Source organism: Crotalus tigris, unplaced genomic scaffold (assembly GCF_016545835.1).
Source record: "Crotalus tigris isolate CLP2741 ecotype Arizona unplaced genomic scaffold, ASM1654583v1 scf7180000017663.5292952, whole genome shotgun sequence".
NCBI classification, from domain to species: domain Eukaryota; kingdom Metazoa; phylum Chordata; class Lepidosauria; order Squamata; family Viperidae; genus Crotalus; species Crotalus tigris.
In genome coordinates, this window is record NW_024096550.1 from 2,813,066 (window position 1) to 2,957,244 (window position 144,179).

At 40.9% G+C, this 144,179-nt stretch overlaps 1 protein-coding gene and 1 pseudogene across 3 annotated transcripts; both read left to right on the top strand.

Annotated features, from left to right (window-relative positions):
• The first annotated feature begins 8,444 nt into the window (after positions 1–8,444).
• LOC120304846 lies at positions 8,445–10,240 on the top strand (annotated as a pseudogene).
• A 28,519-nt stretch (positions 10,241–38,759) lies between these two features.
• On the top strand, positions 38,760–117,164 carry KIF20B (kinesin family member 20B). Of its 3 annotated transcripts, XM_039335971.1 has the most exons (36): positions 38,760–39,003; positions 43,945–44,092; positions 45,148–45,234; positions 45,335–45,454; positions 45,602–45,740; positions 47,084–47,268; positions 47,655–47,700; positions 48,138–48,332; positions 49,134–49,245; positions 50,459–50,527; positions 50,625–50,771; positions 52,969–53,131; positions 54,895–55,203; positions 57,608–57,747; positions 58,501–58,645; positions 59,588–59,813; positions 60,893–60,954; positions 61,417–61,536; positions 63,699–63,816; positions 72,236–73,355; positions 80,974–81,112; positions 82,089–82,211; positions 82,531–82,588; positions 82,941–83,066; positions 86,660–86,799; positions 88,394–88,549; positions 90,434–90,601; positions 94,460–94,612; positions 95,126–95,269; positions 97,607–97,705; positions 98,379–98,579; positions 99,477–99,542; positions 109,338–109,427; positions 110,318–110,465; positions 113,559–113,701; positions 116,944–117,164. In XM_039335971.1, the coding sequence occupies exons 2-36, from the start codon at positions 43,946–43,948 to the stop codon at positions 117,010–117,012; spliced, it is 5,673 nt and encodes a 1,890-aa protein (XP_039191905.1). In that variant the 5' UTR covers positions 38,760–39,003; position 43,945; the 3' UTR covers positions 117,013–117,164. The 3 variants fall into 3 exon arrangements, with proteins under 3 accessions (XP_039191905.1, XP_039191907.1, XP_039191908.1); XM_039335973.1 differs by lacking the exon at positions 99,477–99,542; XM_039335974.1 differs by lacking the exon at positions 97,607–97,705.
• The last annotated feature ends 27,015 nt before the right edge of the window (positions 117,165–144,179 follow it).

The window sequence follows — 144,179 nt, forward strand, 5'->3', positions numbered from 1 at the left end:
ACAACTGAAGCTGCTAGGAACGTATCCACCTTCCCTTTCCCCCCCCCTTCCTTGCTTTCGTTCTGGTGTGTGTTTTTAGGCTGCAGGTCTGAATTCAAACTTGGATTCAGACCGTCGAAGTCATCTCAGGCAGCCAGGGACAGTCATGGACGCCATTTTGGTTGCCGTTTCAGGCACCAAAGGCAATTCAAGCCTCGTGGCTTTGCCTGCCGTTGGGAGGCAAGCCACAAAGGTGTTTCTTGGCGCAGCAGCTAGTGCTCCCACCGCGACTGCCCTGGAATGTGCTGCTAAGGCCGCGGAGATGGTTCTCAGTAGAGAACGAGTCACGGCCGCCATTTTGAAATGCCTTAAACTACAGGGTGTCGCAAACAGTTTTCATTAAGGTGTTGCCAGCATCGCAGTTCCTTTGGTGGCCCTGTTAAATAGTCTCTCTACAGAAAATCATCTCCTGAATTCCCTCATTTTGCAGGGCACAAATTGTGGGTCCACCTCCTATAAGCCGCTACCATAAACTCCATGTGGAGCTTCTGCAGGCCCAACAGGGCTATTCGCAGCCATTTTGAACGACACATGGGGATTCCTTTAGGCCCAATGGGGCCTACACCTAGTCATTAAACAGACCTAGGTCACAACTGGGGGTACATCGCTCACTCCACACTTCACAATACAAAAACAAATTGGGTAACTGCCAATTGAGATCTAATCCGTCCTTTGTTTGGGCATCCTTTCCTTTTAGGCCTCTGTGCCCCTTTGGGGTTTTTGTTTGTCTTTTTTCCTTTTTACTGGTGCACACTGCCTGACTACCTAAGGCCTCCAGGCGGAGCCCAGAGAGTGGTTCCAAACATGTCTTCGGTATCTCATTCCATTGCTGTGACCAAAGCCCAGAGAAAATTTTTTTTCTGGTCAGGTGGTCAGGGGAACAGTCTTGTTACTTGTTCTAATTTCGCTTCTGCCAGCTACTTGCCTGCCAGAGCTTCATCTCAACTTTTCTGAGACTGCTCAACCAGGATGGAGGGTGCATCGCTGCCTCAACCCATGAGCACTACTTCTCCATCCTCCAGTTACAGCTGCCATAAACCCTCTGCACAGGAGGCGGCAGGCAAGTCCAAAGCTAAGACTAAGCACACACTCAAGAAGTCCTCCAAGTTGGCAGAAAAGCAAGCCAGCTGTAGGCACCAGGCTCTGGAGAAGGAGTTCTCCAGAGCACAGAGGCAGGCCGGATTAGATACAGACCAATTGGCGGCCCCCGAAGTTGACCTTCCTTTAGGTCCCTCAACTTCAGCTCAGGGCGTATGGTCCATCCCAGGGACACCAGTTACACTAAGTTCACCCTCCACAATGGCTCAACACACAACAACAGTTTCAGGACCAGCCCAAGAGGCCACATTTACGCCCAGAGCTGCAGGACTCACAGGACCAGACATCGGAGATCTTTTCTCCGATGGCCGCCTTGAGGCCTTGCTATCCAAGGTCGTGGACTGGCTCTAGCGCAGCGTTCTTTACATACACCCGATCAAGGGGCCTCCACATCAGGCATGCCATCTTATGATCCTCCTACGGAGTTCCTCGTACTCCAGGAGCCAACGTCTCCCATGCATTCCTCCATGAGCGGTTACTTTTCCCCTCAAGGGGAGGAACAACCGGATTTTAATCTCTCAGAGGAGGAGGAACTTCCCCCTGAGCCCTCCCCTTTGGGAGGTATATTCAATTCGGCTCTTTTTCTCACAATCCTGCGCAAGGCCACTTCCACGGCAAACATAGGATCCGATCAGTTTCCTCAACCGCGGGCACCATCGGATACCAGCTCCAATCCGATATTTTTTGAAACGGTAACAACCGAACATCACGTCCCATGCCCCTCCATTTTTCTGAAAGGGATCAAAAAACAATGGGCTTCCCCTTCCTCATTCCATTCCGTAAGCGGAACTGACAAAAAGATCTTTAGCACCTCCACAGACCTCACTGATCCACTGGAGGTCCCCAAGGTAGATGAAGCCTGGACCCCTCTGGTATCCCAGACTGCAATTGCTGGGAATCTGTTGGAGGTGCTTAAAGCGGATGACAAAAAATGGGAACAAACTTTCCGGAAGACCCATCAATCAGCGGTATGGGCAATTAAAACGGCCACCTGTGAGTCCTTTTTTGTGAGGACTACCCTTTTATGGTTACACCAACTTCAGGCCAGAGTCCCCGCTAAGGACATTCGGACACACCAGGACCCAGCCAAAATGGTGGCGGCCACTGAGTACGCTGCGGATGCAATGCTTCAATAGGCCATCTTTTCCTCTAGGTCTATAGCATCCAATATCATTGCCAGGAGGATGCTGTAGCTAAACATTGGCAGGCTGACACCAAGCTCAAATGGCGTCTAGCGACTGCTCCTTATCTGGGCAACAATTTGTTTGGGGAGGCCCTGGCTCCGTACCTTGTAGAGAACAAGGATAAGCGCAAGGTCATGGCTCATTTGAACAAAAAGTCCGACAAGCGTCCCACTCCTTACTTTCGCAGACACTCCTTTCGACAGACAACAGGTACAACAGCCACTCAGCCCACCCATTCATACACTCTCAGACAGGAAAGACCATATGACCATCCTTATGACAGGCCAGGATTTTGGCCCAGACAACAAAACCAGGCCAAGCGGCCATTCGCAGAGCAGGACGTCCCTATAGGAGGTCCAGGTGACTCCTACACTGCCCTTCCCATCGGGGGAAGGCTAGCCCACTTCTACCACCAGTGGGAACTCACCTCCATGGACAACTGGGTATTGCAAACCATCCAGTTCGGTCTGTCCCTGGAGTTTCTAGCCAAACCTCCGGACCAATTCACTGTCTGTTCCATTTCCAGGGATCCACTCAAACAGGGACTCATGCAGGAGACCATTCAGCATCTTCTAGAACAGTGGTTCTCAACCTGTGAGTCGGGACCCCATTTGGGGTCGAACGACCATTTCACGGTCGCCAAACAACACAGTCCGCCATTTTTTTTCCTCTTTTCCTTAGCTGTGCTACTCTCTTTTATTCTATTGGCTTTTGAAAGCCAATAGAATAGACTCTCTTGAATAGAGTCTAATTCTATTGGCTTTCAAAAGCCAATAGGAATTGTCCAGGCTGTCTCTGCCCTGCTGAGCCCGCCAAAAGTCCCATTCTGCAAATGGTGCTGCACCAGTTGAGTAGTCCTCGACTTACGACTGGTTGGGGGTCGCGGCATTAAAAAGGTTGAGAACCACTGTTCTAGAAATTCAGGCCATAGAACCGGTACTGCCAGACCACAGGGGAGGGGGATTCTACTCCATCCTCTTTGTGGTTCCCAAAGGGCTTCAGAGGAGTGGAGAGCAATTCTGGACCTCAAACATCTCAACCATTACATCACTTACAAAAAGTTCAAGATGCAATCTCTCCAGTCTATCCTGGGGGGCATCAGACAGGGAAACTTCTTGGCATCAATAGACTTCACGGAAGCGTACCTCCACATCCCCATTCATCCAGCTCACTGACGGTTCCTAAGGTTCTGTTACAGGGGCAGGCATTTCCAGTACAAGGCCCTTCCTTTCGGCCTTTCTTCAGCACCCAGGGTGTTCACCAAGATCCTGGCCATGCTAGCCGCCCAGTTGAGGAAAATACCAATACGCGTCCAGTGTTACCTGGACGACATCCTGATTCAAGCGTCATCCTTCCAAGCAGCTCAAGCGGACGTGAAACCCACCATTCAGGTCCTTCAACAACATGGTTTCCCAGTCAACTTTCAAAAAAGCCAGACAATTCCCTCATCCAGGCTTCTGCACCTGGGAGCCATTATAGACACCACGAACTGCACAGTCTATCTTTCTCAGGAGCGAGTGGTCAGCATCAGGGAGCTGACTCGCCGGGTGTACAGGGAACATATAGTCCCATTGGTCTTACTCTCCCAACTATTGGGAAAGAAGGTCTCCTGTATAGGCATAGTTCCCTGGGCCAGACTGCACTCCTACCATTCCAGTGGGTGAATGCCAGCACATCCAACCGCCAGGTCAGGGTCCCGGCTCACATTCGCAGAGTGCTCCGCTGGTGGTTCTCATAGGCAGTGACCAAAGGATCACCCTTCAAGGAACCGGACCGAATCACCATCACGACAGACGCCAGTCTATTCGGTTGGGGAGCCCATCTACAGTCTCAGTTTGCACAGGGCCGTTGGTCCCACGCAGACATGAGACACAACATCAATTGGTTGGAGCTCAGGGCCATCCACCTAGCTCTTCGCCAATTCAGGCACTGGATCAAGGGTTGTCATGTCCTGGTCCTTACGGACAATGTGGCGTCCAAAGCACACATCAACTGTCGGGGGCACCAGGTCCAGGTCCCTCATGTGCGAGGCACGGCTCCTGGGTTCATGGGCAGAGTCCAACCTGGCCTCCCTCAGGGCTGAACACATCTCGGGGGTCAACAACCAGCAAGCAGACTTTCTGAGTCGCTCTACGGTGGATCCCTCGGAGTGGGGGTTACATCCGGATCTGTTCTCTGAAATCTCTCACAGGTTCGGTCGTCCGATCCTCGACCTGTTTGCGTCATCGACCAGTGCCCAACTCCCCAGGTACTACTCCCGCTATTTCCTTCCAGGGGTGGAGGGGATGGACGCCTTGCGGACTCCGTGGCCACAAGATCTTGTTTACGCCTTCCCTCCCCTACCGCTCATACCGGCGACCATTCTCAAGTTACTCCAGGAGCAGGCGGAAGTGGTCATCGTGGCCCCGTACTGGCCACAGAGGCCGTGGTTTGCTGACTTGATGAATCTTTCCTAATCACCTCCATGGAAGATTCCCCCTCATTGCGTGTCACTACACCAGGGGACCCTCCAACACCCGGTTCCTCAATGGCTACAGTTGACCGTCTGGCCCTTGAGTGCAGCATAATGGCACAAAAATTATTTTCTCCTCGCGCCATTACCATGATTCAGGTTTCTCGTCGTCCAGCGACCAATCGCATTTATGATTCTACTTGGAAAATTTTTTGCCATTGGTGTCGAAGACGACAACTGGGTATTTCCAAATTGACCATCCCTCAGTTCGTAGATTACCTCTTGACAGAGGTAATGGACAGAGGCCTCGCCCCTGCAACTATTCGCAGATAGGTGGCGGCCCTGTCCACATTACTTACTTGCGCGGATTCCGTTCCCTTAGCTCACTATCCTAGGATTCGCGCCTTTATCAAGGGTGCATGCAACACCAGGCCCCCCGTGGTTCACAGGTATCCTTCTTGGGAATTGCCTTGCATCCTCCGCGCTCTAACGAAACACCCTTTGAACTCATAGCGACCATTCCGTTGCGGAACCTGTCTCTTAAGGTGGCATTTTTAATTGCCATCACATCAGCCAAGCGTATCTCTGAGCTAGCCGCCCTATCGGTCAGGAATGACCCCTGTATCTTTCACAGCAATAGGTGGTACTTCGTCTGGACCCTGCCTTTGTACCCAAGGTAAACTTGCTCTTCCACAGAGCACAGGAAGTTATCTTACCAAATTTTTGCCCACATCCTTCCCATGACTTGGAGTGGCAGCGGCATATGCTGGACATCCGCAGGGTGCTGCGGCGTTATATCAAGCGCATGGAGACTTTTCGTAGGTCTGAAGCCCTGTTTGTATCTTTCCGTTTGGCTTCTCTGGGACAGAAGGTTTCCGCTGGCACTATTGGCAGGTGGATCAGGGCCTGCATTGCGGAGGCGTACCAGTTCTCTTCCCTGCTGGCTCCAAGTCACCTTACTGCCCATTTCACTCACAGTGCTGCAACCTCTGCAGCATGGGCCACTCAGGCGTCCATTGGGGAGATTTGCAGGGCTGCGACATGGTCCTCGCCCCCCCCCCCATTTATTCACCATTACAGAATTGACCGCTTTGCTTCCGCGGATGCCTCCTTTGGTTGGAGGGTCCTTCAGCAGGTGATATCCGAGGACGTAGATCCGGCCTTATCTGTTTCCCACCCATCGGGACAGTGAGGCTTTGGTATGTCCCATTGGTGGATTCTCCATCTCCTGTACTGGAGAAGGGGCGTTGTCTTACCTGAACGCCTTTTCTCAGTTCGGAGATGGAGAATCCACACCCACCCTTTAGGTCAGTTAGGCCGATTATAGGGAATTGAGAGCCAACACCTCGTCCACCTTCAGCCACTTTCGCCCTCGTTAAGACTGGATCTCCTAGCAAGAGGGGGCGTGTCAAGTTTGGCTACTTGGTCTCAAGAGAAGGCAGAGAGAGAAAACCCATTGGTGGATTCTCCATCTCCGTACTGAGAAAAGGCGTTCAGGTAAGACAACGCCCCTTTTCCACAAGTAGTTGAAATTGACTGATTGATTGAAACTTTTCTTTTTGTACATAGCGGCAGAGGCCTAAAGTGAAGAGGTTTCATAAAACCCAGCTGAAGGCCTAGGACTAGGGTGATGGCGCACATGCCCACAGAAAGGGCTCTGAGTGCCGCCACTATAGGTTCGCCACCACTGCCCTATACCATTTCAGACAAATGGCTGTCCAGTCTCTTCTTAAAAACCTCCAGTGTTGGAGCATTCACCGCTTCTGGAGGCAGGTTGTTCCACTGATTAATTGTTCTAACTGTCAGGAAGTTTCTCCTTAGTTCTAGGTTGCTTCTCTCCTTGTTTAGTTTCTACCCGTTGCTTGTCCTGCCTTCAGGTGCCCTGGAAAACAGCTTGACACCCTCCTCTTTGTGGCAGCCCCTGAAATATTGGAACACTGCTATCATGTCCCTCCTCATCCTTCTCTTTGTTAAACTAGACATACCCAATTCCAGCAGCCGTTCCTTATATGCTTTAGCCTCCAGTTCCCTAATCATCTTTGTTGCTCTTCTCTATACTCTTTCTAGAGCAGCGGTTCTCAACCTGTGGGTCGTGACCCCTTTTGGGGTTGAATGACCATTTCACAGGGGTCGCCAAAGTCCTGGAGTTTTTCCTCATAGAATCCTTATGAAACGCAGTCTGGCATTTTTTTTTTATTTTTTTCCCCTTTTTCATGAGCTGTGCTACTCCCTCTTATTATATTGGCTTTTGAAAGCCAATAGAATAGACTCTATTCAAGAGAGTCTATTCTATTGGCGTTCGAAAGCCAATAGATTCTATTGGCTTTCGAACGCCAATAGAATAGACTCTCTTGAATGGAGTATAATTCTATTGGCTTTCCAAAGCCAGTTAGGAATTGTCCAGGCTGTCTCTGCCCTGCTGAGCCTGCCAAAAGTCCCAGTCGGCAAACGTTGCTGCACGTTGTCTACAGCTAAGGCAATCTTTCTGGAAGTTTCCACCCCTCCCTGCTGAGCAACTACTAAATGTAAGTAAAAGAGGGCCAGGGGTGGGAGGGCTGCCCAGGAGCACCTGGGCCTGCCTGCCGCCACAGCAAATGGGCAGTGGCCAAGGTAAGGCTAGCAAGGCAGCGGTGGGCGCAGGGAGGGTACTGGCGTGCGTGGGGCCCGACAGGTGGCTTACCTCCCATGGGCTGGGCCAGCTGGTGGCCCAGCCGGTGGTCGGCCTGTGCAGTCGCTGCCGCTTGCCATGGCCGTCCAGGAGCGCCTGGGCCTGCCTGCCGCTGCACCGAACAAGCGTCTTACTCTGCAATTGCTGGCTCCGCGTAAGAAGCAGAGTTATCTTTTCTTTCTTCTACTCCCCTTTCTCCCCCTTTCCTGTCCCCTCTCCCATTCTTTTTTCTCCTCTCCTTTCCTCCCCTCTCCCCTCCTTTCTTTTCTTTTTTTCTTTCCTTTTTTCTTTTTCTCCTCTCCTCCCCCTCCCCTTTCCTCCTCTCTTGTTCCTTGTCCTGTTCTGTCCTCTTGTCTCCTTTCCTTTTCTTTTTCTTTTCTTTTGTTTAATTTTCTTTTCTTTCCTTACATGGTGCAACTTCTTAATTGATTGCCTACTCAAATAATGGAGTAATTACTTTGTTGAAATGCTTAATTACATGTTATGGCTTCCAGGAAGAGGGTTTGGAAATGGGGAATAAAAGTTGATTTCTTCTGCTCTTTTCCTTTTTAATACTTTATTCCCAGAGTGCAACGTATTTCAGCAAATATTGGGCAGATTCTGCCTATACTCCCTGAGGTTGGGTGGTGCATCTTGGGCTCCCAAATCATGATGAATACTTGGTTATGTGGCCACCTAAATATAGACTTGTGGTTTCTCATGGTCTCAGATCTCTGGCTAAAAATCTGAATTGCATGAGCCTGGTTTCTTTCCTTTCCACCAAAGGAGTAAGACTCCTCCCATGGAGTTGGCGATTGCTGGCTGTGAAGTTCTGGGAATTGAAGTCCACATGCCATAAAATTGTTAAGGTTGAGAAACACTGGGTTTGTAAATAGAACAACACAGAGAATAGTAAATCATAGGAAACTTTAATGAACTGTTTTGACTGAACTATGCCATGTGTCATGTTTTGTATTATTGAAGTTATTGTTACATATTTTCACTAGCAAACCATTCAATGACAATGGATCCGAATAACATCAGGAAAAGGAAATATAGTGAGGATTTCTTACAATATGGTTTTACCTCAATATTTACAGCAGAAATTGAGAAACCGCAACGTGTAATTTGTTGTGAAGTTCTATCAGCCGAATCGATGAAGCTGAACAAACTGAAACGCCATTTTGAGAGCAAGCATCCAAGCTATGCTGGCAAGGATACCAACTATTTTAGAACCAAAGCTGATGGGCTCAAGAAAGCCAGACTTGACACTGGTGGCAAGTACCACAAACAAAACGTAGCAGACGTTGAAGCTTCATATGTGGTGGCACTCAGAATCGCCAGAGTTATGAAACCTCACACCATTGCTGAGGAGTTACTTTTGCCACTGGCCAAAGACATTGTTCAACTTATGATCGGAGACGAATTTGTGATGAAATTGAATGCAGTTTCCTTGTCCAATGACACTGTCCACAGAAGAATAGATGACATGTCTGCTGATATTCTTGATCAGGTAATCCAAGAAATTAAATCTGCTCCACTTCCAATATTTAGTATCCAGCTTGATGAATCTATAGACGTTGCAAACTGTTCCCAGTTACTGGTTTACGTGAGGTATATTAATGATGGCGACTTTAAAGATGAGTTTCTGTTTTGCAAACCTCTTGAAACGACAACTACTGCATGTGATGTATTTGACACAGTTGGTTCATTTCTGAAAGAGCATAAGATATCTTGGGGAAAGGTTTATGGTGTTTGCACAGATGGTGCTCCAGCTATGCTAGGATGTAGATCTGGATTTCAACGTTTGGTACTGAATGAGTCACCAAAAGTCATCAGAACTCACTGTATGATTCATCGGCAAATATTAACAACAAAGACGCTGCCACAAGAGTTATGAGAAGTAATGAAAAGTGTCATAAATTCTGTCAACTTTGTAAAGGCAAGCAGTTTAAACACACAACTGTTTTCACAACTGTGCAACGAGTTGGATGCGCCAAACAGTGCTCTGCTATTTCACACTGAATTGAGATGGTTGTCGAAAGGAAAAGTTTTAAAACGTGTTTTTGAGCTACGTGATGAACTCAAAACGTTTTTTAGTCAGAAAGCAAGACCGCAGCTTGAAGCTCTTTTCAGCGATAAAAGTGAACTGCAGAAAATAGCTTACTTGGTTGACATCTTTGCCATCTTGAATGAGTTAAATTTATCACTGCAAGGACCAATGTAACGTGCCTCGATTTGTCTGAAAAGATCCGATCATTTCAAATGAAACTGCAGCTTTGGCAAAAAAAATTGGATGAAAATAAAATTTAAATGTTGCCTACCTTATCTGCTTCCTTTGAGGAACATGACATTGAACCAGACAACAGGATTACGATGATAAGTTCTGTTAAAGAACATCTGCGCATGCTTGCAGATGAAACCTCAACCTACTTTCCAAATCTACCTGACACCCCATTTACACTTGCCAGAAGCCCATTCACAGTCAACGTTGAAAATGTTCCAGAGACAACACAAGAGGAGTTCATTGAACTTATTAACAGCGATGCAGCGAGAACTGATTTCTCCACAATGCCAGTTACAAAATTCTGGATCAAATGTTTGCAGTCATATCCTGTTCTGTCTGAGACTGTGTTGCGCCTACTTGTTCCATTTCCAACAACATATCTTTGTGAAACAGGGTTTTCCAGCTTGTTGGTTATCAAGTCTAAATACAGAAGTAGACTTGTTGTGGAAGATGATCTTTGTTGTGCTCTTGCAAAGACTGCCCCGAGAATTTCTGATCTGGTGAAAAAGAAGCAATCTCAACCTTCGCACTGATGTTGGCTTTTTACGCATACTGTTGAAAAATGTAGCAATGTAGTTTACTGTTGTTATATTAAGACTGTTACCCATGCTACACCATGCTTCAAGGCAAAATTTCATTTTTTTGTAATTAAAAATAAATATTTAACAATATATAATTACATATTTTTTGTGATTAATCACTATGCTTTAATTATGTTCAATGCAAATACATCCTGCATATCAGATATTTACATTGTGATTCATAACAGTAGCAAAATTACAGTTATGAAATAGCAACGAAAATAATTTTATGGTTGGGTGTCACCACAACATGAGGAACTGTATTAAGGGGTCGCGGCATTAGAAAGGTTGAGAACCACTGGTGTAAAAGAATGTACACTCAGGCAAATATTCTAACCCATTTTGTTGCTAGGAACAAATAACAGAACACCCCTTTCCGAGAAACTGCCCAATTATATCATACAGGACTTCAGTTCTGGTAATTAAAACAGAGGCCTTGCAATCAGGTCACCAAGCAGCAGAACAGGTTATGAGGCTGAAACACGTCTTTTTCAACACCTCATTACTTTGCCTGCTTCACAACATTCACTGCTGAGGCATCCATTTCATTTTGCTTATTAGTAAAAGCAGATCTGAGGCTTTTAGGGACCCATTATTTACTCCTGACAAAACAAAATTACCCCAACCATTACTGAATTTTGGCAGAATTCTGGGAAGGAGGAGGTAGGATGCAAAAATGGTTCCAGGAGCTACTTGGATCCTATAAGACATAGGATGCCATATGTGGTTTTGCTGTATGGTATAGTTGTATTTAGTGTATTTCTCATTTAATTTTACCTATACTGAAATGAGAGAGGTATGTTGTGAAAATTTGTCTTCACCAGTTTCTCTGCCACAATGAAAAATAGCTACTGGCAGTGGAAGGTTTTTCTTGGATTATAGCATGAGAGAAAAAAGCTCTCATGCACAAGCCTTAATAGCTATTAAAAGCAAACAAATGAGCAAAGAAACTACAGACATTTTAAATGCACAGAACATTTAACACATTGTCTTATTTTGAAAAGTGCATTGGAGAATGTTTTAGATAAAGAGCTAGTTCACTTCCTTATCTGATTTGCAGATAAATTTTTGCTATTGTCTAGAACAGTATTCTGCAGACTTGGGAACTTTTCTAGGTGTGGACTTCAACTTCCAGAATTCTCCAGCCAACATGCTAAAAATACTAGAAGTTGAAATCCGCACCTGGGAAGTTCCCAAGTTTGAAAAAGACTGGTCTAGATTCTAGATCCTTGACTGCCCTTTGCATTTCTTTCTGGAGAGTAGAACATGGTGCACAGTTCATATTATTGTTATTACACAGAAGCAGATCAGAGGATGGCCTTTGGCTATAGGTTGATAGCCTCGCCATCATTTAATTGATTCCCATCTTTCTATTTCTTCTTTTCCCTTATTTATAAACAATTAAGACATCAGCAACTGGGAACTAGATTTTCTTAAACATACTGTAGGGAGCCCCCTTCCTCCCCAGAATAAAATATTCTTTATTCTTAATATTAAAAAGAGACAGAATAGAATATTTTCCCCAAAGGAGAAGAGGAAAAACATCTTCTGGATTGCAAAAGAAAAAAAAATGTTCTAAAATAAAAAAGGGTTAGTATATATAATAGTATATATAATAGATTATAAGAAATTTCATTATAATAAAATTTTATACAAACTAAACCTAATACTTTGTTCCACATCTGACATTTCTTCAATAACATTTTTGGACATAGTCTATCTATAGAGGCAAGCATCATGACTGACACTGATATTGTGGCAACTCATTTCTAGCTCCATTCTTCAAAAATCTCCTTTAATATTTTCAGTATTTTGTATCATTCTATAGTTCCCAGTTAATTAACACAAAAAGTAGGCTTCTGTTTTTCCCCTCTCCCTAAAATCTTTAGTCCCTCATCTAGCGCTTAATTTTTAAAGTAATAAAATTACTTATTTTGTTATGCAAAAAGCAAAACATCTATTTTCTATGAAAAGCTGTTTGTTCTTTATAATTAATTCCAAAATCATATTGTAAAAGTTATCTGGATACTTAGTCCATTTGTAACACACACACACACACACACACACACACACAGAGAGAGAGAGAGAGAGAGAGAGAGAGAGAGAGAGAGAGAGAGAGAGAGAGATGTATATGTATATGTATAGATTGATTGAAGATTTTTAAGGAAACAAAATGAAACTGTATGAAAAGGTAAAAATAAAAGAAAAATAGAAGAGAAAAAAGATGTAAAGAAGTAGCTACCAATCTTTATAGCAGTTGAATGTAAAATTATAAATTTATCTCTTCCTCTATGGTTATAACATAACTCTTCTTTATATAATTCATTTTATCTAATCATGAAGACCATAAATCATAAGATAATTTTTGTCTTGTTTAATGCAAAACTTCCACAAGGGATTCCAGTCAGCAATAAAGATAGATATTATCTTTTCTCTGATGAAAGAAATCAAATTGGCTATTTCAGTTGGCGGAAGAACTAGTGGCAGAGGGATGTATTGTCAATGTTTTTCTTATTTAGAGTTGTTGGAAGGATTTAAAGTAGACAAAAGAGTTTATGGTTTTCAGTATTACATCGATATATGACGACTGCAACGAGATTGTTGTATGCACAAGGATGGAAAGATTCTGCACTACCCACATGAAAGTATGTTTGGAGAAAATAATGGAATTTGCATTTATAACTTTCTAAAATCAAAATGTTGTTTAACATGTTTATTTCAAATTCTTTAAATTCTTAAGATTGTGATTAAAATTTTCTTTCATTCAGGACTGAAGACAAATTCTCCTGGTGCTTTCAAGTTTGTCATTCCAAAAGTCTTCAACACATAGTTAATAAGCAACTTCCAAAAGTGATTAGAAAGTGAGGTTAGCAGACTTGGTGTCCCTTGAAAGTCGCTGACTGTGGTGTAAGCAAAATTGCTATTCCTGTTCTGCAGTCTTCTCATGAGGAGCAGCACATATGAATCGCTCATCCTCTCTGTCTATTCACCTGGGTTTTGCTGTTGTTGACAACTTTTACGGAGTTAAAAAAGTTCCAAAAAGGAAATGTATATGTTATTATTTTTTAGGTCTGAAGGGAGAGATTCTTTTCCATTTTACCCAAAAACCATCTTTTGAGAGCTTTTTGGAAATAGAAAAGGGTCATAGATGGGCTGAGAAACAGTTGGATTTGATCCTATTAAATTTATTTGGGGCAAATTTATTAATTTATAATTACATTTATTTGCTCCATGGCTTTGAAATGAAAGAATTTATTTATGCCATGTTACTTTTAGATCTTTAGAATGCCTAGAACACAAAGGTCTTGAGGTGAAAACGCAACGGATTCAAGTAAAATACCGTAAATGCCGGCGTACAAGGCGACCCGGCGTATAAGACGACCCCCGTCTTTATAGCCGGGCCGCATTCCTAGAATGTCGTCTTATACGCCGGAAACTACCAGTATTTCCGGCGTATAAGACGACTCGGCGTATAAGACGACCCCCGTCTTTGGCGCCAATTTCAGCGCTCGCGGAAGTCGTCTTATACGCCGGCATTTACGGTACATTGTTCCTGGACTTTTCTGGTCCCAGTCAATCCCACAAGTAAGATAATGTAACTGCACAATAAAATACTTATTTAGAAGCATGCCAGTTTCACAAAGACCCAGTTACAAAACAGATTACTATGTAAAGGCTTTGGATCCTTCACTGACTTTGCTTGTCAGAAGGGAGCAAAAGTTGATCCTGTGTCCCCAGGACACTGCCAAGCATCTGAATTTTGATCATGTGACCATGGAGATGCTGCAATGGTCTGCCTACAGTTTTATATCATATAAACAAATTTTTCAAAGAACATGTACTATACTGTAATCACAACTTTCTGTAAATCTCAATTTCTCTTCTCTAGCTCTTTAAAAAACACACCTTTTCTTCTGAGAAATGATTTGCCACATTTTTTTTTGAACATGCCCAGCTAGCATGATATATATTGACTAAACAATCCAAGAGTCCCATCAAGGTAACAAACTGCATTCATGTTTGCAGACCTTGATGACCAGCAGAAAGGAGGCTATTGTCCTGCGTCACAACTTGTTTGATTTTTGTCCTGCCAGCTGTTTGAGAGTTCACAGGGCATTGCTTATGGGGAAACCTAAAGCAATTAAAACCTCCTACCTCTCTCAGTCGTTGTTTCATGTTGCATCAATCCATTTTTTACATCAATGCCATCCAAGTGTACAGTAGCACATTGCCACATTACCAGTTCCTTTCCTTCACTGAGTAAAAAATGTGGGTAAACATCCAAGAAAGTCCCACTCGTTCTTCATTGGCAGCTAGTGACATTAGCACAACTAGCAAGCAAGAACTGTTTTTAGTTAGACCTCCTGAAGGAGAAATTCTTAACCATTACCTTGGAAGCTGTCAATGATCACAAAGAAAGCATCAATCAGACAAAATGCAATCAGATTCTGCCAATAACATCAGAATATCCAAGGAATCAGAGACAATAGCAGATCAAATTTATATAGTTCAGAGGATAAAAAAAGAAGGGCTGGCCAGACTTTGGGAATGTGGGATGTACTTTCATATTTAAATTTGTAAGGAATCCCACAATTGAATGTGATTTGTTTTTGGTTTAGTGAGTTAAATCCAATCCTTGAGCTTATTCAAACAACCAGTTAAAGAAACAGATTCATTGCAAAGTATGAGATACATCTATACTTGACAAAATTTTAAAAAACATTCAAAAAGAAATAAAAAGTTGCATCTATTATTAGGCGTAAAGCTGATCAGTTGAAAGCTTAAGTGAATATAAAAATACCCCAGTGGTTAATGAATTATGTAGTGCAGTAATCAGTGGAAACCAAAATTATTGTACTGTTAGGTTTTCAAAGGAAACTTAGCCAGATGGTGGTGTTATTAATCAGAATAGATCTGGAAGGGACCTTGGGATCTTCTAGTCCAGCTCCCTGTTCAAGCAGGAGACCCTATACCATTTCAGACAAGTGGCTGTCCAGTCTCTTCTTAAAAACCTCTAGTGATGAAGCACCCACAACATCTGAAGGCAAGCTGTTTCATTGGTTAATTGTCCTTACTGTTAGGACGTCTCTCTTTAATTCCAGGTTGCTTCTCACCTTGATTAGTTTCCATCCATTGTTTCTTGTCTAGTCTTCTGGTGCTTTGAAAAATAAATTGACCCCATCCTCTTATGGCAGCCTTTCAAATACTGGAATACTACTATCATGTCCCCCCTAGTCCTTCTTTTCTCTAGACTGGCCATACCCAAATCCTGCAACTGTTCTTCATATGTTTTAGTCTCCAGGCCTTTAATCATCTAGTTCAGTGGTTCTCAACCTGTGGGTCGGGACTCCATTTGGGGTCGAACGACCATTTCACGGGGGTCGCCAAACAACGCAGTCCGCCATTTTTTTCCCCTTTTCCTTAGCTGTGCTACTCTCTTTTATTCTATTGGCTTTTGAAAGCCAATAGAATAGACTCTCTTGAATAGAGTCTAATTCTATTGGCTTTCAAAGCCAATAGGAATTGTCCAGGCTGTCTCTGCCCTGCTGAGCCCGCCAAAAGTCCCATTCTGCAAACGGTGCTGCACCAGTTGAGTAGTCCTCGACTTATGACTGGTTGAGTAGTCCTCGACTTATGACTGGTTGGGGGTCGCGGCATTAAAAAGGTTGAGAACCACTGATCTAGTTGCTCTTTGCAACATCTTTTTTTGTAATGTTTTGTAATGTGACCAAAATTGGATGCAGCATTCCAGCTGGGTCCTTATTAAGGCTTTATAAAGTAGTACTAATACTTCACTTGATTTTGATTCTGTTTTGATTTGATTTTGGTGTGTTTGTTTGGTGTTCAGTGTGTTATCATATCTTCTGTGGTTTTAACAATAAATCACAGTGAAGCAACCCTGCCATATTCTCTCTAAAATTTTGCAGCAAACTCAATTTTGGCTTTGCCCATTATACTAAGCCACAGTATGATTTGTTATGTTTTGCTTAGTGCATTGAATGAGCCTAAGTAGCAGGCATTATTCAAAATGTTGGATGAATTTATCAATTTACGTTTACTAAATAAACCTGCTACGAAGACACATGGAAGCAGCATTTGTTGCCCCTTCAAGAACCCTGGCCATTCCTTCAGATTCTTTGTGAGGTACTTCAAATATGCATCACTATACTCTTTATTCATTTGTCACTATTATTTCCTACACTTTCTTTGAAAAATGCCATTAAATACATAGACTACCTCATTCTTTTAACTAATGAGTAGGAATTTCAATCCCAAGGAGTTAACCACACCCACCCATCCCTTTTTCTTTTATTTGTGAGAGTCTGGCAACATCACTGGACAGAGTACTAGATGGTATGTCTACAACTTGTTTTGATGAATTATTCTTTTTTTAGTAGTAATTGTATTAAACACTACAATTTAAAAGATAAGAACAAATACAAATTAAAAGTAGAACAAAGAATAGAAAAGAAAAATGAGACTACAGTAAGAGAAATGAAATATTTGAAGAAATGACTTCCCCCTTTGTATAAACAATTTTAGTAACTTATCACCTACTACTAAAATACAATAAATAATCTCTTCTTCACTCTTGATCTTTAGTCTCTTCAAATATTGCCATAGAACTTGATTTCTTTTCAAGTCTCTTCTCACAAAATCCTTCCAAACTTTGTAAATCTAATATAGGAAAATTATCTAGGTAAGTCTTTTGGTTTGTTACTTGTATATCCCTTTTAATTAATAAGACACAAGCCAGTTTATATGTACATCCGGTGTTGTTGTCTGGCGCAAACAATCAGATCCACACATGAAAAGTTTGATTAGCTATGTTATTGTTCATGCCTACAACACAGGAATCTCAGTCTAGCAGTCTGCATGTGGGCCAGACTAGATAAGGTTCAACAGCATTGTGTGTGTGGGGGGGGGGTGTTGGACCTTGCCTGTTTGTGCCTATGTAGATATTCCAGATTAAATCCCCACTTGACTTCTCCCTGACTCACTCAGTGTCTCTCCAACATTAGCATCTGTTACCACATCATTCTTCTGGTCTGTCTCTTTTAAACTCCCCAATCAGTCTCAGTCTTCTTGGGTAAAACTTGTTCCTCTTCCATAACATCTTTTAAACATAGTCTATCTATAATGGCAGAATCTTTTAAAATTAACTTCCGGGTCCACTGTTTATAAATATCCTTAAATATATCTGATGTTATTTTGCTCCATTCTATATTAATAAACCAAATTTAAGTGTTCTCTTTTAATTGTCATATTTAGTTCAGTCATATTTCCTCCAGTTTCCAATTTTAAAAGTCTTGACTTTTTTTTTTAAAAAAAAAGAATTCAAAACAACAGCATTTTCCCATGGGAAAGATCACATAATTAATTTCAAAATCTTGTTTCAAATCATCTGGATCGTTAATCAGTTTGTAATTTTCAAATCAGTTCTAATCAGTCTTTTGCTGGTTATTAAAAAACATTTTTAATTCCTTAAACTTGCATTTAAAACTTAGTTCATTACAAATTAAAGGAGACTCATTCAGTGCTCTAAAACTGTCATTGCAAAAGTTCCCAAGAGCTATAAAGCAGTTGTTCAGGAATTTCTAGTTCTCCATGAAACAATAGCATAACTCAAATACTTTGGTGAATTATTCCTAGAATTTAACAGCAAACTTTATGATCAGGTTTTCATATTGTTCAAAAACACAGTTTGATAGCCACAGTTTAAATAAGGACAAAACTGGCTGTATTCATAGCGTGCTAAGCTATAAAGCATTGAGCAAAACCTCTATAAACTATTTTATGGTTTAGCATAATGTGTGAATCTAGCCCATGTTTTATGGTGACCTTAATCTGGTATTCATCAGATATTCTGGATGATCACCACTTCCAGACAGATTGAACAAAATCAGGGAGACAATGGAAACTTTAGGCTTACAAGGACAAGCCCAGAAAAAGAATCCAATACAGGAATCTTTTTTCTTCTGTATTATTTTATTTAAAAAAATTAACCAATCCCCATTGAGAAAGTCTGTAATATGCATAAGACAATTAATGGAATGTTCTGTGTTTGTCCTTGTGCATGTTCTTCCAGTAAGCTTTGGACAGAGAAATACACTGTACAGTCCTTGAGACCAAGGCAGTATTTTTTTTTCTCTGTTCAGTGCTGAGATTTTTGCTGGCTATGTTCAAAGTTGTTTTGGATGCCTTACAGACATTCTTTGTCAAAGTAAAACACAAATTGTAAACAAGTTCAACTGGTAGAGCTTTGCTGTGAGCCCCAGTCAACCCATCTGCTTGCAATATCTGCATTTATTACAACATAATAACTAAGTAATAGCTGAGGCAACCCTTTGTTTTGATGTGTAGCTGTTAATTAAATTCACTGTCTGTTAGTACCATTAATAAAATTTGGCCATGCCTATAAATCTTGCAGCAGCATAATAATTACCAATATTATTTCTAGCTACTACTATGGTTGTTATCAAAGTTATCTACTACTCCCATAATTCTTCTGATAATAGTAATGATCCATGTGAGTACCTCACCCTTTTCCAAACCTCCAGGCAACTTAAAGATTTCCATGTTTGGTCCATATGGCTACCAAAGGTCATGTAATTTTCCAGTGATGTCAGCCTTGAGGTACCCCAGGTCAAATATTTGGTTACTGGATTTCTCTGGCGTGGCTGCCACACATCCCAGTCTTTCAGTATTTAGGAAAATTATAAATATCTACTGCTTTCACCAAGATTTATTAGTTATTATAATATAGATTTTAAATTTTGGCTTTCAGCGTGTTATGTGGCACATTCTGTACTTTTAGTTGTTGCAACTGACAGGCATATATATAGTATTCAATGCATCCCACCATCTACTTTGGGCCCATTGAGGAGCACACAGCCTGGGGCTGTAGAGTGCCTTGAAGGTCCTCCCCCTACCTTTTAATTAACTTTTAATGCCAATTTTCAACTATACTTGCTCCTTTTTTAAATTTTTAAATGTTCAGTTTTTATTGTTTTAACAGTTTATTTGTACACCAGCCAAAGTCCCTTTGTGGGGGACATGGGCTGTTTCTAAATTAATAAACAAAAATACATTAATATAATACATTAAAAATAATAGATACAAATTCTTTCTTAGCATAAACCTATGATTGCCAGTCCCACATCCTATTAAAACTAAGCAGTGGTGGGATTGAAATAGGTGAACAACCAGTTCTCTGTTTGGATGCCACTTCCGGAAGTCCATTCTGGGCCTGGGCAACAAAAAATTAGCTACCGGTTTTGCCGAACTGGTGCAAACTGGCTGAATCCCACCACTGAAGGTATTTAAATGCACATGTACCTACTTGTCCTGAATGTAAGAACAGCTTCCTTGTTAAGCTTACCTCCTAGCTCAGGGGTGGGGAACCTTGGCTCTTTTATGACTTGTGGACTTCAACTCCCAGAATTCCTGAGCCATTCTGGGAGTTGAAGTCCACAAGTCATAAAAGAGCCAAGGTTCCCCACCCCTGCCCTAGCTGAACCTTAAAGTATACAGTTGAGGGCTTCCTCATTGTTCTTAGGATTAAAGGAGCTATTTTGGCATGATCATTCTTGGACATATATCATTCTGGGGCTGATCCTATTTCACATATGCAAGTGGGAGATCAGAAAACGCCAGAGGGGAATGGGGAAAAGAGTTTGAAACAATAGAGGCAGCAGGGATTGGGCAGAAAAAGAGGCAAGGGGAGGAGGGAAGAGTTTTCAGCTTTATTCCATTATTTTTCCACCACATTACAAGTAGGTCTTGCTTGACACAGGTAGTCCTCGACTTACAACAGTTCATTTGGTGACTGTTCAAAGTTACAACAGCACTGAAAAAAGTGACTTATGACCATTTTTCACACTTACGACCATTGCAGCCTCTCCATGGTCACATGATCAAAATTCAAATGCTTAGCAACTGACTCATATTTATGATGGTTGCGGTGTCCCGGGATCACCTTTTGCAACCTTCTTACCTACTAAGTCAACGGGGAAGCCAGATTCATTTAACCACTAGGCTATTAAGTTAACAACTGCAGTGATTCACTTAGCAACTGTGGCAAGGAAGGTCATACAATGGGGCAAAATGCACTTGCCAAATGTTCTGCTTAGTCACAGAAATATTAGGCTTCATTGTAGGACTACTTGTAGTGGGGGAGATGGACAGAAATATGAAATATAAATAAATAACTGCTCAAACTTACAATGGACTTCAAATTATATGATCACATTTTGGGTGCTTGGCAACCAGCTTCATTTATGACAAGCATCCCACAGACATATGACCATGATTTGCAACAGGAATTTTGCTGGCTGCCTTCTTGTTCCTAGCCAGCCTTGAGAAAGATTGCCTTTGCTAGCTTTCTAGCCATTAGCTGGGTGCACCTGTCAACAGAGAAAGGGAAAGGTAAGTGGGCCCAGGTGTGGAGGGGCAGAAAAAAAACCCAGGTATCTCTGGGGAGGGGATGGGGGAAAGGAGGAGGTCTGCAGGCCAAGCTGACTGAGCCTCCTGACCCGTGGCAAGTTTCCATGTGTTGGTGGATGTTAGGCCTTCCCCAATCCCTTAGGTCCCCCTGCGGTCACTTAACATCCTGCAACAGGGAGAGCTGGGATTATGGTAATTTCTGAGATAGTATAAGTTCTCCTGCTTGAGCAGCGGGCTGGACTGGAAGACCTCCAAGGTCCCTTCCAGCTCTATTCCTATTGTGTTCTGTTCGGTTCTACACAACAACATATGACCAAAATTCCACATACAAATTGTGTTTGTATGTCAAGGACCACCTGTACACCAATAGAATTCTGACACTTCAGATCATCTATTTATTTTTATTATTTATGGATCAAGATGAAAACCATTTCAAATCAATTATAGAAGAATGATTGGGGCTGAAAAAGATAAGGCAGTCCAGAAGCTAGATTGACCACTGAAAAGGAACCTCTTCTTTATTTTATTTGATATAGTCATCCAGAAAAGGCTCTCCAAAAATGCCTGGACAGGTGCAGTGCATAAAGGAGGGGACATGCATTGAAATAGTTCTGATCCCAAATCATTCAAGGCTTGGAAGAGCAAATAAGGGAGATGGCTATAAGAGAGGGCCTCTATATACAACTATTATGGGACGGAATGTTTTCATACTCTGGACTGAATTCTCTTAAGAAGGAACCATAGTTTCCCCAAAGAGAAACTGGACCGTGGTGAACAATAGTAAGAAAAAAAATGGGAACAGTTTGGACAGAAAAGGCAGGGAAGTCAATGAGAATTGGCTCCTTTTTAAATTCTACTAATGAAATCACCAGCAATGAATATTTCAGGAGGAGTTGTGAATGTATCTCCCACAATCCTTGTCAAAAATGGACATATGTCCTGGAGAAAAAGAATCACAAAAGCACATCTTCAGAAAACATACCTTTTTATAAATAATGGACTAAGAACTAAGAACAAGAAAAAAAAAGAAAGTAGTACAACAGAATGAGACAACTGGCAGAAATTGTCTAGAGAGCTTCCCCCCCCCCATCAAATCAACAAGGATTTTTGCATCTCAGCAGTCTAGGTAATAATAATAATAATAATAATAATAATAATAATAATAATAATAATAATAATAATAATAATAATAATAAAGTTGGAAGGGACCTTGGAGGTCATCTAGTCCAACCCCCTGCTCAGGCAGGAAACCCTATACCATTTCAGATAAATGGCTGTCCAGTCTCTTCCCAAAAACTTCCAGTGTTGGAGCATTCACCACTTCTGGAGGCAGATTGTTCCACTGGTTAATTGTTCTCATTGTCAGGAAGTTTCTCCTTAGTTCTAGGTTGCTTCTCTCCTTGGTTAGTTTCCATCCATTGCTTCTTGTCCTACCTTCAGGCACCTTGGAAAATAGCTTGACTCCCTCTTCTTTGTGGCAGCCCTTGAGATACTGGAATACTGCTATCATGTCCCCCCTCGTCCTTCTCTTCATTAAACCAGACATACCCAATTCCAGCAGCCTTTCCTTGTATGCTTTACCCTCCAGTCCCCTAATCATCTTTGTTGCTCTTCTCTCTACTCTTTCTAGAGTCTCAACATCTTTTTTTACATCGTGGTGACCAAAACTGGATGCAGTATTCCAAGTGTGGTCTTACCAAGGCATTGTAAAGTGGTATTAATACTTCACGTGATCTTGATTCTATCCCTCTGTTAATACAGCCCAGCACTGTGTTGGCCTTTTTGGCAGCTGCAGCACACTGCTGGCTCATATTTAAGTGAATATAAGCCAGCAGTTCACAAATATAATTTGTGAACCCCAAGGATGCTAACTTGCAACAGCTGTCTTAGAAAAATGCAGGAAAACAACCACCAATACCTGTCAGCTTTAAAGTCACTTAGCTTTTTAATTAATTCCCCGAGAGTATGAGTCAGCCAGGCAGCAGCTACTCATCACTTCTAATTTTGTACTAACTGTGATGCAGATGGCCTATATTCCTTACAACTTTTAAGACCCGGCTGCTTCCTGATGCTGGCCCCCATTTTAACAGTGCTTAGATTCTGGAAAGTCAGCAAAGTATGTGCATTTGCTCTCTGTTTACTGATATATTTTGCTGAGCCTTTGCGTTCCTTGTGAGGATATATATATATATATATATATATATATATATATATATATATATATATATTCTCCAATTATTGAATTTTTGCCTTAAAACCTATTTCATATTTGATGGAGATAAATAAGAGCAGATAAAGGGCACGCCCATGGGATCTCCAATCTCGGGGGTGATCACTGAAGTGGTCCTACAAAAATTGGAACAGGAAGCGATGAAAAACTACAAACCTAAATTTTGGGCGAGATATGTGGATGACACTTTTGTTATCATTAAACGCCAAGATAAAACTGGGTTCATGGGGACACTTAATTCTATCTACCCAGACATCCAGTTTATAATAGAGGAGGAGACTGATAATACTTTGGTATTCCTGGATATACTGATCAGTCGTGAATCTGACGGGAGTCTTTCTAGAAATGTCTACCGTAAAGCCACGAATACTGATCACATCTTACACAATGACAGCAACCATCCCACAGCTCACAAGATCAGCTGCATCCGTGTGTTGTTTAATATAATTGATACCCATTGTAGCACGTTAGTGGCGAAGTCCAAGGAATGGACACACCTTTACATGTACGCATACAGAATGGATATTCGATGGATTTTGTCCAACGATGCAACCGGCGCCGCGAACTGCGACCCATGGATGACGCAACTGAAACCTCAACTTGGATGGCACTCCCATACATCAGTAGGGTATCTGAGGCAGCTGCGCATATACTGTCTGCCCACGGCATTAAGGTGGCACACAAACCCAATCAGACCTTACGAACAAAGGTGATGCACCCCAAGGAACCCTTGCCCAAAGGAGAAACGTCATCGGTGGTCTACCGGATCAATTGCAATGATTGCACAGGTAATTATGTCGGTGAAAGCACGAAGCTCCTGCAAGCAAGGATACATGCACATGAGATGGCAGTCCGGCAGAACGAACACCGGTCTCAGAATTGGATGCATATGGTCGAAAACAATCATACATTTAATTTCACAGAGGCCGAGGTTATTGCCCAGGATTCCACAAAGAGTGGTCACCTATTGAAGGAAGCCTGGTTATCCGATCAGAACTCAATTAACCGGCACATTGATCTGCTACCCACCTATCAGGCACTACGACACCATGGAAAATCGCATTAGAGGCCGATACGTGAGAATCAACAACTACCCCCTCTTCCTCCCCCCTCTCTTGTGGACACTCAGGACAGCCTAGTGAACCACAGAGAGATGGCAAAGGATCCTTGCCATGGATTGACTGATACAGTTGAACAATCGGGGGCCATGATAATCAGTGACACAGAGGGACAGATTGGACCAGTTACGAGATCAAAACAAACTAGCACGACTGATGCTGCGAGTGCAACTGCGGGGGCCACTAATTGAATCAACTGCACGAGGTGGCAATAACACACCGGACCGTAATAGGGAGAGCGATTGTGAGATGATGCCCAGCGGTTTGACATCACAGGATGGGTGCCCACAACTTAGGAAGCAGGCAGCAGAAAACAAACGATGAGAGCTATGCATATATCAACCAATACAGCTGAGATGGGCATGACACATCCAATTACTGTATATGTGGGCAGCGAACCGATGGACCTATCACATATTTGATGGCTAAATTATTGATAGCTAAAGGGCTATAAAAACAATGTCTCTCTAATGTTGGCTTACTTTTTGATAATGTTAGTAGTGGCTAACGAAAGCTCAGTGCGAAATATACTTTCCGTCCTGGAGATCAGTATGTCCCCTTTTTTACAAATACACACACACACACACACAGTTTACCGTATTGCCACAATGATGAAAAAATGACATGCACACAGTGAGATCACAGTGCTAGTTTATACTGTGTGCATGTCATTTTTTCATCATTGTGGCAATATGGTAAACTCTGTGTTTGTGTGTGTGTCATTTTCTATGACTTTCTCTATTTTATGATCTCACCAGTTCTTGTTTGCAGGCAAATGTATTTCTTGCAGATCTTCCAATGCACCATTGTTGCTACTTTGTCATGCCATTGTTTGTAGTCAGTCTGTGCGATCTTCTTGCAGCAGCTTACCAGGTGGTCCAGTTTCTTCAGCTTCTTTGCATAGGCAGCACTTACTGTCAGAATCCAATTATATTTCATCTTTAATCATCAAATATAGAAAACCCCAATTCTGCCTTCTCTGGATTCTGCCATAAGAGGGAGAGAAGGGGGAGAACAAAGGGACTTTATGGTCCTCACTTCCTTCAGTATACTTCTAAGGAATTGAATCTGTTTATTGCAACATCAAAGAAAGACTTTGAATGTAACTAGCATCAAAGAACCTTACCATGACAAAGAGAGCTATTTACCTTTCATGTAGTTTATCTGAAGTCTCCATACAGACGGAAGAAAGGAGCAAAGGGGTGGAATTGTGATGCCTGAAACTATCACTGGAAGGGGGGGTGATTGGGTGGGACTGCTGGGGAACCCCTTAAAACCTTGAATGGGAGAGCTTGGACCCCAAGTCCTGTCTAGCACGCCTGCAACCACTTCTCCTTAATAAAGGATTCCTGTTGGAAGAATTATTCCAAGAGTTCTGTCTTCTTAAGATGCAAAGTGGGGTGGGTCCTTACATTAGACAGGACTTGCAAAATTAATCCACCTGGAAGGGAGAACCTTGCCGGGGGATTTTGCAAAAATTAACCATGTCAGACAATGGAGCAAGAGAGGGGGAAAATTCCCTGGAAAGAGAGCCGCTGACCCAGTTGGAACCTTGCCAGATGTTGGGATCCGAGAGGTCAGATTCCTCAGGGGAAGAAGTGGTGGAGACACGGGACCACAAGCCTCGCTGGTCAATGGGCGTTGGAAAGAAAAGTGAGTGGGGAAAGGAATCAAGAAAGGTGACCCTGAGACGGGGACCAAGCAACCAGAATGGAAGCAGGAGATGGAGAAATCCCTGCACGCAAGTGAAGAGGGAGGAAGCTGGGCACCGTACTCAGACTGGATCCTAGAGAAAGCTGTTGACCTGATGAAGAGAACTCTCAGCTCCCTAGGAGAGGAGAATCCTGAGCCCTACGGCCGCCCCAGCTCCTGGAGCCGCAAAGGGACAGACACCGAGGGGGACGTGGAACGTGCAAACCCAGGGACATCTACTGATCCAGTAGCCCCCACCCCCTACCAGACCACAGATGGCAATCTGGACGGAAGACACTACCACCAACAACGGAGGCACCAATCCATTCCAAGACGTCCACCGTTGGAGGTGAAATTCAAAGGGGAGCCAACACGCTTGGGGTTTTTCCTAACCCAAGTCCTCAGCTACATGGAGGAATACGGGCAGGACATTCCCAGCAACAAAGCTCGCATCCGGATCGTGCAATCTGCTCTGGATGGACCGGCTGCAGATTGGGTAGTGAACTTGCATGACTCCAATGCCCCAGAACTCAGTAACTTCAACCGTTTCATGTCCTCTTTGAGAAGACGATTTGAAGACCCCCTGGCTGATCGCAAAGCCCGTGAAAGGATAAAAACGATGAGGCAAGGCAAACGCCCGGTGGCTGAATATACACAAGAATTCCGGGCCATTGCCAGCAAACTGAATTGGCCAGAAGACATCCTCCTTAGCCATTTCAAAGACGGACTAAATTATGATCTATATGACGCTTGCCTGCCCCGAGGGGACCCACACCGACTTGAGGAATGGTACGTCTTGGCAGAGGAAGCAGAGATCGACATATTGAAGAGGCACCGCCGAGGAAAACAATGGAGCCGCCCCCTGCCTGAGCTGACGCACGAACCGGTGAAATCATCGGCTACAGCCAAGAAGCAAATGGGGTGTTTCAAGTGCGGAAGAGAAGGGCATCGAGCTGTAGAATGCCGCTCCAAAGCCCCCCAGCACAATCCAGACAGATCCCCAATCAACAAATCTGGAAAGTCTTCAGCTAAGCCAAAAGAAACTGCCATGAGAATGATGGAAATTGCGGAACCCCCCACCTCTGCTCATCAGGGGGAAAGAACTCCAGCCTACACCACAGGGCCGGTGGATGCCTCAGATGACAGCTCGGAGGGCGAACCCCTGGTAAGTGGATGCATCACACCCATCTTCAAAACAGTGACTATATTAATCCCCCCCATGCCCGAAGCTGTGAAGGTGAAAGCCTTAATAGACTCTGGCTGCACCCGCTGCCTCATTAGCCCAACACTAGTGGGGAATCTGGGCATCCCATCCAGGAGACTGGAACAACCAATCTCATTTGGCCAGTTAGACGGATCCATAGCAGGGGGGGTGCCAGCTACCCTAGCCACTCTACCAATACACCTCTCCCTGGGCGAACATGAAGAGGACATAACGTTTGTGGTGACCCCAGGTATGGAATGCCCAATGATTCTAGGGATGGAATGGTTGAAAAAATGGAACCCCTGGGTAAATTGGAGGACGACAGAAATCAAATTCCCGAAGGGGGACCCTATGGACTTAAAACCCCAAGGGAGGCTACCAGAATCAAGAATAGAAAAAGCATCCATAGGAGAGGAAAAAGGATTAACAGAAATACCAGAGGAATATAGAGACCTTGCTGAAGTCTTCAGTGAGGAAAGGGCGAATGAGCTCCCCCCCCCCACCGACCCACAGACTGTACCATTGAATTCAAGCCTGGGGCAAAACTCCCGAAGCCCAGATTATACTCCATGAACCCAAAGGAGAAGGAGAAAATGGAAAGATTTATAAAAAAAAACCTAGAGAGAGGTTTCATTGAGCCAGCCAAGCCTAAAGTGGCTGCCCCGGTCCTTTTTAGAGAGAAGAAGGATGGCTCTTTACGTTTATGCGTGGATTATAGGGCCCTGAATACAATCAGTGAAAGCAACCTATACCCGCTGCCCCTCATGAAAGACATGCTGTCACACCTATCGAAAGGGAAATTTTTTTCTAAACTAGACCTAAGGGAAGCTTACTATCGCGTGAGAATTAAGGAAGGGGACGAATGGAAGACTGCATTTAACTGCCCCATGGGGTGCTATCAATTCAAAGTCTTGCCATTTGGATTACAAGGGGGCCCTGCAGTCTTTATGCAATTAATCAATGACGTTCTAAGGGAGCACCTGTTTAAGGGGGTCCTTGTTTACTTGGACGACATTCTTATCTTTACTGAAACAAAAGAGGAACACGTCAACCTTGTCAGAGCAGTTTTAAAGAAGCTGCGAGCCACCCACCTATATGCCAAACTCTCAAAATGCGAATTCCACCAGGAAAGGATAGACTACCTAGGTTATCGCATATCCCCCCAGGGCATTGAAATGGACCCAGAGAAAGTCAAAGCAGTATTAGATTGGGCACCACCCCGCACAAGAAAGCAACTACAAAGCTTCCTGGGCTTTGCAAACTTTTACCGCCAATTCATCCCCTCATTTGCCCAGATAGCCTTGCCCCTCACTAACTTGCTAAAAACGAAGGGAGCATCCTCAGTAAAACCTAGCCAGCCACTAACATGGACAATGGAGTGCCAAGCAGCGTTTGAGAGACTAAAGAGACTTTTTTCTGCCGAACCAGTACTAAGGCACCCAGACATGGACAAGCCCTTCGTAATACAGGCAGATGCAAGTGATGTGGCAGTGGGGGCTGTTCTATTACAAGAAAACAATGAAGGAGTATTGCAACCCTGTGCATATACATCCAAGAAACTCACGGAAACAGAACAGCGCTGGCCCGTATGGGAGAAGGAGGCTTATGGGATATGTTGGGCATTACTCACGTGGCGACAATTCCTGGAAGGCAACAAAATCCCCTTCCAGGTGTGGACTGATCACAAAAATTTGGAAGCCCTGAAAACGTCCAGGAAACTCAATCCCAAACACGCCCGCTGGTCCCAGCATTTTCACCAGTTCCAATTTAAGCTCAAGCATTTACCAGGAAGAAAGAACTTCCTGGCAGATGCACTATTTCGCATGCCCCAATATAACAGCGCACGAACCACAGACTCTAGACCAATAATGGCAGAGTCACAACTGGCAGCACCAGTAACCACAAGAACCCAAGCCAAATTAAAACCACAACTGGACAGCCAAACTGGAATTGAATTCAGAAAATTTTGGAAACAGATGAATGGTTCCAGAAAAACAAAAATGTGTGCACAATGAAAGACGGGTTGCCTTGGGTAGGGGAAAAATTATATATACCAACAACTCAAAGAGTCACTTTCATGCAGCTTTGCCATGACACAAAATCAGCAGGGCATTTTGGATTTGTAAAAACTTTACATTTAATTAAACGACAATTTTGGTGGCCATCCATGAAAAAGGACATAGAAAGTTATGTAGCCAGTTGTCCAAAATGTGCCACGGCAAAGAGGTTGCAAGGGAAATTGCCAGGACTATTGCAAACAGTGGCAAGTCCCTCAGCCCCCTGGAGAGAAATAGCCATGGATTTTATAGTGGAATTGCCAGAAAGCAATGGGAATACTGTGGTCTGGACGGTCACGGACTTGTTTTCCAAACAGGTGCACTTTATCCCTTGCCAAAAGATTCCCACTGCAAAAGCCTTAGCAAAACTTTTCATCCAACACATTTACAGATTGCATGGGGCACCCCAACGCATCATCTCTGACAGGGGGGTGCAATTTACGTCTGCATTTTGGAAGGAATTTTTGTCCCTCTTAGGAACCACTCAGGGACTGACATCTAGCCACCACCCACAAGGAAATGGAGCGGCTGAAAAAATGAACTCCGTACTTAAGCAATATTTAAGATGTTTTCTTAGTTTCCAGCAAACTGAGTGGGCAGACTTACTCCCTTTTGCAGAAGTTGCCTACAATAATGCAGTCCACTCCAGCACAGGTTACACTCCTTTTCAAATAGCCAACGGTCAAAGTTTCAACCCCATGCCAGAGTTAACCCCAAATGAACCAACGATCCCTTCACTGAAAGAATGGATGGAAAAATTACAAAACACCTGGCCAATAGTTAGAAGAGCACTAGATGAAGCTAGGCAGGCATACAAAGCACAAGCCGATAAAAAAAGGGTTGAGCCTGAAGGATGTTATTAAATTGCTTACTCCTAATTTTGATGGGTGACTGGAATGGGGTTTTAGACCCAACTATAGACAAAAGAAGTTCCTCTAAAACTTTTATTCAAACTAAACTACCTATGACTTTCTTTGATTTGAAGGAAGAACTGGAGCTTATTGATATTTGGCGAGAAAGGAACACAAGTGATAGATACTTTACTTTTTATTCTGATAGACACCAGTCATTTTCAAGGATTGATTTTTTTTTTGATTACTAGTGACTTCCTCCCTAGAGTGAGGAAGGTGAAAATTTTTCCCAGAACATTGTCAGATCATAGTCCTGTGTGGATGGAGTTATATTCGGAAGACGGGAATAGAAGATCCTGGAGATTGAATGAGAACTTATTTAATCGGGAGGAGTTCGTACAAAAGTGTAAAGAACATTTAAAGGACTTTTTTACTATAAATATGAATAAGGGAACATCGATGTCTATGGTGTGGGACGCTAGTAAAGCATATATGAGGGGAATTTTGATTCAATTGAATAAAGTTTTTAGGGAAAAAGGGTCACAAAGACGTAGAGAAATAGAAGAAGAGATCAAATCAAAAGAACAAGAGTTGGTTCTTAACCCTACTGATAATAATTTAAAGGTATCTATAAAGATGCTTAAGGAACAATTTAACATGTTGATGGCAGATCAGGTGGCTACCAATCTGTCGTATATGAGACATAATACTTTTTGCAATGCGAATAAGCCTGGGAGGTGGTTGGCTTATCAGTTACGAAAGAAACAGAAAGCTAGAATTATAGAGAAAGTAAAATATAAAGGTACTGAGGTTTTTCAGCAAGATTTGATTAGAAAAAGCTTTTTGGACTTTTACAGAAAATTATATTCAAGTGATAATATAAGAGGTTTGGATATAGATAAATATTTACAATCAGTACATTTTCCTAGACTTTTAGAGGAACAACAAAATGGGATGAATAGTTTAATTACTGTGGAGGAAATTGGTTTAGCTATTAAGCAGTTAAAGGTTGGAAAGTCTCCTGGAACAGATGGACTGACTTCTAGGTATTATAAGATCTTATCTGAAGAAATGATAGAGCCGTTAAAGGAACTCTTTAATAGTATTTTGTTGGGTATGCAAGTTCCTCCTTCTTGGAAAAGAGCCTTTATATCACTGATTCCGAAGGAAGATCAGGATCTTACAGAGCCTAAGAATTATAGGCCAATTTCATTATTGAATGTTGATTATAAGATTTTTACAAAATTTTGGCAAATTATTTTTAAGAGGGGCCGGATGTCAGAATCCAATTATATTTCATCTTTAATTATCAAATATAGAAACTCCCAATTCTGCCTTCTCTGGATTCTGCCATAAGAGGGAGAGAAGGGGGAGAACAAAGGGGCTTTATGGCCCTCACTTCCTTCAGTATACTTCTAAGGAGCTGGATGTGTGTTTATTGCAACCTCAAAGAGTTAGCACCAAAGAACCTTACCATAACAAAGAAGGTTAATTGCCTTTCATGTAGTTTATCTGAAGTCTCCATCCAGACGGAAGAAAGAAAAAAGGGGGTGGAATTGTGATACCTGAAACTATCACTGGAAGGGGGGTGATTGGGTGGGACTACTGGGGAACCCCTTAAAACCTTGAATGGGAGAGCTTGGACCCCAAGTCCTGTCTAGCACGCCTGCAACCACTTCTTCTTAATAAAGGATTCCTGTTGGAAGAATTATTCCAAGAGTTCTGTCTTCTTAAGATGCAAAGTGGGGTGGGTCCTTACACTTACTGTCTGTTGCTGTCTTCTCTATTACTACTACTACTATTATTATTATTATTATTATTATTATTATTATTATTATTATGTTTTTGTTCAACAATCCATCAGTAGGTGGCTTTGCATAATCCAGCACAAGGGCTGAGCCCAAACCAAACGCACATTATGATTTAGTCCAATGAACTGGCTCATTCAGAGTCTCTAGTAGCAACAATGTGGTTTCTGGCAAGAATTTTTCACAATATTACTCAATAACAATCGCTCTCGATTTAAGCATTGCCTTTACATGACACATTTAATCTACAAGGCTCCATTTTAATATTGTGATAGGAATTTCCTTTGGCTCAAGTCAAAAGAGGGGATTTTAATAAGAAAATTTTGGAAGGGTGAAATGTTCATGTAGCACATCTAGAACAGCATTGGCAGACAGGAGAGTGGTATGATTAGATCAGACATGTCAAACACAAGGCCCGGGGGCCGGATGCAGCCTGCGAAGTGGTTTCATGTGGCCTGCGAAGCCATCCTGGAAAAGTGAGGGAATGGCCCCCACTGCCTTGGACCAGGCCCAGGCCAGCTGGGAGCCAATGTGCAATTTTGTGGTGGCCATCTATGCGAAATGGAATCAGTCTTAGCTCCACAAGGCCGTCCAGAAACAGTGAGGAACCAGCCCCTGCTGCGTTGGCCCCGCCCCCTGGGTGCATGCTGGGGAGGTATCAACCTTTGTGAGGAATGAAGAAATGCACCATGCCTTGGTGCTTGCCCCAGTCCCACCACTTTCTGCCAGAGACCCTCAGATCTGTCCCACTCCTGCCCAGGCCTCCACAGGCACCCTTGACACAAATGATGTAGAGCTGGCCATGCCCACCCAGTAGGTCACACACACTCCATTCATGCCACTCAGTAGGCCGCGTCCACTCTGGCCACACCCACCCGCCACCCCAAGGGCAACCGCAATGCTGATGCGGCCCTCAATGAAATTGAGTTTGACACCCCTGGATTAGATGATCCCCCAACGAAGATATGCCACTCTGACTCACATAGGATATTTTGTCATTTCAGCATGCAAATAGGTGCAACATAAATAATTATTAATATTCTTGTAGCACTGTGAGAGAGGGTGGAGTCCAAAGTGCTTCCCATGCATTTGCATTGCCGTCACCTTAAAACAATCCTGTGTAACAAGCCTGTATTTATATTCCAATAATATGGGTGAAGGGGCTGAATTAATGCAGCTTGCTTAGAGCAAAGGTTCAATTAAATGGAAATCCTTTTTTAATTATTTACTCGTCACCACTTTGCTTAGGTAAACATTGTAGTTTTGTATTGAATCCTATTACCAGATCTCTGTGGAAAGATGTTCTCAGATAAGGTAAGTTAGGAAGCTGTCTTACTTAGTGGCTGGATTTACACAAAACCACAATGTAATTCTCCTCAAAATGTTTTCTTGATCTAATTTACAGCTCAACATGTTGTGGAAATCCAGCCATAATTATTTATTTTAATTTTTTTATAATATTTTATTGATTTTCTAATTTTACATTTAAGTATTTAAAAAGCAATGTGGCAGCTGGGTTAATTCAATAACATGCAAAAATATTTAGTACAAATCTCAAACTACCACATCAAATATTTCCTCTCCTTTTCCCTTAATATCTACTGTCTCATATTTAAACTAATACAATTCTTATTATATCCATTAAGTAAAGATAGCATTGTTACATTTATCAATACATTTTAGCTTATACATATCCTAGTTATTTTAACATTCAATCTTTATAAACAGTAAATGTTCTGTAGTTAGTTTTTCCCAATTTTTAGTTTCTTGTCAATATTTAAATTTAACATCTGATATTTATAATTCCCAAATTTTTGGTAACCAAAGTTTTCTTTATCCCAATTCTTAACAAAGTCTAATATTCAAAATACACATCTTATCTATTTGAATATATTCTATTTCCCAGAATCTTACATCATCTAGTTAATAATACAATATAACATTTCTTATTTTCAACTAGTTTCCAAATGTCTTTAATTTAATGACCAAAATTTTCCCTATTTCAATATCAAATATTTCCTCTACTATCTCATATTTAAGCTAATACAGTTCTTATTATCTCACTTAAATAAAAACATATTTATTATATTTATCAATACATTTTTAGCTTATTACGTATCTTAATTACTTTTACATTCAATCTTTATAAACAATCGATATCCTATTTATTTGTTTTCCCCAATTTTTAATTTCCCATCAATATTCAAATTCAACTTTTAGTATTTATACTTTCAAGTTTTAAATGACCAAAGTTTTCTTTATCTCAATTCATACCAAAATCTGGTATTCAAAGTATAAATCTTATCTATTTAAGTATATTCTATTTTAATTAGTAATATAAAATCCTCACTGATAAAACCCCAATTTTCTTCACCCTTATTCTAGCTTTCTTCCTTTCCCATCTCACCCTCCATGTCAGTGCTGTTAGGTCATCAAATAGATCTCCCACTGTTATTATATATATTATTTGAAATAAAAGAGACCATCTAATCACCATTTTTTTGGGAAGGGCTAATAAATCGTCTCTGTATTATTCCAGACCCCCATAATTGTCCTGGTATGTTTATTTTCCCTTCAGTCTGTTCTTCTTGCTCAAATTTCTTCTGGTTTATATAGAAATTCTTTTCCATTTTCAATGTTGTCAGTCCCTTCTCTGGACTTTCCATTGACGATATTTGTTGGTCAGTTGAATCCTCTGTCATAATATTTAATTGATTCACTTCTTCTGTTATGTTTTGTGTAGTTGATTCTTTAGTTGTAGTCAAAATTTGAGTTTGTATATCTAGGCTGACAACTTGTTCTTTTCTGTAGCGTCTTATTTCATCACAAGCTGAAAGAATGGTTTCATGTATTGCTTTTAACATAAGGAGAATCTTTTCCTGGTCTTCATCCATATTCTCTCAGTAATGTATTAAATTAAGAGCTTTAAAGTCAGAGAATGAAAATAATTTTATAACTGAGTATAGAACACAGCTGAGTTTCTCACAGCTGATAATTGTTAAGGTTGAAAAAGTCTTATCTGTAGACTGGGCTTCCAGCCAAGTCTCCTTTAGACCAGTGGTTCTCAACCTGTGGGTCGGGACCCCATTTGGGGTCAAACGACCATTTCACAGGGGTCACCAAACAATGCAGTCCGCCATTTTTTTCCCTCTTTTCCTTAGCTGTGCTACTCCCTTTTATTCTATTGGCTTTTGAAAGCCAATAGAATTAGACTCTCTTGAATAGAGTCTAATTCTATTGGCTTTCAAAAGCCAATAGGAATTGTCCAGGCTGTCTCTGCCCTGCTGAGCCCGCCAAAAGTCCCATTCTGCAAATGGTGCTGCACCAGTTGAGTAGTCCTCGACTTCTGACCGGTTAGGGGTCGCAGCATTAAAAAGGTTGAGAACCACTGCTTTAGACAATAACAAGTTGTAATATCAAACTTAGCCACAAGATGTCACCAATGCCATTTAAGGTTTTTTAAGTCCAAAATTTTTATAATCCTTTTTTCAATTTTATTTCTTTTTTGTAAATAAAAACCAAGATCTTCAATACAGATAAGAAATCTTTTGGTCCCCAAATTCTAGAAGCATACAAATCTAGTTAGATTAGGGGTGTCAAACTCAATTTCATTGAGGGCTGCATCAGCATTGCTGTTGCCCTTGGGGGGCCGGCTGGGTGTGGTCAGGCTGGGTGTGGCCTACTGGGTGGGTGTGGATGGAGTGGGTGTGGCCTACTGGGTGGGTGTGGCCAGCTCTACATCGTTCACGTCAAGAGTGCCTGTGGGGGCCTGGGCAGGAGTGGGACAGATCTGAGGGTCTCTGGAAGAAGGGGGTGGGACCAGGGCAAGTGCCAAGGCATGGTCCACTGGAGGAGCCTCACTGTTCCTCTCAGGCCAGGCAGGGGGGGGTGGATGGTGGTGCGCATTGCCCGGAGCCCTGGGTAGCAGAGGTCAAACAACCAGCCTGGCCCCCGAGCACCCGCAGCACCAAGCCCAGCCCCACTTCCTCAAGGGGACATCGAGCTGCACTTACCTTCTCCTCAAGGCTGTTGCTGCTATTATTGCTCTCCTTATTCAGGTTGCTCATGATGGGTACAAGGGCAAAGTCAGAGGGAGGCCCATTCCCTCTCCATGGGAGGAGACCTGGCTTTGTATCCAAAGCTTCCTTAGCAATAGGACGGGAGACCCCCAGGATAGGCCAGGAGGAGAGGGCAAGGGGATGGTGAAAGGGCAGCAGGGCAGGACTAAGGTAGGACTTCCCTCAGACCTTCCCTCTCCTTTCCTTCTTTCCTTCCTTCTTTCCTAAGTACAGAGTGGTGGGAAAATATTTGAGATGAGGGAGGAAGAAAAACAGGCAAGAAATGCAGCTGGGGAAGTGTCACCCTTCATGAGGAATGAAGACATGCACCATCGCCTGGAAGTGGCCAGTGCGATGGTGCATTTCTTCATTCCTCACAAAGGTGACACCTCCCCAGCCTGCACCTAGGGGATGTGGCCAATGCGGCAGGGGTTGGTTCCTCGCTGTTTCCAGATGGACTTGTGGAGCTAAGACAGCATAGATGGCCACCATAAAATTGTACATTGGATCCCGGCCAGCCTGGGCCAGGACCAAGGCAACGGAGGCCATTCCCTCATTTTTTCCAGGATGGCTTCAAGGGCCACATGAAACCACTTTGCAGGCCGCATCCGGCCCCTGGGCCTTGTGTTTGACATGTCTGAGTTAGATTAAGGTTATTCTTTCAGAGTTTTAACTCCCCTGGATAGTCAGTCGCCGCTATTCTTAGAGGGTGGGATAAAAGTTTCCTTCCCTCTCTTCTCACAGGGGGAAAGATATTTTGGGCAGCCTTTGCAGGAGAAAAAAACTTGGGATTAAAGAGAGGCTCAGATCTCACCCAGTCTCATCCGTGCTGCTTTGGAGTGCCTGATGGTAAGTTTGACTTTGGCTGTCTGCAGCCTAGTGATGAGCCATATTTCAATGGCTGGTCTTTCGTTCGTCGGTTTGGAGGGCTACCCCGGATTGAGTGGAAGGGCTACCACCCTCCCATGATCAACCAGGGATCCCCTCCTTGCTGGTCGCCCCTACAAAATCCCCCAGCGGTGCAAAATCCAGAGTCCCCTAGGGGTGCAAAATCAAACGCGGAAGACGGAGCTCATCTTCCAGCATCCACGGCGGCCATGATGGCAAACCGGAAGTCCCAGCCATAATTATTTGTTGTTCAATAATTAAGTAATCCATAGCTTAGTGTAACATTTGAAGCCCGAAGCCTGTTACATTACTTTCCTGAAATTAAAGCCTGTGAAAAATTGTTCCTGAATGATCATGTGTTCCCCCCCCCCCAGTTTGGTGGCAAAAGCAGTCAGATCAAGTTCTTAAGTGTACAAAGTTGGTAAATTGCAAAAGAAACCTTTTGAAATACAAAGGCAAAGAGGAACAAGTAAGATGATTAGTAATGGAGGTGTAGTCCAAGATGAATCCATGATAGCAGGCAGGGAGGAGTAAAACTCAAGATTTAAGTGTTAGGCAGACATAAGCATCTGTGACATTCAGAGATGAGTGCTGTGCCTGATAGCTTTACCTTCAGTTGTAAAGATAAAGTTAAGAATATTGAAGGACTCAGATATCCTAAAAGTAGTCAATGTTGGCTCCAAGAGTTGATGGACTGCCTGACGGATTAATAAATGGTTGGAGGTCAAAAGGGGATCAGTAAATATGTGGCTCAAAGAGTGGCTGATAAATGATTGTTAATTAATTTTTTGGGCTTTCTGTAGAGTTCCATGCCAGTCCCTAGTCCTGAAGATGAAGTGTTACCCAGTATTGGATGGTCAGCTACCAGCATGTGGCCTTGAGTTGTCTCTATTATTAGCATATACATAACAATGTGAAGTCACAGCTGCCAAGTTCTTTAACTGGTATTGGCCTTCCTACACATTGACTTCTTCCCAAGAATCTAGAGTGTCATAATTATTAGTGTAATATATGTGCAGATGCAATCTGTGTAGCCTTTTGCAATTAGCTGATGGAATATTTTTCAATAATAATTATTTGTAGTACTATTATTTAATGTACTTAAATCATTTTCATATAAGTGTTTCTTAACCTTAGCAGCTTTAAGATTTGTCGACTCCAATATTCAGAATTCCACAGCCAGCCTACACATCTTAAAGTTGCCAAGGTTGAGACATGCTGTAATAAAAATAAAAGTTTGGTGATCAATGAACAATCTGAAACTTCGCAATGAGGTTGATGATCTGAAGAGTCCGGGATCTCTGCTTTAACCTATTGTGGGGTTGTTCTTTTCTTTTCGGTACTGTGGCTCCTTAAAATGTGTGTTGACTTCTCCATGGATGAAGTGATTGTTTTTACCAATAGTTACACAATGTATTGAATTTAGTATACTATTAGCAAGACCTGTCAACTTTATTGGCCAACCCACAATTTGTGAAATCTATCCAATGTTTTGAGATGCCTACTGGGATTCTGATGCAATGTTCATTTAATTAAATTAATATTGAGAATGCTAAATGACTGAAAGGAAACAAGATGGGACTTGCTTGTTTGATGTTATGGGAAATGACCCAAAATGTACATAAAGGGAAATTTTCTTGTGTCTTTCTTGAATTCTTCATATTTACTTTGAATAGATGCTTCTAAGTTCTGACGCGAGGTGGCCTCCCAGTTAACACTGCATTAAAACCTGTCTAAGAATCAAATCCTACAGAACCTAATAGGAATGGCTTACAAAGTGCAAACACCTGCGGAGAATTCTGGCAAGTACCGACACGTCCGTGTGAGTGGGGGTGTGGGGACTGCTACTGCACTCAGTAAAAGCCGTTTAAAGTCCAACGCCGTTTTTTGCCCCTCTATATATACTATCTAAAATAATTTCCGGCCAGTCCTTAAAATTATCACACTAATCAACGAAAAGCTCCATATATCAGAAGAACTGCTTCAACGTCTGTTTTGGAGAGGAAAAAAAAAACCTACCCTTCCCAGGAGTCTTTTCGGCGTAAGCGTTTAGCTCCCATCAGCCTTTGCGCCTGAATTTGAAAAAGCCGCGATTCAGGAACCTTAAAGTGAGTGATGAGTTTGCTGCGCTGGTGGCTTTGAAAATAGGGTCTGCGGTGACCCTGATTTTTGCACAGTTTTGAAGCGTGCATTGCGGTGGAGAATATTTTTTTATCGTGGTTTCTCGGGGGAGGGTGGATTGTAATGGGACGCAAAGTATCCCGGACGTGATTTCCGCTTCCTAGGGTGGGGAGAACGGAGCCCCCAGCCCAGTTTCTTGACTCGATCCTCTTTTATCGTCGGTCACTCCAACAGATTTGGAAGTAAGTAAATGAAATGCTCCTTTTCACCTCCCGGAAATATATAGCCAGGATTCATTGCGTTCAGTCCAGTCTTTTGAAATCCAAAACTGAGTCCGAACTTTTTCTGAACCTTTTTCTCGCTCTCCGTAGGTTCACGCGCGTTGTTTTGAATATTTCAAACTATATTATTACAATCTTGAAATATTTTCTTTTGTGGAAATAAATTCCTTTATTACCGACATAATACTCTTAAGTTTCCCCGTTTTGGGGGGTGGGTGGGACTTCGAGTCAATGGCGACTCCCTGGACGAGTCCCTGTAGTTTTCCTGGCAAGTTTTTCCAGAAGTAATTTGCTCTTGTTTTCTAACTAGGGCTGAGAGAGCATCACTGGCCCAAAGTCACCCAACTGGCTTTGACTTTCGGTTTCTAACCTGAAATATAACCACTACGCACCAAACTCATTAACTTTGCCTAATAAAGTTATTTATAAACCAACTGACTTATAAAAAATCAAACTAATGAGGTTTGCACACTAAGGCCCCTTCCTCATTGCTAAATGGAAATGCTCCCTACCCACCTCTTACTTGACAGAAACCTAACACAATATAGTATGACGTTTCCCCCCACTACTGATTCCTGCCCTGATTCTATGCCTCTGCTTCCAATCACTGTGGTCTTGAAGAGAATGTGTGATAATACTTAATAGACATTAAAGGGGGGTTAGAGAAATGCATCTTTAATAATAGAGGTGTTAAGAGTTAAGTAGCATACAAGTTTTGTATTCCTGTTGGCACAGTTGAATAGGGGTAGATGACTTAAGCCTTTCTGGAGATAAAAGCAATATGGGTAAGGCAGAAATAAGCTCACAGATTTTTGTGCTGTGATTCAGTTGCAGTTGGTAGGTCTTTAACCTTGTAAAGTATTGTATTATTTGTTAGATTAGTTTGTACTTTTTGTACAGAAGCTCAAGGCAACATCCATAATGCTGTTTCTTCACTCCAGAACAGTGAGGTAGGTTGGAACACAAGAGAGGAACCAGCCTAAGGTCAGCCAAAGAGTTACTATGACTGAGGGTAGGTCTCCCTAAGTCAGCACCTTAGTCCTGCCACCACATGGCTTTCATTTTGTGTGAAGTCCGGTGGCCTTGTATCCAGGTATATACATGATTTTCCCCAAGCAGTTCGTTCTGTGACTGTTAACATTACACAGAGGACCAGGTTTTCTTTGCGTTAGCTCATAGTCAAAGAGCTAGGGAGGCCATCTTCATTAATAAAATAAATAGCTCATCAGCTTTAATTTAGTTAACCCTTGCTAGGTCAGATTTAGAAAACAAGTACTAAATAAACTGCACATTAGAGTTAATGAAAACTTTTGTTACCTTTTGGAAAACAACAGCAAGCAAAGTGAAGGCGCCAGGCTTACAAACAGGGCACCTTCATTTAAACATTGTGCTACCCAAAAAATGTGCATATAATAAAATTTAATGTAACCTTGATGGAAACACTACTCTGCAGTATTAATGGTTTTCTTCCACACTCATTGGCAAGGCTAGAAGTCATTAAACTTCTGTATTTCACCTTTTCTGCTCCTGTGGATCCTTTTCTACAAAACTTTTCAGAATCAGAATAGAGCTGGAAGGCACCTTGGAGGTCTTCTAATCCAATACCCTACTCAAGCAGGAAATCCTATATATTTCAGATAAGTGGCTGTCCAGTTTCTTAAAAAATCCCAATGATGAAGCACCCACAACTTCTGAGGGCAAGCTGTTCCACTGATTAATTGTCCTCACTGTTAGGAAGTTTCTCCTTAGTTCCAGATTGCTTCTCTCTTTGATTAGTTTCCATCCACTGTTTTTTGTTTTGCCCTCAGGTGCTTTGATAAATATGTTGACCCCCTCCTCTTTGTGGCAGCCTCTCAAATACTGGAATACTGCTATCATGTTCTCTCCCCCCCCCCAGTCATTCTTTTCTTTAGACTAGCCCAGGGGTAGGCAACCCAAAACACTCAAAGAGCCACTTGGACCCGTTTCCCACCAAAAACAAAACACTGGGAGCCGCAAAACCCTTTTGATATCTAAAATGAAGATAACACTGCATATATCCTTTTTTACCTTTATTATAGGTGTGTGTATGTGTATGTGTATATGTGTATACACACACACACACACACACACACACATATACACATTAAAAATAAAAGTAAAAATATGACTCTTGGGAATATCCATACTATTAAAACAATGATCACCAAGAGAATGCTTTAAGAGAATAAAATTACATACACACACATGTAAAAAAAGGATATATGCAGTGTTATCTTCATTTTAGATGTCAAAAGGGTCTCTCTCTCCCTCCCTCTCTATCTGCCCTTGGTCTGCCACTCCTCTTCCCCCACTCTCTCTCTCCCTCTCTCTCTCTTTCTCTCTCTCTCTTTCTCCCCCCCTCCTATCTGCTGCTCACCTGGCAAGCTTCAAGCTGTTGTCCAACAACCTCCGGGTAGGCAACCTCGTCTCTTTTATGACTCATGGACTTCAACTCCCAGAATTCCTGAGTCAGCCTAGCTGGGCTAGCTAGCTCTCTCCTGCCCTTCCTGCTTCCTGCTTCCTGCAGAGACGCAGCAAAGGGAGGAGCTCCGCCCAGAAAGCTTTTCAGCTCCTCGGAGAACACTGTGAGTGCACTCTCTTTTACACATACACACACACACACACACACAAAACACACACACACACACACCCAGACACACAGAGAGAGAGAGAGAGAGAGAGAGCAGGGAAGTGCAATTGCCTCTCTCTGTCTCTGTCTCTCTCTGCAAAGGCAGAGGAGGCTGGGAGCCACAGGGGAAGGCTCAAAGAGCCGCATGCGGCTCCGGAGCCGCAGGTTGCCGACCTGTGGACTAGCCAAACCCAAATCCTGCAACCATTGTTCATGTTTTAATCTCCAGACCTTTAATCATCTTAGTTTCTCTTTCCACTTTTTCCAAAATCTCAACATCTTTTTTGTAATGTGGTGATCAAAATGGGATGCAGTATTCCAGGTGTAGTCTTACTAAGGCTTTATAAAGTGGTATTAATACTTCATGCCTCTGGTTATGCATCTGGTTAAACAACCAAGGATTTTATTAGCTACTTTGGCTGCTGCTGCACACTGCTGACTCATATTTAAGTGATCGTCTACTAGGACTCCAAGGTCCCTCTCACAGTTACTGTTTTTGAGCTGGTACCTTTAGCTTTTCCTGCCTAAGTGTAAAACCTTGCTTTTTTCCCACATTAAATTTCATGTTGGATAAGATCCATTGTTCAAGTCTGTCAAGATCTTTTTGGATCCTGAACTTGTCTTCGGGGGTGTTAGATATTCCTCCAGCTTAGTGTCATCTGCAAATTTGATGAGTTCCTTTCTGTTTCCTCATCTAAGTCATTTATGAAGATATTGAAGAATACTGGGCCTAAGATGGAATGTTGTATCCCACTGCTTACTTCCCTCCATGAAGATGTAGTACCATTAAAGGAATACTCCTTACGTATGGTTTGTCAGCCAGTTACAAATCCATCTGGTGGTGATGCTGTCTTATCTCACATTTTTCTAGGTTACCAAGAAGTAGGTTGTGATCTGCTAAGTTGAATGCCTTGCTGAAGTTGAAGTATACTATGTCCACAGCATTTCGCTGGTCTACTAATTTAGTCACTTTGTCAAAGAATGAAATAAGATTGGTTTGGCATGATCTGTTTTTAACAAATCTGTGCTGGCTTTTAATTTAACTTTATTTGTTTTTAGTTGTTCACAGATCTGTTTTTTCATTATCTTTCCCAGTATCTTGATGTTAGGTTGATTGGTCTGTAGCTTCTTGGGTCTGTTTTTTTTTTCCTTTCCTTTTTTGAAAATGGGAACCACATCTTCTCACAGCTCTTTTCCAATCCTTAGGTTATTCCCCAGTGTTCCAGGATTTTTGAAAGATATAGTACAAAGGTTTTGAGATAACATCTGCCAGCTACTTCAGAAGTCTGGATGTAATCAGTCAGATACTGGTGATTTATATTCGTCAAGATCAGATAGGTGTTCTCTAACCATTTTCTTGCTTATTTTATTTTTTATTTCTAGTCTGTCTTTTACAGTTAGGTTTTTAGTAGCTTGGGCTATAGTTTCTTTTTTGCATGAAGACTGATGCAAAGAATGATTTAAGCAGTTCTGATTTCTCTCTGCTGTCTGTTACTTCCTTGCCATTTTCCCTCTTAAGTGGATCTACTGTTTCCTTGACTTTTTTCTTGTTATTTATATGTTGAAAGAAACTTTTTTAAAATTATCTTTAACTTTTGTTGCAAGTGTTTGTTCATTCTGAGCCTTTGCTTTCCTGAAAAAGATGTTGAGACTTGGGGGAAAAGTGCGAAGAAGAGCAACTAAGATGATTAAAGGCCTGGAGACTAAAACATATGACGAACAGTTGCAGGATTTGGGGATGGCCAGTCTAGAGAAAAGAAGGACTGGGGGAGGGGGGACATGATAGCAGTATTCCAGTATTTGAGAGGCTGCCAAAAGGAGGAGGGGGTCGATTTATTTTCCAAAGCACCAAAAGGCAAGACAAGAAATAATGGATGGAAACTAATCAAGGAGAGAAGCAACCTGAAATTAAGGAGAAACCTATTAACAGTTAGGATAATTTACCAGTGGAACAGCTTGCCTTCAGATGTTGTAGATGCTTCATCACTAGAGGTTTTTAAGAAGAGACTGGACAGTCACTTGTCTGAAATGATATAGTGTTAAGTTTAGGATATAATAAATGGTTGTTGTTATACTTGCTCTTTGTATTGCCAGTGATTAGAGTTGTTGTGGGAAAAATGAGAGGAAGATGTATTGGATGTGTTTGCCCCTTGAGTTGTTTGTAAAAATACATCAATACTATAATTGTCTATTCTACAATTATAGAGTTGTAACCTACCCTCTATTTCTTTTTTCTTTTTGTATTCTAATAGAATGGAGGCAAATCTGGATAAACCAACAGTTTCCAGACCTTCCTTTCTTTCAGCAGTTGAGCTATCCCCAAGAACTGGCCCTGTGGATGCGAGTGATGTTAAAAAAAATCTATACGGTGATTTTTCTTCAAGTTTCAATATAAGCCGGGTAAGAGAATAAACAGTGGAAATTTATTTATTTAGTTTCTATGACCACCCATATCAAGGAAGTGACTTTGGGCTGATGAACAATCATAAATCACTTAAAATCAATTGCAAATATGATGCCAATAAATACAGTATATACAGCAGCCAAGAAAAATTGTAATCAATAGATCAGGGTGTCAAACTGCTGGCCCGCCGGCCGGCTGTGTCATCCGGAAGCCGCGACACCCCATTGCCGGCAATGGCAAAACTGTCCCGATATGTGACATTGCAAATTTGACATGTCTGCAATAGATGTTATTATAACCTGGAAATGGGCCCTTAACACACTCAGGATCTCCTTTATGTTCAAAGATCCTGTTTCACAATCAGAGGAAGGTTTTGTTTTGTTTTTTTTTTTAAGAAAAATCTTAAATTATAACTAGGGAAATAACGGCTTTGGAAGTGGCATAGGAAATTTGAGTAAATATAGTAGAATGAATTCCACAATTTGATCTAACTAGTCAGTTGTTGGCAGCAGAATCTAACACGGTTTGAATCTTTATTATTTTTTTTAAGTTGTCTTATAGGAGAAAGTCCGGTCTAATGTTACTTCAAGGTACTTTGGATGGGGATTACAGGAGCTTCATATGATTGTTTAACAACAATCATATGAAGCCCCTGTAATCCCCATCCAAAGTTTGTTGTTAAGGTAGAAGCGCCATTTTCAGTGGTCAAGTCTTGAGCTAAATTCAATTTGAACTCTTGAGACAGTAATGTAATGTAGTTTTCAAAAACAGCTGACATGCCATCTTATGTAGCTTATGTTGCACAGAAATGAGAGGTATCAGTATGGTGTATTTAGGAATAGCTAGTGGGCTTTTTCATAGTGAAGAATCTGCAAGGCTTTGCTGTAATAAGTGAGATGCTAATTCTCTGTGTATGAGAGAGATGGAGAGAAAGGACTGGGGGGAAAGGCTTGACTAAGGAGAAAAAAAATGTTCTCTGCAATTGTAAGTCTGGGGCATTTGAAAATTATTGGCCACAAACTAGATTGTTATCACTTTTTCTTTTAATTAGAGAGAGAGCCTGGAATCCAAAGAACGAATTCATGTTTGCCTTCGGGTCAGACCAATTTTAGAGTTGGAAAAAGAACATGATGTTCAGGTATTATTCAGCTAAAAGAATTTAAAGCAAAACTTCATTAAAATTATGCTATCTGCTTGGCTCTAAAAGATTCCCCACCCTCACCCTATTTTTCTTATAGGGTTGTGTTTCTGTGGTTGACTCAACAAGTGTTGTATTAAAAGCTCCTAAAGGCTCCAAGACATTTCGTCTTAGTGAAAAAAACTTGCGGCAATTGGTGCAGAAATTTACTTTTTCCCAGGTATAGCCAGTTTCCTTATTGGTACTATGAAAATATTATGCATATTTAATAGGATTATTATTATTATCTTTTAAAAGTTAAGACTCAATATATTTTTTGCAATTTTTATAATTGAAAACTTAAAGACCTCTCTTGTATATTTCTTAGGTATTTGGGCCCAAAACAACACAAGAAGAACTCTTTGATGGTGCTCTGAAGCACCCTATGTTAGATTTCCTAAGGGGACACAGTCGGCTAATATTTACTTACGGTGTGACAAATGCTGGGAAAACACACACCTACCGTGGTACATCTGAGAAACTCTGATTTATTTGAACTATACGTTTTAGCTAAGGTTGCTTTTTGTCCTCTTGGTGGCACAAAATAATTTCACAGTTCCAGCTATTTTGGGGATATTTAGACATTTAGATTTGAGAAGATGAAAAGCCACTTTTATATTGGTTCTAGTTAAGACTTTTCTATATTTATTGGCAGAAGTTTTAAAGTCTTAAGCCATCTTTCCTATCCCTGTAACCTGAGTTTCAAACAATAGAGAGCAAGATTGGATCCTCTTGCATGCAAAATATGTCCTCTGCTATTCCAAATCCTTTCACTCAATTGAAGCAAGGTACCCTGTTTGAAATCAATAAATGTTCTAGTGTGTATTTAAGATGAAAAGCCAGGATCTAACATAGTATTTTAGTCTTAAACTCCTCAGGTGTCTTAATCAAGTGATGGAATTCATTATCGGAATGTATTTTTATGCAACAACTACACTAGTATTCACCCACTAGATGGCAGTGTTTACAAGTTTGGATCTATGGTATATACTGTTCGCTCTTTCGTTCTAAGTAGGGTTTCCTGTTTCTGTTAAAGTTAATAGTTGAGCATAAAGCACATGGTGACTACTTTTTTTTTGCTCTGTATAGTGCTTTATATAAACAGAATTTCTAATGTCAAGTGATCATCTTTTAGCATTATTATTTGTAATAAGGAATGGATAAATCCAGGAATCAGAAAGGTGCCCATTAGTGTGTTCCATTTTGCCATGTTGGCCCTGTCAATTCTGATACATTTGGCCAAGAAAAATGCAAATAGCTAAAAAAGCTATCCTAGAACCCACAAGTATTTTTCAATAGGAGGGGGGGGGGAGGGAGAGAAAAGAACAAGGAAACATTTTCCATATAAATGATATAATGCTAATGAATAAGCTGAATTCATTGAATCTTTCCATTGCTTTTATTTTTTGGTGGCAAAGAAATTATACATATAAACTGAAGTAAGTCCCACTGAATGCAAGTAGGGCTCACTACTATGAGGAATTAAGTAAGTTCAAAGCAGTAAGAACACTTGGTGCTTTTTGTCAATATACAAGACAAGCAAGTCCATATTTGCTGCCTGCTGTAAAATTGTATTGTATTTTCCTGAAGGATGGCTCCAATTCAGCCTTCTGCAACCTGGGTCCAGCAAATATTTTGGATTTCCTTGGTCAGCAGTTATAGAGGCTAGAGTCCAGCATATCTGGACAGCAACAGATTGGGGGATAATGGCAGTCATTCAAAAATATATTTAGTTCAGAAATTTCACCCTTTCTTTATCTCTGCTCCAACAGCTTGGAACTCTACCTAAGTCTTAAATTCTATATGCCAGGTACAGATGAAGATAAAGGCATTCTCCCCAGGGCGCTGGACATGTTGTTTAAAAGCATTCAAAACAAACTGTACCCAGACATGAATCTCAAGCCCCATCGATGTAAAGACCATAGAAACCTGTCTAAAGAAGAAGTGAGAGAAGAAATATCTCTAAAAAATTCATTGCTTCACCTCCTGAAAGAGGTACTATGACTTAAGGAAAAAAAAAAGCAAACTTTTTAGCAGCTTTTAGTGAATAAACCCAGAACAGAAAAATCATAGGTTTGACAATAAGGAAACATTTAATGGAATGTAAGGATAAGGAATAGAATATTGCCTGGTTGGTGGATTAACGCATATGCCCCCCCTTCTGTCAGTTTGGGTGATGTTCGGGGGTTACATAACAAGTTCAGAGAAACTACACATTAGATGAATGCTCTGATCTGATCTTATTTGTTTTTAGTTATTGCAGAATGTGACTTTTGTGCTCACTTCATATCTTCTAATATTAAAATACAAGGGATGATGGAGAGAAACCTCTAACAAAATATTTGTGGTAATCCAAATTTTGTTCTTGACTTAATTTTCAGGTAGATTGCCACAGCAACAGTAATAGAACAACAGATAATTGTGAAGGTAAGTTAGGTTGTTCATACTCGTTTGCTATACCATTGTTTATTGAAGAGAGTTGGATTCACAAATAATGCTCAGCTAGTGTCACCAGGGCCACTCTCAACTTTGGAGTAGTGTGATGGAACCATTCTTCAAGGGATTGGTAGGATCAGGACAAAGAAGTGAATAGAATCTAGACAATTTCTGCATATATTGTACTTTGCCAACCACAAAATCTGGGTCTGCATAGCATGTTAAACCCACATCAAGCATTATTGATATTGCTGTAAAAAGTGAATATTGCTAGTTGTCACATTGTTGAGTTCATTGCTGTAGCTAGCAAAGTCTAATAGCTAACTCTGTGATATATCCAAGCTGGGGCTGTATCCTCCATACCAACTGCCTGCTACTGAATAATATGGTTTTACATTTCAACTTATTTAATTCCAATGTTCTGCCAGATATGAAAGAACCAGAAAAAGAAGCAGACCAGTCTAACCTGGAAGAGCAGAGAAATGTTAAATTCTCTGTTTGGGTTTCTTTTTGTGAAATTTACAATGAGTGCATTTATGACTTATTGCTTCCAATATCCATTGACAAGAGAAGAAAAATGCTGCGCCTGGCGCAGGACATAAAAGGCTATTCCTATGTAAAAGGTAATGAAAATTTTAGCAATTGACCATAATTTCAATAACTTACAAATACCCTCCTTTTTCAATATGAGATAGGCTTACTTTGACTAAAATTATGCATTGAATTATGCTATATAAATATCATTATAAAATGAACAATATGATACAGGTTAATATTTTCAGTCCTTGGCTCTTATCTTCACTTGTTTCACTTTATTTGGAATTTCTTTATATAGTCAGTAGATTTAATTTGTTCCATTTTTTCTACCAAATTTTGCCATTTAGGAATCCATAGATGCCTGTTATTATCTTAAAAGTACCTCTACTAACAATTATTAACTCTTCATTGGCATTTATCAGGTCACTGCTTACATAATAGTTTTTGTTCAACTTGCTTTCAAAGATAAGATTCCAAGAGAATTCATTCAGATTGGCATATATTTTGTAACATCGTAATGCTTTGCATGAGCCTGTAGAGTGTCTTGATGAGCATGGAAGTATATCCTGTGTTCTTGCTAATTTTCCTCCATAATTATTTCCGCTTTAAAAAGTGTAAGATCTTAGTCACATACATCTGAGGTTCCAAAGGGTTAATTAGCTGTGGGGGGGAAAGTACCTAGTCTTGAGACTTATTTACATCCCCCATGTATGTTTAATCTAGACCAGCCAATGTGTGAAGTAACACTTAATTTCAAAGGCAAAATATTGCTAAATCAGATTAACTATTTCTGAATTCTGTTTTTCCAATTACATTTATCTGGTAGGATTATATATCTTGTAGGGTTTTATTGTTCAATAACTAATAAATACTCTGTTTCTTGAAAGATCTACAATGGGTTCAAGTTTCAAACTCCAAAGAAGCTTATAAACTTGTGAAACTAGGGTTGAGACATCAGAGCTATGCTTCCACAAAATTGAATGCCAACTCAAGTAGAAGGTAAAACAGCAAGTGCTTGATAATGAATGGACAAATGTCTGATTTGTATTTAATTTGGAAATCTTATATCCAATCTAGACTTAATGCTCCCAAATCTTCCTGTTCATAATATGTTTCCTCAACTCAAATATTCTGGTTTTATGTTTCCTTCCACGAACAACCACAAGATGGAGCTTACAAGTTGTCATTTTCATTTCTGATCAACCTATGTTTGCCTTAACTAATAGTTGACTGGTTTAGGCAATCTTTAAACCGTCCGTTTAAAGAAATTATAGCTAAGACCTATTAAGTTGTTACAGAGCTTATAAACCACTCCAATCACAATTAACTCTTAGCAGCCTATAAGTCTGCCTCCATAGCTCAGATTAAAATACAACAAAACAAAACTATAAAAGTACAACAGTTGTTTGGGAATAGCTGCAGTCCACCCTTACCTCATTCTCATTATTTCACGTATGTATCACTGATATTTCAATTAGTAGAGGGGCAAATATCTCATTCAACTTTGCAGGACTTGAATAGTTTGAATAGCTAAGGCTTTGTAGACTTTGGAAATATCCACTCTGAAGCAAGGAATTCATGCACAAGGAATTACAACCAGAATATTGGCTGGGTGAATGAATTTATTTATTGGCTGGTAGCAAGTTGGATGTAATTTACTTGAAAACAGTACAGTACAGTACAGATAGTCATCGCTTAACAATTTATTTAGCAACAATTCAAAGTTATGACAGTACTGAAAAAGTGACAACCTGTTATCACACTTAAGACTGTCCAGTGTCCCTGCTGTCATGTGATCACAATTTGGGTGCTTGGCAACCATTGCACATTTATCATTGTCACAGCATCCTACAGTCACCTGGTGATCATTTGTGACCTTCCCAGCTGATTTTTGACGAACAAAGCTAATGGGGAAGTAGTAGGAGGTCACAAAACACAGTCATGTGATTATGTCACTTAATGACTGTAATGGGAGTACCGGAACTGCCATCGCTAAATGAGGCAGTCATGTGATATTTCGCTTAATGAGTGCTCTTTACTGTTGCTGCTAAGTTGCTGCTCATTAAGGAAGGACTATTTGTACCACAATTTCGGAATGGAAATCCTTTATGTAAGAATTGAATTCGTTGGCTTTTGAGATACAATACAGGCAAGCAAACTACTGTTTGTACCCAGAGATGTTTGGAGGTAACTTTTTCATTTTCTCTTACAGCCATAGCATATTTACTGTGAAAATGCTAAAAATTGATTCAGAAACCACGCGGGTGATGCAAGTCAATGAGTAAGCAGTCTTAATATATCAGGAAATCATTATCTTTTCAAAACCACTGTGCAGTCTGTGTCTGTGCTGAATGGGTATGCTTTTCTCTTCTACGTAGATTATTTCTCTGTGACCTGGCTGGCTCCGAGCGCTACACGAGAACCTGCAACGAAGGGGAAAGATTAAAAGAGAGTGGAAACATTAACACTTCGTTGCTTATTCTGGGCAAATGCATCAATGCCCTGAAGATCAATCAACAAACAAAGTAGGAACTGGAGGGCGTTACTTTCAGAGTAGGCAAATCTTGGACATCAGCCACCCATTTATAGAAAGGAAAAGGAAATGTTAAATAGAGAAAAGTTTCTTTTACCTTGTTACAGACTCCTCCTCATTTTCTTTCTAACTATAAAAAAATATACAAATTATGCATTCCCTATTTAATGTTCTCCTAACCTTTAAAAAAAATGAAGGTGAAGGTTCATTCTTCGAGCTTGCAGGTTGGTTTCCGAATGTTTTGTTACCAGGCTAGGTAACGTCTTCAGCAGAGTTTACAGGATGTCAGTGTCAATGTTCTGTTTATAAGGGCTTCAAGTGTAGGTGTGTCAAGTGAGGGTCTTAAAAAAAAAAGCTTGATAGTTTCTTGTTCTCCATTCCTGTATAAGAGAGAAAGAACCAAAAGAGGAAGGTTTTTAGTAAAACAGGGATAACAACAACAACAAGTTGGAAGGGACCTTGGAGGTCATCTAGTCCAACCCCCTGCTCAGGCAGGAAACCCTATACCATTTCAGACAAATGGCTGTCCAGTCTCTTAAAAACTTCCAGTGTTGGGAGCATTCACCTCTTCTGGAGGCAGGTTGTTCCACTCGTTAATTGTTCTAACTGTCAGGAAGTTTCTCCTTAGTTCTAGGTTGCTTCTCTCCTTGGTTAGTTTCCATCCGTTGTTTCTTGTCCTGCCTTCAGGCACTTTGGAGGTGCTCAACTCTTCTATGTGGGTTGTCTCCAATTTCCAGGAACCCCCAGAATTTCATTACATGTAATCCTCAACTTATTAACCATTCATTTAGTGAAGTTACAGTAGCATTGAAATAAGTGACTTGAGGCCGGTCTTCACACCTTACAATTGCAGCAACAAACCTCCTGGTCACGGGATCAGAATTTGGGCTTTTGGCAACTGGCATATATTTATGATAGTTGCTATTTCCTGGGATCACATGATCACCATTTGTGACCTTGCCAGCCAGCTTGCAACAAGCAAAGTCAATGGGGTGGTGGGAAACTGGATTCACTTAACAGTCACGTGAATCACTTAACAACTGCAGTGATTTGCTTAACGACTGACAAAAAAAGTTTTAAAATCGGGCCCAATTCGCTTAACAATTACTTTGTTTAGGAATGTAAATTCTGGGCCTGATTGTGGTTGTATTTTGAGAGGGCTACATGTGCTGAGTTTCAAAGATGCAAAGTTGTCTGCTTATCCAAGGAAAAATTATTCTATGAAAAGTACAAAGTCTTAAAACTGCCACGCCTCTTTCCAAATATACCTTGAACAAGCAACATTCTTCGTCTTGCCTGATGTAATGATTTCTTCACTCTGTGATCCTTGTAATTAAATCATGTAAATAATTTTTCAGAAGTTGTTTGCTGTAAAGACTGAAAGATTACCTGTCTTCTAGATCTTGGTTGACTGTAGGCCTCGGCAGTCTTTCCATAAGATTTTCCTTCTATGTTGATTTTCTAGAGATACCCTTTTGTTAGTTGTGGCAAGACTACTGGTCTGTTATTTATCAGAAAAAACAGTTTCCAAGCAGAAATAGTGTTTGGTTTTGACACTTAAATGACAGGGCTATGATTCATAAGGTATGTCTGTTTGGACAATTTTTCTTCTTGTTAGTTCTTAGTAGCAAGCTTTAAAACCTCTTTAACAATGAACATCTAAGTTAAAAATAGCAGGCAAAGCTTGTTTCAGTCACTATCCACCTGCACAGCATCTTAACTTTGGGATATTTGCTAGAAAGAACTCCATCTATTGTGTTTCTCCGCCATGTATCTTCATTTTCTTTTATGAATTCAAATTTGAATAGCCAGGAAACATGTATGAGCCCTAAGCCTATTTGTAGGAACAAGTGTTGAACTTATTTCTGCAGTAAAATTTTGCAGCTAACTTTCTATATGTTTAAACTTTGCTGCAAGGAGAAACTTCCTGACAGTGAGGACAGTTAATGAGTGGAACAGCTTGCCTCCAGAAATCGTGGGTGCTCCATCACTGGAGATTTTTAAGAAGAGGCCAGACAGTCACTTGTTTGAGATGGAATAGGTTCTCCTGCTTGAGCAGGGGGCTGGACTAGAAGACCTTCAAGGTCCCTTCCAGATTCTATTCTATTCTATTCTATTCTATTCTATTCTATTCTATTCTATTCTATTCTATTCTATTCTTTTTAAAAAATTCTCGTGCTTCATTCTAGGCTGCAACAGCACATTCCTTTTCGGGAAAGCAAGCTCACTCACTTCTTCCAAGGTTTCTTCAATGGGAAAGGAAAAGTTTGCATGATAGTTAATGTCAGCCAGAGTCCCTCTGCATATGATGAAACCCTCAATGTGCTAAAGTTCTCGGCAATCGCTCAAAAGGTAAATGTGTCCCGATGATTAATGGGTGTGAATGAATGCCTATCACAAAATTACTGGGTTACAAAACTTTCAAGTTGTCAGACTTCATACCAAGATTTGATAATAAATCTCAGCTTTCTGGATGCAGGTAGTCCTCGACTTACAACAGTTTGTTTAGAGACCATTCGAAGTTACAATGGTCCTGAAAAAAGGGACTTATGATCATTTTTCCACACTTATGACCGTGGCAGTATCCCCACGGTCAGGTGATTTACATTCAGATGCTCGGCAACTAGTTCATACTTACGACTGTTGCAGTGTCCTGGGGTCATGTGATCCCATTTTGTGACCTTCTGACAAGCAGAGACAATGAGCGAGCCAGATTCTCTTAACAACCGCATTACTAATTTAACAACTGCAGTGATTCACTTAACAAATGTGACAAGAAAAATCATAAAATGGTACAAAAGCCCACAAATGTCTCACTTAGCAACATAAATTCTAGGCTCCAATCTGGTCATAGGTCAAGGACTACTTGTACTTAATCCTATATTCAGTATTAGGCTAGTTTTGACTGAAGCTTCTGAGGTATGATTTGGCTAGATGAGAAACTACTAAAGACAAGAATGAAACTACTGTTGATTTGTCCACAGTAGCGCAAAGTAGTCAAAATTTTTCAGTAGGTCTGCACTGCAGTTTAAGCTCTATTTTTCCCCCCTTCCTCCCTTTCAGAGCTAACAGATACTTAGTCAATCTGTTGCTGCCTCTGGGAGACATCTGGTCATTTGAGATCAATTCTCAGCCTGAGAATTACAGGAGTCTCTACCCTTAGTTCTGCCTTCATCTCTCAGATGTGCTAATTAGCAGTTTAAAATGTAGAAAGATCAGTGTGGGGTAGTGGTAAAAGGGTTGATGTATATCCAGAGCAAAACAGGTTGAAGTCCTCCCTCAACTATGGTAGCTCCTTGGGTCACTTTAGGATAATCCCCATCTCTCAGCCCCTTATCCCATAGGCTTGTTGAGAGGATAGTTAGAAATGAGGATCTCTTGAATGACTTTCAGAGGAAAGATAGGACTATGAATCTAACAAAGAACAGTATGTATTTTGAATCTAATCTTTGTGATATTTCAAAATTGGCTATATCTCAGTGTTTAAAAAGAAACAATATTAAAGAGATGGGCATATATATATATATATATATATATATATAGATATATATATATATATATATATATATATATATATATATATATTGCAGTTAAGTTCCCTTTCTTTTTCCTACAGGAATATAGTGGAAATACAGTACAGGTAGTCCTTGACTTACAGCAGTCTATTTAGTGACCGTTTGAAGTTACAACAGCAATGAAAAAAAGTGACTTATAACCATTTTTCACACGACCCTTGCGGCATCCTCATAGTTAGGTAATCAAAATTCAAATGCTTAGCAACCGACTAATATTTATGAGTCCTGGGGTCACACAATCACCTTTTGCAATCCTCTGACAAAGTTGAGAGGGAATCCAGATTCACTTAACAGCTGTGTTCCTATCTTAACAACTACAGTGATTCATCTGGCAAGAAAGGTCATAAAATGGAGAAAAATTCACTTAGCAAATGTCTCACTTAGCAACATAAATTTTGGGCTCAATTGTAGTCGTAGTATCTTTGAAGAGCTCTTTTTTACTTATATGCAGTGAGCGTCGAGGATAAAATATTCATAAATGCTGAAACATTCCTGTTAATTGTGACTTTAAACACATTTTGTGACATCTATCTTGAATAGGTCATGGTACTAGATCCTGAGTCTCCCCAAGAAGAGAGGGTTGACCAGCTGTCCCTCAAAGCAGACTCCGAAATGACCCTTGATGATGGTGTGCGCTTACCCATGAAAAGAGCAACTATATTTTGGGAGGGGACTCTGGAAGATGTGATGGAAGATGAAGAAGAGCTAGTGGAAGATGACAGCGAAGAACACCAGGGGCACTGTTTGGCAGAAGACCCACATGCAAAAGAGGCTGACGCAACCGATGAGATGGAAAATCAACTCGAAGGCGAAGATAGCGATATCATTATCAGAAAAGAAGAATATCAGGTATGTCATTTGCCGGGCTGCATGTGTCCCAATCTTCAACCAAAAAGACTCTAATGAGCATGGGTAGCATCAAGGCAATTTAAATTAGGATGGGGTAGTGAAGAGGAAAAAAAAAGGGGAGCTTCTGCATCGGTCCCAATGAGAATTAATGCGGTTGATTAAGAGCAGGTATTTTATCAAGATTGATGGATGGGGCCCTGCTTCCTTTCACATCATTTCTGTATAGTCTAGCAAAGAAGATAGACTATCTTCAAACAACAAAGTCATATCAGGTTCCTGGCTTTGGCTTATCTCAATAAAAACTAAGCAAGGTCATGTCTGGTTAGTAAGAATATGGGACATAGACTAGACTGAGAAGATTTTTTTAAAAATCTGGAAAAATTGATGTCAAGTTATTAAACTGTTGCTAAGAAAATTACACAGACGTAGCTGAATAATGTTGGGAGATATCCCAAGTGGAACAATCAATAAGTTGGAGTAGGGTTAACGAGGTGTATTTTTTTGCGGGAGGAATGAACATTGACCACTTCTCCAGAAAGGGAAAAGGCATTTGAATAAAATTAATATATTTATAATATAACTGCATTTAACTATATAATCAATGAGCAATAGCTACACAAGATTGCATTAGGCTACATGCATTCTATACAGGCAGTCTCTCTTTAGCTGTTGATGAGAACCGGTTCTGTTTAATTTAGATCTAAAGTGGTTGTGCCAACTTGTAAGATTAAAAACATTTCCTTTGAGGTTATCTTGCTCCTGTTACTTTCTGCATCGTCTGCTTGCTTAATATAGTTCCCCTTATTAGCCAAGTTCCTTCCATGGTAGTAACAGGAACTGAGCTGGAGTTAAAGGGGCCTTTGCCTAGCAACCAAAAAGCAGAATTTTATATTTGAAAGCAAATCTAGCTTGTGTTTATCCTGCATATCTGTAGCTTGCTTTTCTACAACAATCTATATTCAAAGTTGATTTCCAACGCTTTAATTTGACAACAACTTTTTTTTTTAAAAAAAAGAAATATAAATATGTCATAGAAGCCATCCTGTTAGATAGCAAATTAAAGAATATAATAAAGCATTCTGCTTTCAGAGATGAATTTAGAAATAAAAGGGAGTCTGGCAGAAAGCTAGAGGGGTATCCACCAGGTGTGGTCAAACAAGTCAAGAAGGCTGTTGCAATAGTGTGATCGAAGCTGCACCTGTTTCTTTATGAGCTTTGATTGCACGTTGTGGCTGTTGTTTTGGATTTTTTAACCACATTGACTAATCTGCAGGAGTCGGAACCATGACACACATCTTGTGAGACTCCTGCAGATTAGTCTTTTTGGAATGCCTATTCCCTAGTGTAGATGCAGCTGAAAAGGTCATGTTCTTGTAAGACATACTGTAGAAGGAAAGCAGCAGGATTGCCTGGATCAGCGGTTCCCAACCTTTTCTGTACCCCACACTCTTAGAACTCTTCTGATATATTCTCGTACCCCTTACTAAAGTTCAAAATAACGGCAACAAATTATGCATATACAGTATAATTTTGAAAACTCAAGTTTTTGCACCCCCTGGAATATTGTCTCGCATGCCCGGTTGGGAACCTCTGGCCTAGATGCTGAACAAATTATTGCCTGTATTGGTCAGAACCAAAATGACCTTGAAGAGCAAGCGAAAGAGCCACTACCAAAACTGGTCAGATAAAAGAAATCAGAACTGTATCTGAGAAAGCATCTCAAATAAGACCCTCCCTCATTATCACCAAAAATAAAGGGAGGGAACAGAGGGAAGCACATTCAAACTTACAAGATTCTATCCTTCTATGATAAAAGCACTATTGGCTTGCATGAGCTCAGTTTCCAGTCTAGTCTAACTTGGTCAAGTCATAAAGTGGGTGGCTTCTCAATTAAATTGTTAGCAACCAATATATGAGCCATGGATGTTAACAGGATGCAACCCAGTGTAGGTTGCTGAATGGATGCACAATTTATATGCCTGCAAGCCACCTCCAGGTGCCTCTTTGTTATATGACTCAAGAGGAAGTGTAGGAAGCGCAATTTGGTTTTCTTTACCCATTCATGTTTGCTTGGAGAAAAGAGGCAGCTTTCTCCAATGTAAGTTTTCTTGCAGGGCTAGAAAACTATAGGCATATCCTGAATGAAACATTAAATCAATAATAATGGGTAATGAAGAAAATGAGGAATAACTATACAGGTGACGTCTGTTGATAATATGGCTATACCGTGAACGTATTGATGTAGGAAGCTGTCCATCTTTACTAGAAGACTGTCTTATTCAGTACTGCATCTTTTGCCTAAGAAACAGGATTATTAGAGTTTAGCATCATGTCTACAGAAACTCATCTTGCATGTCATAACACAGATAGTCTCATAATATTTATTCCTGGTTCTCCAATTTAGAAGTTACTAGATATAATAGAAGAATTGAAAAATAAGTTGATAGATGAAAAGAAAGCGAAACTGTACATGGAGCTAAAAATTCGCGAAGAAGTTACTCAAGAATGTCTTCAGTACTTCAATGCAAAGGAGAGTGACCTCAAGTAAGTCTTCTGTTTTTTGTGCCACTAGGGAGTTATAGAATGTTTTCTAGTATACAACAAAGGTGTGCTCATATTGTTTCAGAGTTTGTCAAGATCAGGCTGCTTAAATCAGGTAGAAAATTACTTAACAATGGTGAAGCTATTTCTTGTGAATGTTTAGATAAAACAAAGATTGGAAAAGTTTTAGATACCATTCAAAGGTTGTTAAGTTGCTGCTTAAAGGTTGTTCACTTATATATTACTTATATTCACCCGCAAAGCAACCTATTTCCAGATAACCTCGTACGGTCTGGTTCCCCCCTCTCTCTTCCCTCTTCTCTTCTGGCCAGGCCACAAAGGTTGGGGACCGCTGCTCTGGTCTAGTCTATTTATGGAGAAATAGGAAGTTTATAAGGAAGACCTTTTAGGTTTTGGTTTGCCTGTATGAGATATACTGCATACTAGATGGAGTGACACTTGGAAGCTCTGTTCATCAATTAAACTCCTGTGTTTACATAAATTAAAGGTATAGTGGGATTTTCCCATTCCCAATAAGTGAACGGCCAGTTTTCCTCCTACATTTCTTCCTGGTTCATCATGATAATAAAGTTACTGTGCATAATAAGGAGCTTGCATATGAAGTTGAATTTCTCATACCCAATACTCTTATCTCTTCCAACTAAAGTATTTTTTAAAGAATAAGTTGAAGGGGGTGGATTGGTATGATTTGTTTCCAAGAAGAATATGAATTGTTTCTCTTTCTGATATATTTAGGAAGATTTTTAGCTATAAAGAAGAAATAATGGAGACTACTTGTGAAGAGCGGATGAGCATTTACAAAGAGCTAGTGAAGGACTGTATTGCACTCCCAGATGGCAAAGCAGGAGCAGAAGAGACTCTTAAAAAGGATGAAAAAGTGGTAAGTTTTGTTCCAGCAAATGTAAGCAATTTTGTTACAGGAAGTCCTCAGCTAACCACCACCTGTTCAGAGATTATTCAGAATTAAGACAGCACTGAACAAGGAGACTTACAGTGGGTCCTTGAGGTTGAAGCATCCCCATGGTTACATGATTATGATTTTGGCAAATAGGCTCACAATTGTGACGGTAGCAGTGTCCCATGGTCATGTAATCTCCATTTGAAACCTTCCTTTTCGGGTTCTGACAAGCAAGGTCCTTGAGAAAGCCAGCAGGGAAGGTTGCCAATGATGATCATGTGACATTGTGTGTAAGAACTACACAGGATTCGCTTAACTGCCGCAACTGGAATGGCTGTTGTAAGTTGTCATGGTCACTTGAGATGAGGCTTTACAACCACATCACTTAGTGATGAAGCTGCCAACCTCAATGAATGTACTTAATGGAGGATTTCCTGTATTTTATCTCTTCCTGCTAAGTCAGCATATCAGCTTTGAGATATGGCCAGTGAATCTGCCATCTTTGGCTTATTGTCAATGAGAAATGCTTGAGCAAGCCATGGTTTAATTTGATTTCTGAATGCAGGCTTCCTCTTTCTTTCTTTCTTTCTTTCTTTCTTTCTTTCTTTCTTTCTTTCTTTCTTTCTTTCTTTCTTTCTTTCTTTTCTTTCTTTCTTCCTTCCTTCTTTTTTTCTCTTTCTTTCTTTCTTTCTTTCTTTCTTTCTTTCTTTCTTTCTTTCTTTCTTTCTCCCTTCCTTCCTTCCTTCCTTCCTTCCTTCCTTCCTTCCTTCCTTCCTTCCTTCCTTCCTTCTTTCTCCAGATAGATAGGGAGTTTTTCAATAATACTGTTAACTTGTGCTTCCGAGACTTTCAACGTGGTTGCATGTGTTATGTAGCCCTTCTGTTTTCCTCTCCATTTTAAATGTCCTGTTTTTCTGCAACAAGGGAGGAGGTGAAGATGGAGAACCTGGAAACGTGGCTGATCTTCCCAGTATGGTGGGGTCACTGCAACAGAATGTTGCTGATATTAAAAAACAGGCAGAAATGGCATTTGGCGTGCTTGATGCTTTGGAAGAACCTCAACTGACTATTGAGCGACTTGAAAAGCAACTGACTGATATTACAGCAGAGTTAGCCCAAGCTCATGAGGACCTCTTGAGCCAGAATAAAGGTACATAAAGAAGAGAAAGAATAAAATGATTGGCTACAGTCTGAAGGAACATGCTGCCAGTTTCACATGCCTGGAATGTGTGTGTGGAGAGAGGGATTTCAGCTTGTTTCATATTGTTATCAATTTAAAAGGGAAATGAATGTTCCTTAGAATATATTGGTAGTCCTTGACTTACATAGTTCATTCAGTGACCATTCAAAATTACGACACCATTTTTCCCTCTTAACGGCCCTTGCAGCATCTCCATGGTCACATGATCAAAATTCAGACGCTTGACAACTGACTCATATTTATGACGGTTGTAGGGTGCCAGGGTCATGTGATCCCCTTTTGCGACCTACTGACAAGCAAAGTCAACGATGATGCCAGATTTATTCAACAACTGTGTTACTAACTTAACTGCAGTGATTCACTTAACAACTGTGGCAAGAAAGGTCGTAAAATGGGACAAAGCTCACTCAATAACCGTCTCACTTAGCAACAGAAATTTTGGGCTCAATTATGGTCGTAAGTTGAGGACTATCTGTACAATCCAGACTTGGAAATGAATTTGGTTCCAGGTCCAGAGGAACTCTGAAACTCAATAGAAACATTCTATACATCAGTATGCAAATTATGTCCGTTTCTTCATTGTTTAAAAATAAAAACCAGTGATGAATATTACAGATATGATAAACATAAGCACTATTATAATTATATCTTCTGGGTCTAATTAAAAAACAGAAAATAGATTTTTAATTACTGGGGAGCCTAGCAGTGTGGCAGGAGATGCTTTGCCATTTGACCAATTAGTAATTTTGCTCTTAAGGCTGGGTTTATAAAGAAGGCATAAAAATAATTGCTTGTTTATTAATAGAATAGTTAGCTATTTCCTAATCAGTTAATTGAGCAGTACTGTATGTACATGATGTTATGAAATTAACAAAAAAGACAAAAAGTAACGTATCAAGAAAGTTTGTTAAAAAAGATTCCCTTATTTACATGATATATGAATCTGTAATGTTAAACAGTTTTCTGAACAACCCAATAATTCTTCTTGTGGCATTTAAAAAATACTTTAAAAACTACTTATATTCCAGCAGCGGTAATGCAAGAAGATAAACTGAATAAATCTGCTAAAGTTCTTCAGGATGTTACTGAGGTAAAGATTGTTTATTACATTCAAATCAGGAACAAATAGCCTCTTTTGTTGTAAAATCACAACAAAAGTAGATGGGTCTATGGAGAAAAGTTGGGAGAAAATAAAATTGTTTGGTTTCTTTCCCAGATCCACCCACAGCATTCCCCCTTGCCATTTAAAAAAAAAAAACAACTCAGAAAAAAGTCATTGAAAAAATAAAAATATTTACAGTTGTTAAAAGGTACTTTGTCAGTGAATATTGGCATGCAGAGAAATAGACTTTCAAATTGAGGAGGAAACTCCACTCACATCAGGGCTTAATGGGATCATCTGCAGCTCGTGGGTTGTCTTCTGCAGAAGATTTGGGACAATCTTCTGTAACCTCCTAAACCAGGATTTAATGAAGCCAGCACAACCCAGCTTGAGACTATATTTTGTTGTGAGTTGCCAACATCTCTTCTCAGGCTTCTTTTTCTTTTCAAGAAAATGGCTCTACAGAATAAACACATTCAGGAGCTGAGTCAAGCTGTGCAGCAAAAGGACAAAGAAATAAGTCAGCTACAAGCTTTGGTTGGTCACTTGGAAGCTTCCATAAAAGATTCTGTGAGTATTTAATTTGTCTCTCTGATCACTCAAAGGTAGCTGTCATGTGTTAATGTCAAGGTCAAGGTTTGCTATGTTTTAGAGATAATCCAAAAGTCAATTAGAATTGAGCTCCAAAAACAACCTTTGGAATTTTATTTTATTTTTTTTTAAAAATCAGCCTCTGTGTTTACAATCTATTAAGGCAAAGACTTTTGAAGATAGTGTATGATAAAGCAAAGAAGGCCTGCTGCTTAATTTCTTGAAAGATATGCAACTTGATGTGGCCAAATAGGTTCCTTTACTTCTTGGTTTCCTACTCTGTGTTTTTTTTTCCCCGTAACGAAATGTAATTACACAGAGAAAAGTAATGTTTGACTTGCTGTTGGACAGAAGAAAAAATGTCTGCTGTCCTTGAGGCAGTCTACACATCCCATCCTAGCTCTTGGGATGATGCACAGTTGGCTTAAGTTTGAAGATGCCAGCTTCATTTTTTATAGATAATCTAATTCAGTGAGATCAAAGATTGCTCTGACCAAATAGCCTTTTTCCTACACTATAAAATCACTTACAAAATGAAACAAAGCCTCTTCAGTTCCAACCTCTTTGGGTGATACCTTGATCATTGCCATAGTATCATAAGCAGAACCAATACTTTATGCATCTTCTCACAGTTTAACCTTAAAGAATGCCTTAATAGTGGCTGTGTGATTGGAAGCTTGCATGCACCCTTATGATAAATCCTCCTTTGGGGAAAATGTCAAAAGTAAAGAGACTTTCTTCTCCAGTGACTTAAGGAGCTACACCATTAGTAGTGTACATCATAATATGGAGTCATCCATAGGCATGTCAAAGAAGAATTAGACTAAATATGATCTGTGAAAGAGGGAAATCATAACTCCCTCCAGTATTGGGCCCAAACCAAATGGACATTTTACAGTTGGGATATCATCATGAGATTAGAAGATGAGCCTTCCAGATCAGAAAGTATTCAAAAAGGCACTGAGGAAGAGCAGAGACCAAGTATGAATAGCAGTGACATTTATGTTATAGCTGGAGCAATGTTGAAACAACATTTGTCAAATAACATGGTGATAGCAAAAGGAAAGATTGATGCTGTAAAGATACATACGCACCATTGGTAAATGAAACATCAGATCCATGAGCCACAGCAGACTTGATGTCAGGGATTTTACATTGATATTCTGGGAGTCAGCAAATTGAGATGGACTTGAATGTACCACTTCACATCAAAGAAACATCAGATTATAGACTAGGCATCATTAACAAAAAAAATGTCAAAGTTGGAGTCCTTGATACAACCTCTATAAATTATAACTGAAACTAAAGGAAACAAAGTCACTTGATCAAGAAGATATTACTTCAGCAGTATTCCCTTATCTGTGGCAGACACAAATAATTGCTTTAATGACTTAGATTTGGTAAATCAAGAGCCTGAAGAATTTTGGATTGAAATCTGTGAAATCATTTAATCATTTAAGATGAAATTAAATGAGAGGGAGGGAGGGAGGGGGCAATTGCCAGATTACTAAGAAGTTATACTTACTCAGTGTCTATATTTATTACTGTGACTAATATTTCATGCAGAAATAATAGTTTTGGTGACCCTATCAAAGGTAAGGTAAGGTAAAGGAGGCCCTGCAGATTTTACTCCGCTAATCATTGCTGACTCTAGTGGACAGTGCTCATCTCCATTTCAAGGCTGTTGAGCCAGCACAGTCCAAAGATATTTCTGTAGCCATGACATCAAGGAGTGCTGTTATCTACCCACCAAAGTGGTACCTATTTATCTAGTTGCATTTGCATGCTTTCGAACTGCTAGGTTGGCAGGATCTGGAGTGAGAATGGGAGCTCACCCCGTCATGCGGTGCTTAGATCTCAAACCTGGGCTGTTGGCTTTCCCGCCAACGAGCCCCGGGTCTGAAACACTGAGTCACCCAGCCACACAACGTAAGGAGTTAGTGAAATTAGCAAAGTATCTAAAATAAGTGATCTTGACAGACACATTGACTGGAATAATACATTCCAGTGTGTTTCAGTAGCAATGAAAAAAAATGTGATTTATTTTTTTATTGTAGGAGTCATTTAAACTAGAAATGGCAAAGCAGGTGAATTCTTAATGTTTCTGCCCTTTAAGAATTGGCTGTTTTATTTTAATGCAGGAGATCGCCAGTGTGACTATGAAACAGGAAAACGGCAGTAAATCCAAGGAAGAAGGTGTTGCTTCAAGAAGGAAACGATATTTAGAAAGGGATGAAGAAGGCCCCCCTTCAAAGCAAGGTATCACTTCCTCTTCTGCATATACCGAAAGGCTGCTGAGGTCAAAAATTACTTGTATATCAAAATGAAAAGTTTAAGTACAGAATTAATGTTGAGAACCAGAAGACGGCTGTCACATCAGATGTGCATCTTGCATGAACTCTTATTACTTTCATTTTATAAAAATCAAAAATAAATATTTTTAAATGGAACATCTCCTTTTCCATGTAGTACGTGTGTTTCTCAGCAAATTGATGTTGTGAACTATCTTCTGTTTTGTGAACCTGCTGGGTCTGCTCAAGTGTGTGTGTCTCTGTATGTATGCATATAGTTTTAATTCTCCTAAATCAATGGAAATTCTAAGATCTTATCTTTGTGAGTCTACTAAAAACGTTATGCTTCCTTTAGCAAGAATGCTGGCTTGCTCTGCAAAATCCTGCATATTTTCCATCTGAATTATTCTTCCCATTTTTTTACAGTCAGCAATTTACATGGTAGTTAATATTTTTGGTTTGGGATTCATGCAGCAAAAAACCATTGTTAGAGAATCTTTAAAGGTCACCAGAATAAAACCTATTACTCTATTGTACATGCCAAGTATATAAATAGATTAATCTCTGCCTCATTTATCTGGATCAGTGCTTCTCAACTTTAGCAACTATAAGTTGTATGGATTTTAAGTCCTAAAATCTCTAGCTATTATTGGCTAGGGAATTGAAGTTCACACATCTTGAATTTGTCACAGTTGAAAATCAAGACTATTATGTAGATAAGCTTGTACATAGAACATCAAAAATCCTAAAGTAAGACCTGCATGGATAGAAATTAAAATTAACATTCACAAATGTTCAAAATATTCTGTCCTGTTTTTTCAACTTATACCAGTTTTCAAAGCTACAAACAAATAAAAATAAATTTTCAATGCAACATTATATCTGCTTTTCTGTTTGTTTCTTTTCCCCTTATTTTTTTCTTAATGTTTCCAACTAGAGAAAACCTTTGTCCCATGCCTTCAACATAGAAATATTCAAATATGTTCCCCCCATGAGGTTTAAAATGCTAAATTGGTCCTTACAATAAAAAGATGAAATTTACTGTTGCACTTTTTGATAAATTAAAAATAAATCTCCCCCTCTTTTTAATCCTTTCTCTTTCCCATATATCAGATGTCTGGGATAAAAGAAGGAAGTCATGTATGTATAGCTAAATATCTGATCATGTGTTGTACTGTGGCATCTCTGGTGCTGTCGGAGCTTGGTTGTTTTCTTGCATACGTTTCAATGCCAAACTAGGTAACATCATCAGTGCTAGTAGGGAGTGGCAGGTGAGCACCGGGTGTATGCGCGCATCTCCACTTGTTTGAGCAGCAGGTAAGCACATGTCTGAATGCTCCATTTGCATGTGTGCCTGCTGTTCACACAAATGGAACGGCGATCTCGAGTATTTGCTGCCACTCACGTGGAACCATTCCTCTCCCTCCCCACTCCCCGCCGATCCACAAAGCCAGAAAGGTTTGAGGGACTCTGTTGTACAGTGGGACACTTCTTCTGGATCAGTATAAAGTTTGTTGGAATCCTGCAGCTGAAGTAGCTTTCTACTACTATGTATTTTCATGCCTCAGCAAAATTACATTCCACAAATGCTTATATTCCAATATCTATGTGTTTTATAGTATTAGCTATTCCCCTTTAATGATTTTTTTTTTCTTTTGGCCTGTTAGTAAGCATGAAAAATGCATCTTTTGAAAGCACAATGGTTATGGGAAAAGACTTTGTCCCTTCTATTTTGTCATTGAATACAATCTATGGTTTATGTGTGTGTGTGTGTGTATGTATGTATGTATGCCTATGTAAGTTTTTCTGCATCATTCCTCTCTTCAGATGTGTGCTAAATACCATTTGACTACATCTGGACTAGCAATTTCAGGTTTCAATTATCTGTGACTACTTCAGACTTTAAGTAGAGTGCTTAACCACATTATTCTCCTTGACTAGGAAGAATTTTTTTGGGTGGGTCAACATTGCACTGCTATATAAAAACACCCTATACCAGTGATGGCGAAACTTTTAGAGACCCAGTGCCCAAACTGCAACCCAAAACCCACTTATTTATCACCGGGTGCTGGGTAGGCGTGGCCGCGGTGGTCATGAGAGATTGGGTGGACGGGGCCAGGGCGGCAGGGGCCAGTTCCCTCGCCATCTCCGGGGCATGGCACGTGTGCCCACAGAGAAGGCTCTGAGTGCCGCCTCTAGCACGCATGCCATAGGTTCTCAACCACTGCCCTGTACTCCCTTTTGCAACTGATGCTATTAATGCTTGATCTGTAGAGATCAAGTTGCTAATTTTTTGCAGCTAAAGTGTCAATGCTGCTAACACTGGATATTCTTGCTTTGACAATGATGGAGATGCAGCCTTTTTCTTTCTGTTGTTTTACTCTTAGAGTTAGATGATCATGGGTCAGGGGAAGGAATGCGATGGGAATTAGTTAGACATACAATATCGTAACAAGAGCTGATAAAGAATGGCAGGACAGGAAATTGGGCAGGAAGCCAGCATTTTGAACTAATTGGAGAATGTGATTTATGACTTAGTTGTAGGAGGGAATTATGTTTTGATCTAAGAAAGGGGAAGTCAGATTTTGGCTTCAACTATGTATGTACCGAACCTGTGCTGCTCGATTAAAGATTCTTTAAGGTAAACAATGCCTCAAAGTTCTTTGAAGAGTTTCATCTTTCGGAACCATGACATTAAGCCAAAACCTTCTAGGGGTCCTGAGCCCCAGTCGCTGTCCCAAACTTGAGGGTAGCTGACAAAGATTCAGGAGAAGATTTCATCATGGAGAAAAAAAAATTGCCTGAAGCCGGCAACTCGGCAGCAGCTGCTACCCCGGGGGGGGGGGGAGCAACAGCAAACAAGCAGAAGGAGGAAGAGCTTTTGCAGGACTCCCAGCTGGAGGCAAAACCCAAGCAGCTAGGAGAGCTGATCTGGTCGTCGAATGGGAACCAGCCCAGCGGAGACTCCAGATGCCTCGAGACTGCCTTGCTACCCACGAAGACTTCAAAAGCAGACCAGCGGAGAGCTACCAGGACATCTGCCATTGAGGAATGCCTGTCTGCAGCTTGTAGCCAGCCAGTGGAGAGATTTGAAGGGATAGGACAGAGAAGCAGAAATCAGCTCCTGCCAAGAGAAGCATTCAGACCCTCCTTTGCAGATCAGACAGCCTTCCAGCCCCTGGAATCCCCTGCCAGGGTCTCCAATCCCACAGAGAGAGAGAGAATCCCATTCTGAGGCCCCTGCAGCAGTGGGGAGTTTGGAAGCCCCTGCAGGTGGATGGTCAGCGACCTTTGAGCTTGCAGCTTGGGGTGGTGCAGAAGCCAGGAGATCAGCAACTGGTGGGAGGACAACCGCAGTAAGGAGGCTGGTCACCGCCCACTAATATACAGCAACCACTGAGGGGCCTGCAGATGATGGAGTTCCAACAACAACCCCCTCCGAGGCTGCAGGGGGCCTTACAGCAGTTGAGGATGCCACACCTCCCAGCAGACCAACAGCAGGGGGAATGGCAACAGACCCCAAATGTGCCACCTCTGGGAATGCAGCAGCCAATGATTGCTCCACCTTTCAGAGCAACCTTTGATGGGGTCCCAGAGAAACTGATTTTTTTTCTCAACCAAATGTGCTCTCATTTGAACCGCTGGGCCTATCTCTACCCAGACCCAGCTACTATGGTCGATGTGATTACGTCCGGCTTAGAGGAAGAGGCATCCGAATGGCTGAACAACTTACATAATGAGCAAGCCCCCGAATTGGAGAAGCCCCACCTCTTCCTCCTAGGATGAGAGAAAGATTTGAGGACCCATCCATTGCCCTCAAAGCAGAAGAACAAATCCATAAAATAAAAGAAGCCGGCAGGCCTACCCTGGAATATGTACGAGAGTTTGGCAAGTTAGCTGGTTGAATAGAGAGGTGGCCTGAGCAGTCCATAGTCAGGGAAGGGTTAGATGATCACCTGTCTCAGGCATGCATCTATCGAGCAGTACCTGATCAGCTGCAAGAATTGTACCAGGCAGCGGTAAAACTAGACGTTCAGCTCACCTGCTATAAGAAGCCTCCCCCACCTGAAGCCGAGACAAAGTCAGAGCAACCCAAATGGCAACCACCCTCCTGAAAACTTCCAGTTGCTGCGACTGCTGAAGGACCCAGGCTACCTGCAGGCCTGCCAATCATGTGCTTCCGATGCGGACAGCAGGGACATCGAGCAGTGAGTTGCCTGGCCCCCTACCCCCAACAGCAGAGTAGACTGGGACCAGCAGCGAGAAAGAAACCTGCCCAACAGCCAACGAGAGAAAAATCCAACTGGATCACAGGAACCAGTTGCCCAAGTCACATCTCCCACGCAGGAGGACGCCAGGACTCTACCCTCTTTCGACAGCAACGACGAAGGAGAGGGTGACCCGATGGTGAGTCGACACATCCCATCTTTCTCGCTGCCAGTCAAACTCATAATCCCTAAGTTGGGAGCACAGGCAGACTTAAATGTGCTAGTCGATTCCGGATGCTCCCGGTGCATCATTAGCTTGCCATTTACCATGAAAATGGGCACATGAGCAAAGCTGCTCTCCAAACCTGTGAGGTTTCAGCAAGCCGATGGCTCCCTGATGGGAGGGACTTTTAGTCACTCAATTAACTGAGCCCCTATGCTTAGAAATAGGAGAGCACTGGGAGTTCATTTGTTTCCTGGTGGCTCCAAAAATGACTGAGGCTATGATCCTAGGATTAGCTTATTTGGACAAATGGAAGCCATTTATCTGGTGGGAGAAGGGAATGAAAACTGTGAGGCTATCTATAGGGCCCAATCCCCCTATTGATTCAACAGACGTTACAGAAAACTTTAGCCCACCCAACGAGCGAGCGCACATGGCTGCCTCATCGCCACCAGGCGAGCCACTCATCCCAGCGAGTATCGGGACCTAGCGGAGGCATTTAGTGAGAAGGAATGCGACACCCTGCCTTCCCACTGACCCAATGATTGTTCCATTGAACTGTTGCCAGGAGCCAAACTCCCACGACCAAGAATGTACACCATGTCCCCCCTTGAAATGGAGAAGATGCAGCGATACATGGACAAAAACCAAGAGTGGGTTCATTGAATGGGTCAAGTCTACTGTGGGAGCCCCTGTGTTGTTTAAAGAAAAAAAAGATGGGTCTCTTCATCTCTGCATAGAATATAAGGGTCTCAATGCTGTGAGTGTGGAAAATAAATGCCTCCTCCGCCTCTTGAAGGACTTACTAATCCACCTGGCTAAGAGGAGTGCCTTCACTAAATTAGACCTGAGAGAGGCATATTACTGGGTGAGAATAAAGGAGGGAGACGAGTAGAAAACTGCCTTCAACTGCCCCATGGGGAACTATTAGTTCAAAGTCATGTCATTTGGGCTACAAGGGGCCCCAGACATATTCATGCAGTTGATTAATGACGTCCTACATGATCACTTATACAGAGAGGTTCTGGTGTATCTTGATGACATCCTGATATACAGCATGAATATGACTGATCGTATAAAGCTGGTGAGAAAAGTTTTAAAGAAACTATTGAATGCCAAGCTTTATGTCAAACTATCAAAATGTGAATTTCACCAGACCTAATTAGATTATCTTGGCTATAGAATTTTCAATGAAGGCATTGAAATGGACCCAGCCAAAGTGAAAGCTGTAATTGAATGGCAGCCCCAAAGATTCTCAAACAGCTCCAGAGTTTCCTAGGCTTTGCCAACTTCTACCGTCAATTCATCCCCTCGTTTGCTGAGATTGCCCTACCCCTTACAGAACTACTCAAAACAGGCAAAGGAGGAGGGAAACTGCAACCGGGCCAACAACTAGCATGGACTATAGGCTGTCAAACCGCTGCTGAGAATCTAAAAAGACTATTTGCTGTTGAGCTGGTCCTAAAGCACCCCTGCCCAGGGAAGCAATTTGTAATTCAAGCTGACGCCAGCGATGTAGCCGTAGGAGCTGTATTATTGCAAAAGAACAGCAACCCTGCGCCTACAGTTTGAAAAAAATTACTGAGAATGAAAGGAGGTGGGCGTTCTGGGAAAAGGAGGCCTTCACAATCAGATGGGCTTTATTAAACTGGAGACACTATCTGGAAGGGAGCAAGGTACCTTTTGAAGTATGGACAGATCACAAAAATCTAGAAGCACTGAAAACTCCCCGCAAATTGTCCTCAAAACAGGTGCATTGGGCACAATACTTTAATCGTTTTAACTTCACTCTAAAGTACATTCCGGGAGGGAAAAACTTCCTAGCTGATGCTGTATCCAGACTGCCCCAGTACAAAAGCCAACGCGAAGAGCTCAATGAGGCAATTATCTCCAATCCACAAATGGCTGCTCAACTCATGCCTCACAGGGCCCCTAATCCTGATGACCCTGGGGCAAAGAAAATAAAACAAGAGCTCCTCACCGATCAATGGTTCAAGGACAATCAAACCTCCCTAACATGCAGGGATGGTTTGGCTTGGAAGGGGGGAAATTGTACTTGCCAGAAGCCCTCCATCTTAATGCTCTCAAACACAGCCATGACGTAAAACAGGCTGGACACTTTGGATATTTAAAAACTCTACATCTCATCCGCCGGCAGTTCTGGTGGCCAGGGTTAAAACGGGATGTGAAAAATTATATCAAGAGTTGTACTGTATGTGACACCATGAAAAGAATTCCAGGGAAACCCCCTGGGTTATTGCATCTGGTGGCAGACCCTTCCCAACCATGGGAAGAAATCGCTATGGACTTTATAGTAGACCTCCCTGAAAGTAGAAGGAATACAGTCATCTGGACTGTGATAGACCTATTTTCAAAGCAGGCTCACTTCATCGCCTGCAAAGGACTCCCGTCTGCCCAACGACTGACTAAACTGTTCTTGAAACACATCTACCGGCTGCATGGAGCCCCTAAACCAATAATTTCGGACAGGGGGTGCAGTTCACAGCTAAGTTTTGGTGGAGCTTTCTTAAACTAATTGGATCATCTCAAGGTCTATCATCTGCTTTTCACCCATCTACTAATGGGGCTGCGGAAGCCACTAACAAATTGGAGTAATATCTCAGATGTTTTATTTCCTACCAACAAACCAACTGGACCGACCTCCTCCCTTTTGCAGAGGTGGCTTACAACAACTCTGTTCACAGCAGCATTGGCTTCACGCCTTTCAGAGTAGCTACAGGAAAAGAGTTCAGCTCAATACCTGAATACCCTCAAGCACCCTCAACTTCTCAAACACTTGATCAATGGGTGAGAGGGTGGGAAGAGGTTTGGAAAGCCACGAAAGCTGCTTTAAAAAAGGAAGTCTTTTTTTTAAAAAAAGGAAGACTTATAAAAAGCAGGCAGACAGAAAGAGAGCCCCTCAAAGAACGTTCCGAGTTGGGGAAAAGGTCTATCTGTCGACCAAATATTTATGCCTTAAATTACCCAATAAGAAATTAGGACCAACATTTTTGGGGCCTTTCTCCATCGTAAGAATCATCAACCCAGTCACAGTAGAATTAAAACTCCCTAGGCTTTTAGGGAGAATTCACCCTGTCTTCCATTGCAGCTTGTTGAAACCTTTGCGAGAATCTACTTTAAAATCTTCCTCTAAGAAGGTACCTGGACCCCTCGTATGGCAGGTCAAACTCACTATGAAGTAAAGCGTATTTTTGATTCTAGAATTTTTAAAAGGAAATTGCAGTACCTAGTACAATGGAACGGATACTCGCTATCTGAAGCCACATGGGTGAAATCTAGCGATGTGAAAGCCGACAGACTCATCAAAGGATTCTATAAGAAACACCCCAGTAAACTGAGAGACAGCCCGTAAAGTATGCTTTTGTTTACGCTACAGGATTTGTCCTTTTTGTAAGGGGGCCAGATGTCAATGCTGCTAACTTTGGATTTTCTTGCTTTGACAATGATGGAGATGCCTCAGCCTCAAAAAAAGTTATAAATAAAAAAACAATATATTTTAAAGTATATTACTGTAAGATAACAATGCATTTATAAATCAAATAACTATATAATGTTTTATATCTTTATTATGTTCGGCTGCAGAGCAAAAAATAAGGAAAGAAAGACTTCAAGAAGCTTTATGATATCTAAACTGTATATTTATTTAGACTTCTGCCTCAAGCAGTGCTATCACTGCAGATAAGGTAGTCTGTACTACAGTGTCAATTTCTTAAACAGTTGCCCAGGGATAGTTAATAAACTAGAATTGACTGGTGATTTGTAAGGCAGTCAGTTTTCTGGTTTTCCCAAATTGATCTGAAGAAAATAAGGAACTAAAAATGGTCTCTAAATACCTTTTTCAGATCCTATATTCCTGTGGCAAATGTTCTAAAATGTTGTTACAAACATGTCGGCAACTGGCGGTTGAATAAAATTAATCTTTTTAATTTTTGTAGGATTCATTCACAGCAGTTCTAAAGATTCCATAGACTCAGAGAAAGCTGATGAAACACGACCCCATCATTCGAAGGAAAAGGGAGACATGGTGACCTTGGAGGAAAAAAATAAAATGCTAGAAGCTCAGGTGGCGTTACTTAGAGAAAAGTTAGTAAGAGAGGAAAATGAGAAGGTGGGAATTTCCAGTGAAATAGCTAGATTGTCTCAAGCTCTTTCTTTAGAAAAGGAAAAAGCTTCTGGCTTGAATAGGGAGCTCCAGCAACAGCAGACAATTTATGAGCAAGCAACACTTGAAATAGCTATGCTGAAAGAAGGACATAAGAGTCAAGAGGAGAAAATTCAAACTCTGCTTCAAGAGATAGGTGCTGCTAGCCAAATTACTGTAGAAGAAAAATCACAGGTAAAGACACTTGAAGTAGAATTGGGTTTATTGAATAGGCTAGGGTCACATTGTCCTGTGATAGATGTTGACTTGGCAAATCAAGAAAATATGTCAAGAGATGAGCCTTTGCCAACTCGTATTAGTGCAGATCAAAAGAGCTCATTCCATTGTAGCGTTGAAGGTATCTGGAAAATAAGCCAGCAGATCATTAATGCCTCATCTCAAAAAAGCAGTTGTATTGCAGACCTCATGCAACAGGCTGAGCAGTTACAGAGGAAAACCTTGGAGGCTGATGAGGAGAATTCTCAGCTGAAGTTGGAACTGAGCGAAACTATCAGTCAGAGAGATGCATTTGCGCAGGAGAAGACATCCCTCCTTAATCAGCTAGGGGACCTGCAACAGAAAAATGCTTTTTATGTGGAAAAATATAAGGAAGAGGAGAATAGAGCACTTGTCCATTCTGAGAGGCTAAAAACAAATGAGGACTTCTTGGAAGAGTGTAGGGCAAAAGATGTCAGAATAGTTTCTTTAGAGCAAATTGTGAAAGATAAAGATTCGGCCATTTTAGTGATGAAACAATCTGTCCAGGACATGGAGGAGAAGCTTAGCATTTCAGAAGCTAAAATCGGAAAATTCATGGATCAGGAATCACTACTCAAGGTGGAAGTTGTAGACCTGAAGAGACTGAATGAAGTTGAAAGAAAGAAGAGAGAAGAGTCAAAGCAAGTCACAAAAGAGTAAGTTTTTATTATTTCCCTACCAAATAATACAGGGTACAAATATAAATATCAGGTGAAATTAGAGTCCATCTATATTCTGTTTACCTTCTTCCCTTTTCCCAAGGAACTAGAAATGTTTAGGATAGTTTTTCAATCAGATGTTTTCTGGAAGTTGAACTCCCACTTCTAGGCTTCAGTAATTGAAATCGTTGACTGATCTACAGATTGTCCTGGAATTACAACACTGTTGCAACTTTGAAGTGACCGTTCAAAGTTGCAACAGCCATGAAAAAAGTGACTTATGACCATTTTTTACAGTTACGACCTTTGCAGCATCCCCATGATCATGCGACCAAATTTCAGATGCTTGGCATTCTGGTTCATACTTATGACCGTTGCTATGTCCCGGGTGTCATGTGATCACCTTTTGTGACCTGACAAACAAAGTCAATGGGGAAGCCAGATTCACTTAACAACCAGGTTACTGCAGTGATTCACTTAACAGCTGTGGCAAGAATAGCAAAATGGGCCAAAACTCACATAACAAATGTTTCACCTAACAACAGGAAATTTGTGCTCAATTGTGGTCATATGTCTAGGACTATCTATATTGTCTTAATATAAAGACGATTCTGTGTCAAAAGACCAAGAAAAATAACCACATTTCTGGTCATCTCTGAACCCTTTTCTAAAACTTACGTGTATAATAGTGATGACAGTAACAGTGATAAAGGACTGAAGACAGCAAAGATGCAGACTTCTATAGTAGCTTTGGGGCAAGCATTATGAACATAATAGGGGTTGCTTCTGAATAAACAGTCTTGGGAACGGGTTGTATATTTCTTGGACAAAATGCTATAGAAGAAGCAGCCCTTCAAGGTAGACCAGCTAGGAAACCAAATGCCATGTACACCAGTATTACCTTTATTGTAAAGCTTTAGTAACAAAACTGCAGGTCTGAACATGCTTCCTCTTCCTTTTGTTTATCTTGTGTGATCTAAGGAGGGCTTGTCTGAGATGTTACATTTTTGATTTGGGCTCAAACCCTTTTTCCCAACTGCCTTAGTCGTGGCTGCTTCTGCCCTCTACAAGAACATCATGCTTAACAAACTAATTAAATGAGTAGCTTAAAAGGAGCTCAAGACTCATGCTCAAATAATACTCATGAATGGCTCCTGCCTCAACTGGAGGAAGGTATTAAGTCGGTTTTCTGGTACATGTAATCTTAAATATATTTTTTTTGTAATATTTTATTGATTTTCTAATTTTACATTTAAGTATTTAAAAAGCAACGTGGTGGCTGGGTTAATCGATAATTCAATAATATACAAAAAAACTTTAGTACAAATCTCAAGCTACCACATCAAATATTTCCTCTCTTTTCCCCTTAATATCTACTGTCTCATATTTGAACTAATACAGTTCTTATTAAATCAATTAAGTAAAATAGCATTGTTATATTTATCAATAATTTTTTAGCTTATACAGTACATATCCTAGTTGCTTTAACATTCAGTCTTTATATACAATCAATGTCCTGTTGTTAGTTTTTCCCAATTTTTAATTTCCCATCAATATTTGAATTTAACATTTGATATTTATAATTTCCAAGTTTTAGGTAACCAAAGCTTCCTTTATCACAATTCATAACAAAGTCTAATATTCAAGATACACATCTATTTGAGTATATTCTATTTCCCACCATCCTACATCATTGTTAATAATACAGTATAACATCCTTATTTTCAACTAATTTCCAAATGTCTTAAATTTAATGACCAAAATTTCCCCTATTTCAATATCAAATATTTCTCTCTTTTCCCCTTAATATCTACTGTCTCATATTTAAGCTAATACAGTTCTTATTATATCAACTAAGTAAAAACATGTTTATTACATTTATCAATAAATTTTTAGCTTATATATATCTTAATTACTTTTACATTCAATCTTTATAGACAATCAATATCCTACTTATTTGTTTTCCTCAATTTTTAATTTCCCACCAATATTCAAATTTGACTTTTAATATTTATGCTTCCAAGTTTTAAGTGACCAAAATTTTCTTTATCTCAATTCATAATAAAATCTAGTATTCAAAATACATATCTTGTCTATTTGAGTATATTATATTTTAATTAGTAATATAAAATCCTCTCTAATAAATCAAAACTCCAATTTTCTTCAGCCTTATTCTGGCTTTCTTCTTTTGCCAGCTCGCCTTCCATGTCAGTGCTTTTAAGTCATCAAATAGATCTCCCTCTGTTGTTATATATATTATTTGAAATAAAAGAGACCATCCAATCATCATTTTTTGGGGAAGGGCTAGCGAATTGTCTCTCTATTATTCCAGATCCCCATAGTTGTCCTGATATGTTTCTCTTCCCTTCGGTCTGTTCTTTTTGCTCCTCAAATTTCTTCTGGTTTATATAGAAAGTCTTTTCCATTTTCAGTGTTGTCAGTCCCTTTTCTGGATTTTCCATTGACTGTGTTTGTTGGTCAGGTGAATCCTCTATCATAGTATTTAATTATTCTACTTTTTCTGTTATCTTCTGCGTAGTTGATTCTTTAATTGTATTCAAAATTTGGGTTAGTGTATCTAGGCTGACATCTTGTTCTTTTCTGTAGCATCTTATTTCATCACAAACTGAAATAATGGTTTCATGTATTGCTTTCAACATAAAAAGAATCTTTTCTTGGTCTTCATCCATATTCTCTTAATGGTTTGTTAAATTGAGGGCTTTAAAGTCAGAGAATAAAAATAATTTTATAACTGGGTATAGAACACAACTGAGCTTCTCACAGCTGATATTTGTCAAGGTTGAAAAAGTCTTATCTGTAGTCTTTATCTTCCAGCCAAGTCTCCTTTAGACAATAACAAGTTGTAATATCAAACCTGGCCACAAGATGTCACCAATGCCGTTTATGATTTTTTAAGTCAAAATTTTTATAATCCTTTTTCCAATTTTCTTTTTTTTTTAAATAAAAACCAAAGTCTTCAGTAAAGATAAAAAATCTTTTGGTCCCCAAAATTTGGAAGCATATAAATGCAGTTAGATCAGTGGTTCTCAACCTTTCTAATGCTGCGACCCCCAACCATGTGGTCGTAAGTCGAGGACTACCTGTGGGGGTAGGAGGAGGTGCGCATGCTCCTCCTCTCCTGTGGCTGGAGCGCACGCTGGGCAGGCTGAGGGTGCACGCAGGCCGTCGCCAGCAACCGCCTCGGCCCGGGAGCACCGCACATGCATGGTGCCGCCCCCTGTGCTGGCTGAGGTGTAGCTGGCAAGCGGCAGCAATGGTGCAGGCCGACCACCAGCTGGGCCACCAGCTGACCCAGCCCAAGGGAGGTAAGCCACCCGCTGGGCCCCACATGCGCCAGCAACCCTCTCTGCGTCCGCCGCTGCCCCCTAGCCTTACCTTGGCCACTGCACGTTCGGTGTGGTGGCAGGCAGGCCCAGGCGCTCCTGGGTGTAGCTGGCAAGCGGCAGCGATGGCGCAGGCCAACCACCGGCTGGGCCACCAGCTGGCCCAGCCCAAGGGAGGTAAGGCACCCGCCAGCAACCCTCCCTGCGCCCACCGGCCTCCCACCTCCCACCTCTGGCCTTCTTTTACTTACATTTAGTAGTTGCTCAGCAGGGAAGGGTGGAAACGTCCAGAAAGCTCGCCTTAGCTGCAGACAATTTGCAGCAAAGTTTGCAGACTGGGACTTTTGGCGGGCTCAGCAGGGCAGAGACAGCCTGAACAATTCCTAATGGCTTTTGAAAGCCAATAGAATAGAGTCTCTTGAATACAATCGATTCTATTGGCTTTCAAAAGCCAATAGAATAAGAGGGAGTAGCACAGCTAAGGAAAAGGGGGGGGGGAAATGGTGGACTGCGTTGTTTGGCGACCCTCGTGAAATGGTCGTTTGACCCCAAATGGGGTCGCGACCCACAGGTTGAGAACCGCTGAGTTAGATTAAGGTTATTCTTTCACTGTTTTAACTCCCCTGGATAGTCAGTCGCCGCTATTCTTAGAGGGTGGGATAGAGGTTCCCTTCCCTCTCTCCTCACAGGGGGGAAGATACTTTGGGTAGCTTTTACAGGAGAAGAAAATACTTAGGATTGAAGAGAGGTTCAGATCTCACGCTATCTCATCCACACTGCTTTAGAAGTGCCTGGTGGTAAGTTTGACTTTGGCTGTCTGCAGCCTAGTGACGAGGGATGATATAGATATGGGAAGTATAACAACTGGACCAAATATCACTATAGAAGAGGTTGAACATGCAATAAAAATAGCAAAAACAAGAAAAGCCACAGGACCTGATGATATCCCAGTAGAAATTTTAAAATTGCTGGAAGACAATGGGAAGAATTTTTTACTGCAGCTCTTCAATCAGATATATGAAACAAGAAAAATACCAAATGATTGGCTAAAATCAACCTTTGTGACAATCCCCCCAAAAATAAATGCAAAGAAGTGTACCGAATACAGAACAATAAGCTTAATGAGTCATGCCCTGAAAATATTCCTGAGAATAATTCACACAAGAATATACAACAAAATTGAAGAGTGTCTAGGTAACACACAATTTGGTTTCAGAAACAATCTTGGTACATGAGATTCACTGTTCAGCATTCAGGTTCTTGCACAGCATTGTAGAGATGTCAATCACAGTGTTTACATGTGCTTCATTGATTTCGAAAAAGCTTTTGATAAAATAAGACACAGCAAACTATTAGAAATCCTGAAACAAGGGGGACTAGATGACAAAGACATCCAAATCATAAAGAATCTATATTGGCATCAGATAGCAAATGTGAGACTAGGCCAAAAATACTCAGCTGATGCAGAAGTAAGAAGAGGGGTCAGACAGGGATGTATTCTGTCTCCACTGTTGTTCAATATCTACTCTGAGTCAATCTTCAACGAGGCACTGGAGAACATTGATGCCGGCATCAAAGTAAACAGTGTTTGGATCAACAATTTAAGATATGCTGATGATACAGTTCTGCTTGCCAGTAAGCATGAAGGCCTTCAGCTCCTCATCAACAGAGTCACAGAAATATCTGAAAAATACGGCTTGAAGCTTAACACCTCAAAAATCAAGATCATGGTCGTCAGCAAACAACCCGTTAATTTACCACCAATAAATTCAGAAGGAATACCACTAGAAAAAGTTGAAAGGATCACATGCCTTGATTCCAATTTACATGAAAGCTGGGACATGACTGTTGAAGTAAAGACAAGGATAGAAAAAGCTTGAACAGCATACTTCCAAATGAAAAAGGTCTTCTGCAGTCATGACATAAGCCTAAGACTGAAAATCAGACTTGTCAGATGCTATATTTTATCTATCCTGCTCTATGGAGTAGAGAGTTGGTCTCTAACAGAACGCCACCTGAAGAGACTGGAAGCATTTGAAATGTGGATTTACAGGCAGCTGTTACGTATAAGCTGGGTTGACAAGATCAGAAATGAGGTGATAAGCCGCTTGGGAAAGCCAAAGGAAATCATCAAAACAATTAAAAAAACGAAAATTAGAATATTTCGGACATGTGATGTGACACCCAGACAAATATGGCATACTCCATTTAATCCTACAGGGAAAGATTGAAGACAAACAAGGTCCAGGCAGAAGAAGAACATCGTGGCTTCAAAATCTAGGACTGGTTTGGACAAAAATCAGCAGCACTTTTTCGTGCGGCTGCTGATAAAAACAGGATCGCCAACATGATCGCCAACGTTTGATAACGGATATGGCACAAGAAGAAGAAGAGCCTAGTGATGAGCCATATGGCCAGTCTTTTGTCCAGTGGTTTGGAGGGCTTCCCCGGATCAAGCAGAAGGGCTACCACTCTCCCACGATCAAGCGGGGTCCCCCTCCTTGCTTGTCACCCCTACAGGGCGACTCTCGACCCTTTCCAGGGTCTCCCAATGGAGCGAAACCGAACGCGGAAGATGGAGCTCGTCTTCTGGTGGCGGCTGTGATGGCAAACCGGAAGTCATTCCCCCCCCCCCCTTTTTTGAAGATAGTGGTAATTCTTGTCCTCCCAAGTAAGAATACTTGTAGGTCAGATAAATATAAAGAAGATTCAAATGTGAAAAGACCACATGAGATAGGAAACCAACATTTTGGCTTTTAATCTTAAATATTTTTGTTAAATGATTGAATGATAAAGTGAGGGGATGCCTACCAGATCTGAAGAAGGCATAAAGCTCTTCTTCAGGAAAAGCTAATGCTTTACAGGATAGGAACGAAATAGAGTTAAGATCTTGCTAGATTAGAAAAATAGATTGAAAATAATGATATTTAACAGAGATAAATGTCATGTTCTTTAGTCTGGAAAAAGATCAGTGTGTCACATCTTGAATGGATGAGGATGTAAGTATTTAGAAGAGAAAATTAATGCACTCTGCTTCTGGCCATTGACTAGAAGCTTCAGTTAATGCAAATTGCAGCAGCTAGGTGCTAAGGTACAGTCCATGTTAAAAGATCTACAGCAGGGGTCTTCAAACTTGACCCTTTTATTACTTGTGGACTTCAACTCCCAGAATTCCTGAGCCAGGCACGCTGGCTGCGGAATTCTGGGAGTTGAAGTCCACAAGTCATAAAAGGGCCAAGTCTGAAGACCTCTGATCTACAGGTTGCTAGTTGTTGTATCTGCATAATTTAAGATGCTAGTTTTAACTCTTAAATCCCTGAACAGCTTAGGCAATTTTAGAGAGGCTGTTTCTCAATAGGCACCTGTTCAGACCTGTCTAGAAAGGCATCAAATGTGCAAGAAGATCTCCATGGAATTGCATAGAACACAAGTAGTGATAACAAAAATTGCACATTTGGCTGATTTGGCTGGACTTCCCATATAAAATTGCTTGGAATCCAAAGGCGGTTGTGTTTGTGAAAGAGAAAAATAGAAGATTTCTCTAGAAACCTAAATTAGTGTCCTTAGTGTGTTTTTTCTAACAATTGTTACCCATGGTTGATAGTTTATCATAGCTTTAGTGTAACTAATGCAGGTGTCTTCAAACTTCGCCCTTTTATGACTTGTGGACTTCAACTCCCAGAATTCCTCAGCTGGCATGCCTGGCTGAGGAATTCTGGGAGTTGCAGTCCACAAGTCATAAAAGGGCCTAGTTTGAAGACCCCTGAACTAATGCCTCATAGATAGTCTGCATATAGCTTTTGACCCCTTTTGGTTTTCTCTGAGTTCTCCCTAAATGACATTATTTCTTTGTTCTGATCAAATACCAGATAGGTGTGTTACGTTTCTCATGTCTATTTCTTTTATAACCCCTGTGAACATCACTAACAGAACTCATAAAATTGGAGATGAACATTTTGGGCCCATTCAAATAATACTGGTTGCCACGAGTCAGTGATACTGGAGTGGGCCCCATATGTCCTGTGGCTCTTGGAGGCAAAGACCAAACTGAAAAATTAAAAGCACAAATAATTGCTTGTTCCTATCTGAGAAGAATAAAATTAGCTACCAGTTCTGTCAAAAGGGTGCGAGCCAACTGAATCCCACCACTGGCTCTATTGTATTCCTGATTTGGTAAACTAGAACTCTGCAGCTTAGGGGGTTATTCCTAAAAGAGTTCATTCTCTCTTTCTTGCACTCGCGCGCACGGGTGTTCTTTGTTTCTCTTTCAGATTGAAAGAACAGCTATTAAAGAGTACTGATCTCTCTTCCCGTCTGCAAGCAGAAATCCAGCAGAAAGATGAAGAATATGCAGATCTGAAGGAGAAGTTGGCTGATACGAAAAAGCAGATCGAACAAGTTCAAAAACAGGTCTGTAAGAGGGAAAAAAATTCTTTTTTCGTCATTCTGTATGCAACACTTCTTTTGTCTTCTGCACTTACATGTAGTTCTCGACTTACAACAGTTCATTTAGTGACCGTCCAAAGTTACAACAGCACTGAAAAAAGTGACTTATGATCATTTTTCACACTTGCAATCATTACAGCTTGGTGACTGGTTCATAAAAGTGACTTATGGCCAGTTTTCACAATTATGACCGTTGCAGCATCTCCATGGTCACATCATCTAAATTCAGACACTTGACAACTGACTCCTATTTATGACAGTTGCAGTGTCTATTATGTGATCATCTTTTGTGACCATTTGACCTGCAAAATCAATGGGGAAGTCAGATTCAATTAAAAACGGTGTTACTTAATTATTGTAAAATGGGGCAAAGTTCACTTAACAAATATTTTGCTTAGCAACAGAAATTTTGGGCTCAATTGTGGTCGTAAGTCGAGGACTACCTGTACTCTTAATTTGATTAGTCATGCTTGAAGATGTAAAATCGGGTTAAATTGCAGCATTCCAGGAAGAAACTAAACAGATTGGCCTTCTATGGTCATCAGTTGAGAACCTCTTTTGAAGGTTTGTTGATGGTAGTGGATATCTTTTTTTGGGGGGGGGGGGGGATTTTGTTCAAAGCCTGTTTAGGCCAGCATCACTGGGGAATTTCCATTCCCACTGGTATAACAGAACTATCATTAACTTCCAGATTTTTCTGTCTCTTTCCTTTTTTTCATGCAGTTAGTCCAGATCAAGGTCTTTTTTCCTCTCGGCTATTAGAAGCTCCATTTGTTCTGCTTTCAAAAGAGGACAGATGTTCCTGCTGGAAGTCATCTGTCTGCTCACATTGGTGCTTGATTTGTCCTCCTTCTCTGTATTTCAAATTGCAACCCAGATATGTGGAAAAAGTAGCATTCTCCAACTGGGTATAATGTACCCCCATTGAATCTTTTTACAGGTGAGCACCATGCGTGCTGAAGAGAAATTGCTGCGGAGCAAAGTTAATGAACTTGAGAAGACCAAAGGCCAGCTAACTGAAGAACTAGATCTCAAGCAGAGGACGATCCAGCAATTTAAGAAGGTGTCACAGAATATTTTGATCTTGGTATCATTATGGAGGGGGGTTAACTGGCCCTTGGAGTGCAGTCAGTCTTTGCATGTGAATCTCCTAGTGAAGATAGCCAGTGCTTTGCGTGCCAAGACAGTGAAGGTCCAGAGAGATCCACTCAAAGACAGTCTGAATTTAATGTGAGTTACTACTATGTGTATTTAGGACTGCTCCCTGCAACTGAACATAGGCAATTCTGATTTTAGAATTACCCAGTTTTTATGGTAAAATTTTTTTTTTACAAAATGTTTAGTGTCTCTGTCTGGTGTTTTTATTTCTGTGTCCAAATCAGGATGATCTAAGTAAGAAGCTGGAGGACCTGTCACAGCAGTATCAGAAATCACGTGAAGGTATTGTAACAACTAGGAAGGACACACAGAGAGAATGAGAATGCGGATGTGTGTGGGGTGCATGTGTGCGTGCTTCTAAATGTTTCTGCTTCTTATTCCTCCTGGATTTTATAATTTTTATTTAACCTATATGTGTTGATATGAAGTACTATATCAGTAAAATCCCTGTTCCTCCCACTAGCATGCTTCCTTTCTGCCTATAGCAGAAGCTGAAGCGGGGAATCACTTGGGTTAGAAAAATGGTCCTGAGATCTACAGGAAGAGCTGCATCTCCCTGCTCCTGAATGAATTCATTTCATGGAAGGATTGCAAAGAAGGTTTACAGAGTAGCCATTTTTATTTCAAACTTTAGATGTACGTTGCAAAGAGAAAATCATTGAAGACATGAGACTGACTTTAGAGGAACAAGAACAGACTCAGTCTGAACAAGAGCAAATGCTTCAGGCCACGTTAGAAGAGAATGAAAAATGTAAAGCAGGTAAGCCACAATGGAGGATGATTTGCATTATCCCTTCTGCTCCCTTACACAAATGCCAGGTGGCCGATTGAAGCTGAGATGTAGATTTCAACTACAGGCAGTCTTTGACTTACAACAGTTCATTTAGTGACTGTTCAAAGTTACAAGGGCAGTGAAAAAAATGACTAATGACCATTTTTCAAAATTACAACCTTTGCAGCATCCCCATGATCATGTGATCACAATTCAGATGCTTGGCAACTGGTTCGTATTTATGACCGTTGCTGGGTCCCAAGGTCATTGGATCACCTTTTGAGACCTTCTCACTGTTGTAGCTGCAAACAATTGCTAATCAAGGCAGTTGCTAAATGAGGACTACTAAATAGGCATGCCAGCCAGCTAAATGAAATATGTTTGTCCTAAAGATGTTTTTCATCTATGGAAAATGTTACATGATTGTTTTTGCTTGTAACATCTTAACAGGGCTCTATCCTTGGGATTTTCTGGAGAGACAGAAACTTACATATTTACTTCTATTTGAATCAGGATAAAAAGAATATTGGCATCCTTAAACTTTTGCATTGAAGAAAACTCCTCAGAATACCATGGATAAGGCAAGAAAACAAATCGATGCACTATCGAGCAAAGAGTTCTCACTCAAGGCAGAAATGGCCAGGTTCAAATTGTTTTTATAGGTGGTCGCATAGTCAGCCAGATATTTACACTGGATTTGACATTTTTATCCACCTATAGCAGCGGTTCTCAACCTGTGGGTCGCAACCCCTTTGGGGGTCAAACAATCCTTCACAGGGGTCACCTAAGACCATCGGAAAACATATATTTCCGATGGTCTTAGGAACCAAGACACCGCTCCTCTATCCATCTCCAGGCGGATAAAAACAACACAGAGAATGGTAAGACTTAAAGCATCGAAGGAGCAACTCCCCGCCTCTCAGGTAGAGCTAGCAAAAGCCAACAACTCAGCCCACCTCCCAGCCTTTTCAACAATCAGAAGCCGTGGCCTGGACATTAGCATCCGTGACGAATCTTCCTAGGGAATCTGTGAAGCCGGTGGAGTTGCTTCAGATCGCACTTGCGTGCAGTCGCTCGCGCCTCTGTGGAAGAGGGGAGACGGGCTGGCGGGGAGTTGAGGAGGGGTGAGGTAGGAGGAGGAGGGAGGGAAGGAAGGGTTGTTAGCTGTGGAATCAGCAGGCCGGAGGGCTTTGCCATGGGGGTGGGTTCCTTTTGTATTTTGATTCCCTCCCTTTTGGAGGGAGGAATGGACATTTTATGATCTGGGGAAAAAAAAATCTGGTGTCTGTGAATAAAAGCGCCAGCGATCATCTTTTCTTTCCGCCAGCTCGTCTTGATGCATTCAGTGCAATTGCTTTTTAAAAAAAAAAAAAACAAAAAAAAAACAGGTTGGTCTCTGCCCTTGCGTGGGGGGGTGTGTGCAAGCACCTTAATTGAGTCTCCCCATCCCCATCCATGGGATTTTCCTCGGGATTGCTAGGAGCTGCGCTTAAACTCGGAATCGCCCGGCAGCAAGCGAAGAGAAGGGAGTTGGCGCGGGCGAGAAAGCCAGCAAGCCAGCCTGCCTGCCTGCCAGCCCGAATTGCGAGGTTCCCTTTGCCTTTTTCGTCATGAATTGGGAGCAAGCCAACCTCGGGATTTTCCCTCCTCCTGCCTTTAAACGGCTTCCTTTTATTCTGCCTCCCGCCTGGTCGGGATCCAAAGGCGAGGCTCTGATTGGGGAAGTGTATATTCCACTGCCAGAAATTGTTAGGAAGAAGGAAATGCATTGAGGGACTTGTCAGAAAACATTTAGATGAGAATCAAGTACGCTCAGTGGAAGGTGAAAATGTTGGAAGGAGGGGATGAAATAGCTGGAATCTGGGACAGCTATAAAGTCATATCCTTCTGTTTTGGGAAACTTCCATGAAAATGTAGTCACATAACTCCTCACTTCATCCACAAAATGTTACAGGGGTTCTGATTTTTTATTTATAACCCTTTTCCTTTCTTCCATTCTCTTGCTGCTTTTCCTTCAATTGGTCATGTGATCAAAATGTGGATGCTTGGCAACTGGCCTGTATTTATGACGGTTGCAGTGTCCCAGGGTCATGTGATTATTTTTAGCAATCTTTTGACAAGCAAAGTCAGTGGGGAAGCCAGATTCATTTAACAACTGTGTTCCTAACTTAAATAACTGCAGTGATTCACTTAATAACTGCAGCAAGAAAGGTCGTAAAATGGGTGCAACTCACTTAGCAACTGCCTTGCTTAGAAAACAGAAATGTTGGGCTCAGTCATGGTCGTAAGTTGAGGACTACCTTTAGTTGTGGAATTCCTTTTGTTGGATGGTTCTATCTTCTGGAGTCTAGAGACTGATCCTGCATATCAGATGTTTACATTACGATTCATAACAGTAGCAAAATTACAGTTATGAAGTAGCAACGAAAATAGTTTTATGGTTGGGGGTCACCACAACATGAGGAACTGTATTAAAGGGTCGCGGCATTAGGAAGGTTGAGAACCACTGACTTATAGAGTCCTTCCTAATGACCTGGGAGAGGGGGATGTTGCTGTTTGATGGAGTTAAAGGCATTGTTGTAGGATGTAATCTATTCCAAATAAAGCTGCTTTTGCTTTTGCAAATGATGGTGATTTTGATTATTTTAAATTTAACAGCCAGTCAACTCAAGTGGACTTGGATGGGGTGCAAAAAAAAAAAAAACCAGTTAAGATTTTTTTCTAAATGCCATCCAAGCGTTTTTATTATTATAATATTATAGTAAGGATACTACAGTATAAGTAAGTTAATCCTCTGATGATACCTTTAACATGATCAAACAATACATACCTATCCCAGGACCTTGGGAAGGATTCAGTAGGAAGATAAGAATGCAAAATCCAGTCTAAACATCTGGCTGACTATGAAATAAACCATAATAATAATATTAGAGCCGATTTGGTGTTCTGGGATAGGCAGTTTGGTGTGGTGGTTAAGGTGCTGACCTAGTCCCACCTTTGAGCCAGTCATTTTCCCTCTCAGTCCCCCACCCCTTCAGACAAGCAAAGACAATGGGGAAGCCAGATTCAACGGTTTACTAACTTATCAACTGCAATGATTCACTTAACAACTGTGGCAAGAAAGGTCATAAAATTTTGCCAAAACTCACTTAACAAATGTGTCACTTAGCAACAGAAATGTTGGGCTCAATTGTGGTCGTAAGTCGAGGACTACCTATATAGATATATCTGCACTTTGCAGGAGAATTTAATCATGAAAGTTGCACCCTTGGTTTCACAGGGCAGGAAATTTGACCAATCCAGTCTGTCTTGATCATCTGATGTTCCTTGAATTCTGTAATCCAGGGGTCTTCAAACTTGGCCCTTTTATGTCTTGTGGACTTCAACTCCCAGAATTCCTCAGCGTGCCTGGCTGAGGAATTCTGGGAGTTGAAGTCCACAAGTCAACTAAGAGCCATGTTTGAAGACCACTGCTGTAATCTTTGTATGCAAATTGTGACTGTCTTCAGTTGCTGCTAATGGGATTCATTTGGTCTCTTGCAATTGTATGTCATGTTGCTAATGCGCATATTTTGCTGTAGAATTGAAAGAATGGGACAAAAGATACCATGAACTAAAGGAGCAGAAGAATGATCTGAGGTCACAAGACATTAATGAAGGCCATGAAAAAAACACAAACTTGCTTCACGAACAATTAAAACAATCACAAGAGAAATTGGAGGTAATGCGTCAATTCCTGTGGCAATATGAGACTTCATGCCAAATTACTTGTGGAGATGATGTGCATGTTCTATTTTTTTCTCAAAAAAATCCCCTAATAAACTGGCATTGGTAGTCTTGACAGAAGGAACAAGGATTTTTACAATAGTATGATCAAAACAGCATGATTCTAATTTTTGCAAATTTCAGTTCCCCATTAACTACACTTAGGTTCTTCGGTAAAATATATGGGAAAACGTATTTCTTTAGATCAGGGGTCTTCAAACTTGGCGTGCCTAGGAATTCTGGGAGTTGAAGTCCACAAGTCATAAAAGGGTCAACTTTGAAGACCTCTGCTTTGGATTGTGTCAGCTCTAGAAGTGAAGGGCTTAATTGGTTGTACTAACATATTGTAATCCAATGCTATTGGCAAGAAGAAAGCCACCATTTTGAACAGAATTGGTAAAAAAGGACCGGACACCCACTCCTTAATCTTATTCAGCTGAATATTGAGTCTGAGCAGGATCATGAAGGAAAACAGAAGCTGATTCAAGGCAAATAAATGGGAGATAGAATAAAACCTATTTCCCTTTCCAGTATGAAAGGAGTGAATGTATATGCACCCTATGCACGTGAATAGATGCATATACAGCAGGGGTATCCACAGAGTGTGGTCAAAAAATTCAAGATGGCAGCTACAGTGGTGCTGTCAGAATCCAATTATATTTCATCTCTAGTTATCAAATATAGAAAACCCCAATTCTGCCTTCTCTGGATTCTGCCATAAGAGGAAGGGAAGGGGGTGAACAAAGGGGCTTTATGGCCCTCACTTCCTTCAGTATACTTCAAAGGAACTGAATGTGTGTATTGCCAAAAGAACTAACCATAAGAATGAGGCTATTGTCTTTCATATAGTTTTCTTTGAAGTCTCCATCCAGCCGGCAGTAATGAAAAGGGGGTGGAAGTGTAATGCCTGAGACTGTCGCTGAAAGAGGAGGTTGATTGGGTGGAGCTACTGGGGAACCCCTTAAAACCCTGAATTGGAGAGCTTGGACCCCAAGTCCTGTCTAGAACGCCTGCAACCATTTTCTCTTAAAAAAGGATTCCTGTTGGAAGAATTATTCTAAGAGTTCTGTCTTCTTAAGATGCAAAGTGGGATGGGTCCTTACAGGTGCAGTCAAAGCTCTGCTTGTTTCTATGTATGTTGGGCCTGAAAACCTCGAATCACACCATTGGAGTTCCATCGTGCCTCTTTTGACCCTACCTTGAGAAAAAAGGATGATCTGGTACCAAATAATGGTCAAGACTGATTACAAACAATTTTCATGAAAAAATTGGCTTTGTATAAAGTTTGTGTTTCTCAACATGAAACGATGAGAGAAATGAAGATAGAGCTCACAAATGCAGAACATGCTCTATAATGCCTTCATCTGCTAGAGTTCAGTGTCACATGTGGATTTGATATTTAAACACTTGCTCTTTTGGCAGGCAGTCAAGGATGCTTTGAGGGATTTGGGGAAGGGAAGTGGAGATTTTCAAAGTTCAGTGGTTTTGCCTCTAGAGCATTTTCACTTCCATTAGAAGAAAAGGTGTAACTCTGATTCCTTTTAAAACAGGAATGCAAAGAACTGCATGAAACAGATCGTAGGAAGTGGCTGGCAGAAAAGACGCTCCTCATAACTCAGGCGAAAGAAGCAGAAACTCTCCGTAACAAGGAGATAAAAAAATTTGCTGGGGATAAAGAATATTATGCCAAGCAACTCACAGAAGCAGTAAGTGAATTTTTGCTTTTCTTTGTATCGCTGAAAAAATCCAAGAGAAAGACTTGTGAATGAATGCCTTCCAATTTATCCTGTGCTTTAATATTGTGCACGTGTGCATAGACAAATTATGTGTGTAAGAGTACATTCATAAACACATGCACATGTTATAATACACTGCAGCTTTAAAAACTAGAAAGTCCTTCAACAACAACAACAAAAAAATACAGGGAGTCCTTGGCTTATTACTACAATTAGGCCCAAAATTTCTGTTGCTAAGTGAGACAGTTGTTAAGTGAGTTTAGCCACATTTTATAACCTTTCTTGCCACAGTTGTTAAGTGAATCACTGCAGTTGTTAAATTAGTAACACCGTTGTTAAATGAATCTGGCTTCCTCATTGACTTTGCTTGTCAGATGATCACAAAAGGCAATCACATTTCACCGAGATACTGCAAGCGTCATAAATACTAGTCAGTTGTCAAGCATCTGAATTTTGATCACGTGACCATGGGGATGCTTCAGGGGTCGTAAGTGTGAAAAACGGTCTTAAGCCATCTTTTTTAGTGCCACTGTTACTTCGAAAGGTCACTAAATGAACTATTGTAAGTCAAGGACTACCTATAATAGTCTAAACATCAGACTGACTATGTGACCGATCATAATAATTTCCAAGGATTTCTATCAGGACACTCTATGCAAGGCTGCCTTTAAAAATTACACAGAAATTACAGTTAACACAAAATATACTCATGACTGTTCAAAATTACAACAGTTCTCTGTCCAAAGTGATAGCTGTTGCAATGCCCTCATGGTCATGTGATCAAAATCCAAGCTTTTGGCAATCTCCTACCATCCTTATGACTGGCTGCAGTCTCTCCTCACCATCTCAGCTGCCCAGCTGGCTCACCAGCATTAAAACTGGGTCCTGGAGGCCTTGACCCCTCTACTCTTATCCATTTACTTTTGGTTTGTTCTGTTTACAGTCATGCCCAGTTGATATGAGGCCTGGCTTTCCTACCAAGGCTGCATTGAGCCATCCTGCAAGCGAGTGCCATTCTTGTGGTCCTTTGGAAGGTTCTTTCTCCAAATTATGCCAGGGCCTCCCCCATCCTCTGAGGCACACTCTGCTTAATGACCCACTCATCACTTAACAGCCACAATTCGGAGTGCTGGGCTTGTAGTCATTGAGCAAAGCAGTCACATGGTGCCTTGATGTATGACTGCAACAACTTACAATCAGAATTCCAGGCTCAAAAGTCATGTTTTAGGGTTACTGTTTTGGTTACCAATAAGTTTTGGGATGCAATCTAAAATGTTGGTTTTGACTCATATGTCTTTTATCCCAATGCTTGTTGGCACCAAGGTACTTAGAAGATAGCCTCCTTTGCTTTGAGTTGGCCCTCTAAAGTGTTCCTCCATTTATTTAATGGTTTCCCAGATAAGGAAAGTGAAGGAGGGTTTTGAGCAATGTTTGCTGTGATAGTCTCTGGGTTATGCAACATCTTCCTCTCTATATTAGATTTAGCATACACTAGCACCCTCATTGTTGCCCAGGGGTATCCATGGGGAATGGTAAAAAAAGTCAAAATGGTGGCCACAGCAGTATGTTACAGTTGAAAAGCAGTCAAAGCTTTGATTGCATTGCCAGAGCCACCATCATAACAATTTTGATCATATCTATGGACACACCCACTTCATTGTTGGCCTTCCGGAATTAAAGACAGTTAAAGACCATTCCCAAGGGCCATTGGGGAATGGTCACCATTATATTTAGCACTTTATGTTTTGTGGTTGTTTCTGTTTTTATCGGCTTTTATATTTTACTTTGTTTTTATGTTTGTAAACTACAAGGAATCGTAATGAACCCAACACATCTGTCATGTCTTCTCTCCAGGAAAAACTTGTGGCAGAAAAAGACCATGACCTTCAAAGATGGCGGGTAGAAAGAGACAAATTGGTGGCAGCTCTGGAAATTCAGCTGAGTTCTCTAATCTCAAGTAATGTACAGAAAGATAAGGAAATGGAAGAACTGAAAAAGATGATATTGAAATCTTCTGGGAAGGTTTGTATAGTGTTGTTACTCCTTCACAAGTCTTTTTCCTCTACTATTCTCAATTTGCCTATCATGAGAGCACAGATATGGTTAAAAAAAGATGATGGTGGTCTTGGCAAAGTAATCGAAGGCCTGTCGATCTGTATATACATTGATTTCCTTGTTCTTATGACCATCTGGCATTTTTGATATCTATGCTCCAAGAACACTCACGTCTGCCTATTGCCACTTCGCAACATTGTTTAATTGATGTACACACCACCTGATTTCCAATGACAGCTCATAAGAAAACAGGAGAATTATAAAAGAACAAAGGAATGTAGCAATAAAAGAAGGTAACCCAGAAAGCAGAGATGGGAAAACTGGGCAGCAACAAAACACATATCTACTCCTTGGAGGTAGCTATACCCATCCTAACCAAAGACCTGGTTGAAGAGCCAGATCTTCAAGCCCCTCCAAAACACCAGTAGGATGGGAACTACCCAGACTTTTTCAGGAGGAGGAAACCTCATTCCAGAGGGCATGTTTGATGGAAGCCTTTTTGGGAGTTGTTGACAGCTTTGAGAACAATTTTACTTTCACAAGGAAACTTCTGGAGACAATATACTCATTATTTATTAGGAAATAGACACTCTACTTCAACTAACTTGATATTAGGAAAGATCTGCCTTACACAGAGAGGAGTGTAGCCTAGGTGCCCAACTAGAAAGAGTGATGTCAATCACATTTGCATTGTGTGACTGTCACGTGTAGCTTCCAAGTTTTCACTCTTGATGGTGACTCTCTGAGGAAGAATTTCTGGGGAATGGCTATGAGAATTTCCAAGTTACATCCGGGTGGCCATTAGGAGATGAATGCTGAATTAGATAAGATGGTGGGTTGATCAAGGGGGATTTTTCTTTTAATTCAGCCCTCACACAAGACTAGTGTTTTCTGTGGTCGCTTTTAAGAAATTATCAGTGACTATACACAGAACTCTGTAAGTTACATAATTAAGCACTGCATTCTCCATATCCTCTGGCTGCAGGCCAGGCTCTTGATATTTAAAGTTGCTGATTGAAAGTTCACAAGAATCTAGTGCGACTTTTGGAGGTGCAAAATCACCACCAGTCTATATCTCTTTCTTCTCTCTCCAATTCTAAGTGCTTCCACAGCATAGGCTGGTTTGCAACTGTCAGGTCATTGTTGGAACTAATAATAATGACAAATATGAATTTATTCTGATACAGGCTATTCTTGATTTACAACCATTTGCTGAACAATGGTTCAAAATAACAATAACCTTGGAATGGATGCTTTGTGATGTGTAAAGCACTTCCAAGTGTTGCAAAATATTGCCTATACCCCTTGGTCACATGATCGAGAACTGGATGCTTGGCAACCATTTCATACTTACGACCGGTTGCTAAGTACACCATGATCATTTGCAATCTTTGTTGGCTTTTCCAGAAAGCAGTAAGATAAGGAAAGTTGCAAGCTGTTGCGCCTTGCCAAGAGGACTGCCTCTTGTCTCTGGAGGCTGGCTGAAAGAGCTGCCTATTGGGAAGATTTCAGCTCCATGTGGAACTCAAACTCTCTGGCAGCCAACTTTTTTACTCTGTCCTAATGGTGCAGGAGATGGCTTAATGACCACAACTGAGAGTTTGGGATTGCAGTTGCTGAGCAAAGCAATAACATGAGCATCTTGCTTAAGGACTGCTTCATTCAACAACTGAGAAACCTGTCCCAATTATGGTTGTAAGTTGAGGATTACCCATAAGCAGGTTTTCTAAAAGGCCTTCCAAAGCATTTAAATATAGATTGGTTTCAAAGATCAACACTTTCACAATTAAATGTAAAAGCAGACAACCTTTTCTCTGGGTTTAGAGGGATATTTTTTTGCCGTGCAGGGAGAAGCTACCAAGTCACTTCCTTTAACATAATTGGAGAACATTTAAAGATCAAATAAATATTTTAGATTTTGTGGTGACTTAAGGCACCCAATTTGCCACTTAAATTTTTGGCAAAAACAATTGATTTGACAAGGTGTTGGTTTTAAGCATTCCTTTTTAAATGTTGCAATTCTACAAAAACAGTTGTCCAAAATGTTTGGCCTTATCTACACAGGGGAATCACTGTGGGCCTTAAATGTGGCATAGGGAAGCTTTAGCCCTAACTGAACATAGAGCAGAATATTTTGTGAGAACCAAGTGTTGAATTAGGGCTAGGTAGCAAAAAGTAAAGTCTCCCTTGAGCTAAGTGTCACTGGCAATGATTTAATGTCCATGGGGATTTTTTTCCCCTCACAGTGCAGAAGTAGTTTACCGCTGCTGTCTTCTGGGATGACCACATGGAGAGTAAGGAGAGTAAGGAAGACAATCTTAATGGAGAGGTACAAGACCAGTCAGCAGAGTGATGGAGTGGGGTGGGGCATGAAACCATGTCTCCAGCACTAACATATGGAAGTTAATATATGGAAGTGGCTCAGGTAGATAGATACCTCCCTAATTCACTGAGCTATAAGAAGGAGGAGGAGATACAGCAAAAGACTTGCAAGATTGATGGCAGCCCCACTAGATAGACCAGATCAGGAGATCAACTCTATGTGAAAGTTAAATGTCTACGGAGATTCTCTATCATCCAGCTCATGGTTGTCTCAAAGGTGCTTTTCAAAAGGCAACTGGACTTTGTTGGGTTTTTTTTCCTTGGAAAAAGAATAAGGAAGATCACCTTGACAGAGATATGCAAGGGCATATCTATAGTCATGGCAAAAGGTGGGGGGGGGGACATGTGAGAAAGCTAAAACTATTATTGGAATTGATAATCAAAGCAGAATCTTGCAGGTCCGATTAGGTTGTACCTTCTTTCTTATATTCCTGTGAATTAAGGAGGTTTCTATCTGAACTGCTTCCAACTTATTATCTGTCTGCTAGGAAACTTAAAATATGTTTGCCCCCACCCCCCATTGTTCTCTCTACAGATCTTGCATATCTTTATCAATGTCCTCTTTCTTATTCTTTACATAGACCAAGATTCAAATTCCTACTTGATCACAGACTCCTGGCTGATTTTTGGCTAATCTCTTTTTCTTAACTTATACTTCCATTTTATCTACAAAACCCAGCACAGCATAGCATAGGACAGAATATCAAGAACTGCCTTGCCAGAATTAAACCCACCATCTGGTACAAACATTTAGGAAGGGTCTCTTACCAACCCCCCCTCCCCCCCAAAAAACAGTGTATAGGGGATGTGAGCCAGGTGGCTGGCCTTTTCATTTATAGCCTTCATGCTATGGAACAAGTTTCCTGAAAGTACAGTTGACCCTATCCTCATGGGCAATTTCTGAGACCATTAAAACCTCCCTATTTCAATTTGCCTTTGACCTTGAAATATAATGAGCACCAATTACATTAACTAGTATACTTTTTTAAGGATCTGATCTGGGTCCGAGGTTTTGTCTTCTGAGCTTTCGGATTCGTGCTAGAGCCCATTCTCAGGGAAGTAGAAGAGTCTTTTTTTTAATTTTATATTTTGTTTTTATTGCTTACTGTGATCGTATTCTGCTTTGTTGTGCACTACCCAGAATCTCCACTGATTGGGGTAGTTTATAAATCTTGCAAATAATCAAGTAGGCTTATTTTATTTAAAAGCAATGTTGGGAGGGAACGAGGAGAGACCCCCATGTACATCATCTTACATTCTCAAAGGAAAACCAGGCTACAGATGCAATGAATAAAGAATATGTTTAAATTAAATACTATTGAACAGAAAATGTACTGAAATCCCCATATCGATCTACACATCGCTATGTTTTAAATTGTGTTCTTATTGATCCTGTCTGAATCTATTTAGCTAAGTATACAATGTCTTTTTTTTCCTGTAAAGGAACACAAAACTATCCCTGAAGGATTGCGTGATGATGATTCCAAGGAACTAATTGAGATTGGATGCAAGAATGTTGTCACTGCAGTATTGACTATTTCGAATGGAGCAGAAAAAACTCAGGTGGAAGAGTCCAGTAACTCTAAGCAGGTGCAGGTAATGGTAGTTTACAAATTTAAGTCTTCTTAGCGGGCGTGGGGTGGGGATTTACTCTTAGGTAAAGGAATGGTGCATTTCCTTCCATTTTGAGGACCACCTGAAGGGGAAGGTCTTACGTGAAGCAAAGATGTTAAGTATTAACAAATATGTTCTGCCCTAATACTACCCATGGAAAGTTTTGTGCATGCAGATTTACTTTCATTGTGGGTCTCAGATAAGAATGGGGCAATTTTGGCTTTGTATCTATTATATTCCAAAGTTCTCCATTCCTTTAAGAGTAGCTCTGGTTTGTTATGCTATATTGAAGCTAATATAGCAAATTTCTCCCATCCCACTCAAGACTGTTTACCATTTCTATTCCTTGTGCACAACCTGTGGCGCTTCCCAAATGTTAACATCTATTGGGGTATGAGTGTAGTTATAGCAGCTGAATAGTTTTCTCTAATGGTAACATTTTCCAGTATATATCTAACATGAAAAAATATTTTATTCCTTCTAATCTGCTTCCAGCAACATGCCCTATCTTCCTGTGATAAGAATGATTCCATGCCAGGACCACAGATGTGGGACCCCAGTTTTGCTGATAGATGCTCACTAGCAGCTTCCAGTCAACCAGAAACAGTCATCTCTGAACATGCTGCAAGATTTAGGATTGTAAGTTGAAAAACAGCCTGTGAGTCGAAACCAAAGCAGCCAAGCAAAACCCAACAGCCGAATGATTCACATGCTCTCTTACAGTTTGTCCTGGAGAACATATAAAGCTGGATCAGAGTTCAGGACCTAACACCAGGCGTATGCATGAACTATCAGAGACCCAGCCCATCTTATAAAGATCTCTCTCTCTCTATAAGAAGCTCATAGAATTATAGCTCTGGATTGTACAATATCTACGCTATAGCATAATAAGAAAGGGGAAGCAAACCCATAATTAGCTTTCCTGAAGAACCTAACACCATAAACAGTGTTTTTCCCCCCATTGGTGATGCAACACTCAATTCATAGCCATTGGTAGAGCAAGAAACCAAGATCCTTAGAACAGTGGCCCCCAACCCTTTGGGCACTAGGGACTGGTTCCGTGAAGAGAGTTTTTTTCACGGACTGGAGGGGGCATGGTTTTACGTGCTGCCTGCATCCCGCGGATGGAACTTCGCTTGTTTGTGCGGCCCGGTTGCTGGCATGCCCAGCCCAATGCTGGTTCACAGACCAGGGGTTGGGGACCCTTGCTTTAGTAGATTAAAACTGGAATCTGGTGGTTCTCTTTTCCTAATCCTGCAGCATACTTTTTTTTTTTTGTTTCATAAAGCCTTTCCAAAAAGAGTGTAATGCACCAAAAGAGAAGAATTATTATAAATAAATTTAAAAGAGAATTTATTGGCAGGAAGGCAAATCAGGAGGTAATCTAATGGTTGCAAATACTATTTCTGTCTTCCAGAAAATAGGTTATTTCTAAAATGGGCAAAATAAATCTTTGTTGAGGATTGAACCCTCACATATATACAATATGGAATATTGATCTTGTACTACTTGTATTCTGATCCAGCATGAAGCATTAGTTCAGTGAGCTAAGCACTCCAGAGCTTAGTCAGTTAAAAATCTAATATTGAAGCAGTTTCTCTAAATTGAACAAGATTCTAGTGTCTGGTTAACTTTCAACTATGTTTAGTTTGGAAGAGAAGGATTAGAAGGATTAAATCAGTACAACACTTCTTTCTATTAGCAATTTAGCAATTGTTCTTCTTTGCCCGTATTCTGTTAAATTGGTTAAATTCCTGAATTAAAGACTATTAGTGGTAGGTTACTGTTCTTGAAAGAATGTGTGTGAGAGAGAAAGAAACAATGCCCACCATTTTTATTTTATTTTTTGCTTTGAGGGCCTCAATTTACTCCTGCAATCAACTGGGGAAGCCATATCTGATGTCACTAAAAGGATATAGCTGGGTTTATTTTTTATTTTTACTTTAGTGGGAGATCTGTGGAGAAGAGAAAACAGAAAGTAAATAGTTTTGGAGGCAAACTGCTCACATTTATAATTTCTTCCAGTGGCTCAGAATTGTGTTACCAATGTTGAGCATCACAATGGCCAAATCTTGGCCTTGTAATTTTTTGGGGTTTTGGGGAAGAATAAGAGGGTTATAAAAATGGAAATGTGTCTTCCAGAAGACTCCAGTCCTAATCCCACCCAAGAAAAAAATAATATTACCCCAAATGGCCTATATTTTGTTGAATGTGGCTGGCATAATACTGGAAATCACATGCAGTCAGGAACTGCCTGCTGGTTATGCCAACTGTTTTTATAGCACACGTGGCAGAAGCGGCACTCAGAGCCTTCTCTGTGGGCACGGACGCTGTTGCCCCAGCAGTGTTCACCAGAGTAGTGAGCATGTGGCGTTTGGAAGGGCAAGAAGTGAGTGAGCAAGTGGGGTTGGCCCCCCGGGGATGCCACGCTCACCCAGTCTGCTGTGACCACTGCTGCCATGCCACCCAGTGGCCCCCCCCCCGAGGGCACCACAATGCTGAGGCAGCCTTGGCACTTTGCAATAAATAAGTGGGTTTTGGGTTACAGTTTGGGCACTCAGTCTCTAAAAGGTTCGCCATCACTGCTTTATCTGGTTCTTTTGATACAGCAAACTTCCAGTTGCTGTAAAACTTTTTAAAAGAATGGATTTGATTCCAGATATCCCGACACATTATTTAAAACTAATTTTTTTTAATTGCTTCTTCGGGTGCCATTTTTCTCAAGCAGACATAGCCCATAATTCTACAAAGCAGCATATATTATTAATATAATTGACAAAACAAGATATTTGAAACAGGATAAAGTTGCAATTAAGTGCTGTTCTATCAGGAGGATATTATGGTAGAAATCAGGGCACTATTATGGTAGAAATTTGATTCTTCCTCTTGGCCTCTTACACCATTGGTGGCAACTAAACCATGTGCATTTCTGAACAATGCAGATCTTAAAGTCCCATCAAATTCTTTCTTCCATAGCTTAAAGAAAAACAAGCTAACTTGTCAAATTGCAACACTACTGGAAATGGCTCATTACTGCAACAGTCTAGCAAGGTATCTTCAGGAGATAATATTCTGGTAAGCACCCATCTTGTTTGGCATAGTGGCTAGGGCCTCAGCCTAGAAACAAGGAGATTGTGAGTTTGCCTGCTTTAGGAAACAAACCTGCTGGATAACCTTAAGCAAGTCATTCTCTCAGCCCTAGGGAGGAGGCGATAGCAAACTATTTTCAAATATCTTGCCAAAAAAACTGCAGAGACTGGTTCAGCAGGAGTCAAAAACTGATTCCAAGATAATTAAAAAAAAAGGCCTATCTAGCCAAGATGACATTTTGCCCAATGGTATTTAATCCTAGATATATGGATATAGAATTGAGGCTCTCAAAGCATTCTGCTTCTTGCTGTTGGATTTTGCTTCACTAAAAGTTGTTTAGTTTTCAAATGAAACTGGTCTTCTGGGAGTAAATCACTTGAGGTTTATTGATGCACTTCTGTGCTGCTTTTCAATGTTTTGTCCTGCAGTAAAACTGTACTTCACTGAGTTCTCCTTTGATAGGACAAGTTTTTGATATCACAGTGAAAGACTTACTGCAAAGGTTTGAATAATGACATAGAGTGTGCAACAGAGTCACTTTTCCTTAAGAGATTTCTGATCGTTTTCTGAAATTGTCTGTTTTGCTCCTCATTTTAAGGGCAAACCTAATAGTATTTTCTTCTGCTTTCCATTTTATGTCATGTTGTTATACTTGTAGGATCAACCAGATGCTGTCTTAGATTCTTATGAAGTGTCTTCTGAGAGTGAACAAATTAGCCGCTTTCCAAAACCTGAAATGGAAATTCAGTTTTCACCTTTGCAGCCCAACAAGATGGAAGTAAAGCATCAAGGAAGTCCTTCTACAGTGACTCTTAAGGTACCCAGGACAAGGAAAAGGAAGAGCTGCACTATGGATGAGGTACAAAGTTTGGAAGAAAGCAAATATTCTTAGTGTTTCTTATACACTTCTCAAAATAGTACTTCTGAAAGAAATCTAAAAAGTTGATTATTAAATCACCAAAGGATGTAATCCCAAGCTAAAGAATAAGTCCCATTGGATTCAGTAAGACACACTTCCTTATAAATGTACAATTAGTTATGATTTCTTAATGATTTGGCTTGTACAGTTGAATATGGTTTTTTAAGGAATTGGATGCATCTAGTTCTATGTTTATAATCTAGGCTAGTGTGTCTCAACCTTGGCAACTTTAAGATGTGTGGACTTCAACTCTCAGAATTGAAGTTGAAGTCCACGCGTCTTAAAGTTGCAAAGGTTGAGAAATATTGATCTAGGTAGGCAGTTGCTTTGTGCTAAATGAAGGTACACCTTACTTTAACTGTTGGCAAGAAAATAATAGGAATATGTCCATGAAGCCACCAGGGTTTGGGCTCAAATCAAAAGACCTTTTTTTTTAACAACCTGCACTAATATTTATATAAGTAGTAGTTGTTTTGTTTAATTTATTTGGGGAAAAAACAGGTTCTAGCCTGAAAACATGGAGCCAGTTTATCACAAGTCTCTTTTTTAACTAATGTGTACTTATGATGTACAAGCCTGAACATCAAGCGTGTCTCTTTCCCCTTAAAAAACCCCCAGAAAATTCCACTCCAGAGAATCTGAATGTGCAGCTAAGATTTCACTTTGATCAGTGCCCTCAAATGTTAACATCATTTCTTAACTGTCAATACTATTTTTCTTTCAAAAGTCGCATTTCTAAAAGGGACTGTTTAACTTCAGGTGTGAAATTTTATATGAATACTTAGAGGTGACTACATGGAAAAATAACTTTGTCTTCTCAACTGTGCTTCCTTCAAGAATAATATGCTGTCAGGTTTCTGGAAAGACAAACTTAGAAATAAGGACATTTCTGATCTGAGTCAGGTACTGAATCCCTTTAAGCTTTACATGGTAGATAAACAAGTACAAGTAGATAACAATACTTTAATTCAGGGGTCCCCAACCCCCGGGCATGGCCCATTACTCGGCCACGGCCTATTCGGAAATGGGTCACGTAAGCAGGGGGCCAGTACATGTATACAGCTCAGCTTGTGCAAGCGGCTGGCCAGGCCATGCACATTGCTCAACTTGTGCAAATCGAGCCGTGCGTGCATGCACATGTATGCTGGCCCACTTCTCACTTAAACTGGTTCCCTTCTCCCTCCCCCAAGCTGGCCCGCCAAATCACAAAGATTGGGGACTGCTGCTTTAATCCTTCTTCACATTTCACCCAAATACCACGTTTATATTATAACAATTATCACAGCTGATCTTTCATCTACTATTTCTTACCATCTCTTGTAATCAAACCTGCTTTTTCAATATACAATAAAACTTCAATTTAACAGACCATTTTGAGGAGAAAAGGGTATCCATTAAGTTGAATACCCATTATATTTGAATTTTTGTATTAAAACTAAGTCACATCATTTTATGTCAATTTATAGCATTTGCTTAAATGTATAAGTGAAAATAGACACAAATAACGTATTTTTATAAATAATCTTTATTATTTTGGAAAAAATGTTCATTGTTTAAGGGTAAAACTAAGCAAAATTTTGTTTACAGTATATCAAGTCCACTGAATTATAATCTGTGAATTGAGGTTTTACTGTCTCTGTCTTTTGATCAGAACTGTTGCTTCCTAGCTGAAATCTGCCACTATTTCTTCATATCCAATAATACTTTTGTGAGATGGTAATCATGTCGGTTTGAAAATAAATTTCATTTGAACAGGTTTTATTTTACTGCTTTAATAAAAAGAAGAAAAAACAAAATTGGTCACATATACATTCATTGAAAGATTTTTTCCCCCTAAATGTTAAAAGGTATAAATGTAAGGACCCACCCCACTTTGCATCTTAAGAAGACAGAACTCTTGGAATAATTCTTCCAACAGGCATCCTTTATTAAGAGAAAATGGTTGCAGGCGTTTTAGACAGGACTTGGGGTCCAAGCTCTCCCATTCAAGGTTTTAAGGGGTTCCCCAGTAGCCCCACCCAATCACCCCCCTCTTCCAGCGACAGTCTCAGGCATTACACTCCCACCCCCTTTTCCTTACTGCCGGCTGGATGGAGACTTCAAAGAAAACTACATGAAAGGTAATAGCCCCATTCTTATGGTTAGTCCTTTTGGTGATACACACATCCAGTTCCTTTCTTCAGAGAAAACTACATAAAAGGTAATAGCCCCATTGTTATGGTTAGTTCTTTGGGCGATACACATATCCAATTCCTTTGAAGTGTACCGAAGGAAGTGAGGGCCATAAAGCCCCTTTGTTCACCCCCTTCCCTTCATCGTATGACAGAATCCATAGAAAGCAGAAATGGAATTTTTTTATAATTGATAACTAGAGATGAAATATAATTGGATTCTGACATCCTGCCCCTCAAAAATATGACAGATCCACCTGAAGGAAAACAAAACAGGTATAAAAGTTAGTCAGGCTTGTTAGGGTATTCTGTGTGAAACTTCTTTAATAGCTTCGGGGCTCTGACATGACGTTTATGGACCCACTCGTTTTGTGAGGGAGGGAGGTGTTTCCAGGCAACTAGGTACTGAGTCGCTCCATGATATCTCTTAGAGTCAAGGATTTCCTTTATTTCGAAGTGTTGTTCGTCCTCCACCATGATTGGAGGTGGTGGTGGGGGGGATTTTTGGCCGTAGAGGTGACTGACGCTCTCTTTTCAGCAAGCTGCAATGAAAAAATGGGTGTATTTGCCTGAGATTTTTGGGTAATTCTAATTCTACTGTTACTGGGTTTATGATTCTTTTAATTGGAAAAGGCCCTATATATTTTGGTCCAAGTTTTTTACAGGGCGGTAGGGACTTTAGGTATTTTATAGATAAGTACACCATTTCTCCTATAATGAATGGTGTAGGCTCAACCCTTTTTTTATCGGCTTGTGCTTTGTATGCCTGCCTAGCTTCATCTAGTGCTTTTCTAACTATTGGCCAGGTGTCTTGTAATTGTTCCATCCATTCTTTCAGTGATGGGATCGTTGGTTTGTTTGGGGTTAATTCTGGCATGGGGTTGAAACTTTGACCGTTGGCTATTTGAAAAGGAGTGTAGCCTGTGCTGGAGTGGACTGCATTATTGTAGGCAACTTCTGCAAAAGGGAGTAAGTCCGTCCAATCACTTTGTTGGAAATTCAAAAAACATCTCAAATATTGCTCAAGTACTGAATGACAACGTTCTGTTTGTCCATCTGTCTGAGGGTGATGGCTAGATGTCAGTCCCTGAGTGGTCCCCAAGAGGGATAAAAATTCCTTCCAAAATGCAGACGTAAATTGCACTCCCCTATCAGAGATGATGCGTTGGGGTGCCCCGTGCAATCTGTAAATGTGCTGGACGAAAAGTTTTGCTAAGGTCTTTGCAGTGGGAATCTTTCAGCAAGGGATAAAGTGCACCTGTTTGGAAAACAAGTCCGTGACCGTCCAGACAACCGTATTCCCATTACTTTCTGGCAATTCCACTATAAAATCCATGGCTATTTCCTTCCAGGGGGCTGAGGGATTTGCCACTGGTTGTAATAGTCCTGGCGATTTCCCTTGCAACCTCTTTGCAGTCGCACATTTTGGGCAGCTGGCTACATAACTTTCTATGTCCTTTTTTATTGATGGCCACCAAAATTGCTGTTTAATTAAGTGTAAAGTTTTTACAAATTCAAAATGCCCTGCTGATTTTGTGTCATGGCAAAGCTGCATGAAAGTGACTCTTTGGGTTGTTGGTATATATAACTTTTCCCCTACCCAAGGCAACCTGTCTCTCATTGTGCACACATTTTTGTTTTTCTGGAACCATTCATCTGTTTCTAAACTTTTTCGGAATTCAATTCCAGTTTGGCTGTCCAGTTGTGGTTTTAATTTAGCTTGGGTTCTTGTGGTTATTGGTGCTGCCAGTTGTGACTTTGCCATTATTGGGTTAGAGTCTGTGGTTCGTGTGCTGTTATATTGGGGCATACGAGATAGTGCATCTTCCAGGAAGTTCTTTTTCCCTGGTAAATGTTTGAGCTTAAATTGGAACTGTTGAAAATGCTGGGACCAGCGGGCTTGTTTGGGATTGAGTTTCCTGGGCGCTTTCAGGGCTTCCAAATTTTTGTGATCAGTCCACACCTGGAAGGGGATTTTGTTGCCTTCCAGGAACTGTTGCCACGTGAGTAATGCCCAACGTATCCCGTATGCCTCCTTCTCCCATACGGGCCAGCGTTGTTCTGTTTCCGTGAGTTTCTTGGATGTATATGCACAGGATTGCAATACTCCATCATCGTTTTCTTGTAATAGAACAGCCCCCACTGCCACATCACTTGCATCTGCCTGTATTACGAAGGGCTTATCCATGTCTGGGTGCCTTAGTACTGGTTTGGCAGAAAAAAGTCTCTTTAGTCTCTCAAACGCTGCTTGGCACTCCATTGTCCATGTTAGTGGCTGGCTAGGTTTTACTGCGGATGCTCTCTTCATTTTTAGTAAGTTAGTGAGGGGCAAGGCTATCTGGGCAAATGAGGGGATGAATTGGCGGTAAAAGTTTGCGAACCCCAGGAAACTTTGTAGTTGCTTTCTTGTGCAGGGTGGTGCCCAATCTAATACTGCTCTGACCTTCTCTGGGTCCATTTCAATGCGCTGGGAGGATATGCGATAACCTAGATAGTCTATCCTTTCCTGGTGGAATTCGCATTTTGAGAGTTTGGCATATAGGTGGGCGGCTCGCAGTTTCTTTAAAACTGCTCTAACTAGGTTGACATGTTCCTCTTTTGTTTCGGTGAAGATAAGAATGTCGTCCAAGTAAACAAGGACCCCCTTAAACAGGTGCTCCCTTAGAACGTCATTGATTAATTGCATAAAGACTGCAGGGCCCCCTTGTAATCCAAATGGCAAGACTTTGAATTGATAGCACCCCATGGGGCAGTTAAATGCGGTCTTCCATTCATCCCCTTCCTTAATTCTCACGCGATAGTAAGCTTCCCTTAGGTCTAGTTTAGAAAAATTTTTCCCTTTCGAGAGGTGTGACAGCATGTCTTTCATGAGGGGCAGAGGGTATAGGTTGCTTTCACTGATTGTATTCAGGGCCCTATAATCCACGCATAAGCGTAAAGAACCATCCTTCTCTCTAAAAAGGACTGGGGCAGCCACTTTAGGCTTGGCTGGCTCAATGAAACCTCTCTCTAGGTTTTTTTTTATGAATCTTTCTATTTCCTCCTTGTCCTTTGGGCTCATGGAGTATAATCTGGGCTTCGGGAGTTTTGCCCCCGGCTTAAACTCAATGGTACAGTCTGGGGGTCGGGGGGGGGGGAGCTCATCCGCCCTCTCCTCACTGAAAACTTCAGCAAGGTCTCTGTATTCCTCTGGTATTTCTGTTAGTCCCTTTTCCTCTCCCATGGATGCTTTTTCTATTCTTGATTCTGGTAGCCCCCCTTGGGGTTTTAAGTCCATAGGGGCCCCCTTCGGGAATTTGATTTCTGTCGTCCTCCAATTTACCCAGGGCTTCCATTTTTTTAACCATTCCATCCCTAGGATCATTGGGCATTCCATGCCTGGGGTCACCACAAACGTTATGTCCTCCTCATGTTTGCCCAGGGAGAGGTGTATTGGTAGAGTGGCTAGGGTAGCTGGCACCCCTCCTGCTATGGATCCATCTAACTGGCCAAATCAGATTGGTTGTTCCAGTCTCCTCGATGGAATGTCCAGATTCCCCACTAGTGTCAGGCTAATGAGGCAGCGGGTGCAGCCAGAGTCTATTAAGGCTTTCACCTTCACGGCTTCGGGCATGGGGGGAATTAATATAGTCACTGTCTTGAGGATGGGTGCGATGCGTCCACTTACAGGGGTTCGCCCTCCGAGCTGTCATCTGAGGCGTCCACTGGTCCTGCGGTGTAGGCTGGAGTTCTTTCCCCCCTGATGAGCAGAAGTGGGGGGTTCTGCAATTTCCATTATTCTCATGGCAGTTTCTTTTGGCTTAGCTGAAGACTTTCCGGATTTGCTGATTGGGGATCTGTCTGGGTTGTGCTGGGGGGCTTTGGAGTGGCATTCTACAGCTCGATGCCCTTCTCTTCTGCACTTGAAACACCCCATTTGCTTCTTGGCTGTAGCCGATGGTTTCACTGGTTCGTGTGTCAACTCAGGTGGGAAGCAGCTCCATTGTTTTCCTCGGCAGTGTCTCTTCAATATGTCGATCTCTGCTTCCTCTGCCAAGATGTACCATTCCTCAAGTTGGTGTGGGTCCTCTTGGGGCAGGCAAGCGTCATAGAGGTCATAATTCAGTCCGTCTTTGAAATGGCTAAGAAGGATGTCTTCTGGCCAGTTCAGTTTGTTGGCAATGGCCCGGAATTCTTGTGTATATTCAGCCACTGGGCGTTTGCCTTGCCTCATCGTTTTTATCCTTTTGCGGGCTTTGCGATCAGCCAGGGGGTCTTCAAATCGTCTTCTCAGAGAGGACATGAAACGGTTGAAGTCGCTGAGTTCTGGGGCATTGGAGTCGTGCAAGTTCACCACCCAATCTGCAGCCGGTCCGTCCAGGGCAGATTGCACGATCCGGATGCGGGCTTTGTCGCTGGGGATGTCCCGCCCGTATTCCTCCATGTAGCTGAGGACTTGGGTTAGGAAAAACCCCAAGCGTGTTGGCTCCCCTTTGAATTTCACCTCCAACGGCGGACGTCTTGGAATGGATCAGTGTCTCCGCTGTTGGTAGTAGTGTCTTCCGTCCAGATCGCCATCTGTGGTTCGGTAGGGGGTGCGGACTACTGGATCAGCAGATGTCCCCAGGGTTGCAGGTTCCACTTCTCCCTCGGTGTCTCTCCCTTTGAGGCTCCAGGAGCTGAGGCGGCTGTAGGGCTCAGGATTCTCCTGTCCTAGGGAACTGAGAATTCTCTTCATCAGGTCAATAGCTTTCTCTAGGATCCAGTCTGAGTACAGTGCCCAGCTTCCTTCCTCTTCACTTGCGTGCAGGGATTTCTCCATCTCCTGCTTCCATTCTGGTTTGTTGGCCCCCCGTCTCAGGGTCACCTTTCTTGATTTCTTTTCCCACTCGCCTTTCTTTCCCACGCCCATTGACCAGCGAGGCTTGTGGTCCTGTGTCTCCATCACTTCTTCTCCTGAGGAATCTGACCTCTCGGATCCCAACATCTGGCAAGGTTCCAGTTGGGGCAGTGGCTCTCTTTCCAGGGAGTTTTCCCCTTTTCTTGCTCCATTGTCTGACATGGTAAATTTTTGCAAAATCCCCTGGCAAGGGTCTCCCTTCCAGGTGGATTAATTTGGCAAGTCTTGTCTAATGTAAGGGCCCACCCCACTTTGCATCTTAAGAAGACAGAACTCTTGGAATAATTCTTCCAACAGGCATCCTTTATTAAGAAGAAGTGGTTGCAGGCGTTTTAGACAGGACTTGGGGTCCAAGCTCTCCCATTCAAGGTTTTAAGGGGTTCCCCAGTAGCTCCACCCAATCACCCTCCTCTTCCAGCGACAGTCTCAGGCATTACACTCCCACCCCTTTTTCCTTATTGCCGGCTGGATGGAGACTTCAAAGAAAACTACATGAAAGTTAATAGCCCCATTCTTATGGTTAGTCCTTTTGGTGATACACACATCCAGTTCCTGTCTTCAGAGAAAACTACATAAAAGGTAATAGCCCCATTGTTATGGATAGTTCTTTTGGCGATACACACATCCAGTTCCTTTGAAGTGTACCGAAGGAAGTGAGGGCCATAAAGCCCCTTTGTTCACCCCTTTCCCTTCATCGTATGACAGAATCCATAGAAAGCAGAAATGGTTTTTTTTATAATTGATAACTAGAGATGAAATATAATTGGATTCTGACAATAACCTTATTTCATTTGAGGCCACAATATTATCTTAATAAGAACCGAATACCTTATCAAAGACATATTTATACAGGTATCCCTTGTTAAGCAATTGTCTCAGATAGCAACTGTTCACAAATATGATGGTAGAAAACGATAATTAAAAAAATCATTTTCTAACCAATGTGCTCCTTTATTATACAAAAGTCCTCAGTGTGAAACTGATTAAAGTCTGGTCAGTTTCAGGCAGTAGCAGCCACCCACCAAACGGTTCTAAGCAACTAATTAAGGTCCCAGAGCTTGATAACCTTCCTTCCTTCATGTCAGCTTAGATTTAAAAGAAAAAAAATAGTTTATTACATGAATAATGTAATAGGAATAAGAAAATTAGGGCACCATTTATAGTATAATAAATCTATGTATGGTTCTTTCCCCCTCCTCTTCCCCCCCTCCCCCCCGTAGCCCTCATTCCTCAGTAGTCTTCTGGCACAAAATACAAGGGCAAGTTGGTCCCAGCCAGCAGGGAATAAATTATTCTGTTCTGTTCCGTTCCGTTCCATTCCATTCATCTACATGAAACCGCTGGGTGAGATCATTCGGCGACACGGGGTGAGGTATCATCAGTATGCGGATGATACCCAATTGTATATCTCCACCCCGTGTCCTTTCAGTGAAGCAGTCGATGTGATGTACCGGTGCCTGGAAGATGTGAGTGTCTGGATGGGGGTGAACAGGCTTATAGACTCTACCCTGGCAAGACCGAGTGGCTCTGTGTCTTGCCCCCCAAGGGTCATCCTGATGGTCCATCATTAGTCCTGGGGGGGGGTAAATTTACCTCCCTCAGTGCAGGCACGCAACTTGGGTGTCCTCCTGGACTCACAGCTAAATTTGGAACAACATCTATCGGCTGTGGCAAGGGGGACCTTTGCCCAGGTTCGCCTGGTGCACCAGTTGCAGTCTTATTTGGACCGGGAGGCTCTACTTACGGTTACTCATGCCCTTGTCACCTCAAGACTGGATTACTGTAATGCGCTCTACATGGGGTTACCCTTGAAGAGCGTTCAGAGGCTGCAGTTGGTTCAGAATGCAACCGCGAGAGCGATTGTGGGTGCACCAAGGTACACCCATGTGTCACCTATCCTCTGTGAGCTGCACTGGCTTCCTGTGGGTCTCCGGATGCAATTCAAGGTGTTGGTTATCACCTTTAAAGCCCTTCATGGCTTAGGACCAGGTTACTTACAGGACCGCATAGTTCCCAGAGACCGGTGAGGTCCCACAGATTGGGCCTCCTTCAGGACCCGTCGGCCAGACAATGTCGGATGGCGGGCCCTCGGGGAAGGGCCTTTTCTGTGATGGCTCCGACGTGGTGGAATCAACTTCTCCCCCGAGATTCGAACTACTCCCACCTTGCCGGCCTTCAAGAAAGCCATTAAAACTCTATCTATCTATCTATCTATCTATCTATCTATCTATCTATCTATCTATCTATCTATCTATCTATCTATCTATCTATCTATTTTTGTTAAATTTATTTGCCACCTATCTCACCATGGGCTATTTGCCTTCTCTAAATTCCTCTTTCTTTACTCCTTTACTCTTTCTCAGGATTTTACTCTCCTATCTTCTAGCACAGGGGTCCCCAACCTTTAGACCACAGGTCGGCAACCTGCGGCTCCGGAGCCGCATGCGGCTCTTTGAGCCTTCCCTGTGGCTCCCAGCCTCCTCTGCCTTTGCAGAGAGAGACAGAGACAGAGAGAGGCACTTGCGCTTCCCTGCTTTTTTCTCTCTCTCTCTCTCTGTGTGTGTGTGTGTGTGAGTGTGTGTGTGTGTGTGTGTGTGTGTGTGTGTGTGTAAAAGAGAGTGCACTCACAGTGTTCTCCGAGGAGCTGAAAAGCTTACTGGGCGGAGCTCCTCCCTTTGCAGGAAGCAGGAAGGGCAGGAGAGATCTAGCTAGCCCAACTAGGCTGACTCAGGAATTCTGGGAGTTGAAGTCCATGAGTCATAAAAGAGACGAGGTTGCTTACCCCTGAGCTTGTTGGACAACAGCTTGAAGCTTGCCAGGTGAGCAGCAGATAGGAGAGGGGGGGAGAGAGAGAGAGAGGAAGGGAGGGAGAGAGAGAGAGAGAGAGAAAAAGAAAGAGTGGAGGAAGAGGAGTGGCAGACCAAGGGCAGATAGAGAGGGAGGGAGGGAGGGAGAGAGAGACCCTTTTGAGATCTAAAATGAAGATAACACTGGATATATCCTTTTTTTACCTGTGTGTGTATGTAATTTTATTCTCTTAAAGCATTCTCTTGGTGATCATTGTTTTAATAGTATGGATATTCCCAAGAGTCATATTTTTACTTTTATTTTTAATGTGTGTGTATGTATGTGTGTGTGTGTGTGTGTGTGTGTGTGTGTGTGTGTGTGTGTGTGTGTGTATGAAGAGTTTATCTTCATTTGGAAGCATGTTTCTTTCATATTCTTGGGTTAAACAGTACGGAGTTAATACTGAACAGGACAGAATTATAAATGTGCCCAAAATACAGTTGGTAGTATCCTTCTTCCTTGACTGAAGTTCCTGGAGGTTATAACATCTAGAAAAGCACAGATTGCTCTGTCCCTGGTGGAATAATTCATGATTATTGGAAAATTGCCTTGGAATTAATTTGAATTTAAGATGAACCATAGCAAATATATAATGAGATGTAAATGCCTTCCCATGAGATCTCATAAGAGTTTGGCTTTTAAAAAATGTTATTTTTTTAATGTCTGTGATAACATACTTCGTTAAATCTGTGAAAAGACTGGCAGTCTTGGTTAAAGCTGTCCCATTTCCCACTAAGAAATATTTAACAAGTCAATATGGAGACTGTAGCTCAGTACTAAACACATCTTTCTCTTTCTAAGGACTCCTTGGAAAATGAAAATGAAAAGAATGTAAAATTGCCAGCTAATATGAATGTATGGTCTGATTCATTAAGGAGACAAGGAAAAAAGGTATGCTAGTTAATAACTTTAATATAGTGCTGCTGCAGTAGTCTGACATGGAATAACTTTATTTTGATGATATAATAATGTAATTATTATATTGCATACTTTCCTGATTTGAGCAATTATGTAAAGCACATATTCTGTTATATTGCAGATAAAAAGGAGATAAATTATCAAGGGCACTAGCTTGCCTTAGACCAGTGTAAAGAGCTCTTCCTTTTCTTCTAGCAAATAATTATCTTTTTCTCCTCTCCAAAGTACACATGCAAGGTACTTTAAAGTACTTTTTATTAACCTATGAACACCCAATCTTCATTATCTAAGCCTTTAACCTACTTAAGGGGTGTCAAACTGCTGGCCCACGGGCCGGATGCATCATAGCAAAACTGCACCTACCCCATTGCCAGCAATGGAAAAAAAGTTGCGATACGTCACGACACATCACATGACATTGCAAGGTTGACACCCCTGGCCTATTTGCATGGTCAGCCTACTTCAACTTTTATGACCATCAGATGTTTGGACTTTCTGAGAATTCACTCACCAGTAAAGCCCTTGCTGAGAATTTTGGGCCACGAAATCCAGATATCTGGAGACTTGCTCAGATTGGATAAAGCTGAGCAAGCAGCAGCTGGAAACCTTCTAGATTCTAGCCAAAGTGGAGCTACTAAGAAATAAGACAAGGACTGCACAAATGAACCCCTATGCTTTTGACTAGGGATATGTAAGACATTGGAAATATGTGTGAGAACTAAGTTCCATATCTAATGTTCAAACATGGTAATCTGATGCAGGTATACTTTTTATAAAGGGCAATACAACTTAGCAAATGTTTTATTTAGCAAATATATTTAAAATGTTTTAAATATATGTTTTATTGTTTTCTATTGCTTTAGACTGCTCCTCCTAATCCCTCTGTCAGAAAGAATTATTCCTTAAGAAATAAACATGCATCAAATATAAAATCCACAGCATCCCCAGGTGGAACCCTACAAAAATTTGGCAATCTCTTGCAGAATTCTCCTACAATCATACAAACTAAAGGTAAGCAGCTAAACAAAGAAGCCTATTCCATTAATATGAAACAGTTATGAGATATTTCTGTTGTTCCATCTGGAACGCTGCATATTTTAAAAGGGACAGTTGGTATTTAAACTACAGAGCAGAAGAAATCCATTTTGGGCATTGCTTTTTGTGTTCTTAGATATATATGTGTGTGTGTGTGTATATATATATATATATATATATATATATATATGTATGTATGTATGTATGTATGTATGTATGTATGTATGTATATGTATATGTAGGTCTTTGGTTGTTCGGGTTTTCTCCCGTGTAAAATTGGAAGTGTCTTGGCGACGTTTCGACGAAGTCCCATTCGTCATCTTCAGGCTGGTGTTTTCAGCTTCGTGCTTTGAGCAGCAATGTGTGGTCTTAGCTGGTTCTTCCTTTTAACTGCCAGTGGGGGTATGAACTGATTGGGTGGGAGCTTGGCTGTGTTCTGATTGGGTGGAGGTGTGTTATGAATGGTTAGGGGCTTGGCTGTGCTCTGATGGCTGGGGGAGTGTTCTGTTTGGTTGTGCTCAGGTTAGTCTGAGTTGCAGAGGGGTTTGAGATTTTGGGCTGCCTTCTTATTTTTTGGCTTCGCGTTCGTGGTCGTGCTTCTTCTTCATGGAGGGTGTCAGTTTGCTTCATGTATGGATTGGAGGGGTTTTTCCAATTTTACGCGGGAGAAAACCCGAACAACCAAAGACCTACATACAAATACCCGCGAAAACCTCAGAAAACATATATATATATACATATATATACATATCAGAGCACAGCCAACCCCCCAGCCAATCAGAGCACAGCCACGCCCCTAACCAATCAGAACACACCTCCACCCAATCAGAACACAGCAAGCTCCCACCCAATCAGTTCATACCCCCACTGGCAGTTAAAAGGAAGAAACAGCTAAGACCACACATTGCTGCTCGAAGCACGAAGCTGAAAACACCAGCCTGAAGATGACGAATGGGACTTCGTCGAAACGTCGCCAAGACACTTCCAATTTTACGCGGGAGAAAACCCGAGCAAGACCTACATATATACATATATATATATATATATATATATATATATATATATACATACATACATACATATATATATATACATACATATATATACATACATACATACATACATACATACATACATACATACATATATATATATATATATATGGTTAATAATGCTAAAAATATGAACCCTGGGAGTATTCATATCGAGAAATAAAATGAACACCAGGGTAGTAAAACTATAAAAGTTTAATTAAAAAGCACCAAGCTTTCGCCGTCCCTGCCGGCATCATCAGGGCTAGAGCACCAGAAAGTGTGAGAGTTTTTTATAGGCAAGTCAGAGTCTGCGCCCGGCTCCTCGATCTCGTCACCGGGCCTAATTGATTCAACTGCGCTTGATTGGTTTGTTTCTTCCTATTCCTCTTAGTTACGTGTGCGTTGTCGTCTCTCCTCCTTTCTTTCGATTCTGGGATGGGTGGGATAACTCCCCTACTGTTCAAATGATCTCTGTTCTTCAACCCATCCTCCCCATCAGGTTTGAGTGGTAATGTACACTTCCCCTTCCTTTCCCAATTGGTGGACGAGCGGATGATATATTAAGTGCTGGAGGGACATTGAAACTGTAATTTAATTAGTCTCAGCCTTACCTCATTTAGAGATAGGTCTTTAAATGAAATACTTGTCTTTCCTGAAATGATGGCCTCTAGAAAACTGTAAAATACTTCAACAAGTTGTCTTTTGAGTTTGAATCAGCTGTTCCAAAATTACTGGAAATCTTCCAATGCTGCCTTAACAATTTTGGAAGTGTCAAAATAGCCTTATTTTGAATTCAAAACAGGGTCATTTTGACTTTAGACTCTTCCAGAAGGTTTCAGACTCTTTGAAAGAAAGGTTGGTTTTGAGCTTGAACAATTTTAAGTCCAGAATCTTTGCACTCCTCTTAGAAGCTTTTGTAAACCTTAAAATATGGTGTGATAAATTGTTGATCTAAGACAAGGATGATCCAAATTCAAATTCTTACTTGGGCATGACAGTTATAAAATCACCATTGCTCTCTGTGTCATAAATTTGCTTAGGATAAAATGAGCCTGAGAATAAAAAGTATATTAACCATATTAAAGAAAATGTGCTGGACTGCATGTACATAATGGAATGTACATGCAATTATTTATAATGATAAGCATAAGGAGGGTAGAAAATGCAGTTGGGTGGGAGTGAATCAGTAATGCTCAACATAAAACTATGAGGGGCAGAGTGCACAAATTACGTATTGGCCATTTGTCATCTTCCAATTGTGCTGGACTTTAAATCTTTAACTGCCATTTTGGTAAATGACATAACTCTCTCTCTCTCTCTCTCTCTCTCTCTCTCTCTCTCTCTCTCTCTCTCTCTCTCTCCCTCCCTCCCTCCCTCCCTCCCTCCCTCCCTCTCTCTCCCCCTCCCTCCCTCCCTCCCTCCTTTTTATCTCAGAGCTGTAATTATATTAAATACTACTGTATAGTGTAACATTGAAGTGCAATATTAGGGGCAGCGCAATGGTGAATAAAGTGAAGGATGTGTTTATATAATGTATGTTCTTATTTGTGTTTTTACTTGTGTGTAGTGTGCACTGTGCACCACTTAATTTCATGAGTTGCACAATGACAATAAAGATATTCCATTCTATTCCATTCCATTCCCTCTTTCCCTCCCCTGGCTGGGAAATTCTGGGAGGAGAAATCCACCTGTCATAAAGTTGCCAAGGTTCAGAAACACAGTTCCAAATCATTGCTTACAAGATTTTCATTTTTGTTGAATGAATTTCAGTTGTATGGATCATGGCTTTTAAAAAACAACTTCCAGGAGAAGAAAGGAAGAAATTTAATTGAGAAGCATTAGTCTTTAAACTTTTTTATTCACTGATGGTCTAAATCAGAGTCTTTCAGAAATCTCCATGTACTTCTTATGCAATGCTAGAGGTTTACAGAATGCAATCTGAAAACCCCCGGTCTAGATACAAACAGAGCAAGCAGTAAGATAGAATTGCACTGTTTTGAATAAAAGAGAACATTTCCTACTGTTCCCTTTCCAGCAAAGAAGCTGATGGCAACAATAAAATCTCCCAAATCTACTGATGAAGAAACTGTTACAAAAAATGATGACAAACCCAAGAAAGCTAAGCGAAAGCTACACTCAGTCAATATTTCTAATCCTGTTGAATTTTCTGGTCATGTGGTAAGTGATTCTACAAAGCATTTTGACCAACTCAGAGTGTATAGCCTTTTGAAAGCTGGGAATTGCACCTATTTTTGGAGGTGGGGGTGGGGGAACAGAGATGTTATAAAAAAGCTCATGACGCTCAGATCAAGATGAGGGCAGTGGTGGGATTTTCCATGTTTTTGTTTGGCAAGGGGGATAACTTTAATGTTTTGTACTTTAAAAGAAAACTACCATGTAGTCTTCAACTTACAACCACAATTGAGCCCAAAATTTCTGTTGCTAAGCGAGACAGTTGTTACGTGAGTTTTGCCCCATTTTACAACCTATCTTGCCACAGTTGTTAAGTGAATCATTTCAGTTTTTAAGACAGTAACACAGTTGTTAAGTGAATGGGACTTCCCCATTGCTTTTGCGTATCAGAAGGTTGCAAAAGGGATCACATAAATCCAGGACACTGCAACTGTCATAAATATGAGTCGATTGCAAATTGCCTGAATTTTGATCACATGACCATGGGGATGCCGCTATAGTTGTAAGTGTGAAAAATGGTCATAAGTCACTTTTTCAGTGCCATTGTAACTTTGAACAATCACTAAATGAAATGTTGTAATTTGAGGACTATCTCTATATTAAGTCAATTTTACAGTTTTCTCTGATGATGGATAGACATCATAGAATAGTGATGGCGAACCTTTTAGAGACCGAGTGCCCAAACCGCAATCCAAAACCCACTTATTTATCGCTTATGGGGAGGCGCCTCTGTGTGCCGCCTCTGGCATGCAAAAACCGGGGGCACAAAAATGGGCCACCGTGCTGCAAGGTGCAAAAACGGTCGTGCCATGGGGTACAGATACAAGGCGCTGCACCATGCAAGAACAGGGCAGGGCTAGTGAGTATCACACAGGCACTAGCCCCGCCCCATTTGCAGCACGTGTGTGCTTGCAGCCCCGTGCACACATGCATGCATGTAAATGCTTCCCCCTCCCTTTTCTTCCACTCCACCAATCGACAATGACCTCTGCTCTACCACCTCTACTCGAGCTTGCTAGTCAGCCGCTTCACCTCCTTTGTGCTGGGTGGGGCTCCTGCTCCGGGCGGCAGTAGTGGCCTGATGCACCTGCTGCTGGCAGCGATGGCGCGTGTGCCAACAGAGAGGGCTCTGAGTGCCGCCTCTGGTACGCGTACCATAGGTTCGCCACCACTGTCATAGAACATGATATTGGTATATTGTGTAGAGAGACAATATAGACTTGAGATATTTTCTGATTTTTCTATTATTATTTGCTTTCCTTAGAGGCTGCCTTGGCCCATCCAAGCCATCTCCTAGGAATATAACTGAAACAGATGCATTTTCTATTACATTCCGTGTCTGTTCTCCTTAACTCTCTCTCTATCTTTAAGTTTATTTTATATATGTAAGTTCCTCCCTCAACTAGTCCTCCCAAGGAAGTAGAACTCTTGAAACAGGCATTGTCTCAAAAGGAACTTTTATTGAGAGATATTGATAGCAAGAGAGCAAAGCATGATCTAAAGTTTCCCGTGCAAAACGTCACATTAAACCATCCCCTTCCCAAACCCCATCTCAATGGCCAAATGTCCAGTTTGAGATCATCCAGTCCCCAGGTGCAAAGTTGTTGTGGGAACCAAAGTAATAAGCGCCGTTCTAGGTGCCATTCCTGGGGTTTCATTTCTCTCTCAATGTCCCCCCATCGAAATAGAGATAAGGCAGGTGACTCATGGCACATTCCTTCTTCCGTTCACACCCAGAGGCATCAAAGGGGTAATGAACAAAGTGGAGGAAATCCAGAACCCCCCTCCCCCCCTTCCCAGCAGACTAGCAGGCCCGGCAGTTAATGGCCATCCTCCCCCTCCCAGCAGAATGACAGACTGAAAAGCAGAACAAAGAAGCAGATTGAAAGATATAAATGCTGAGGGTCTGACAACATGCGTCTACTTTAATTGAAATCTGTACCATCCAGTGGGTTTGCCAAAGTAAATGTGCATAAGGTGATAGGCTTAATTTTTATCTTTAATAATAGGATTTCAGCAAAATCAGCATTTTCCACTTCTGTCTTGAAGCTTAGTCTTGACTGCCTTCAAAGCTGATGACAGTCATTATTTTGGCTTGAATAAGATGTATTGATTGTATATTAGTTATTCAATAAACCTTAAGCTTACATCCTGCCCCACTTCTCAACTGCAAGATTAACACAAAAATCAAAATCTGATATGGATCAGCCAGAATGCAGCATTATATCCAAATTAAAAGTAAACTGCTTAATCATAAAGCCGAGAAGAGCAAGCAATGTTCATTACCTGTTTTGGATTTAGCTTGTTTTTACTACCTTTAGGTGAGATTAGTGACAATTTATCTTGGTTTAGAGGCTTTATTGATTCCAGTATCCAAATATGTCTTATAGCTGTGCTGGAGGAGGTCACATATGTTTCTGGTTTGTTCAAGGTACAAATAGAACAGATATTAATCACCCAATTAAACCATTGGTAAATGTTTCATAGCAACTGAATTATCTCAATCTTTAACTATGTTTTGTTGAAACAAAGTCCTAAGTTAGTTTGCACGTAATGCTAAACCATAAACCGTGGGTCAAGTAAATTGTCAAATGGGAAACACCATCATACAATAATAAATGAAACTATAAACATCTAAAAATAAGATGGTCAGAGTTCTGAGGCATATAACTTTTCCTTGACCATGTGGGACTTTTTTTGTCTTTTTAGATAATATTGAGAGTCAGCAAGTATAACCTAAGGATATTCTTAACAGAAAACCAAAATACATTATTGCTTAGCATTTGGTACTAAAAGCATTTTTTTTATTTTATTCAAGGTCTGTTGTTAGTCATCTAAGAGTCATGAATTCAGATTGCTAAGCAGCCTTAAGAGATTATAGTCTAAAATACGGTAGTAATGTCTTTTCCACATCATTTGGCTTCTAGTTGGACAAGTAATGAACACTGGATTATTTTTTTACTTTACATCAGATCTATGGCAGCTCGGGACTCTGAAACCATCACCAAACTCCCCTAATTATAAAAATATAAAATATTGTGGCCTTCATCATGCAGTTACTTGGGCACTAAAGATACTTGATTGCCAGCCTCTATAACTTGAAAGCTCTTGTAAACTTGGGAGGTTTAGCTTCTTTTTCTTTATTGTTCCGAGAAAGATTTTGTACTTGGACCAAGTACTATCTTCTTACCTGATTGGTTAGAAAAACTTTTTCATTTCTTTTTTAGATTGTTGAGGATCAAAAGGAAAGCGATCATGAAATCATCAAACGACGACTCCGAATGAAAAAAAAATAGTAATATTCTTTTCATGGGGAATCATGTATAGAATTGTTCAATAGATGTTATCAATGTTGTAACTGCTACTTCCATTATTTTCAAATTGTTGGTGTAGATATTGATATTGCTGTAAAAAGGAGCGAAGGGAAATTAAAATACATTGAAGATTCCTTGGTATTCTATTATTTATGTAGTTTCTTCAGAAGCCATATTACACAAGGCTGAATCTGCAATTTTAACAGTGTGGTATAATGATTAAGGGGTTGGGGTAGAAATGGGGTGAATCTGATTTTAGCCCATCCTCAACCACAAAGAGAGCCAATTTAATGTAGTGACAAAGACATTGGTCTAGAAACCAGGAGATCATGAGTCCTAGCTATGCTTTAGACATAGACACAGCTGGGTGACCTTGGGCCAGTTATTCACTCTCAGCCATAAGAAGTGGGCACTTAGAAACCACTTCTGAAAAACCTTGCCCCCCAAAAACTGCAGCGACTCAAAAAACTGACTCAAATACACACACACACACACACAACCACAAAAGCTTACTGAATGATGTTGGGCAGGTCACTCTGTCTTTTGTATAAACTGCTCTATATGCTCCTGAATAAAAAGCAGAAGGTAAATCAAATAGCTAAATGCTCCCAAATATCCTTTGGTCATGGAACTTACTGTAGCATCTTTATGATCTTGGCTTGGGATTTTTTTAAAGCAAGCCATTTTTCTTGACTTTGAATTGTTAAACCTGACAATAACTGCTGGGGAAACGACTGCTGTCAACATTCCTGTCATTATAGGCCCTGTACAGGCACTCTTTGACTTAAAACCACAACTGAGCCCAAAATTTCTGTTGTTAAGCAAAAAAGTTGTTCAGTGAATTTTGTCCCATTTTTCAACCTTTCTTGCCACAGTTGTTAGGGGAATCTCTGCAGTTGTTAAAGTAGTGACACAATTGTTAAGTGAATCTGACTTCCCCATTGACTTTGCTTGTCAGAGGCTTGCAAAATGTGGTCACATGATCACCAAACGGGACATGCAACTGTCATAAATAGGACCCAGTTGCTAAGCGTCCACATTTTGATCATGTGACCATGGGGATGCTGCAATGGTCGTAAGGGTGAAAAATGGTCATAAGTCATTTTTTTCAGTGCTGCTGTAACTTCAAACGGTCACTAAATGAACTATTGTAAGTTGAGGACTACCTGTAATTCAACAACTGTAGGGTTGAAGGTGTCTCTTCTCCTCGGAGCAATTCCAAGTGAAAAAAACTTGTAGTACCAGAAATGGAGTGAGTTTTGTATCTTAACTCTTTGGCACAAGAACTGATAATTTTAGGGAACTGCCATTTAGGCATAGAAGGCAACACCCACACCAACTTAGGTTAGTGGTTGTATCTGTTGCAATAAACTGTTTATACATTCTCAGTCTACTGCTTTATATTGTCGGTTTTTGCCATAGTGGTGACAGAGCTGAAAGCTCCACCTTGTTAGCTTTTCTTTCTAATTCAATGCAGGAGTTCCCCGTAGTGCCAAGGTTGCATATTCTAAACCGTTGGCTTCCCTGTGGGATTTCTGTTTTAATTTTTTGTTTTTAACAAAATGATGAGTGAAAAGGCTCAGTCTGAGTAAGATATATTTATTTTAATGACTGCACTTTTGTGCAATGGCAGGGAGGAAATTAAGCATTTTCATAGTTTCATTACACTGATCCCCCTCATATCTATGGATATTCTCAGTCATCCAGGTCATGTTGTCCCAAAAGTGCTTTTTTTAAAAAAGGCAATTGGGCTTTGTTTTTTCCTTGAAGACATTTTGCTTCTCATCCAAGAAACTTCTTCAGTTCTGACTGAATGGTGGAGAATGGAAGGATTTACATTCCTTGCAGTCGTCTGGTCATTAGTACTCTTCCCCCTCAACTTCAATCAATGCAAAATGTGTCTGCTGAATCTTCTAGAAGAAACTTTGAAGTACCATATTGGTACTCTATGCTTTCTGGATGATGTCGGTGCCGTATCTGGGAAATACATCTTTCGTTTGTACAAAAAATTTGCAAAAATCTCAGGAGAGTGTTCTGAGACTCTTGCATGTTCTCTCTGAAGATGGGAGCAAAGATGTATTTCCAAATGTTCAAGGGAAAAGTCTGGCATTTTTGTAAAAAAAACATTTTGCTGTTTACCTTTGGAAAGCCAACAATTTCTAAAGCAGCACCTGAGGCATTGTGCCTTCTCTGTTGCCCAGACTCCTGGTCCAACCAATTTTATTATTAAATTTTAATAATCATGCTCATAATTGTAAGTTGATGAGGTACTAATTCTTCAGTTGCCCTTGAATGAATGTCTGCTTTGTAATTGGTCACTGCTTTCCATAGAGCTGTCTTACGCAATATTCATAATATATTTTCAAAATTTCAAATATGCCCAAAATTCAACTAAGTACACTAGTCTAAAACATTGGAGATCCCTGGACCTCCAACCTTCCTTATATCCAAATAGGCCTTATAAAGTTACCTTTGATAGATCATTGCAACTGGCACGAATAATATCAATTCCATCATTTGTGTGATGTCACTTGTTCCACTTTATTTTCCCCCACAGAGCCCAGTGGCAATAACATTTCAATATTCTATCACAGGGGTGTCAAACTGCCGGCAATGGCAAAACTGTCCCGATACGTTGTGTGATGTCACGTGACGTCGCGAGTTTGACATGTCTGTTCTATCAGAATAAGAGAATAATAGAGTTAGAAGGGACCTTGGAGGTCTAGTCCAATCCTTGCTCAAGCAGGAATCCCTACACCCCATTTCAGACAAATGGCTGTCCAATCTCTTCTTAAAAACCTCCAGTGTTGGAGGACCCACAACTTCTGAAGGCAAGACATTCCACTGATTAATTGTTCTCACTGTCAGGAAATTTCTCCTTAGTTCTAGGTTGGTTCTCTCCTTGATTAGTTTCCACCCATTGTTGCTTTCTTGTCAACCAATAAGATTTGGATATTGAGTTGGTTGTCAGTTCCACTTTTGAACTATTGGGTCTATGCGTACTTAACTGTTAGAAAACAGACTGAGCTGGTGGCCCTCCTTCATCCTGTTGTCTAACTCAGGCAATTGTCAATCAAATAAGATCTGATATGTTTGTTTCTACAATGATTGAATGATTTTGTCTGAGTCTCTGGCTCAGTTTAAATTAGGAGATAAATAAACCTCCGCTAGATGGCACTTCAGCACCTTTTTAAAAGTAAAAATGAAGTGTAAAAGAATCCCATTTTCAAATGTTTTTATCTTGAAAAGTTTAGTTGCAGAAAGGGGAAAAAATGTTTATTTGGACCAAAGCACAATGTAATATAACCAAACAGTTAACGGCTGAGGCCTTAGTCACCATCTGGCAATCTACTTTGAGCAGGAAGTATTAAATGGTAAGTAGCACACTCTTTTAAGATATTCTCCAGGTTGAGCTTCTGCAAATAATGGATGCTCAGTTTGGGGATGACAAAAATCTCCCGTCCAAGAGCAAAAATAACCCCTTGCCTTTGGAGTTCTATTTTATTGTTTTGAAGTAATATTTCTTTTTAAAAGAAAGTTGCCAGTAAAGGGGAGAAGATGCTTTGAGTGCTGGTCTTGTCTAGCTAATTTGTAAGAGGATTGGACGCTGTAAATCTAGATGGTAAGGCATTAAAAGACAAATGTTTCAGCAGCGACATAAATCTGCAGTCACTGGGCTCCCCATTTCCCTAAGCCATAATGCAATTTATTCAATTGTAGATATAACATGTGTGAACTTGGCCATTGAGGCTAATAAACCATGGTGTTTGAAATTAGGTAGTTTCTAGCACATAGAGGATAATCAGAAGAGCCTCCACATGTTAGGATTCTTGATAAAGCTTGTTTTCAAAATGATAAGGGTTCCCCAATTCGAGTGAGAGTCCTTTAAGGAAATGGAGGCTAGGGGAAGGAAGAAAAAAAATACTAGGAATTACCTACTTGTTTCCTTTGTTCACATTCCTTCTTATTCCTTTGTCACTGCTATTTTAACAAGCTTTCACGCTATGTTTTAATAGAGAATGTTGAATAACTGTTTTCAAACTATTGCAGAGATTCTAAGATGGTTAGATAATAACAAAAACGTGGATTCTTATTCATAAAGGAAATAGAAATCACATTTAGGTAGAAAAAAGAAAAGAGTTTCTACTTAGAAATCCTGGGTTGAACGTGGTCAGTGGGGACCTTCTTGTAAGCTTATCTACCATGTCTTTATATTCTTGCCAACATATATAAATTTTTAGTACTCCTAGAAAAAGCTTGATGATCAAGGGCTCTTCCTGACCTTATTGGGCAGGGAGATGGGGAACTATAAACATGTTTACATTATATTTACTGAAAGCCTTTCCAGAACTTGATGAAATCTTGTTGGTAGGTTTGTTTCTAAATGCCTGCAAGCAAACACAAGTTTTGTCTGAAGATTGTAATTAAATTCAGGCTCTGTTTCCCCTAGTTTTGTTGTCTTCAAAAAATTGGATAAGACCTATGGATGTGACCCTTTCTAAAGTTGCTGCCAAATTTGTATGTTTCAGAAGGAGAAAATGATTAAAGCTACCGTATTTAATAATTCAGTTGAAGTTAAATTTAAATTGAAAGAAAGGAAATCTAATTTACTCTGCCTCCTGTCACATAAAGAAAAAAACGTAGTCTTTACTCCTTATTTTGCTTAAAGGGTTATAGAACTCCAAAGCACATCCCGTACTTGTGAACTTCAATTGGTCTAATAAAACTTTACTGTCCTTTTCTAGACAAAAGAGTGCTTTCATCCTTTACTTGACATGCTATCCAAGAAGGAGAAGAAAAACTGGTTTCTCTGACATAGACAGCAGCACCAAACTAACCTTGGCTAATCTTGAAAAAGTTTAGCAGAGTCAGGCATGGTTGTTGCTTGGAAAGCAGACCACTAGGAAATCTCAGGCCTACAGACTAGAAAACAAAAAAAGAGGCAGTGGCAAATTATTTCTGGATTGTTACCAAGAAAAAAAAAACCAGTGCCATCAGGAAGGGATGTTTTGTTTTATGTTAATTGCATTGCCTGGTTGTTTATACTGTATGACACCCAGAGTTATAGTAGAGTTGAGCGGTCTAAAGCAAACAAATATAGTCCTCAGGAACTGACCTTAACTCAAGGAAAAGCATTTGTTTAATATAAATTTGTTATTTTCATATGGCAGCACAGTTCTTTTTGCTTATGGGGTTTCTAAAGTATGTCGTTATTGGAACAAAGACATTTGGCTTAATTTCAACATTCAAGTATTGAAACTTAGCCAAAAAAGTGGAATGAGTGGTTTATATTTTAAATGTTACTCTTAGTTGTGGATGATCATATTTATAGTTATTTAGCCAAGAATTTACAACCCACAGGCATTTGTGTAAATTAGGCATAGGCAGCATGATGCTGGTGAGCAAGTTCGTGCCTGGAGCCATTTTCATTGATGCTCAGTAGTCTCTTTGCACCACTTGACTTTAATGCCTGTTTAGAGTCTTTTAATTAAAAATAGTAATAGGTGGGAAGGTAGCAAAGCAAAGCACCAGTCTCTAGAACAGGTGCATCATGCGGGCCGGATGCCAAAACCACACCCACCTCATTGCCGGCAATGGGGAAAAAAGTCACAATATGTCACAACACATCAAGTGACGCCGCGAGTTTGACACCCTGCTCTAGAAGAATATTTACTTACAGAAAAGTCACTGGCTCTACAGCCATTCTACAAAAGAAACAGTATTGAATGGCTAGAACCAGGACTGTTCTGGAAAGGGCCTGCACACCTGCACAGAATAAATAGCAGGGTGTCTGCACGTTATGGTCAAAAATATCAATATGGCAGCCATGATGTGCCTGAAGCTCCACCTGTTTTTTTTACATGTTTCCATACTCTGTTATGAGCACCATCTTTTTTAACCATACCCTGCAAGCTCCTTGGGCAACACGATGCTAGAACACAGGAGATTGCAGGGAAACATCTTCATCTGTTTGGCTTCTGGTAAATGACCATCACGCTCGCTGTAAAAGCTATCGGGATAGCAGCTGTATCATGTTCTCAAAATTGCAAATACATCTAGCCACATCATGTAGTGTACTACAAAGACTTTCAATAGCAGAATATGGCTTTGGAGGGCAGTCTTGTGCTTCTAATCTGATTTCTTCAGAATGTGTGGGAACATAAATGAAACTTCTGTTGACTCATTAAATCAGCCATATCTTTTTCCATGCTATCACAAAGCTGCTTTAATGAGTCATCAGCATGTCCTGCATTCACACGCCCATGTTTTCTAAAGAACCTTTTTAGAACTGAATTCACAACAACACACAGTTGTATTATTATTTTGTCATCTGAGGAGGTTCCTTAAAGATGCCTCCAGGGAAGTAGAATTCTTCAAAGTCTTTTGGAAAAATGTAACACTGTACAATGCTCTACAGCAATTCCACCTATCTGGCTGATTGGTTCTTCAAAACCCCAAAGTGGATATGTGGGCCTGATTTTTTTCCCCCTAATTTGTCCAGAGGTATTTGTGCAACGAAAGACAATTTTAATCCTATTGTATGATTTGTTCTTGGTTTTTTTTTTTTTTTGAGGGGGAAAATATTGGTGGGGGTAGATGGAAAGTAAAGTCCACCTCTCCCTGTTTCATTTCATGTTCCTCCTGCATAATATGTTCAGTTCCCTTCCTTCTGCCCTTAATCAATATTTAGACCTCTTAAAAATGCCATGCTGTTATCTCATTAATGTTAACTACACCATGGGGCATAAGATGAGGTTCTTGCACATCATGGCATTACATGTCACTCAAGTGCACCCAGAGGCAAAATGGACCTCCTCGATGGAACAAAGATTAAAGAGAGAGAAAGGAGCAGGGTGGCAGATTATTTAGTGTTTGCTACAGGCTTGCCAGTTCAGATAATCTCTTTACTCTTTACAAAATTCAAGCACTGGTGACTGAAGAGGGGAATCTTCTACCTTATCTAGTCTTTTTTCAATTATTTTTCAGCATTGAAAGATGTTTATCAGTTCTGATCCTTGGAGGCACAAGACAAAAACATCCAAATACCAAATAGCTATTTGTCTTTCTGTACCTAGCTTGAGAAATTCTCTGGGAGGGAAATACCTTGAATGCTCTGAGGAGAGTCTTTTATTTAAGAAACAAACAGCTCGCATTTCCTTGGTCTAGTCTACAAATGAACAACTACTTAAATGAATACATTACAGGGGTGTTTGCAAGGAGGGGGCCAAAAATGTCAGGAGAGTGGCCACAACTATTCAATCAAAGCAATGCCCTTTAAAGATGGCTGTGGCCACTTTTTTACCATAACAACCACAAACACCCCAATGCAATACAAACATAATGAAGTAACACAGTGCATGCAAATAGGAGCAATACAGGAATGATGTGATTGGTTGAGCAACATATGAATCGCTTATAATTAAAAACTCTCTGAAATCAAGGAAGGAAGGAAGGAAGGAAGGAAGGAAGGAAGGAAGGAAGGAAGGAAGGAAGGAAGGAAGGAAGGAAGGAAGGAAGGAAGGAAGGAAAAGTGCCCCATAATTTTCACTTGGATTTGGAATAAAAATAACAACAATAATAATAATTCCAGAAGTGTACTACATCTGAGAAGGCTGCACAGATTCCAAATTTAATGACATCTAGAACAGGACTTCAAGTGATTATCTCAATAAATGGTCATTGTTCTTCCTGAGAAGAAACATCTTCGGATGGCCCAATTTTAAGCCATTAATAATACTTTGAATTAAGTTTCTAAAAAAATTGAAACTGAAGATATTTTAAGCACTTGGATGATAACAAACAAAGAATGATACTGTGCTGACTAATCTGGCCATCACATTCTAAGCTTATTGAAATTTCCTGCTTTATTTTGTGAAGTTGGTCAAGATTATTCTGCAGAAGACGAGGACCTGATCCATAAATGTTTATGTATATATTTGCAAACCTTTGTCTAACCTGAGAGTACAAAGAACTAACAATAAATATTTGAGGAAGGCTAGCATTTCTCACCATGGATACACACGCCTGAAATATCACCATGTTGTGAAATTGGATCCTACTATGTTTGACTCCAATTAAGAACAGGGTATATACTGTGTGCACATATGGACCCCCTATTTCCAACATCTAAATCTTCTCTAGGTAAGAAAAAGATGGAAGGATATACACCAACATACTTCCTGCAAACATAACCAGCAACAAATTCAAATTGGGAAACACAATCAATGGAGCCTCTTACACCAGTGTTTTTCAAATTTGGCCACTTTTAGATGTCTGAACTTCAACTCCCCGCACGACTTAAAGTTGCCAAGTTTGAAAAACACTGACTTATACTGAAATGGTTGAACTAATTCCACACCCTATTATGTACTTCCAAAAGTAAATAATCAGCAACATTTGAAATAAAATGTGGCCAAGAACCCAAACATCTCCAGCTGTATTTCTAAATTTCATGCCAGCAGCTGCCAGTTTATCAAGTCCCATGCAACTCAGCAAGTCAATGAAGTGAGAACTGTAGAGATTTCAATTCTTGTATCTTTAATGCTTACCTTAGGATAAATAGAGCATCTTGGAAGTGGTGAAGAGGACTTTCCCACTCTCGTTTCTAGTGAATTTAATTAAAGTAGAGTCTCTCTGAAGAATCTGCAATGCTTCCTTCAGGGATTTTTGTCACCAAGGCTATGTTGCTGTGTTTGGGCAAAACTATCAATTATTGGCCCATCTCTCTCAATTGTTGATGTCTGTCTCTTATCTAGGACAAGACAATGTCTGTCCTAGCCTCTTTACAATCTTTCACATGGCCTCTCTTTAAAGATCATTCCATAGCATGGTAACTAGAACTCCTCTTCTCATAGGCTTCACTGCAATTTAAATTCTATCTACTGCAATTTACATCCTGCAATTTAAATCCCATCAATTACGGTCTCCAGCCGTCTCACCACCTAAGGCAGCTGGAATCTTCACAGGTATGCAATGCACATTAAAAATGGGCAGAGATTATGTTGTATGTTGTGGCCACCATCTTGATTTTTTCTGAGCATACAGTACCCTGTGAATACCCCATCCAGGAAGTACATAACATAAGCTGCACTTGTTCCCAGGCCCTTTCTGCCCCAACACTGAGAACATCAGGAATCTGCAGATTTCGTAGAATAGCAACAGCTTGATACCCATAATCCTGAGCATGTCTGGAGCAGGTAATGAGAAGGACCCTATCTCATATTTTATTTCCAAGTGCACCATGCAAGATTGTCCATACATGATACTTTCTATCCAAGGCTTAGACGAAACAGAAGATCTGGAAGATGATCCATCTTATCAAACGTTTTCATAATGAGACTTCCGGTTCCGGATCGCGGCGCTCACAGTTGTGCGGGGAGGCTGGCCTCGCCAGCTGATTCTCCGCTACAGGTAGACCCTCAATCAGGTCGAAAAGCCGCCTTGGAGGGGTGGCTACTGGTGAGGAGGTCCTCGTTGTCCTTGGGAGAATGGCAGCTTCTTCCAAGGACCAAGATTGCTCCTTTGGGCCGACGGTGGAAAGAGCGGCCAGTAAAATGGCCGCTCACTTAGCCGCTGAAACCAGAAGTTAGAAGAACATCTAAGCACAGGAACCACTGTGGCTGAGCCGGGTGAGACTTTTTTCTCTTCCTCTCTTGGTTCTCCTTTTTTTGTGTGTGTGTGTGCCTGTAAAAAGCACTTTTGAAATCATTTCCCTGCTCTGAGAAGGCGGCATAGGTGAGTGTGGGAAAAAGAAGCTTATGGATTGAATTAATTTAAAGTGACTTTTTCTCTCTAGTTTTACATTATTTTTTATTCACTTTGGGGTCTTGGAAAATCTTTTTAATATTGAATATTATTTACTATTGGACTTTGTTTACATCTGAAGAATTCTATTTTTTTCTATGTTTTCTGATCTTGTTAATGATATTTCTGGTGTCTGGGAGGAGATTTTATATTCTACTGAGGACATCTTGTGGATAAAGTTAAAGTTGCACTATTTCTTTTTCTGTTGGTGAGATTGGCTTTGACCTTCAGACTGCCATAAAAAGGAAAAGACAAAGAAATTCAACAGCTGTATTTGTGGGGGTGGATACTGATTAAATGTTCTTTGAACACAGCCTCTACTAAAGATACAGATTGTTTCTAACTTTCCTTGAAATGGAGAAATCTAATGTTCAACTTGACTATAAACTTATACTGGAAAAACTTTATGAAGCTACTGACCAAATACGTTTCCAAATAAAAGAGTGTACTATGGCAATAAAAAAAAGACATTTTGCTTTGAACTTACAAACTGACCCCCAGACTACATCTGAGTATTTTATAGATCAAAAAAACAGAAGCGGAATCAACTAACATCAAAGAAGATTCTATCTTATTTTATACGCTTGCTGATGAGATCTCCGAGGAACCAAAGAGAACTGTAACTGAACCACTTACAACTTTAAAATTAACAGAAATGAACAGACAAGCTCAACTAACTGAAAACTATGGCAGCTTGGAAAAGCATCTTATCAACTACAAAATTGGACATAACTGAGCCTGTTATTCAACAGTTTCAAATGTGGAGACTTGACTCATTAAAACAACAAAGGATTACTTACAAACAAGCTAGGTCTTTAAAACAGAAAAAGAGATGCTCTTGTTTGACTCAAAGGATACTACAAGACATAAAAAGTGATTTATTCATTGATATAGAGGCGGTGTTATGGAAACCTGTTTGGCATAAAAGGAAACCTAGAATAAGATTTAAGAGTTTTGATCTAAGGCTCTATATATTATATTTTAAGGCTTACTAGATGTGGATTGATTTATGGCTTAAGATGGTTAAATAAGATGTTAGATTGAATAAAAATTAATTTAAGATTTGAATTTAATAAGAAGACGTTTGTCTATATATTAATAGGTTTCTTGTGATAATAGTAAATTTGGGAGGAGGTTAAAGGAGTTTGACACAGGTATTGAGGAAGTGATAGTTTTTTTTTCTTTTTTGAATTAATAATTTTACTATTAGGAATGATAGCTATTTTGTAATGGAAGAAGAATAAGAAAGAAAGAAAAAGAAGATATGATATTAACAAATGTTTATTGATTATGTTATGGAAAAAGGGAATGGGGAGACACCCGAAGTGTTAATTATGTATTTAGAGTATCAGTATGGAAGATAGTAACTGAAATAGTACAGCTTTATATAGGATTTGGACTTATTTAGATGAAATGTTACTGATTAAGAAAAATAGAAGGAATGTTATTAATAAATGAATATTGATTGTGTTAATGGAAAAAAAGGTATGGAGAGACATTTGAAGTGTTAATTATGTATTTATGATACCAATATGGAATATAGCAATTGAAATAGTAAAGCTTAATATAGGATTTCGATTTATTTAGATGAAATCTTATTGATGACTGTTTTGACTGACTTAGTTATACTGAAATACATTAACTTGAATATAATATACTACTAGAGGGAATAGAGAGGGGGTGCATTTTTTAAAAATGATTTAATTTGATCTTTACAAGTATGATTTTGTATTTGGACAATTGATTGCCCTGCCACCACAGTGATTCTTAAGCACTGGTTTGCAAAATGAAAAAATTAATAAAACTTGTTTAAAAAAACTTTTCCTAATGAAATAGTACAGAAGGCATACTTCAAATCCACATGGATAAAAATTGTTGTCATGATCTAGATCACGGAAAAGTTGAATGAGGAGACCTTCCATGACACTTACCAGCAGGGTCCAGGATACTTGCAAGTCATGAACAAACAGTTCAATGAGTCACCAAAGACAACAAAGAAAATAGGAAATAGATTCAGCAACAATCAACAATCACATTGAACAGACATCATCCTGCAGCTAGAACATTCCAGAAAATAAACTAGCAGCAAAATTCCACCCCAACTTTAGAAACTTCAAAGCTGCAGGAAGGATTCTGACATGCTGGCTGCCAACAGAAATGCCTTACCATCAAAGTAAAAAAGGACTCCAAGTTGGCCTGTCTTCTTAACTGCTTAGCATAGTCAGATCCCTTCCAAAGGATGATGGTCCCATCAGACATTCACTCAACATCTGTGACTACCATCACACTGTGTCAGCAACAGTTTGGTGTTGTGGTTAACATGCTGACCTAGAAACCAAGAATCTGTGAATCCTAGCCTTCCTAAGCATGAGTGACTTTGGGCCAGACACACTATTAGCTCAACTCAACTCACAGGGTTATTGTTGTGGGGAAAATAGGAGGAGAAAGAAGAATCAGATTTGGTTGGTGCCATGAATTACTTATAAACTAATAAAGGCAGGATAAAAATCAAATAGCTTCATTGACTCATAGGAGCAGTAGAATAAGTTCAATTTCAGGGAGATGAGCTCAATTCTTTGATGAGGTACTGGTTCTGACAGGAAGACATGCTTCACGTTATCTCTCTGCTATTTATTAAAACAGCCCAACTTTTTTCAAGCTGATCCACAAGGCAAGGTTTGTTTGTTTATTTATTTATTATTCAAATAATGTATATTATTCAAATGTATCTCATATATATGACTCTGGGTAGCTTACAAACTGATAAAACATTTTTTAAATAAGAAAAACAATATAAATCATATAAAAATCAGTATAAAATACATAACATGGTTGAGGCAATCCTGTTCATCAGTACAGCTATTGCAATGTCTCCACCATGCATCTGGGTCCCCGTGTCCATTGGCAAAACCATGCCTTGAGGGGCTTGCAAAAAGCCAGCAGGGTCAAGACTAATCTGATCTTCAAGGGTTCCAAAGGACGGTTCCAACAGATGACACTCCCTGGCTAGTCTTGATGGTAGATATACTGTAGTTTGGTCTCTCAGCTGTCTTAATGGCTTTTGTTGGGACTATGAGATTTGGAAACACAGTCCATGCCTCCGTTCTTATCACTTTTCTACCTCTTTAAAGACTCTGTTTTCTTTGAAAGAGGGTATTTAATCTTTAACCGCCACATTGGGAAAACAGAATAAAATGGGGACTAACATGTTGCCTCTTGAAACAAGTCTTTTTAAAATCTCTCTTCTCTATTAACTGCTTAAAGAATTGATTTAGAAAGCTTAGTGAATGATCTTAAATGTTAAATTCTGTGAAGTGGTGTCATCCTGCAGAGTCTGGGTGTGCACGCTCTTTGAACTCGACTCACTAGCCTAACTTGTACACTTCAAAACATTGCCTAAAGGACAAATCAATCTTTCCCCCTTTTGAAAACATATTTTTTTTTTTTAAATCAGGAGAGATTGGATAAAAGGACCTGGTATTCAGTGCATTAGGAGTTATTTTTAAAAAATGAATTGTTACAAACTTGTAATAACAGGTCATGGAATTTTATTTCCAAGTACCATCTCATCTATTGTAAATCTGTTTCCACATCAGGTTTATGTATTATGACAAGCAGACCCACTGAGATAAGGCTGTCAGATCAAAAATATTCAGAGTGCAGAAATAATAATTTTTGCTAATATCTAATGGCTGCCTGGATAGATCTGGCCTTGGGAAGGGGGAAAGAAAGATCTAAATGCCAAGGGTGAAATTTTAGAAAAGATCACCCAGTCTTGAGAAAGATGAAAATGTGAGAAAGAAACTCAAAATAACTCTGCTTTGATTTTGTTTAGTATAAGATGGAGCACCAAGACACTGGGACAGGTTTTCAAGTTTCTGTCATCAACAGTATCCACTGTTGTGTCCTGAGCCTGCTGGAGCAGAAAGCAGGCTCAGAATTGTTGCAAACGGTCCCGGGCAAACCAAAAGCTGCCCGGGACCAGACAGGGTGGCGCCAGCATTGTGCGCATGTGCAAGGCGCGAAAATGGTCAGTTCCTATTGGTTCACACTGTCCGGGTCTCAGGCCCTATAAAAGGCCTGTGTGCCTTTTGCTGTTTGCTTGGTTGTAGGAGAAGAGTAATAAAGAGCTTGTTGTTTTCACCATGTGTCTTTGTCAATTGCCAACGAACGGAAAACACAACATCAACAACAATAGATTTCCTGTTTTGTCTGTTTCTTGACTTTGGCTTTCCTTGAAAAGCAATCTAGATCTGCTAGCCTTGCACTAAAAAACATGTAAAGTCTGCGTTTACTAATTATGTGCAGTAAGTAAGGAACAGGACCTTGATGGAAATATGCAGGAACCTTCGCAAAAGGAGTTGAAACATTTTTTAAGTTTAGAACATCAAGACCGCCTTTGGCAGTGTGGTTCAGGCAGATATCTCACTAATTCACTGGATTATAAGCAAGACCATAAAGTTTGTACATCAGATCTTCAAGATTGATGTCAGCATCACTAGGTAAACCAGATCAGGAAATCAACTCCTGAGGAAGGTTAAAACTATTTTTTAGTTTTGAGATTGGCTATAATAAGAGAATTTTGCAAGTCTGATTGTGGTTCCTGCATATTTTCATCAGGGTCATCTACTGTACTCTCTACATTCTGCCAAGTAGCAGAAGTAGTACTTAGCCATATTTATTAGCCCGTACTTACCTTGGTTTTCCAAATATTCTGAGCTAAACTGTAGTTTACATATCTAAATGGCTGGCTTCCCTCAGGATTCTAAATCAAAACCCAAACCAAGTTCATATTATATGTTTTAAATCTGGGGAAAAGAGAAATCAAATGGAGCCATTCTATATTAGCAGCATGTCATCATTCAACAAAAAAGCAGTCAGTTCTTGCCTCTCCTGCTAGCAAATTAAAGTGAATTGATACAAGGGTCTCGTAAGAACGTTTGTTCTATAATAGAACTCTCTGAAGTGAGATTTCTTTTTTCATTACTCTGGAGGGGAAAATAACCAATTGAAACTTGGAAGGAGCAAAGATGGGCTTCACAGATTTTTAAGTAAAGACAAACATTTCTGCTGGAATTATGTTTTAGGGACGAGGGTTCCTTGTTGCAATAGCAATGCCACAGCCATTGAGGAAGATTTCTCTCTGCACTTAAAAGGCGTGTTATTCAGTTTGAATGTTTCTGATAGTCTTGAAAAGCAAGATTTCTCCCCCATTTACAATAAAAAATAATATCATAGCCCATGTTGTTTTTAAAAGAACTCAGGTTGCAGGTTTTATTTAGTCCCAAGGGTGTTTTTCTTTTGAAAGGCAACTGGAATTGGGGTTTTTTTTTAAGACGTTTCATTTCTCATTCGAGAAGCTTCTTCAGTTGAGAAATGAAATGTCTTCAAGGAAAAACAAAGTCCAGCTGCCTTTTGAAAAAAAAGCACCTTTGGGACAATCGTAACCTGGATGATTGAGAATCTCCATTGACATGTTTATTTTGGTCCTTTCCTCCCTTGCCCCTGATGGTGGGAGAAATGTAAACTTGCAGTGTTTTTTTCTGCTGTTATCTTTGTCTTCCTTTCTGTTTCAACCCATACCGGAAACAGCCTTAAGTTTAGCTTACCAGTTTTAGTATTGGAGTTCTATGCTAGTCCAAAATCTGAGATAATGTAGAAGAGCAAACTGAGCTAAGGGTGGGGTTAAACATGTCATCAGTTTGGAATCTTTGTGCTTCCAGCCCTTGTGAATTCTGTTAACCCTTAACTAGAACCAATTTAACTTTGACCATTGGTTGACCAGATTCTTTTTTTTAAAAGACATTTTATTGTTTTTTTTAGATTCTTAAGAAAAAGTACTCAAGACCCACCATGGTGGTTGGGTGGTCCAACATTCAAAAGTAAAAACATATATAAAAAAGTCAACTCAATACATTTCACTATCCCCTCTCTATTTCCCTCGATTAACATGATACATTTAAATATTCCATTTTTATTTTAAATTTCTATTACTACTAAACCTGTTTTATAACTTTATCAGTTTACTACCATAGTCTAAGTTTAAAACAACAAATTATCAATTCTAATTCTTAATCTCTCACATTCCTCATTTTATCGCCAATCTCATTTATTTCTTCTTCCACTACACAATAGTTATCCTAATAACAATAGAATATTAATCAGCCCTATACATATGTAATCCCAGAATCAATCCATCTCTTTAAAATAAAAAAATAATATTAAACCTTAATTCATTCAGATTCATCAAACAAAATTCAAATTTTCTCCAATTACTTATTATGCCTTATCACATCTTTGTTGTCATACAGAAAAGTCATCCTAGTAATTTAAAACACTCCATTACTTATTGGCAGCATCCAATCTAAACAGTCATCAATTTTTCAATTCCAATACATAATGATTTCCATTTTATTCCCAAACGTTACATAAATACACAAATTCAGTGCATTCTTAATCTGTTTAAAATATCTATTCTGATAATCATGCTCCTATATATATATTTGCATTTATTTGCTCCTAGATACACGAAGCCGAAAACACCAGCCTGAAGATGATGAATGAGACTTCAATGAAATGTCGCCAAGACACTTCCAATTTGACGCGGGAGAAAACCCAAATAACCAAAGACCTACATACAAACACCCACAAAAACCTCAATAAACAAATATACATAATAAAAATATAAGTAACTTACGACCACCAGGAGAATCCAAGTAAGAAAGTACTTTAATAAAACCAAGCTTTTGTTGGGCACTCCCAACATCGTCAGGGTTAAAAGCCAGTCAGTGAAAACACCTTAAATAAGGTTAGCTAATGCTTGCACCCAGCTCCTAGAGTGCGTCATCGGTCCTAGCTGACTAATCTGTGTTCTGGTCGTTTCTGTGGCATTTGCACTCCGCTCTCTTCTATCATTCTTTCGAGTACTCCTGCTTGTCCTCTCAATATTAGTTCTTAGATTCGTTAGAATCCTTTCACCCTCTTCCTCTTCAGAGATATTTACTCCCATACCATCTTTCCCTCTGCTGTGGGTTATGGGGGGGTCATTTGATTTTATACTACCATATGTTCCATTAGGATTCCAAACCTCTTTTCACACCTCCAATTGTGAGTCGATGGTCTCTCTTTGCTCCCCCTCCCCCATCCTCTTCCCATTTCTTATATGGGCAGTATTAGTCCGGGTATCCTGCAGCTCAGCACCTCCCCTTTGCCCCCCACCTTCGCGCACTCTGTGTCAACTGCCCCTTGCTGTCCTGTCTGTTGCTGACGGTTGTCACCCCTATTTGGGGCGAATCCCTTGTATACCATCGGGGAAGTCGCCAGTTGTGGGTGTGAATGTCTCCCGTCTGTGATCTTCCGCTCGCTAACAGGGTGAGGGGGGAGACATCTTCCTCTCTCTTGCAGCCCAAGCGAGTCGTAATTCCGCATCCTCTTCCTCTCCGTATGGAACGTTCATCTTGATTGGTACAGGCAACACCAGGCTCAAAAATCCCATCGCCAGCTCTCCCGGATCTCCTGCCAATGCAGTCGGCCTCGCTCTTACACTCAGAGGGCGAGGATCTGTTAAGATGTTGTCGGAAAAAACACGAATCTCCCGCCCAGAGAGCTCTCCCTCCTCTGCCTTCTGAGGAGCACTCAGCTCTTAATGGATGCCTGTCCATCTTTGGCATCAGTGGGCTCTTCAGCTGTGCGTTGGAGTGAGCTCACTGTTGGCTGGATGCCAAGGGGATGTCCATGGACCATTGAGGGTCAATCGAAGTTTCATGTGTCCGTCCATACCGGGGTTTAAATACATTATTATTTCCTCCCACTGGGTGGGAGATTCGTGTGCTCCTAGAAGCATGAAGCCGAAAACACCAGCCTGAAGATGATGAATGGGACTTCGTCGAAAGGTTGCCAAGACACTTCCAATTTTACGCGGGAGAAAACCCGAATAACCAAAGGCCAATATATATATATATATAATAAAACCAATAAATACCGATCACCAAGAGGAAAGTATTAAAAGTAGTAAAAGATTTAATGAGCTGAGCTTTCATTGGGGCCACCCAACATCATCAGGGTTTTAAAAGTAGTCACTGGGAAAGAGCCTTTATACGATATTAGCAGCCTGTATCCGGCTTCTAGAACGTGTTATTGGATCCAGCTGATCGTGCTGTATCTCAAATGCATTGCTTACGTCAATGCATGATGTTATCCCATATCTCCTCCGTGTTTTACCGTAAGTGTTCTCCTTGTTAACCCCAGGGAGAGAGGGAGTTCTTTTCCCTTTACATGCTGGTGGTGATTGCCCCCCTCCCCCTCATCCTCATGTGTGTAACACCATACTTTGGGGCGGGTGCAGTTCTTCCTTGATCTTACTGTCAAATTCCTCCGTCCCGTGCAATCACGATCCAAGTGTGCTGCCACTAGATCTCCTCAGTAAGTTAAGAAAAAGTCTTTTCCAGGCACCATTTCCTTATTTCTGTATAGTGTGAAAGAAGAAATAATCTTCCAACACCAGGTGATGATACAGTTCTTAGAAAAAAAAGAGAGAGAGTTTTCTGTATCCCAAAAAATATGAAAGTAAAATTTAATCTTGTAAAACGCCTTCCTTCCCAAAAACATAAAACTGCTTTCTTCAGCCAGGGAAATAATTCCAACAAGGCTCTTACAGGTAAAAAACAAAGTCAAATAGAGAGAGTAGGAAGGAAAATTCTCACCCGGATTCACCACGGGGGCTCTTATAGCTTAGATGTTCTTGATTTGGGGTTTGAAGCAGCAGAGTGATCGGCCATTTTACTGGCCGATCTTCTCCGTTAGCCCTCAGAGATCGCCTGGACAGCTGGAGGAGCCGCTGCTCCTCCTTAGTTGAGCTGAAGCCTCCTTGATGGAAGTCGCACACTCCAGGGTGACTTTCGACCCTTATAAGGGTCGACTGGTGGAGGGAAGGCTAGCCGATGAGGAGATGAGTCTCCCCGTGGAACTAGGAATGTCGCGAACCGGAACCAGAAGTCGGTGTCATGCCCTGCGAGGCATCGGAGTATGGTGATACTCCACTGGTCTTCCCATCGCCCTCTGGTATACCTGTCCCCGTCCTGGTCGGCCATCCTCAGAGGTCTGAAGCTGTTGCAGCCTTCCTATGACGTCATCACTCAGTGTCTTCACGGAAAAGCGGGCGGAGGAGTTTCGGAGCCTCGCAGAGGCCCGACATTAGAATGAGGACTATACGCATGTGCATGGCCAGCTGTTCGTCGGGAGGACTTAATGGCGCAGGGGCATGTTATTTATGTTTGGGGGCCGGATGGTGGTTTACCGGGTGTTGGCTGGGTGGGGTTGGTTTCATTAAGGGCGTGGCGGGTAGGATCACTATGTAAAGGCGCTGAGAATGGGTGGTTCCCAGTGCCGACTTTTCTCAAGCTTCACTTCTTTAGTAAAGTTCGTTCATTGTTCCTGCTTGTGGTTTATTTCCTCGTAATGAAACACCAGGCTAGGACGACGTAACAGTTGGTTGACCAGATTCTTGTATATAGGTTGTTGTTGTTAGTTGCGAAGTTGTGTCCGATCCATCGCGACCCCATGGACAACGTTCCTTTAGGCCTTCCTGTCCTCTACCATCTTCTGGAGTCCATTTAAGCTCACGCCATTAGGGTCTTCTCCAGTGAGTCCTTCCTTCTCATTAGGTGGCCAAAGTACATGAGTTTCAACTTCAGTTCTTGTATAGGTAGCTATAATAAAATCCTCTATGCCTTGCAAGTGTCACAGGGGCTCATAGCCCCACTCACACGAGTGTCACGGGTGCTCGGGCTTTATTTACGCAAGCATCATGAGTCCTCTCAGCCCCATTCCCAGGAGCAACAAGTGCTCGTGCACGTGCACATCCATGCACACCCACCTGACCCTCCTAGAGCTCCATCATGACAATCTTTTTTCTTTTTTCCCAATTGGAGTTGTACCACAAGCACACCAAAAGTGCACTGCCTTGGCTGACAAAGAAGGATGACAAGAGCAATCTTGATCTCTTTGCGCTGGGTCAGTGCAAACACCACATGTGGGGAGGCCATAAGTATTTCACTCAAGCTGACTTCTGCCTTTCTTACACAAAAGAGACAGAATTAGAAAGCAAAGTTATATCAAACAAGCCCTCTTTCCAATGGTACATATTTTAGATAAGCAAGCTTATCATGCCTCAAAAAAAAAAAAAAAAAGAAAGAAAAGAAAAAAGAAAAGATGAATGGAGATGATATCAGAGCTTTCAACATTTATTCAGGCCTACTTTAAATAGATGTACTGTATTTTTTTTAAAAAATACTCAAAATAGAAAACTTCCTGCAGGGTCTATCTTCCAAGGTGCTTGCCCTGCTCCCCAAATTGATTCTTCATGGGATCCCACAAGCTTATCACAGTTCAACAGCTAAGTTGGTTTATTTTTGGTTTAATTGCGCTTCAGTGGGAAACCTGCTTAATCTGGGTTTCCACTTTTAGAGCTAGATTTCTGCAGAGCTTGGGAGCAGAACATTTTCCCTTTGGCTCATGAATACATTGATCAGTTCTTGGGATCCCTTGTTTTGCTGCACTGGTCATGTTGCTGCATTATTATTACTATGTTGCTGTCGTGGCTTTTGGTTGAATAGGGAAATGGCATCTTGCAACATGGAGTCTTAGTGGCTGTGCAACTGATCCTGATTGCTAATATTGAAATGGTTGAAATGCAAAACAGAACATGCTGTAAATAAAGGGGCAGAGCCAAGGGTTTTGTGTGTATGTGTGTTTGGCAACTTCCTATTTGCTAACTTTAGAGGACACTGATAGACATGGGCTTGGGGTATATGGTGAAAGTGAGATTAACTTTTGAAGGGTTCTGTAACTGGAACAAAAAGAAATTGTTTAGCCTAACTATTGCTATCTCGCTGCTGTTGTAATCAGCGTTTGCATCAGGAACAAATTTCATGCAAGCATAGGAAACATACATGAATGGAATGTACTGAAGGAGGGAATAAGGGAGTGTACAGGAATGATTGATGTCTTCCTTATGATGTAATAGCTCTGTTGTCTGATTTTCATTGGCTAACAAAGTTTATAAAGCAATGCTACTAACTTTCTAAGGGGTGGCACTTCTGAACGTAACTCTGCCAGTGTTCAGATTGTGTTCCTACCCAGGACTTATTTCAATCGAAAATAACGTGCTGATTCTTCAAGAAGCCTCCGTTTGAGTTGTCTGATCAGACTTTTAATGGTATCTCAAATTTAAGTAAGGGCCTGGGACCTTACATTTCGATTCAGTGTGAAAGTGTTTCTGGGTAGGAAACTTGAAAAATATTAGAGAAACTGAAGTCAAGCATCTGCAGCCCATTATTTCAAAGGACTTACTGTACTATTTTAAATTGTAGCAATTGTGGGGAGAGGGAGTAAATTTTCTTCAAGTATGTTGGCTTTCAAGACTTTTGAATTGCGCCATGCAGACTCAGTTGGATTTTAGTTTGAAATTTATTTTTCTTCCATTCAATGATTCTCAGAAAGTGGCTGGACAAATCCCTGCAGTTTTCTTGGCAAGATTTTTCAGAAGTGGTTTGCTATTGCTTCCTTACTGGAGAAAGTGACTAGCCCAAGAATGCTTTGACATTTATAATTGGAAGATGTACTTTGGAGCTCTCATGAGTTTACCGCTACTCAGCAAAGTTGCTCAACTTGTTTTAAGCTTCTCATAAGCTGAGAAAAAAAGGTGCTACTGATAAAAAACTGCGTTAACTCAGTAGGCAGATTCCTAAAAGTAATGGCAATTTTTTTTCCAGTATTGCATACGAGCTTGGAAAAAAGTTGTAAGAACTGGCACAGAGGCACTATAATCACCTGTATGAAGTCCAAAAGACTTTTGATTATTTTTGAAGCATGCATCCCCTAACATTTAGTTTCATATATTGCAATCACAATTAAATATATTTCATTTTGCTGTTAGAAATGCAATGAGAAAAAGAGAAAGGCTGTCCCTGATGCTCCATTCTTCAATCACATCTCCTTGACCTGGCCACATAGTCCTCTTTGCATTGGAAGCAGATGGCATGAAGTGATGGATTTGGTCCATTGTTTCAAATCTTGACTGTGCCAAGTTCAAATTTATGCATGTGCATCTGTGCCCACTTGCATTCTAAAGCAGGCTGCCTATTTCACACTGTTGGACTTCGAAGATATGGAGCCAGCTGTTGGGTATGCAAGACAGGGATACAATCAGATTATGTGATCCTTGTCTAATCATTAGGTGATTTGAAATATGCAAAGATTGTACAGTTTATAGTTGGAGTTCATCTTGCAATCCTTTTTATTTCTGTGCCAATAAAGAAAATAACGGGGGTGAAATGATAGACTACTGCACTGGTAAAATACAAACTGGGTATGAATTGGTTATGACTAGGACTACGGGTGGCATAATAGCAGTGTTCCAATACCTCAGGGATTGCCACAAAGAGGAGGGAGTCAAGCTATTCTCCAAAGCACCTGAAGGCAGGACCAGAAGCAATGGGTGGAACCTAATCAATGAGAGAAGCAACCTAGAACTAAGAAATGTCCTGACAGAATAATTAACCAGTGGAACAACTTGCCTCCAGAAGTTGTGAATGTTCCAACACTGGAAGTTTTTAAGAAGAGACTGGACCATCATTTGTCTGAAATGGTATAAAGTTTCCTGCCTGAGCAGGGGGTTGGACTAGAAGACCTCAAAGGTCCCTTCCAACTCTATTATTGTTATTGTTAAATAAAGAGTTAATGGGCCATTTCGATTAAGAAAGGCAAAATCATCCAGAAAAGCTTGACGTTGGTGAAAGGGATGTCAAATGGAGAGCAAAAATTACATACTTCAATAATGGGAAGTGTCTTTGAATAAAATTTAATCCAGAAGCATATTATGAGACAGCAAAGCCCTGGTTCACTTTATTCCCTGTTTCCCCCCCAAAATCTGCAGACTACAGACTTCCAAGAGGAAGTGAAAACATTTTCAGTTCTGCATGAGTTACCGCAAAAATGGTGGAAGATAATTTGGCAGAGCTTTAATCTGCGTCTCTTAAACATGCAAATTAAGTTCATTTGTACAAAACTTTACAGATATCAAATCTGGCTGATATTCCCCCTTATTTTAATTGCTATTGTATCCAATTTCATGAGATTGTGTGCGAAGCATCGGCTCAGTTTACTGCATTTCATTTCTATGTTCGAATGTGAGTGCAAAACATGCCCTTATAGGAAGGATTTTGTGTGTTCAGGAGTACCTTGTCTGCATCCTTTTCTCCTTTACCAAAACTTGCAAACGTGTGCCAGAAGCACAACAGAATCCAGGTGCTATGAGGTTTGGTGGCTTATTCTATTGAAACATCTACAAGGGTGGAAATTTTTCTTGATGAATGCATATTTTGAAAGGTACACAATTTCAAAGGGAGAATAACAAAAATGCTTTTACAAAGACTCAGATTCTGAATACTACAAGTCTTAAAGTTGCCAAGGTTGAGAACCCCTGTTTAAACAATATAAACAGTAGAGAGGTACAATGCAAAATATTGTTTCATAGAATACACATTTGCTTAGAAAAAAACACACAGGAAACCTGAAGTGGTAGATAGTAGGTGTGTGCAAAATTTCCACTCTGGAAAAGGAATGTTCTGTTCATTCAGTTTTTCCCCCTCTGGATTCACCTGGTAGTTTTTTGGGAAATTTAGTAATTCAGGCCCAAAAGTTCATGATGTTTTAGACCAGTATTCCCCAACCTTTCCAGCTTTGTGGACTGGGGGGTGGGGAGAGGATGTTTCCATGCAAGCAGCAGGCGAGCGCACATGCACACAGCTCGCACAAATGGAGCTGTGTGCGTGTGTGCACTTGCTAACCACTCGTGGAAGTGGAGTTGAGCATGCACTTGCCCACTGCTTCTGTGGTGCGGTTCCAAACGGGCCCTGGCTGTGTACTGGGGCACAGCCTGGGGGTTGGCGACCCTGTTCTAGATCTGGTGTTCCAGAAATAACGGAATTTCTTAAAGAATAGACAGCATTTGAAATACTTTGAGGGACCAATCCTGGAATATCTGGATTGGTCCCCTTTATTAAACAGATGTTTCCCTCTAGTAAATGGACATGGCAATCATGTCTGAATTACGGATTGCAATGCATAGCATGTGCTTCACAATCTGTGTTTTGATTAATTTCAATCCCACAGTGGACATCAGCTGCCACTCTGGAAAATATTCTGCATTGTATTTTTTAAAAAAAATTAAAAATACCTAGAAGGCTGATTCTAAAAATACATGCAATGATTTGTTTTTTGTTTGAGTTCTGTGATAGTGTGTGAAAAACAGGTCATGCCTTAAAGCTATATTGATAGTACAGTTTCTTATTAGTTCAGAGACAATCTTCTCTGAAGAGATATTCAGCTACAAAGAAGGCAGACTTGTACTGAGAAGCTGAGTAAAATCTTAACCATTGTCTTTAATATCCTAGATACTTTTAATTACCAAATAATATCCGAGCCTATCAGAAATACATTGCTGTGCTGGGCTCAAATTTTCCATGTTTAATTTAGTGTCAAAATGTTCACCAAAACAAGCCTATTCAGCACATTTAGAACCATCCATGAAACAGAATGTGACATCCAGCCGTCCACAGAACATTATGCACTTGCTTTCTTTCATCAGTGGCCTTTCAGAAACAACAGGAGAATCATTATCACGTCCCTGAAAGATTGTTCTTTACTGCCCCTAGATTAAGATTTCTTCTCCCACAAGGCACAGCTCCATGTAGTTAAATTTTAAGTAAATATAGTGGGTATCCCTTCATTTTGGCCCAGAAAACCAATATTTTAGAAGAAAGGGAAAGCTAAGTTAGTAAATAGCACTTGAATAAATGGCATGCGTATGTGATAAAACATAATATGGGGCCTGCTGTTTTAATGAGTTCTGTATGCTAAATTTCCTAGCAATCAATATACCTGTTGAGTCCTCGGCTTAATGGCGAATAAGCACAGAGCATCTCGTAGTGTCAAGAAGCCTTTATTGTTGTTTCTTCTGCTCCGTTACAGCTCTGAGGCATGCAGGCCTCTCTGCCTCTCTTAAGAAAGCTTCCCCGGACCGAATGGCAACATTTGGTGTGCTTCACACCTCGCGCATGTGCGCAAAGCCGGCGCCAGCCAGTCTGATCCCAGGCAGCTTGCAACTGCCTGGGACCGTTGCAACGTCCCGAGCCTGCCTTTGCAGGCTCAGGGCACAACACCCCTTCCCCCCCCAGCTAAGACTAAATATGAATAGTTACACGCGACCTCAACACGAGCGTGGTGTGCCAACCCCTGCTCCAAATGGTACTGGGCTATTGTTCTGGGCATTAATACCCAATGCCCATATTTTCATTGCTCCCAACAGCAGACACCCTCTCACTGTTTCTGCTTTGCTAGCAGAGTTACAAAGTCCTCAAGGTACTTAGGAGATCTCTTGACTCTCTGTGACCTCCTTAGACCCTGAGAATCCCCAATTCCATTTTGCCCAGAGGATGACATGAATTTGCCCCCTCTTTCAGACCCTGGTGGTCCCCATGAACTGTGCCCTGTTGCATGGTCTGCTTGCTTGCCCACCGGGCTCGTCAGACCAGGACTTTGTTCTCCCAATAACCTGGTTGACCTGCCTAGTTGCAGGCTCTCTGGCCCCTCTATAAAACTGCCACTGTTAGGCAACTCTGTAGTGTCTCCCAGGCCCACACTGGACCTATCAAGGGGCTGCATTCCTTCGCTCCCCAGTCCCGTAATGGGACTGTCTGGGGTTTCAGTATTTCCCCAAAACTCAGTTGCCCCCCCCCATCTGTGCTGGAGGTGTCAGAATTGGGATGTGCCTCTCCGGCCAACTCCCTGTGTGAATACCTCCTTCTGGAAACAGTAGCAGCCAGTAGCCAACTAGACTGGTTTTGTGCCAGCTCTCTTGCAATATTTGAGTTATTAGGATGCTCCCGGTTATTCTCCCTGACTGGAGTGCTGAATGGTATTGGTGAATGATGAGTATGCCCCCCGGGTGACTCCCTGGCTGGAGTAGGCACTGGTGCCTGTTTGCTTCCTAGTTCCCATGGATTCCTGTTTGGAACACTTGCGGAATCTTGGAATAGGCCATCTGTGGCCTCTCTGTTGGGGCCCGGCTGCTACCAACACCCATCCCTTTGCCCATGGAGGTCCCCCTCCCCCCCAGAAAAGACCCAGGAGTTTCTGAGGGTAAGTCCAGTCTTGTACGCAGCTGGTCGATATGCCGCCGAAGGACACGACCGTCATCCAACGAGACCTCATACGACAAGGGACCAGTAACCTTGCATACTACAGTGGCCTGGCCCATAATTACGGGTCCATACCGGAGCACCCACTTGTAGACACCTCGGTGCCCTGGGTTGTGTAGCCTTAGGAGGCAGTCTGTCGGGGTGCAACCGGTCAAGTTTAGTAGTCAATTTGCGCCCCCATCGAAGTTCGACTGGGCTTTTCCCAGTAGAAGTTGAAGGTGTGGTGTGGTACGCAAGAAGAAAGTCTGCCAACCTGTGGTGCCAGTCTCTGTAGGTCAGTTTCTTTAAAGCATCCTTGGTGATGCGGACCATCCGTTCAGCCATACCTTTGGTGGAAGGGTGGAATGGTGCAGAGGTGGCATGACGAATCATGTTGGCCTGTAAGAAAGCTTGGAATTCAGAAGAGGTGAATTGAGGGCCGTTGTCAGACACCAACACATCTGGAAGCCCATGTGCAGCAAAAATCCCCCTAAGTACTTGAATGTCTTAGCAGTGGTGGTTGAAGAGACAGGTACAACCTCAAGCCACTTTGAATAGCTATCAACCAGGACCAAGAAGAATTGACCCTGAAAGGGCCCAGCGTAATCGATGTGTACCCTAGACCAAGGTGACTGTGTTTCCTCCCATCTATGCACAGGAGCCTGGGGCATTTCTGGGCATGAGCGCTGACAAAGGTGGCATGCGTGCATCTTAGCCTCAATTTCCTTGTCTAACCCAGGCCACCACAAATGGCTGCGCACAAGTGCCTTCATTCTTACAATGCCAGGATGGCCCTCATGAAGGGAACCTAAGACCCTAGATCTCATTGAGGTAGGAATAACAACTCTGCTGCCCCACAGCAGGCAACCCTGAAAAGTGGATAACTCATGTTTCTTAAGCCAGAAACTCTGAAACTCAGTACCTGGACAACTCTCTGGCCATCCAGACATAACCCAGGATAATACACGAGAGAGTGTGAGATCTGAGGCTGATTCAGCAGCCACATCCCTGGCATTTAAAGGTGACTCAGGCAGCGCCTGAATGGAAAGGATGTTGATGGCAGGGGCAGGATCAGCCTCCACTACTTGTAAGGGTAATCTACTGAGG

Coding starts and splice junctions, on each gene's coding strand:
- KIF20B (XM_039335971.1), top strand. CDS start 43,946: ATGGAGGCAAATCTGGATAAACCAACAGTTTCCAGACCTTCCTTTCTT. Junction 50,772..52,968: donor AAGATCAATCAACAAACAAA/GTAGGAACTGGA, acceptor GCTTCATTCTAG/GCTGCAACAGCACATTCCTT. Junction 98,580..99,476: donor AGAGCTGCACTATGGATGAG/GTACAAAGTTTG, acceptor GCTTCCTTCAAG/AATAATATGCTGTCAGGTTT.